The 141710-nt window shown below is 50.7% G+C and overlaps 2 protein-coding genes across 2 annotated transcripts; one reads left to right on the top strand and one right to left on the bottom strand.

Annotated features, from left to right (window-relative positions):
- Nucleotides 1–41840: 41840 nt before the first annotated feature.
- Nucleotides 41841–49087, bottom strand: DLL1 (delta like canonical Notch ligand 1). Its single transcript, XM_065889194.1, has 10 exons — nt 49034–49087; nt 48550–48846; nt 47759–47819; nt 47272–47529; nt 45411–45471; nt 44763–44893; nt 44472–44641; nt 44140–44356; nt 42217–43012; nt 41841–42027 (listed from the first exon to the last, which is right to left on the bottom strand). The coding sequence occupies exons 1-10, from the start codon at nt 49085–49087 to the stop codon at nt 41841–41843; spliced, it is 2232 nt and encodes a 743-aa protein (XP_065745266.1).
- Nucleotides 49088–71329: 22242 nt separating this feature from the next.
- On the top strand, nt 71330–124195 carry FAM120B (family with sequence similarity 120 member B). Its single transcript, XM_065889022.1, has 10 exons — nt 71330–71347; nt 73060–74493; nt 79515–79695; nt 91535–91636; nt 98467–98639; nt 102043–102135; nt 113927–114133; nt 115556–115664; nt 118335–118427; nt 124155–124195. Exons 2-10 carry the CDS (start codon nt 73081–73083, stop codon nt 124193–124195), a joined length of 2412 nt encoding a protein of 803 aa, XP_065745094.1. The 5' UTR covers nt 71330–71347; nt 73060–73080.
- The last annotated feature ends 17515 nt before the right edge of the window (nt 124196–141710 follow it).

Below are 141710 nucleotides of genomic sequence, written 5' to 3'. Positions count from 1 at the left end.
CCTGAGGACTCTGAGGACAGCTCAAGTGACTCTGTCTGCTTAGAATCACTTTCTTCTGGAGGCCTCGTAATTTCTAGACGCTGAAACACCCAGATGTGCGTGTAGGGTTGGGAAAGTGAGCGTGCGGACCGAGGAAACGCTGAGGCCCGATGAGCTCGGCAGTTTTGCCTGATACCCTGGATGGCAGCGTCCTTGCCTCTGGAGGGGAAGGCCGGCTGAACCTGTGGGGATGCTCAGATGCTGAGATCGCCCTGGGACTGAAGTCGGGCCATGGGGGCCCCACCTCAGCAGAAAGGCAGGTGGAGCCAGGGGCACACCCTGCCCCGCAAGGCCGTGTCAAGGCCAGAGTCCTTGCTGGAGCCAGCTGGTCAACCCCCCTGGTCTACCGGCCAAGAGTAAGCCCAGGCGTGACGGACTGGTTAGCTCATGGGAGAGGCGTTCTTTAGATCCTCATGTGAAGGAAGCACCGAAAGGTGTTATTAAGCCATGGTCACAAAAAAAAATGTCTGAGAAGAAAAATGCCAGGTCAGTTGCTGGCCCTTCAGCCCAAGGAGTCGCACCGCACCGAGGACTGGTCCCGGCTTCCGAGCTGTCGCCGGCGGCTGGAGGCCCCCATGGTCTGTGCTGTTGTCCCTAATACATAGGCATAGTCTCCATCCTACACAGTGATTGTGTCATCTAGCCAGCTGATTTACTACTCCTTTAGGGCTCTGACCCAAATGTACATATCTGACTCCCTAACGTATCAGTCAGCTCTTGTGTTCAGCCACCTTTCGGAGTCTCTTCAACCCAAATGTCCTGACTGTCTTCCCACCCAGGACTGTCAGCACCTTCGTGGGGCCTCCTTTGCGGGACCCTCTGGGCACCGTGAGGGGCAGCCACGCAGGAGATGGAGGTTTTAGGTGAACATGAAAACCCCTGGTTTCTTTCAAAACAGCATCTGTGAGTTTAGTGTTAGATCCCAGCCCCCAGATAACGGTATTTTGTGCAAGGGAGGCACCACGTTCAACAGTCAGACGTCTGGAGAGCGACAGGCCGGCTGGGGTGCTTGCTACTGCTTCCTCTCTGAGCCTCAGTTTCCCGACAGGAAAGGGGTCCATCTTCCGGGGCTGCACCAAGATGAACTTGGGGCCGTTTGCAGTGCAGTGCAGGAAGTTTCCCCAGGGGTCGTGTCAGGCTCCAGAAGCACTGCAAAGTTTATGAATGAAAGTCCTTTATTTCATCAGCCACTTGGGGTTTTCTGTGCATTTTCCTTTGTCACAAGGAGCAGCGTTTTCCCTCATCTGTACTGTGTCCTGCTGAAATAGCAGCTTTACGAAAACACTTGTGTCAACGGCAGCAGGCACTGTGGAAACAGAGCGAGAAAGACAGAGGCTCTTTGCAGACGAGTTTTCTCTTCATAGTAAGTGAGCTCCAAGGTGACTTAAAACTAGGCCCCTGGGCTTCCCTGGTGGCACAGTGGTTGAGAGTCCGCCTGCCGACGCAGGGGACGCGGGTTCGTGCCCCGGTCCGGGAAGATCCCACATGCCGCGGAGCGGCTGGGCCCGTGAGCCATGGCCGCTGAGCCTGCGCGTCCGGAGCCTGTGCTCCGCAACGGGAGGGGCCACAGCGGTGAGAGGCCCGCGTACACCGCAGGAAAAAAAAAAAAAAGGCCCCTTCCAACTAACAGCAAACGTATAATGTATTTACTTCAAACATAGGAAGCAATCTTATACAAGAGCCACTAGAATTGATCGAGTTTCCGAGTGCAGGAAGCCTATTGTTCATTAGATTATTCATAAATAAAGTTGGCTTTTTGGTTTAAAAAAAAAAAAGACCAAGTCATGAATGCAAAAAAATACCTGCATTTTAACCCCAGACTCGCTCTCCCCGAGCTCGAGCTCGGCACGCTCAGCTCCTGCCACGTCGCCCCCCAAGTCCATGCCGTCGTCTGCCGTGACAGTCACAGCCTTTTTCTCGGCTTCCACCTCTGTCTGCCGGATCATTCGTCTCCGTGTTGTTTTCCCTTCATTGTTCTGCTACTTCCAACTGGGATTTTAAAGATTACATGACTGGCTGCAAAGATCCTTAGCACCAAACATAAAAATTTCAGTGAAATTAGTTGAATTCTCCACGAAATTTTGTTCATCCAGACTAGATATTATTGTTATTAAACCTTTGTTTTCAATGTACTCTGATAGAAAATTTTAAAATCTGTAAAAGATGTCAGATGATGGTTTATTTGAAGAGATGGCGACTCCATTAAAATATTTAATCAACTAATAAAACATTCAAGAAAAAATTGTGGCCAAAGAAAAAGTATATTTTGAAGAAAACGTAAGATTCCACCAAAAGTAAAAGAAGCTTCAGAACCCACTAGATTTTTGTTGCTGTCTTTTCCTTACATATTTTCTTTCCTTTTCTTTTTAAACACTGCCAATTAGATGGATTTAAAATTCAAGCCAGGCATTTTTTTATTCAAAAGAGACCATTTCAGTTTGAAGAGGAGCGGATTTAAAGCCGAAATTCCTCCCTGCTGTGCCTGATCGACTATTGATTAGGGGAGGGCTGCTGACCTAGATCATCAATGCCGGATAATAGGCCTGCAGCCCGACAGACTGAACGGAGCACATCTGTTGTAGGAAAAGTAAAGCCGACCTTTTGTGGAGAACCAAAGGCTCTGGTCTCTCTCAAGGAAAAGAAATGTTAATTGAAAAATTCCTTAAATAGGTGAAGGCTCTGAAGCTGCTTTACAGAAAGGTGTGAAATCCCAATCAGAGGTCAGGAAAGAAAGGACCCAGCCGTTCAAGTGGGAGTTTGCTCTCTGATGCCGCTGATTAATTTCCCATTCACGGCGGCCTGGGCGGGTGGAAAGGACTCCTTTCAGCAATGGGGCTGATGACAGCTGGATCTGCGTGCTCGGGGGGTCTGGATTAATTGGCCCCTTGACGGGGAAAGTAAAACAAAGAAACTTCCTATTGGATGCTGAGAACTAAACCTGACGATTTACATAAATAATTAATGCATGGCCGTCTTCTCTTCTGTCAGTTAAGGGCCTTAGACAAACAATCACGTTGCCACCGTTAAAGGTTCTCAGGGACCCTTATGCGGGAAAGCGACTCCGAGGCCATCAGGGCATCTACACATAACCCACTGTACCCGACGAGAGGAGTATCGAGTGTAGTCAGGAAACGGAGCGCGACTGACAAGCCAGGAGACCTGGGGGCACAGGAGTGACCAGCGGACAGAGGCTCTTCCCCAGAGCCCGGATCCTTCTCTCCCGCCATCCACGCAGGCCGGGGCTCGGCGTTCCTCCTGCCCCTCTTGCCCTTCCTCTGACCCTCACACTGTTCACACCACGAGCCAGACTTGATGGAAAGAAAACACATCCATTCCTTCTGCCTCAGCCACAAAGCCACCCAACAAGGTGGCCGACGCGGCCCCAAGCTGGGCCTTGGCACTGGCGGTTGGGACCGTCCCGGCTCCCACGTTCACGGGGAGACACAGGCAGGCTCGGCAGGGCATCAGGACGCAGGAGCAGGTCGGGTTCCCTGAAGATGACAGGGTTCCAGGAGGGCAACGCGGGACCCGGGGCAGCAGGAGAAGCTGGGCAGCTCCCATTTACCGTCGAGAGCTGTGGACCCCCGCAAAGTGTGCCCATAACCACTTCCCGTTACTCAGCACCCTGCACGGAAACCAGCCTGACAGACCGAAGACGGAGCAAAGATTCAGGTTCTGGCTGTCAAATCCCAACGGCCAAAATCACCTACTGAGCAGCGCCAGCTATGCAGGCACATCCAGCCTCACCGCGGGCCCGAAATCTGCGCCCCCCACCCCCAGCTATGCAGGCGCATCCAGCCTCACCGCGGGCCCGAAATCTGCCCGTCCCCCCCTCCCCCCAGGCAAGCAGAGACGTCCTCTTAACATGGAGCATCTGTTCTGCTAAAATTAGATGAAGAGTACATTTGGGAGTTTAAATAATTCAGTTTAAATACTTCAATTAATTGATTAATTTGATTAAATAATTTAAATCTTTCACTTCTCGCTAACTAGGAAAGATGGTTAAACCAGCGTGTGTTCTGCCGCCTCCCCCGACCTCCAGACTTCAGTCAGTGACATGCAGGTCCCTGAACCCAGCTCGGCCCAATGAGACGCAGTGGGAGAAGGAAGCAATACTTGGGCTCAATCCGGTGTAGGAAAGGTGGCTGACAGCACAGCCCGTCTAGGGCGGAAAGGGCCACGGTGACCCCGTGGTGAGAAGGAGGCAATACTTGGGCTCAATCCCGTGTAGGAAAGGTGGCTGACAGCACAGCCCGTCTAGGGCGGAAAGGGCCACGGTGACCCCGTGGTGAGAAGGAGGCAATACTTGGGCTCAATCCCGTGTAGGAAAGGTGGCTGACAGCACAGCCCGTCTAGGGCGGAAAGGGCCACGGTAACCCCGTGGTGAGAAGGAAGCAATACTTGGGCTCAATCCCGTGTAGGAAAGGTGGCTGACAGCACAGCCCGTCTAGGGCGGAAAGGGCCACGGTGACCCCGTGGTGAGAAGGAAGCAATACTTGGGCTCAATCCCATGTAGGAAAGGTGGCTGACAGCACAGCCCGTCTAGGGCGGAAAGGGCCACGGTGACCCCGTGGTCCTTGCTGGAGGCGGGGTCTGCAGCCCTGTGTGCAGGTCCTCAGCAGTCGGGTGCTGGAGGACAGACAGGCCTGGCTTGTCTCTGAAAGAACCGCAGGAGAGGTCTCTTCCACTTCAAAGGGGCGGGAGAACACACAGGGGAGCTCATGTGGGTCCCGTTGCACATTCTCAAGCACGGGATGGCGCCCAGCGCAGCGGCTCAGCCTTGGGGCCTGGCCCAGGCGAGTTCATGCCACACCGTGTTTGCTGGGTCTTAGGTTCCATTCATCTGGGGAACGCGATCGTCTTACACACGGGACTGCTCAGACCCACCCCCGGGGACAGGCAGCCCCGGGCCTCCCTCCTAAGGGGCAGGCACTGCCAGGAACCGGCCTCCTGTCCTGCTGGAAACAGCTGGGGCGGGGGGGGGGGGGGGGGGGGGGTGGCCTCCGGCTGAAGACCGGGAATTCAGAGCTGCTCAAACAGCACACCTGGCCCTGGAGGGGAAATTGCCCGGAAGGCAGCTCTGGACTCTCCCCCTCAGGCCTGGGCCCAAGCATCATCCTCTCAGGGCCGTGCCCATGACCACCCCCCTCCTCAGACTAGGCTCACGGCCACTGCCTGGCCTGACCTGCTCTGGGAGGGAGGGCTGCGGCCCGGGACCAGCTCCGCGCTTGCCTCTTGCCTGGTGACAGTGAGAGTGCCGAGCCCCAGGTTGCGAGGGACTCAAAGCAGAGTTCCCGTTGCCCAGGCACTCTCACAGAAGCAGGGCCCACTGAGGGGACAGCACCGGGCAGGTCTGGGGGTCCTTCTGCTTTAACGTGTCTGCACTTCATTGGGATTTTTAAACAATCAAACAAGAGAACAGAGAAGAAAATTCTGCATAGACTCTACGGTGACGCACATCCCTCTGAAGAAGCCCCGGCACATCCCTCTGAAGAAGCCCCGGGACAGGGTCCTCCAGAAAGGAAATAGGGCAGCAGATGCTAAAGACGGGAGAGTCAGAACGGACTGAACTGGCTGGTTTTCTTCTGAGCTGAATGTGTTTCTAGGGAGCCCTGCGCGGGCCCATGGGGTTTCACCAGCCCCATTGCCTACAGCAGCCTTGGCCACCGCAGTGGCAGAGTGTGGAGGGTGGGGAGGCGTCCATGGGCCTCTGGGGGTAAAGACTGCTGTGCGACTGGTGTGCGACAGCAGAAGGAGCTCCCTAAGGAGAAAAGTTACAAAATTACAGGTATTAGAAAGAGAACTCAGTCATGACAAATGTACTTACAACACCAAAATAGACGTAGAACAGAAATGTCCAACAAAAGTGGATTGGATAAATAAATGTAGAACCTCCGAGTGACAGAAGACTCTGTTCCAAGGAAATTCCAAACCAGCATAAGCAGCCATCCAGCCTGGTGCTTGGCCCAGCCGAGGGCCTGGACCAGTTCTAAACTCTTGGACTAGTCACCCTTTTAGGCCAAAGAGCTTAATTTTTTGAGAGACATGATTGCTTTGACAAGCTGAGGAAAGAAACTAACTGACTGTCTCCCTAGAAAAACTTGCAAGCACCTGCTATTCTGCCCACAGTTTGAAGAGTTCCACGGCAGCAAGGAAGCCCGAGCCCAGGGTCCCCACAGCCTCTGGCTCCGCGGGGACATGCAGGTGTCAGCCAGAGATGTCCAGTCCGTTCAGACCCACATGCTTCCCCATCCCCTCGTCTGCTAATGTCAACACAAGAGGAGCCCCCAAATCCAGAACTCGAGTCCCTCCAGACCCTTAGGCTCAGGAGGAAGAACTGTCCATCCCATTGATTCTCTGGCCCCAGAACTAGGAAAGTCTTCCCTCCACAAGCATTTTCCACTGGACTCTCAAGTTCTTCCAATAAGTGAAGAGAAGAGGAACAGCCATCCAGCCACGGGGGAGTGAGTGGCGACACAGGGATTCCAGGCCCATGTCCACGGGACGAAGCCCCAGACACGGTTAGAAGAAGACAGTCCCACCTGAGACACAGCCAAGCAGAGCCTGCTCCCCAGGCCTGCACACCCATGTCGGAACACAACAGGCCACACTCTGGAGAGGCCACGGCATCACTAGGGATTAAGAGTCTTAAGTGAGTTCTAGAGCAGCCAGTTCACAAGTCGGAAATGTAAGTGAATAACAAACATATATTTTCCTAGTCCAACTTCATAAGTAATAAAAATATAAATTAATATGTATCAAATTTGCAAAAAAATGTAAAGTATCTGTATTTGTTGTTAGCAAGGATATAGGACATACACATTGTCAAATGCTGCTGGGACACCCGAGTTCAAAGTTTTGGAGGTCAGTGAAGCGATGTAATCAAGAACCTTGAAAAGGTTTCTGCTATTTTAACCACTAATTCTGCTTCCTGAAATTTCTCTTAAAGAAATAATAAGTTTACACAACAATTTTTATACCAGGACATTCTTTACAGTTTTATTTAGCAATAATAATAAATAGACATGACATTAATAACCAACAAAAGGGGATTAGCTAAATAAATTTTAGAACATCTATATAAAGAATACTCTATAGACATTATAAAGTCCTATTTTAGGAAACAGTTAATGACATAGGAAGTGCCTACAGTAACTTAAAAGGCTCATTGCATTGCAGTGTGTATGGTGACAATAGTGTACCATAACTTGGAAATTATTGGGAGGGTGAATTTTATGTTATGTGTTTGGGTTTTTTTGGCCACAATTTTTCAAAAGGTGGCCACAAAGGTGGACAACCCCAATTGTGATGAAAGCTTAACGAAACAGGAATGGGCCCTGCTTGCTTCTCACTTTCCTTTTTCCATTGATCTAAAGCCTCTCTTCTTTCCCGTGAACATGTGTTGCCTTTATGAACAGAAATAAAGGGAAACTAGTTTTTTCATGTTCCTACCTCTACCCCCATTTTTCTACTCCTGGAAAATTAGCCTAAGGAAATAAATTGAGCTCTAGAAAAGATTATTTTTAAAACAAGTTCATGCCACCATTACCTATAAGAGTAAAGAATTTTGCTACTTCAAACATTCAAATCAAGATTTTTTAAAAGAAAGTGTTTAAAAATCTATCAAGTCAATGGAATATTATATAGACAAGATAATGCTTGAAGGGCAGAGAAGTGCTTACATCGTAATATAAAGCAAAATATCAAGATATAAAATCATGGGCTTCCCTGGTGGCGCAGTGGTTGAGAGTCCGCCTGCTGATGCAGGGGACACGGGTTCGGGCCCCGGTCCGGGAAGATCCCACATGCCGCGGCACGGCTGGGCCCGTGAGCCATGGCCGCTGAGCCTGCACGTCCAGAGGCTGTGCTCTGCAACGGGAGAGGCCACAGCAATGAGAGGCCTGCATACTACAAAAAAAAAAAAAAAAAAAAAAAGATATAAAATCATAATCCTATAAATATCTAAAATTGATGCCTAATCTATAAGCAATAAATGTACATGGAAAAGAGGAGGGAAGAACATACGCCAAGCTGTGACTCGCACTGCCTGTGGATGGCGGAACACAACAATTTTATTTTCTACTTGTCTCTGTCTCTGAGGAGCAGCTATTGCTTTTGAATTGGAACAAATGATACGTTTTAGTTTTAAGTGTAAAAAGCATATCTAGATTTCCTTCCTCAAGGAGAGAAACATTTTCTTTATGAGCCAAGACGTCAGCCTCTGCCCACTCTCTCCAGCATCGAGGATGAAGGCCCAAGGACCGGCCTCCACCAGGGTACCCCGTGGCGAGAAAATGCTAGAACAAACCTCGCGAGAGAACCGCCGGCTGTGTGGACCTTGGATGTGAGGTCAACCTCAAAGGGTCTTTCGACTCACCTCTGAAAGCTTTTCAAACCTGGGTTTCATGTGGCGCATCGTGACGTGTCCACATGTCCTCACGCAAGGCAGGTACACGCACATGCAAGCAGCTCAGGCCGGCCCAGCCCCACACACACGCGGCCGGCACGCCAGCGGGGTCCCTCTGGGGTGACTGCGGTGTCCCTGCCGAGCCACATCCTCACGGGGTGAGAGCGGCCCCCTCAAGGAAGCCACCAAGGTGGGCGCCCACCCCAAGGGTCCTGAGAGCCACACCTTCCCTCCGCCTAGACCTTCTGCGAGGGGTCCAGGACTCACGAGACCCTCCTCCGGATCCCCGAGAGAAGGCAGGTGTGGGGGTGCAGAGCTGCAGGCCCTTCACAGTGGCCAGAGGACAAAGGGGCAAACATTTGTCTTATAATGAAAACAACCGGCTTCACACAATAGGGTGGTAGATAATGTATCAAACCAAACACATGCGGCTTTTAAATTTCCACGTTTGGAATTGGCTGACATTAATTATTTAAACACAAATTGAATTAACAAAATATTCAACATATGTTCTCTTTAAACTCTGCTAAATCTGATGGGACATCCAGAGCCGATCCGGGGTCAGCCTGCGGAAAGGGGGGAGGCAGGGGGAGGGGCCGAGTGAGTAAACGCAGCCCAAGGTGGCTTCACGCGGTGCTGGAGGCCTGAACTTCCCGCTCCCCAGAGGGGCGGGTGATTAATGCTGCCACCAAATGTATGCCCGTACCTGACCCCGATCTCATCAAATCCTGCTGCCACCATCTGCTGTTTTTAATTCCTCTGCAATATTTGTATTTGCTGCCTCTTCCGACAAAGGCGGGGGCGGGAGAGCCCGTCCCTGCTCGGGCGGTGCGAGCTGGCTGGCTGGCGGAGCCCCGGCCAGAAGGCATCTGCTGCTCATAGCCCTGCAGCATCTGCTACTATTTCTCACTTTCCCCGATCGCTGCGGGATACGGTTTCTCCCAAAGGTGGCCTTTCCGCGCTCACTGTCAATCCCACCTTTGTCCGCCTCGCGTTCCCACGGTGCCGGCCTCGTTACCATGCTGCCGGCCTTTGCTCGCTGGCTGTCTGTAATCCAAGATATTGTGTGATTGGGTTATGCCATTAACCCTTTTCGTACGCATCAGGACATTCAATTAAGCCCGGCAGGAGAAGCAGATTGAGGGGGAGGGCCGTCTGGTGGGAGGCACAGCCCATTTCTGGTGGGAGGGAAGCTAGAAAGTTTACAAGGATAATGATGACAGCAACCAGCGAGCACTGTCAAAATAGCACGTCCTTTCAGAGAACCAGAGGCGCTTTTTGACAGGCAGCTTTCTCCTCTCTCACTTTGTAAAATTTTAAATGCTGGGAAAGGATGCCTCCTTTTTCTCCCGATTCCTGATGCAGCTACTAAGCCCCGGAATAAAATGTGTGTGCGGGTGCTATTATTCAGGTGTCTGCTCTTTAAACACCTCCTGTTAACGGGGTGCAGCCTGATCTTGCAGCGTCCCAAGCTGTCATCCCTCGTGTCCTTCTGTCAAACCCGAGCACGTCAAGGGCTTCTATGGGGAACAGTCCTTCCTCCGGAAGCTATTTCTCCCTGGGGCACCAGGCAGAGGGGAAGGAGAGCAGGGCATCCACGGGCGTGGCCTCAGGCAGCCTCCATTCTGTGGCTCTCTGCTCTGCCCCTCATCCCCGGGATGGCGAGAGCTGGTCAAGCTGTGCGCTCAGTCCAGCACGAGGGCGCGGCCACCGCACAGGCCCTCTGGCTTCCGTCCGTGTGGGGCTTTCTTTCAGGCTGCAGGGCCCCAGATTTGGAAAAGAAGTACTGAGCCGGAAAAGATTTTCTTAAATTGAGGCCTTTTTAATGTTCCTAAATATTAACACTGCCACACTGAGTGTCGGCTCAGTGACTCTGGATATCCTAAATTTGTGAATAATTGGCAATTTGTAAAGAGAGGGGCACGTCTGAAGGCCGCCTACTGTGCAGGTGCTGGTGCTGAGCCCTAGGAGGTACCGTGGGTGTCCCCCTCCGCGGGTGAGAGATGTCTCCGGAGGAGCTGCGGGCATGCCCGGTGTGGGCACCTCCAGCTGGAGTGTGGTCCAGAACCACGTCCGGCCCAAGCGCACTCCTCAGTCTTGGTTATGGCAAACACGGATGAAAAAAATAAACCCACGAAATTCAGGGAAATCGCACTAGGTTAGGTCACACTCAGAGGTAATTAAGAATCTACCTCTGCTCTGACAAAGCAACTTGGATGTCCTCATGTGCTCTTAGAGACAGGCTAGACTGAAGAGGTGCCGTTCGAGGGTCTGGGAACCACAACTCGTAACACATCCCAGCCCTTCGCACGGCCTTTGCTGTGTCGCCCTGTGTGGTTCCATTTCCAGGAGTGGCTGCTGTCTGTGGGCCCAGCCCAGGCTCCATGGGAGCCCCGAGCCTGGCCCTGGGGTGCACAGAAGGCTGAAAGGAAACTGTTTGCGTGACGGGTGTGCCCTCCCCACATGAGAGCCTGGGAAGCCACCTTTTACAAGTTGGTCGCTTATCTCACAAACCCTCCGTTCTCGCTATTAATTACAAAGTGTCCAGTCCCAGTGAGCATTTCGTCACCACGTGAAAGGCACAGGAGCGCCCAGGATCTCTGCCCACGATGCCGATAATGGCTCTTCTCGCCCAGAGCATTTCATCTCTGGGAAGGAAGCTCCCCGCGGCCTGCGGGCACTCAGACCCTATGCTCCCTGTCAACCTCCTTCCAGTCTGGGATGACACCGTGTGTCTGCTGGACAGAAAAGAACAGGAAAGGCGGGGCCTTCCCGGCGGATCTGAGCCGGCAGAAAAGGCAGTGCTTGGGGCCACGCGGCCCGTCTCTCGTTGGCAGTGTGTGCGCCTGAGTCCTTGTCTCCTCACCGCCCAGAAGCAACAGGACACCCCCGACCCTGGACGGGAAGCTCGGGGCAGAAACGACGGCTCAGTCGCTCTCAGCGGCGCTGGGAGAGCCGTCGGCCAGCCTCCAGCTGCCCTGGGCACACAGCAGGCATCGGGGGGCCAGGCCGGCAGAATGTGGGAGCAGATGCCAGGGTGTGGCCCGCGGGCTTTGTCTGGGTGACCGACCAGGAGACGGTGCTGCGGCTGTCGCGGCTCTGCAGGGAAGCGCACAGCTGCTGGTCTGTCTGTAAGGCCACGCAACTGAAGGGGCCAGAAGTCCTCTCTCTGTGAGTACTGGCTGCACACGCAGGTGCACAGCAGCCCGGGAGAACAGGGAGCACAAGTTTCACCCCAAGTCAAGTCGAGATCCCCACGGCCAACACCAGGGGGATGGGGAGCTGGGAGGGGAGGGCTGTCTCCCTCCCCTCAGGGGTCAGACCCTACCCTGCCCCGCACTGAGGCCCTGCCTGCCGGTGGGGGTGGGGGGGTGGTCTCCCTGGAGCCCAGGGGCCTTAACCCTCTGAACAGATTTCTGCCAGATTTCTCAGCTCCCGACGCCCCCGACGCCCCCGACGCCCCCGACGCCCCGCCCCACGCACACGCAGGCGCACTCGCACGCACCCGTCCACCAGTGTCGGTGCTGAGCTGCAGGCAGTCCACCCGCCTCATTCCTGCTCGCGTCCAGTTGCACAGGTATCTCCCCCTTCTGCCCCTAGGAGGGAAAGGCTCGGGGCAGGGGATGAGACAGAGAGGGCGGGAGGTTCTACTACACGACCTGACCACTCTGGCCACCGGCATCCCCAAAGCCAGGCCGGCGCAGGTGACCCTGGCGCAGAGAGGGTCTCAGCTGTACAGCCCCTCAGGTGTCCCCACTCCCCTGCTGTCCATCCTAGAGGTGGGCACGTTGGCTGGGGTCACAGGCTGGGGACCCGGGCCGTCAGCCTCTACGCCGGGAGTGGAGGAGATGCTCAGAGCTGACACGGTAAAATCCTCTTGTCACAGTAATGGGGGACTAGGGGGACCCCTCCGCCCACCCAGAGGCCCTGGGTGCTTCTGCTCGTCTCCCACCTTCCACTGGCCATTCAACACCATCGGCTGGACCCAGGGTGGGAGGCCAACTGCCCCGACCCAGGATCCGGATGCCCTTTCACACTCGGGCCTAGGGAGTACAGACCAAACCCAGAACCCAGACCAAAATCTGGCCTCTGACTCAGGCTTTGTTTCTCACCTGAAAGACAGAATCCTCCCTTAGAGTTGGGAGTGATTTAGTCATGGGCGTTGCCTATGGGGGTGGCTCTTGAAGAGGCCACCAGGTGGGGATACTGAGGCAGGGGCCCCTCTTTACGGCCCCCAGTGGAGAACGCCGCTCGCAGATGTCCGCGCACACGGGGGCAGCCTGATGTGGACACCCTGCAATGACCTTGAGGTGCCTGTTTGTGGAGAGGACATGGCAGGCGCCCTGCTGCTCTCTGCTTTGGAATTGGTGCATTTCCCTCTGCTTTACTTTTCTACTTTGAGAGCTGCCCGTCCTGGGTTTTGTTAAGGCAGAGTCTGCTCGTCTTTGCTTTTCCAAGACTCCGTCTCGTGATGGAGAAGCAGCTTTGCCACAGTCATTCCCGAGCCACACAGAACCCACAGCCCGTGTCACCCCGTCCCCTGGGCAGGAGCATGCCTGCCCACCACAGGCAGAAAGGCCTGGACGTGGCTCCACAGAGGACCCTGAGAAACCATCCACCCCAAGACCTGGTCTGTGGACCACGGAGCTTTCCCACTTCCCTTAAGGGTTCTTAGAATTTATCTAAAGAAAAATAATTCTTGTTTACTTAACTTTTTAAATGTTCCTGTTGGGCACACTTTACTTTTAAGAAAAGGGTTCAGAATCTTAACTCCAAAGACGCAGAGACCAGTCCTAGGAATGCAGGGGCCGCATCAGGCAGTGGGCAGAAGGGGCAGGCCCACTGCACGCCCTGAACTGCGGAAGGTCCAGGACGCCGGGCAGGGCCAGGTGACCTCCCATGAGGGGTGCACAAATCAGCCTCCGACTCTTGACTAGACTTTGTACCGTGTGTGGAAATGACTTCATCCATCCCAGGGCCTTCCAAGGTGTGAAGGGGAATTATTTCATACGACCATTGTTGAGTGGGAGAAACTGAGGCACAGAGAATGGGTAAATCTCCCAAGACTGTGTTCAGAGCCACTTTCAGAAGAAAACCTTTGGTTTCCATGAGACCCTGGGGCTTTCCTTTCTATGTCCGATTTCTTTTTTTTTTTTTTTTTTTTGCAGTACACGGACCCTCTCACTGCCGTGGCCTCTCCCGTTGCGGAGCACAGGCTCCGGACGCGCAGGCCCAGCAGCCATGGCTCACAGGCCCAGCTGTTCCGCGGCATGTGGGATCCTCCCAGACCGGGGCACGAACCCGCATCCCCTGCATTGGCAGGCGGACTCTCAACCACTGCGCCACCAGGGAAGCCCCCAATTTCTTTTTTAATTAAAAGCCTCATAGCTTCTCCCATGACAGTGAGGCCCGTGCTCTGACACTCCTTCTAAGAGCTGTGCAGATGTTCAGGTTCAGACGTCCAAGGTAAAAGGGGAAAGAAAGGAAGCGGGTGGATACTGGTGCAGGCACGCCCTGTAGTAGCTCGGCCCCAGGGAAGGGACGGACGCAGAGGGAGGTTCTCAGACCGACAGTCGTGAACGATTGCTCTTTGTTTAGAATAAAATTAAGATGAAGCTGAAGCCAGCAGACCCTACCTGGATCGGGACCAGATAACAGCTTGTTCCTACAGTGGAGCCGGGGTCTGCAGGTCCAGACGCTGTTTCTGTATCTTTCCCTGGCTTCCTGCACCCGGGGCTGCATGGCTCCTGCCTTACCGTGGACGCCTCTCATCTGGAAAACAACATAATGGAACTAAGATATACAACTACTTGTCTGGGGTAGAGCGCGAGGAATATCACCCGTCTGATCCACAGCCCCCCGCAGGTCGATGTAACCGTGGCCCTTGTAAGATGAGTATCCAGCCGGAGAGCATCATTTCACGCGAGTCCCGGGCCCCACTGCCATCCACGCACGAGGGGACATGCTCCTTGCGCCCTCCACGGAACCCACAGGCTCTTCGTTTAGGCCACATCCGAGAGAGCCCAAGAGCTCCCGCGGCTCTGGCTCTGGTCCCAGCTGGGTGATCCTCCAGGCAAAGGGCGAGCGTGTGAGCCGCAGGGGACTCACGCATCGGCAGCCGGGTCAGCGGCGGGACGGCTGCAGCCCAAAGAACCAGGAGACGCCAGACTCCCGGCCACTCCCTTCCCCGGAGAGGCTCCCAGTGTCCTTGCTGCGCTACTTGGAACTCGCGGCCAGTCGTGCATCAAGCGCTCACGTCAGGGCGTCCATGTGGGGAAGCCCTCGGCAAGCACACAGCGCCACTTGCCACGCTTGAAGCCTCCTGGTGCTGTGGCGTGTCGGCCCCAAGCTCAGTGGCCTGGACAGCCCCGAGGAATGACATGTGTGTCTCCAGGGACAGGCCGGCCCACCATATGAGAAAGGCCCCAACCCAGGGCTAGATGCTCAGGAGACCTCGGAGAGGCTGGAGGCCAGCCCACAGCAGGCCGGGCCGTCCCCTCACCATGAGGCACCCCCCGGGCAGCCTCTGCACGTTGGGAGTCTGTCGCAGCCAACAGCCTTTCAGATCTGACCCTGGGGCCTCGGAGAGCAAAAGTCACCCCGAAGCTGGATCCCACTGGTGGGGCAGACGTTCGTTGTGGGGAAAGCCAGGAGCACCTGCCGCCACCCTCACGAGCACCCATCCTGTCCATTTATCCAAGGAGCCTCTCCATCCCCGTTCAGACCAGGGCTGCAGCCCAGCCCCCAGGTGATAACAGCAGTTGAACAAACACATTTTAAGATGGCCTTTCTCCAGCCTTCTCCCACTAGGGCAGCGCTGGCATCTCAATCATTCATCGGCTGCATTGATCAGTTCAGTGTGTGTACCAGAGTCTCTGTTAAAATGACCACTTGACCCTAAACCAGCTTCCTGGAAACCGGGATCTGCAGCCCCAGGTCCACCTGCTCGTCGAGGGGCACGTTCAAGCTTCAGCAAAAGAAGATTTGGATAAAGGAAAGAGGGAGGTCGGGTGGATTCACACTCAGCCTTGGATCAGACCCCAGAGGCTGAAACTCAGATGCACCCCTCCCCCAGGTTTAAGTGCTGAGTGAGACCTCACCTTGCACAGAGCACCCTCGGCCTGGCTCCCTGGAAATCAGATCCACAGGCCCCGACACAGGGACAGAAACAAATCAGCCCAACCCTAAGATCCATCAGGATATAAATCTGTCTCTACACCGACAGGACAATCCACGGAGATGGCATGATACCTTCCGACCTCCTGCTCTCACGGAGGGGACAAAGGCACTGAGGAAATGCAGAGGGGAAGCCTACGTGGCTAGTGGCCTTTGGATACAACAGGCACCAGGAGTTCAGGTTCTCTGTGTGACCCTAAGAAGTGTCACTCTGTCCTGTGTTGCCTAAACCCAAAGTGAAGATTTAAATTCTCTGCCCAGTATGTTCTTGTAAGACACTGCCAGATTCTTAGTTGAAATTTCCAAGAGAACCGAAGTGTAATCTCACCTGTTTGCTGCGTCCAAATCCTTATGCAGGAAACCACGTAGCTGTGCCAGCTTCCAACCTCCCCTACCCTGGGTCTCAGCCTGAGCTCCGGGACACAGAACTGTGACTGTGGTGGGGACGGCCTGGGACAGCCGCCATCTGTAGCGGAGGCAGATGCCCTGCCAGCCGGGTGCAGTAGAGAAGCCAGGATGTGCTTCTGGGAAAGAAGCATGGTGGACACAGCATGACCACACGGCCCCTCGCAGACCACAAGTTGAGCAAGCCTGGGACATGTCTTACAATGCCAGTTATTTTTTTTGCTGTGTGTGGCCGAGGTCATGAATCTTATAAATCTGATACAGAGGAAACCTGATACAAATACAAGTTCAGTACTTTTCACCTTCTAAACTTCTTGATCACATACAAATTCAATGAGTGCCTGATATGTGCCAGGAATGTGCTAGAAGCAGAGAAAAGAGATGAAAGACACGTCAACCCCAGAGAAGTTTGCAGACTGGAGAGGAGACTGACACCAGAAGAAGGAGTAACATCTTCCAGGAGGAGGTGCTGTGAGCCGGGCCCTGAAGGATGAATAGGAGTTTTCCATGAGGAGCGAGCTGCATTCAGTATCACTGCAGGTAGAGTGAGAGGAGGGGACAGACCAGGTGAACGTGATTTTATCCTGCAACCAATGAGATCACTGAAGCTTCTGATGGGAGATGACCCGCCCAGAGTGGCAGGTTGACCTTTACTTGGAGTTCCCCGAGGAAAAGCACAGCAGTAATGTAACCGTTCCAGGCAAATCAGCTGTGGAAGTACCAATGTGCCTCTAAGAGATACTCTAATTATCACCTACTGTTTCTTTTGAAACCACGTTAATTTTCCTAAAATTTTCTCTTCCTTCCTTCTACTATACTTAAAATAGTAAGCTGCATTTTTTTAAAATATATTTTATGTCAAAAGCTTTTTAGCTTTTCACTACTTTCCACAGCCTCCCCCCAACTGAACAGAAACACTGAGATTTGGCTAAATCTGCCCTTCGAAATGGGCCCACGTGGTGGATGTAGACCTGCAGGACCACCCTCCAGCCAGGGACCCAGACACCGGATGGGAGGGGAGCACGTGTGGCAGAGAAGTGGAGGTCCCCCGGCTGCTCACAAGAGGCCCAGGGACCACCTCCCTCCCAGAGCTGCTCTGGAAAAGCTGGGGAAGTCACTCCAGCCCTCTCGCTTCCTAAGGCTGCTGTCGGCTCAGAGGCTGGCTTTCGTCTGAGACCTGCCCATCCCTGGGCATTGGGAGGCACCTCTGGGAGGCTGGCCTCTTCCCGCAGAGGCAAGAACACCCTTGCAATTCCATCAGGAGAAATGATGTCTAGATATGCCATCATAGAGACAGCAGTTACACGTTTGCTCTATGTCTGTGTCCAGGAGGGGAAAGGGGGGAGGGATGAATTGGGAGATTGGTACCGACATACACACGCTACTATGTATAAAATAGAGAACGAATGAGAACCCGCTGTACAGCACAGGGAACTCAGTGCTCTCTAGTGACCTAAATGGGAAGGAAATCCAAAAAGGAGGGATGTATGTACATGTGTGGTTGATTCACTTTGCTGTACAGCAGAAACTAACGCAACATTGTAAAGCAACTGTATTCCAATAAAAAAAAAAAGAGAAACAGCAGTTACATTTTTAAATTACACATTTACGCAGCCTAGCAGGAGGGTGCCACCACTATGCTTTTCTCCATGGAGGGCAATCAGTCCATCAGCATTTATTAAGCACCTAATATGCCAGCAGTGCAGTGAACACTTGAGATTAAACGTAAAAATAAAATAAGCCCCCCACCAAGGAATCATCATCTCACAGGGCAACAACTCCAGGGCCGGGAGAACCTCGTCCTTCAAGACGAGGTGGGTGAACCACAGGGTGCCTAAGCGACTGTGGACCAGCCAGTCACTCAGGACAGACGGACCAAGAGTTCGTGGTGGTCTGAACCGGGCGGCTTCCTGGGGATTGAGCCTCAGAGGCCCTGGGGAGTGGGCTGTAAAGACAAGGCCAGGAAGGTCTGTGCCTGGGAAGCTTTGGGAAGTGAGCCCAGTGGCTCCAAGCTGAGGGCGACTGGAAGGGCCCCCAGACAGGGGCGCGAGGAGCCTGTGCGGGGAAGCAGCACAGAGGTGGGGGCTGCCTGGTCCCCAGGAAGCTCTTCATCTGCTCAGAGACTGGCCAGCAGGGCTCTCTGCAAGATGGTCCCTACAGCTGACTGGGGGCAGCCGGTGGGCTGCCCTGAGGCCCAGGATGTCTGAGGACGGAAGGCTGGGAGCCCCTGGTGTTCCGGGTGGCGCTCGGGCCCCAGTTCTTCAGTCTCTCTGTCTCTTATCATCTATCTGTCTCTGTGTCTCTGTCTCTCCTTGTCTTCCAGGACAGGAGAGACATCGCCAGACCCCAGACTGCAGGGCAGTTGTCATGGCTCAGACGTGCATCCTGGGCAGTCCTTGACCTGTATTTTCTGATCTGTGAAATCCTACCTTCCTCGTAAGTTTGCTTTGAGGATGAATACATCGGCATATTGAGATGCTTTGCCCAATAGATGTAGCTCTTGTGATCATCATCATTGTTCAGCGTCTCTCTTCTGAAGCTGCTCTTTATAGGACAGGGTCAGAATGGAAGTTTCCCAAAACTCAGCAGGGCTCTCCATCACCTCGAGAAGTGACAGCGCTCGGCCTTCTAATCCTGGAAGACTAATAAAAGGTGCTCTTCAGGTTAATAAAGCCGTGCCCTGGAGAGGCCGACCTTAAGCACGAATGTGATCAGGGCTGCCCAGCACAGCTGACGCCTCTCTTTCAATTATTTGCCAGAAATGAGTTCTGACCACCACTGGCCCTTGTGTCTGCCAAATGCCCCTTAAAAGCAACAGGCAGACTCACGGTGCAGGAAAGTCGCTCCCTAGAAATAGACCAGCTGCTTCAGAGAGAAACTTCTGAAGGCCAAGTTAAGCCCAGCCAGTAGCAGACGCCTAAAATATCTCACCTTGTGTCACTATAAATCAGTGCCTCAGCCCTGCTGGAGCTGCACCCGCCACTTCTGTCACCTGTCACCCCTCCCCGCGGCCCCAGGGGTCAGCTTTGTGCTCTGGGCCATTTTCTCCCGAAACGAAGCTTCAGAGAAGGTCCTCGGGATGATGGCCAGATTTAGCAAATAAAAATGCAGGACGTACAATTAAGTTTTGAGTTTAAGATAAACAGGGTTTTTTTTAGCTTAACTTTGTCCCATGCAATATTTGGGTCACACTTTATAGTAAAAAATTTCTAGTTCATCTGAAATTCGAGTTTAACTGAGCCTCCTATTTTTATCCGGCAGCCCTGCCCTGTGAGGCCTTTACAAACAGATTCTCATCGGTCTGGTGGGGTCCCACCTCCAGGTGAAGGTGAACATAAGATCTCACGAGGCCCCCGGATCCCTAAGACATTGCACTTCCTTTTCCTTCAGCAAACATTAACCTGCACGGCTTGTAGAGAACGGCACAGCTCAGGCCAGGAAGATCTGTTGTCTAAGTTGGCATGACACAGGCCGGGAAGTGAGGTCCCAGTGTGGGGTGGCCCATTGAACGAGTGACATCTGGCTGAGCAAAGACCACACACCCTGCACTTTGTTTCCGGACTGGAGGAGGCCAGTTCCAGGAGTGGAACCGAGACCGCAGAGCACTGAGGGCCCTGCCACCGAGACCCTTGGGGCTGGAGAGGGGCTCCCCACCTGGAGCCCTGTCCTCTGTGGGCCCAGCCTGCTGCCTGTCGGCTTCCCTCCCAGCACAGAGGAATGCCACAGGTTTGCAGGCTGAATCGTCCTGGGTCCCCAGGCCAGTGTGTGTGCCGCCCCATCCAGCGTCTGCCTGGGTCACGCTGTCGTGACGCGTGGACACCATTGCTGCCTGAAAAGACACTTGACTTGTTTACCAGACCCTGTCGGGCAGGGGGTGACTCGGCGTTCCTGTGCGGGGGGGGCTTCCCTGGAGTGACTATGAACCAGACACGGGCCAGGCCTTTGTCCCCAGGGTCCACAAGGACTGTCTGCTGGGCAGTGTCACCTCAGGAAGCCCCTCTGAGTGACTGTCCACCCTTTTCACTTTCACTATTCTATTCTAGGATGCCTGCTGTGGAATAATTAGAGGAAGAAGGTAATTTAAACAGAAAGAACATCGTTTCCTGAATCCTGCACTGATCAGCTGTGAACCCTCCCCCCACCACTTCCACACGGAGGACACGCCAAGCGTGGCAGGTTCTGGGGGCTTCCTCTCCTGCCTGCCCTGCGGTGGAGACGGCATTTCTGTCCCCGTCAAGGCATGGTTTGCTCATCTACGTCAGACACTCTCGCTGGCAACATGTCTGGTGTCAACGTGGGGCGGGGGACAGGTGGTCAAGGTTGTGAAGACCTGCTCCTCAGGAGATGGTAAGCTAAAGCCACCAGAGTGGACAACGCGACCTCAGATAAGATCCTTGCTCTGGCCCTGAATTTAATCCACCCACAGTCTACAAGCTGATAAGGTTCCCAGGCCTCCTGAGAGACAGGAAGCCCCGCTTCTAGCTTGTCAGGTAAGGACAGCTGCCCTGGCACCTGCCCTAACTCGGCAGGGAGAGTAGAGGGGGCTCCCGCCGACAGGAAGGTGCCAGAGCCTTGGGAGCTGCTGAGACCCGGATCCAGACTCCGTGGGAAGATCGGTCCCTGAAGAGTGTCCGCCTCTGACTCACACTCACCCCTCGCAAGGACGCTGAGAAGAAGAGTACCTATTTCCTGACTGTGTCTCCCGAACAGTAGGAAGGTTGATGGGGTGTAATCTTTTGCAGACTTTAGACATGTTGGAAGAAAGACAGAGGTAGGTTATGATTGGGAAATCTATTATATTCTAGAACTGCTAGCCCCACTCACTAAAATACTGGCCCTGAGGAGCCAGCAGCCCCGGGAACGTTGGTTTTGAAGAAAAGAAGACTAGAGGCAGGAGTCAGCACTCCTTTCTTAATTCCGGATCCCTCTTCCTCCTCCTTTTACTTCTTCCTTCTCCTCCATTTTTCTTCATGGAAAGATGTGCGCAAGGTGTCGACACACCCCGCCAGGCCCTCACTGCTGCCTCTGTCCTTTCCTTGTTGCCACTCTAAGGTCCAGTGGTGCTCGCTGCAAACAGTGGACGAGGGTGCGCGTGTTTGCGGTGACGTCATCCAACTGGAAACCAGGTCCGGGCTCCACGCGGTCAGCTGCTGCCGTCTGTCCCGGATCCTGGGCATGGCGGGGCTTCAGAGCCCCTGGCGAGCACAAAGCAGTGGTCTGGTTCACCACAGCGTGGCAAAAATAAAACCCCATGACAATAAGTGACCAAATCAAAATAGAATTTCTTTTTTTGGTTCATCGCTGCCACACCAAGACCTATGTTCAGAATCAGCTGACACAAGTGCTCGAACACCTGGTCCTGCCCTGTTCCCGCCCCCGAGAATTTAGGTGGGACAAGGGGCAGCATATGTGTCAGTCCACCTCCTGAAGCACCGGCACAGAGGACCAGCACCTGTGCCAAATGCCATGAAGCTCCCGGAACGGCTGACACTCAGTCGCTGCCCTGGAATTGCCGGCCAGGCACAGACGCAGACCTGCACATGGCAGCACGAGGCCGATGTAATTGCTGAAGGGTTTTAGGCAGAGAGGGTTTTTACCTGGGATGTCAGCAAGCTGTCCTGTAAGCTTTTTACCACTTGGGATTTGGTCTGAGCCTTGAGAAATACATAAAATTGGACCCAGTAGAGAGCTCTTTTTTCTGGATGGCAGAAATGAAAGTGATGAGAATTAATACTAAGCATGCTTCTACTGAGCATTTTTTTTTTTTTTTTTTTTTTTGCGGAACGCGGGCCTCTCACCGCTGTGGCCTCTCCCGCTGCGGAGCACAGGCTCTGGACACGCAGGCCCAGCCGCTCCACGGCACGTGGGATCTTCCCAGACCGGGGCACGAACCCGCGTCCCCTGCATCGGCAGGCGGACTCTCAACCACTGCGCCACCAGGGAAGCCCCTACTGAGCATTTTACATGTGTTTATCCATTTAACCTCACGGCAACTCTAGAGAGAGCTATCACCCCCTTCCTCAGGTGGGGAAACTGCGGTTAAACACCCCGGCCGAGGTGAGGCCATGCCCAGAGCAGGTCTGCCTGGTCCAGGGCCCCTGCTGCAGGCAGGCCGTCGGCACACGAGCCAGTCAGGCCTACCTGCTACCACTGTCATTAAATGCTGGTTCTTGTGGGTCTAGGCCCAAGACCTAAGGGAAATAAAACACTTCAGCTGCCAAGAGCCGGACCTCAGTGAATATCACAAACCAAAGAGCTTTCTTGCTCCCAGGCACCTCATGCCACGTGGAGAGCTGGCCGCCACCCACAGGAAGCCGTCCGTGATCCCACATCTCGTCATATGTTGGGGCAGAAGCATTAGTTGGGGAATTTCCGTGAGTTTCCCAAAGCTCTGAGTCCTAACGTGACTTTGTAAAAGTGGGTGAATTCTGGGCGCCTGAGGCTCCAGGGGGCAGGATGGACAGACAGACACCTCCTTTCCACGCCCCCCAACCCCCAGGAAGCTGACACACCAGCAGGAACTGAGCCCCCAATGAATCCAGGAAGAGGATGGCACAGGCTCCACCCACCCAAGTCGACCATCCGAGAGGTGAGAGTTGTCATGGGGACCCCAACCTACCACCCAGACTGCACAAATGTGCTAAAACAGCGTCTTTACTTTTGGTGGAATTCTATCAAATCGCGTTGGTACACAGGTCATCCAACACTCACCAGCTGCTCTCTTTGGCAATTAAATATGCCTTTGATCAACAAAATGGTAAAACACACAAACATAAAAATGAACATGGGCTCTATGGGGAAAACAATAAAAGGGGTGTTTGATGATGAAAAGATTGAGAATATCACCATCCTTGATAAGTTCTGATAACACGAGAGAGCCTGAGGAGTTAGAGCAACATTGAAAAAGGGGTCACTCATCACGGAACGAGGTCGACCAAACTGATCGGAAAACCATTACTGTTCTACTAGATGAAGGTGAAGGAAAATTATAACTCAGTGAGAGAACAGCCCAACTCGCTCATGATCAAATAGTGTAATTAAAATGATTGCTTACCCGTTATGGTATAAAATCTCCTTGATAAGTGTGTTGTGGTAAAGCAGGCGTCCCATACATCAGGGGCGCGGAAACTGGTCCCGTCTGGGGGGGGAAGACATTTGACATTTGGCGATGAGTGCCGGGAACAGAATCCGCTCAGGTCCTTTGACTCAGTAACCAGTGTGGCAGGTGGCAGGAGCTGTTGGCCAGTGTCATTACAGTAGCAAGAATTTTCTAAATAAACCCTTTATGGAGTATTAAGTAGCCTCTTAAAATGATGGCCTTGAAGACCACGTAGTAACACAGAAATTGCTGATAATACAATGCTGCTTAAAAATAGCAGGACAGGGCTGCCCTGGTAGCGCAGTGGTTGAGAGTCCGCCTGCCGATGCAGGGGCCACAGGTTCGTGCCCCGGTCCGGGAGGATCCCACATGCCGCGGAGCGGCTGGGCCCGTGAGCCGTGGCCGCTGAGCCTGCGCGTCCGGAGCCTGTGCTCCGCAATGGGAGAGGCCACAACAGTGAGAGGCCCGAGTACCCGCAAAAAAAAAAAAAAAAAAGACTGGGCAAGGCCTGGAGAAAAGCCAATTAAAGGACGACCAGAGATCAGTGTGGAAATATGCCATTCTTTGTTCCTTGGAAAACATCGGAAACTTGCCCCCAGGGGAAGGGAGGCGTGGCTGGCTCCCAGCTGGGAAGGGGCCTCATCTGTCTCTGGGCCCTCGAGATCTGGGCGAGGAAGGAAGAGGGGCTGGTGCGTGAGGATTCCCACCCAGGCCCAGGCGTGGCCGGGGGGCGGGTGAGAATTCCAAACTTGCAGTTTCCTTGCTAGCGTGTGAGTGGCCACAGCCTCTCTCGTGCGCAAGAGGTTTCGTGACCTTGAGGTGCCCAGTCTCCGGTCCAAGTCTTGGCGTCCAGCTGTGCAGCACTTGCAGTGAGGGCTGCGGGTCAGAAACTCCAGACCGAGCGTCGCTGCCTGTGAACCCTCAGAATGACACTTGAAGACTCCGACTCACGTCACACAGAGCTTCTCATGGACGAGGCCGTGGGCTGAGTCCAGAACCTTCTGTGTGCCGGGGTGGAGTCCCACCTGAGCATCTCCGTAAAAGGAAGAAAGTTCTCGGTCTACCGTGGAGGACTGCACCCTCTCCCTCATGTCCATCTGCCACACTGCAGTGCCAGCAACACGAAGTCACATCTTCAGAGAAGCTTTAAGTCAACGGCACGTCACAGCTGCGAGAGCTGCAGCAGTGGCAGCAGCAAACCTTCCCGACGTGCTGCAAACGAGGGCCCTCCTGGCACAGGCGGTCCCAACGCCCCTGTAGTGGAATCGCATCAACCCAGACTGGCGCTCTGGTCCACCCGTGCTCGATGGAGTGGGAGCTTTTATTCCAGCTTGTTTATCATCTGTATCATCCGTTCAAAACAAGGCAGACACTTACTGGGTAGACAGTTACAAACCTGAGTCTGAGCCACCACGGTGCCCACTGCCTCACGCCCTGAGCGGTCACCTCCCACCGGGCCCCTGCTCCCCCACGGGCGCCGAGGCCCCTCCGTCGACTCCGTTCTCTGGAGTAAATCCTGAGGAAGGGTTGGGCCTTTTTCGGTAACCTGAACCTCATCATGCAACATCCGTTCTCAGGATCTCCCATACAGAACACGCTTCACTTCTCTGAGCTCAGTTGGGGCATCTTGGGTGTCTGTGCAATTTCAAAAGGAGAAGACGATGCGCTCTCACCGGGGACAAAGCTGGCGGCCCGGTGACGGAGGAGGGGCGCATCAGCCGCAGCGGAACTGCCGGGACCACGGGGCCGTTGCCGCCTTCTGAGCGACCTCGTGTTAGCAGCCGCTCCACAGCCCGGCTGCCCCCAGGCGACAAAGGTAGAAGGTGTCAGGGGATTTATTAACTATTCCCTGGCCCCCGAAACCAGGACTCGCAAACTTGCTCTGTACAGAGATTCGTGTTTCTCTGAGCTCTGTTACTGAAGTAATTGCCAAGTTTTTCCTGTCCTGTGCTGACCCCAGAAAAGAGCTTTTTCCCCACACGTTGCCATTCCGAGGCTTCTATCACCTACCAAAACAGCCGTGTGCACTTCCGTGGAAAGACCCAGCTGGGAGGGGGCAGGAGCGCCCCCCTGACGCTGTGCCCCGGGGCTCACCCTGGAGGCTCTGGGGCTGCAGGACTGACAGAGGATCTCAGAGCGGCAGGAGTCGGCCTCGGTCTCCCCGTCTGTGAAATGAGAGGCTTGGGTGTGTGGTCCCCCGCAAGGGGACCCCCCAGTCCTCGTGCACCGGGGCGGTTCTCTGAACACACGCGGTGTGGGTCCAGCCCCTGCCCAGAGCTGCCCTCAAGCAGGTCACCAAGCTCACGCCCCGTACCCCCAGGGGCCCCTCAGAGGGACATCCCAGCAGCCCCAGCTCCTGGGGGAGGGGCTCACCAGTCTGGAAACAGCGCATCCTCCTCAGCTTCCCTTTCAAAACTGGCCTGTTTCCTTGGCGCTCTTGGGAAGACCAGGCAAAGAAGGCCTGACGATTCCACAGGAGGAAAATCAGTTTCATTAGTGCATTTACTGGACATTATTCACTTCAAAAAGTTAGTTTAAATCCCCCAGAACACAGTGGTTAGGAGGGCAGGGGAGGGGGAGTGGCCGAATGGAGTTGGGGGAAGCGCCAGCCCAGCAGGCGGACAGGGGGCTTTGCCGGCCGCTCCCGCCCCCCAGGGCAAGGCTGCGGCAAGACCTGGAAGCAAGTGCTGGGCCAGCTCCCGGCTGACCCCGTGTTGCCAGCTACGCGCCCAGGTTGGGCCCAGGGGCTTCCGTCAACATGATCACTTTCTTCTTTGTTTTTCAAAGAGGTCAAAGGTCAGGGGCTGAGGGCTGGAGAGACTAGGGCTTCTGAGATGTGGTTTCTTAGAAAACACCCCCCAGGAAAAAATACTTCTGTCATGAAATATCAATGCTGACCAGGTGTCACTGGTTTTTTTTTGCACGTGTCCCTTAGCAGCTGGCAAGAATATCAGCTCAAATTATTGGCCAGGAGCACACACTTTCTGTCTCCAGATAAAGGGATTTGAAATCCTATTTGTCAGTAAGGGATGGTGAAAACTGTGGAATGGATTTTTCTAGACCAAGAGAAAGGTGACTTTCTTCCCTGCTGCCTAGACATGGTCCCGAGGGACCAGAGGGCTGCTCAAGCCTCCCGCCTCATCCCCGGGATGAATCCCACATCCACCAGCAGGTCCTTCAGCAGAACCAGAAATGAGGGCCATTGTTACCGCCTGTTCTGTCTTGGGATCTTGTAGGCATAAGGCCAATCTCCTTACAATTTAGAAGCTCCCGGTCATTCCTGTGGTGTCTGTTGGTGTCCAGTCTAGAACATTCTATCATGCATCTACTCACATAGACTGTCTTGGGGTGTTTTCCTCGTTTCATGTACAGCTGCTACGTCTTGTCTTTTCTTGTGTTTTCTATTTCATTTCTACTCCCTGGGTGCTTTGAACAAGTAGGTCCTCAGAAAGTCCTCACTGAGGAAAATTTCAAGCAGACAACGCCCTTTTAGAAGCCATTTCACCAATTATAATGACTGTTCTATAGTAGGTTAAATGATATCCCTCCAAACCCAGCACCTCAGAGCGTGACCTTGTCTGCAAACGGGGTCTTTGCAGGTAATTCAGGATGGAGGCGAGCTCATACCGGAGTGGGGCGGCCCTAGGTCCAGTGACTAGTGTCCTTATAATAAGAGGCGGAGAGACGCACAGGGAAGGGCCTGAGAAGATGGACGCCGCCCAAGCCAAGAGCGCCAAGGTGCTCACCGCCCTCCGGAGCCTCCAGAGGGGACCTGCCCCACCGACATCAGATTCTGGCCGCAGAACTGTGGGAGTCCACATTGCTGTCGGTTAAGCCCACCCGGCTTGAGGTACCGTGTTATGGCAGCCCCAGGAACTAACCCAGTACCCAGGAAGCATAGCAAGTTACAGCTGGTTCTAAGGGAAGCCGCTGCCCGCAAGGGAAGAGCCTGCAAACCCACCAGTGATTCAGAGTCGCATCCAGAATGGCCCTCAGGTCACCCCCTGCCCCCCCGGGAACCGCTGCAGCCACAAGGACCCCCCAGGACGGCACACCCCTGGGGGGCTGCCCTGGGGGGTGAACTGGGCACCACGCCGAGCAGGCTCAGTGAGGGGGGAGGCCACGGGACTGCCCAGGACCCCAGAGGGACATGTCCTCAGTAGAAGCCTCGGAGTTTGTGGCTTGAGCTGATTGGCTAGTTTCCCATCTCATTTTGAGTTGGTAAACAGCAGAAAAAGGCGAAAGACTAGACTCTCACTCTCCCACACCAAAGGAGCCCAGAGATTTTAGCTCACAGTCAAGGATGTGGCGGCTTGCTATTACCCACACAACACAGCACAGAGCCCAAGTCCTGCCCTGAATGTGATGCCCGGGGGCACCTGGCACTTGAACTCTGACAAGGTGAGCACACTCCTGGCTCTCGGTCTCACACATCCAACCCCACGGCACTGAACAGGTTAGAACCCGTGGTAAACAGGCAGCCCTGCTATTGCAAACACTGGAGAGCAGCCCTAGAACTTGGCAGGAAGAGTGTTTGCGACCCTCACCCTGAACGCAGCCGGTGTCGGGGCCGAGGCGTCAGGAGGGGAGTTCGCAGTCATCAAACCAAAGAAATAGCTAAAGTGACTTAATCGCGTTTGCAGGAGGCACACAAAAAGCGAGTGAGAAAATCGCGCAGAAATTCTTGGCATTTGGTGTCTCAGAGTCTAAGAACACAGAACCCAGCTAATAACAGAGGCCCAGCTCAGCAAACACTGGGACCTGTTTTGTCTTTTGTGCACGGAACGCAGGACACTTCACAGCTGTCTCGTGGCCATAAACGCTCTGCCAGGAGCACCAGAATCCCGTCTGCTCTGCTCATCCGGGCCCAGCACAAAATGGTGCTGCCGGTGGTGAGGGAGAGGGTGCCGTCTGCGACCCACCCACCTTCAGGACAGACCCACCAGGAATGTGGGAGCTGGAGGGGGCAGCCCGGGGAGCAGACACACCACCCACGAGCCTCACCCAGCACGCCTGTGCGTGATGCCCGTACCGTGTACATAGCTCTGCGGGGCGGTTTCAGCCTAGGAGACAACAGTCATCTCAGAAAGATGCCATGAAGAACCAAATGCCGTCTCAAAGCAACTGCAGGGGCTGCAGTTTAGACTCTCCCCAACCTGTCACTCCTCCAGCTCTGCTGCAGGTCTCAGGAATCAGCTTATAAATACTAAAGCTGTTGCTGTAAAAGAAAAAGCAAGAAACATTCCTGGAATATTTCAGAGCAAAATGCTTCTGCAAGCCCTTGGGTCCCCCACAGAAAACAGATTTAAAGAAGAAGTGCCGGGAACCGTAGCAGCTGCCCCAGCACCTGTTATTTATTCCCATCATTACTGTTCTCATGGCATTTTGGAAAGAACTGAGCGTTTTCCCTGAAGAAATACCCTGGGTTCTGGAGCACAGTTGACTGCACCCAACTGCTGCGGGGACAGAGGGCCCATGAGGTTCACCGCCGGCAGAAGCAGCCTCCCCCAGGCCACACAAGGGGAGGCCGTGGGCCATCCCACCCCTCCTGGCCCCCTCCCCTGCTTCCCTGCCCGCCCTGGGCCCGTTTCTGCAAGGACTAAGGTGTCACCTATCTGTAGTTTTCGCTCTCATAGAATAAACATCTGGAGCGAGGGTCTTCAGGGCCCTGGAGATGCTCTAAGGATCCCTCAGACCCTGGCCGCTACTGGAGCCAGGTTCACTTCTCCCCGCGTCAGTCCGCAGGCCCCCTGAGGAGCTACATGCATACTCACTTCCTCTTGCTGCGGTAACAAATGGCCACAGACTTGGTGGCTCAAAACAGTACGAGTGTATCATCTTCCAGTTCTGAAGGGCAGAAGTCTGAGACAGGTCCCACTGGGCGAAGTACAAGTGTCAGCAGGGCTGACCCTTCTGGGGGCTCCAGGTAGAATTTGTTCCCTGCCTCGTCCAGCTCCTCGAGGACACCACATTGCTTGGCCCCTGGCCTCATCCTCCATCTTCCCATCTCTCTCGTCCTAACCTCTGCTTCCACCATCACCTCTCCTTCCTGCCTGACCCTCCTCCTGCCCCTTCCCTGTACGAGGACCCTTTGACTACGTCAGGCCACCCAGTAACCCAGCATAACCTCCCATCCCCGCGTCCTTAACTGATCAAAAAGGCAGGTCCTGTTGCCACAGGAAGCAACATATTCACTGGTTTGGGGGCCCAGGAGGTGGACAACTCTGAGCCTTCTTCTGTCCTCCACATCCTTGATCCATGTAATTTTTTAACGACCTCTTTGAATTGGATCGGTTTCTGTCACCCACGCCACTGACGCCCTTCACCCAGCCGTTCACTGGGTTCTGTTTCTAGGACGCTGGGATGTAGAAAGGACAGCTGAGGAGGGATTCTTCCACCTACATCTTCCTGCCAAGAATCTGTTCAACAGGTGTTGATGAGCACCTACCATGGAAGACGCCGGGCTCAGGGTGACCAGGGCCATGAGGAGACCACAGGCGGGCAGCACACAGTCCTGAGTGCTGTGTAGAGTCCAGCCGCAGGGACAGAGCTTCCCAGTGGTCACGTCCTTCCTCCAGAAGCAAGGCTGGATCAACAAAGTCTCCCTCGGGTTGTGCTTTCTTGCCAGTTTTGTGGGAAAATGCACAAACAACACAAATCCCGTTGATCTGAATGAGTGTCACATGCTAATTTGGAATTTTCAGTTCCTCAGTAGACCAGAGCAAGAAAGTGAAAGTGTAGCAAGAGGTCAAGACCTACTTGCTAGAACTTCCCAAATTTCTAGAGGTCGTTAGATTTCCTGCGGAGACGGCAGGCTGTCAGCGCTGAGTAGAGCCGGCGACCCAGGAAAACTGGGATCATCACAGTGTCTCAGCATCCGCGTCTGTTGTTCTGAGTCAGGCTTGGGCGGCCTGGGTCTCACGGCCACCTGACCCCTTGCGAGCTGTGGGACCTAGTGACTGAACATCTATTTGCCTTAATTTTTCCATCTCTAAAGCCTTTAACCCAGGACTGAGTGTCAGCGAGCTCTGGGTGAGGGCTGTTAATATCACAGGTAAATTCTGGTCATTTCCAAGAGGGTAATCCCAGGACCCGAGGGACTTTGATGCTGGAAGGAAGACCTTGCTGAGGAGATTAGTCTGTACGTGTTCGGAGCTGGTGGCCCTGAGCCCAGCACACCTAATGGGTGGTGGGCAGAGGACCCGCAGTGACTCCTCGCTACTGAGAAAGCCACACAGAGGCCCGGTGTCGCAAGGGGAGAAAAGAAGTTCCCCATCAGCCCCGTATCTCGGCCATGTTCCTCTCTTCCATGATTACTGGGACTCGGAGATGATGGGCACCAGAGATACAAAGCAACCAGAGCGTGCCTATCCACAGAGGCCAGGCCCAGGGAGGGGATGCCAGCTTTATGAGATGTAAAGGAACAGGCCTCCTGGGCCATGGTGCAGAGCGCGGCACCTCCCCCGCAGAAGGGGTGGGTCTGCAGATGAGTGGGGACATACGGGAACCCCGGGAGAGGCCCTGTGGACCGGAGACAGGCAGCCCCAGCCTCCGTTTCCCTGCTGATAGGATAGAAATTGTGTCTCTCACTTAGAATCCGAGAACTATGGCAGCATGTTAAAAATCCTTTTCAAAAGGTGTTTAAATGTTGCCACTGGCCACCGGGAAGCTGTGTGATAGGGGAAGCTCAGAAACCTCTGAGATTTGGTCTCTCTGTTGGTGCTGTGACCTTGGGCTTCGACCTCCACATCTGAAAATAAGGATTAAATGACGTGCACTTGGTGCAGAGCAGGGACCCCAGTTCTGGGTGGACGTTTGAGGAGCGGATTGGAGGCTTGACCCTAAAGGGCAGGAGGGAGGCCTGGCCTCTGGCCGGCATCTGTGCCCAGGCAGGGCCCCTCTGGTACCACCCTCTGCGCGGCCATCCAAGCAGCTGGCACGGCGGGCACGGAAGCCGCCTCTGCAGCACTGACGTCTGCCGTTTTCACTTCCGGTCCTGGCGAGACCACACGCCGGCAGTCACTGTCGTCCTGAAACTGTTTCCCTCTGGCCCCGGACACCAGTCAACTCACAACTAGAGTACCGTGCGATTTTCAGTGTCTGGCTCCTGAATCTCCTGTTTTTGCAGAGTAACGCTTTACTGACGCCAGACTCCTCAGCGCAGCGTCAGAAGGTGGTTCGTGATGACAGCCTAATTTAATCAGTGCGACCAGGTCACTTGAACCCTAACGTTGAGTGGAGAATTGCTCCAACGCCCTCTCGCTGTGTCAGATGCCAAGAGCCTGGGGGCAGGTGTTCAGCATACAGGAGCTCGAGCCGGCCTCCTGTGACAGTGACCTGCGTCCCCGCCTGCAGGGTGGCAACACAGAGATCCCACCTCGCTTGGAGCTGACGCCCGTGGCCGACGTGGGCCCGAGCTCCCGCCCGACCACTCCCCGGGCCCCTCGGGCTGTGGGCTCGGTGCCCGGCCCGTGCCCTGGCTGCAGGGACAGTGCCTCCCTTCCCCCCAGTGCGCGAGGGCTGCAGAAAGAGTAACCGGGTGGCCGGCGCCGCAGGGGCAGGACTTCTGGCCTCCAGCTTGTCTCCAGCTGCGACCAGAAGAAAAAACTGCCATCTGACTCTGCTGTCTGAGCTCAGGCAGGACGACAGGCCAGCAAACCCCACTTGTGTCTCTGTCCAGCGAGTGTTCCCAAGCTCTCCTGCAGCTGACCCTCCAGCAGAGAAGACCCAGCGCTGTGTCCCTGATGTCAGCTGACGAAGCTGCAGGCTGGGAGCTTTAACGAACGCCGCCACGGTGTCATGGGGCTTGTCCTCTGGGATTCCCACGGTGTCAGCAAACCCCAGAGGCAGCCACCTGGCTGACCTACGATGCTCACGGTGAGGTGTTCGGAGCTTCAGGCCCCAGAGGGCGGAGCAGTGGCGCCCAAGTGCTCCGATGTAAACTGAATTCAGGTGAAATGAACCAAGGCAGATCTCCTTGCTTTCACCAGGTGGTCTGTCTAAAAAGGTGTCTTTAGGTCTCAAGAACTTTTTAAGTTACGGCGGGTATGAGGGGCATGGAGCAAGGCCCAGAAGGGTGAGGCAGCAGTGTCGGGAGAGACACGATAGACGCGGTACCCAGAACTCCCGCTGGTTTGTGCTGCAGCGGGTGGCTTTACATTTTCTCTGCCAACAGCCGGGGGGCGGGGCGGGGTGGAAGCAGGTAAGGAGGGGCATGGCGGTCCTTTGTATCCCTGCTGCTGATTTGTAGAATTTCATTTATTCCAGTCAAACAAAGCTGCCCTCTGGGCCTCTCGCTGCCCCTGACCCCTCAGCCTGAGCCCCCATCCTGCCTCCCCACCTGGTCCCAACCAATCACCTCGTGACCCTGGTCTTGGTGGCGACTGATGAAAGTTTACGCAGACACCACGAGGAGCAGCCTGAGGAAGAGCAGGGACAACTGGGCTGCTTCCTAATCCCTCCGTGAAGCCGCTTGGGAGACGCCGCCTGCTCCGCCGCTCCCATCCTCTTCTCCCAGCCACACCGCAACTCCACGTCCACCAGAGGCCTGGCTCTCAACCGAGAGAGGGAGCAGTCTCCAGAAGCAGAAGGGGCGCAGTAGGCAAGGCACTGACGGCAGCCCCAGGGAGGCTCCAGGGGGTAGGCAGCCACGGGAAAAGGAAAGTTGAAAAAGGCCACCAGCATCTAGAGCAGGGATCAGCATCCATGCCGGGAATCAACATCCATGCCGGGGACCAGCATCCATGTCGGGGATCAGCTTCCATGCCGGGGATCAGCATCCATGTCGGGGCTCAGCATCCATGTCGGGGCTCAGCTTCCATGCCGGGGATCAGCTTCCATGCCGGGGATCAGCTTCCATGTCAGGGACCAGCATCCATTCCGGGGATCAGCTTCCATGTCAGGGATCAGCATCCATGTCGGGGATCAGCTTCCATGCCGGGGATCAGCATCCATTCCGGGGACCAGCTTCCATGCCGGGGACCAGCTTCCATGTCAGGGATCAGCATCCATGCCGGGGACCAGCTTCCATGTCGGGGATCAGCATCCATGTCGGGGACCAGCTTCCATGCCGGGTATCAGCTTCCATGTCGGGGATCAGCATCCATGTCGGGGATCAGCTTCCATGCTGGGGATCAGCATCCATGTCGGGGATCAGCTTCCATGTCGGGGATCAGCTTCCATGCTGGGGATCAGCTTCCATGTCAGGGATCAGCATCCATGTCGGGGATCAGCATCCATTCCGGGGACCAGCTTCCATGCCGGGGATCAGCATCCATTCCGGGGACCAGCTTCCATGCCGGGGATCAGCTTCCATGCCGGGTATCAGCCTCCATGTCAGGGATCAGCATCCATGTCTGGGATCAGCATCCATGTCTGGGATCAGCATCCATGCCGGGGATCAGCATCCATGCCGGGGATCAGCTTCCATGCCGGGGACCAACTTCCATGTCAGGGATCAGCATCCATGCCGGGGACCAGCATCCATTCCGGGGACCAGCTTCCATGCCGGGGACCAGCTTCCATGTCGGGGATCAGCATCCATGTCGGGGATCAGCTTCCATGCCGGGGACCAGCTTCCATGCCGGGGATCAGCATCCATTCTGGGGATCAGCATCCATGCTGGGGATCAGCTTCCGTGCCGGGGATCAGCTTCCATGCTGGGGGTGGGTTCTCTGAGCCAAGACTGAATCAGTGACGAGGTCAGCAGAGGACAGACTGTGCAGCGGCCAATTTCCCCATGGGCAGAGGTAAGGTGGGGGTCCCTTTACCTCCCTCAGGCAGGAGGCTTGGGTGGAACAGTTCTTACAAAATTCCGAAGCAATGAAAAGAGACATGTGATACATGTGAGCAGAGACAGGGCCAGCGGGGTGAGAAGGGTCCACGTGCGCGAGCTCCCAGCACCTCCATTACCGGAGTCATCTGACCCCTGGCAGGGATTGTGCACAGGGCTTTTGGAGCGATGGGGGTGGGAGTCCTCCATCCTGATTGTGGAGCTGATCTCATGAGGGTACATGTTTCTCAACATTCATCCAACTGTGGGTTTAATATATGTGCATCTTACGATGTGTGAATTATACTGCAAATATAGTTGTTTAGAAAAATTAACACAAAGAGTACTGGCTGCAAACACACTTGGGGGGGTCTGTGATGTTCTCCCAGGGATGCCAACCCTCACCAGTCAGAGGCTGGCCTGCTGGGCCCTTCACTGAACCTGTGACCTTTCTGTGCCACAGGAAAAGGAAATAATCATCTCCACCCAGGTGTGTTATGAACTTACCTTAAAAATGTCTATGAAATGCCCAGCACACAGTAGGTCCACACTGGTGGACAGCAGATGCCATGGGAAGAGTAAGGCCTCCAGGACTCAAGCCTCCACTAAACAGGTTAAAGTGGAATAATTCTGATCATTATTTTCACTAACCAAATTGGAAAATGAACTTCTTAATCATGATTCATTTTGTTGGTGAACAACGGGCAGGATTACAAATTGGTACAAATCTTCTAGTTGGAATTTAAGATCGTAAGCGCCTTTATAATGTTTATTCCCTTTGACAAACTAATTCCACTACTAGAAATTTATCATAATGAAAAAATGAGACATAATCACAATGATTTATGTACAAAGTTGTTCAATGAAACATTACTTAGACTGACAACCATCCAAACGTCTACAAACGGAGATCAAATATATTAGGGCGCAGCTGCAGGGTAGAGCATTCCTCCTCCAACTGAGAATTCTGCTGCCAGGCCAGGCTCACCCCACGCTGAGGACGGCGGGGGCCCTCGGAGCCCAGGAGGGTCCGGGCTGCCTCACAGCCGAAGGGGCACCTCCTGAGCTGTCAAAGCGATCCACCCGAAGATCACCCAAATAGCAGATAAATAAAAGTAGCATCCTTGGCTTTGGATGAGCTGCACTGCAGGAAGGCAGGAAGGGGAACTGCAAAGCGGTCACCCTCCAAGTTCTGCTTGGGCCAGTTTGTTAACATCAGTGTGTCTGCTGGGGGACACGCCAAATGCATCCAGGGGAACACCTGGCCACCAGGACGGCCTCACAAGGTAGTCCCCACCGCGAGCCGTGGGGGACCGAGGCCACCTCCCTTCCTCGGTGGCGTGGAAGAGTCCTACTTTCTGTAGGGCCCTCTTGGGAACGAGAGGCGAGTTTATGCCATTGGAATAGGGTGGGGTCAGCAGAGAGGCCTGAGAACGGGGACCAAGGGCAGTGCCTCCTCCTGGAAGGGGGCGCTGGCCAAGACGGACTCGCGCCTGCCTCTGGAGCCTCGGTGACCCTGCCCCTCTCCCTCGTGCGTGCTGGTCAGACCATCGCCAGCAGCCCAGCGCCCGCGGTCCTGCTGGGTCAGGACCACGCATGAGGGGCCTTTTGCTCTGCTGGCGGTCACCAGCCTCCTTCCCTCTCCTGGGTCAAAAGGAGCAGAAAGGGAGCGCGCCTGGCTCTTCCATCTTAAACTCCTCCTAAATTTAGGACGTTTTCCCGTTATGAACACGCCCTTTTTAATGCTGCATTTAACTTGACTTTTTATTCCCAAGTTGTTTCCAAGCTTCTCAGAAAGGGCTGAAATTCACAAAGTCCCGGGAAACCACTCTAACTCTAGTGGAGGTCGTGGGCGCCGTCCCTGCCTCCAGAGCAGCAGCGAGTGCAGCCCGAGGGCCCCATGGAAACATCACTGGTGCTACAGAAGCGCATCGCAGGTCACTCCCGTAAAAGCCCTGCGTGGCACCGCTGGGCCCCGAAAATGGCAGAAAGTCTCAGCTTCCAATTCCGTCTCCGAAGATGTGAGCTCACAAGCCACGAAGGTTCTGGTCAAGTGCCCAGGACTGACACTCTCCCTTCTGGTCCAGTCATTTTAAAGTTCAAGTTAACTTAAAGATTTATTAACTTTTTGTTAATATCGATTTGAGCACATGAGAGGTAGAAGCCAGTGCGTGTGTAGCACAGATGTAGACAGCAGAAATTGGTGGTGGAGAATTCGAACCTGAGCGGGCCCGCAGCTTTCTAGGTCTCCACGCTTGTTCCCGCTGCACGTTCACGTGGTCTTCAGAGGTCACATCACAAGGACATTCAGCCACCACGGCAGCCCACCACCAGCCCGGCCAGCCTTCCGAGGCTGCAGGCGGCGCCTTGGTCCCCGTGCATCCTGTCCCTGCTGTTTTGGACTCTCTGCTCTTACCCTGAAGCCGGTGCCCTTTAGGAGTGCCGCTCGTGGCATCATCGTGTTCATCCGTGAGCTTCAGAGAAGGAAGCGATCCCGAGGCTGCGTCGTACCTTTTAAAATGCTGCTTCATGCTGGCACCTTCAGGGACACCACCCCCATTTCTTTTAAGATTATAATCGCCATCATGCGGAGTCAACAAATGCCAGATGTGGAGCAGTGGATGTTTTCTTAAGAAACAAGAAAGGTGAGAAAGAGAGTGTGGTGGTTTTTCAAGTCTTGCCAGCGCAAAAAGGCAAGTACGACACCACCCCACCTCCCAGGGTGACGCAGGTGAGCTAGGTTTCTCCAAAATGGAAATATTGGTTTATTTGAGCAAATGAATGTAATTCAAGGTTGTTCTGGGGGGAAGTGCTGATATTCTGCATGGACACGCATCATCTTTAAAAAGTTTGTCTCCGAATTACTTCCAGATGACAGCTGCCTGGCACGGTCGAGCGTACCGTGGTGCGCACGCCTGTCGCGTGAGGCTTGACGTCCCACAGACGCACACCCACACGTTCGGGGCCTAGCTCAGCCCAAGTTCCAAGTCCCGCTCTTCTTTTCAGTGTTTCTACAGACATCCAGCAGCTGCCCTTTAGGAAAGTCGTTTAACTTCCCTACAGTTTTTCTACAAAATTCACGGCCTAAGAAATTACTCACTGCATATGGCTCCGTTGGCTGGATACCAAGCAAGCGTCCTCACATCACACTCTGTGTCTAGGTGACCTTTTACTTATTAGAATAGAAACAAAGTAATGTGGTCTCCCACTCAGATCATATCTATGTTTGGCTTCATGCTATGGTCCCAGAGTACCAGTCACATTGGGAGGAATAAAACTTCTGTCATGACCGAATCCTCACGCACTTGTACGCATTTCCCTCCTGTGCGGTGAGGGTGCACAGACGACAGCTCTCGCTCAAGCTCCAAGCTGGGCCTGGAGGTGGTGAGAGCCCTGCCCACCCCCGGGACACACAGGCCTTCCACAGTCGCTGGCCAGAGGTACCCCAGCTGGAGGCCCAGAGGGGTCTTCCCTGTCGGCAGGTGCTCGGGGAGGAGCCGCACAGCACAGCCCAGCAGGTGGGAGGTGACAGCCAAGTCTCGGAACCGGGGAGGGGTACAGAGCCGCATGCCGACGGCCAGTGTGGCTGGAGCTGAGCGCTGAAGGGACAGTGGGGAAAGTGACACAGACTGAGGCAGAAAGACGGTCAGGAGCTGGATTACACCAAGGCCTGACAGACCAAGGTGAGGATTTTGAACTTTATGCTAAAAGCAGATGTTAGCTGGTTTTAGCAGGAACGACACTCGCGGGTTTGTGCTCTGGGAGCCTCTGGAGTCACGTGGAGAACGGGGTCCTTGCAAAGCTGCTCAGGAAAGACCACCATGTTTCAGCAGAGTTGACAGTCACTGAGCCCGGCCAGGGGGGCAGGGCCAGGATCTGGCACCACAGCCCTGAGCAAACCCCGCTGCGTCTTGAGCCGTAGGATGGCCTTGGTTTGGTCTCACAAGACTCCTCATCTGAACGTGCAAAGACCGGGAACCTCCCTAAAACCCACTGTGCTCACACATCCACGAGACACAGCGTTACACGCGCACCAGTGACTGTGTCACCTGGGTGCGTGCACTCACTGTGTAAGTCATCTTAATGCCTTTAGTTATGGCAAGTTTCCAACACACACACAAGGGGCGAGAAGGGTGCAGCCAGCTCCACCCACAGCCAGCCCCGCGCCTGTCCGCTAGCAGCCCTCGTGTTTCACCTGCGCCCCGCCCGCTGCCAGCACCCCGTCTCGTTACCTTTAAGCAAATCCCAGCCATAATATTGTTTCATCCATAATATTTCAGAATTTTTCTCTGAAACTTAAGTACTCTTCTTGTGTTCGACTTAACAGTAATAACCTCTCACATCTAAAAAATTTACAAGTACCGCTTAACACCATTAAACATCCAGTCGGGCTTTACGTCTCTCCAGTCAGCTCATGAATTCTTAAACTGTTTTCTGACTAAGTCGCTTCTAATCTGCGGGTCCCCTCATCCCTCTCCTTCTGCCCTGGACTCGGCCAAGCAGATCCTACCGGTGTCCAGACCGTGTCCTCAGCGCCCGGGAGTCCTGTCAACGGGATCAAGGCGTCTGACCAGATTCAAGTTCAGTTTTCTTGGCAAAAATACTTCCTCCACTGTGTTGCTGGCCGTCTACTCAACGACGCAGAGCATGCACCCAAGTCACGCTCGCTCAAGGGCCTGTTTGGGGCTTGTACCCGGGTCACACAATTTACGTCTCGGTAACTGCCGGCTGCTGTCAGGCTCACAAAGGCACAAAATGAGAAACACGGTTGTCTCCCGTCTCCACTGATGGAAGCAGGGTTACTGAGAGGGGCCAGTTCCAGAGCTGGGCCAGGAGGGCTTGTGAGCCTGAAGGTAAGACACACCCGGGAGGGTGGGGACCGCCCCACCCTGGGGCAGCAGCAGACTGTGAGCCACTGAGTAACATCTACACTGCTGTGGACAAGAAAGGACCGCTCGTCCTGACTGCAGAGGGCCAACCAGTCAGGATGGAAGGAGGACGGACGTGACAGCCATCGTCATAACGAGAATTCTTTGCAGAATTTCTGGAAGTCCAAAATTACGTCCCTATGAAAAGTTAAAGAAAAAAGGCCTAAGGAAAAGTATGTGTGCCCCACCTTCCTTTCTGTCTCACCAAAGTCCCGGAAGGCGGTGCCTGGAGCGTGGGGCTGAGGCTGCAGGCCGGGCCCTCGGGCAGGCGTCACCCACGCTCCGTGCTCCTCAGAACTTGGGAGCACAGGTCCAGCGCCAGCTTCACCCCCGCTGAAGGGACCTGCCTTTTCACCTCCTTGTTCTTGTCATAGATGCTCCTTCTTGCCTGGTTCCGAGCAAGGCTAGTCATGCCGGGCGTGGCTTGGGCGGTGAATCGTGGACACTTGTCTGTAAATACCCATGTGTTCATGTGGATGTTTTGGTCAATGTACCTGAACTTCCCCCTGCGAATGACGTAAACCCTGAAAGCTGAGGGACCATCTGGTTCAATGTCCAATTAGAACGTCTCAGGAGGGACCCAGGGAACCACGTGCACCAATTTTCAACTGGCTGGCAATTCCAAAGCTGTACCTTTCGGTCTCAGTTTGCCGTGTTACTTGCTTACCTAGATGAAAGATGAATTTCTTCCCTGATTTTACTAGAAGGCTGGAAAAGATGAAAGTGACATTATCTTTAAGTGCATTGAGGTTCTTTCATAGAATGGGCTTTGCAAGAATCCCAGAATATTCCATATTCTTGAAAATAGATAAGCCATTTAATTTATTATCCGAGTCAGGCCACTGCTGAAAGTGAGAGGGAGCTAGGAAGGACTCCAGGTTAACAAGCGTAAACTGGATTGAGTTCACCCCACTCTTTCACCAGATCCTGTAGCCTCTTGAAAGAAACCTTGGTGACCCCCTCAGTTATTCTAGAATATGCTGCTAACCCTTAAAGTCAGCAGGGGACAGTTTGAGTGTGGAGGAGCTTCAGAAGCCTAAATCTCCCTCAGCCGCACTTGGCCCTGACGCTGACTTCTTTCCATGGATGCGATCTCTCCACTGGAGTTTCTGCCCGTGAGCAGTTATTCCAAAATAACAAGCCAGAGGGGTGGGGAATGGATGGGGTTGTGTTTCAGAGGCAGAAGCCCCAGCCGGGTGGCTCCTGGGTGCCGTCTGGCCCCAATGTTGTTATCTTGGTCTCCAGTCCCACTGCACGTGCTTCTCCATCCTTTACACACACGAGGATGGGCATCAGGACTGGTTAACACACAACATGCTTTGTGTTTCCTCCGCAGGAAGAGTCCACAACTTCTGACTGTACGATAACGACCGACGGAATAGATTCACCACAGTCACCGAGACAAAGGCAACCTCTTCCCTCTAATTAGCTAAGCCCTCTGCCTGTTCCCCTCTGACCCCAGGAGTAAACCACTTTTCCCCAACACTAACTTGTCCTTGAGAGCTGACCATCTGCACGGATCCTTTGGAACCACTGAATGGCACCAGTGATGCGGTCTGTTAAATCCCTGTCTTGTTCTCAATAAGAAGCTGAGTTTCTGACAGAAAGCGATCAAACCAGGGTCTGGAGTCAGACTGCCCAGATTTGAATGCTGACTTTGCCACTTACCAACCCCGAGCAAGTACCTTCACCCCCCCAAGCCTCAGTCTCCTCAGCTATAAAATGGGAGTAACGAAGCTACTATCTCGGAGGATTAATGAGATAATTCACAAGGAGGAGCGGCCTGGCTGGTACTAACCACCCAAGAAGAGTGTTTTTATCATTGCTGTCGTCTGTCCCATGGCAACTGTGGTTGAATTAGGAGGCAACTAACTCTTTTGAATTAGCTAGAGATAAACCCACAAACCAATGAATAAGTATTATTCGAGGACCGAAAGCCTTTGTCATGACGACATTAAAGTGCTCTGTGGGTATTTAATCCAAAATGAGGCTTTGTTCCAGTCCTGATAAAAATAAGGCTCCGACGGAAGGTGACCAGCTCCGAGGCTTCTCAGCACTGACCGGACGTGAAGTGCCCTCAGGTTTCCGTGCACTTCAGGGGATGCTCAGGGAATCAAGCGACCAGCAGCACTGCGCCCGCCCCTTCCTTTTCCTGACAGTGACCTTGGAGGGTTCTCTGAGGTGGGCAGAGGAGCGAGGAAAGTTGCTTTTCATCAATCCAATGAAACTATGCAAAGACCTGGGAAACAGAAAAGCAGAGGCCGTTTCTGTCCTCGCGGCCTCGGACGAGTGAAAGTCTGCTCTGACGCGGGGTGAGTAAGTACACCTCTGGATGTCGTTCATAATATTTATTTTGGAAAAATATTTTAAAAAGGAATTTCTTCATTAACAAAACAGTAAAAAAAAAAACCTCAAATAACATTTGCACAATATTCCATAAATACATTTATATACAAAAAAATATAATCACATAGACCCGAAGTGCCTTTGTACATATTTACCAAAAATTTAAATTATAAAAATGAACATCACAAAATACTCAAGCTTTACAGATATCATGAAAAATATTTTTACAAATCCAAAAAATAACGCACATTTTTTTCCACCTAGAAAAAACACATTTTAGTATCAAAAAGGACAATAAAGGCAGTGTTTGTGATTCTAATTCAAGAAAAGACTGGCTCATAAGAATCCAACATATACACTCCAAGCAGTGCGAGCTTCTCACGTAGTGATCAAGTCCATTCATTTAAATATATATTCTTTAAAAGCAACTGTCCATAGTGCAATGGAAACGTCCTAAAAGGCAGTGCGACAGGCGCCTGGAACGCCTGCCGGCCGCCCCCTCGGCAGGAAGAGGACCTGGCTTCCCAGCAGCAGTCACGAGCACCTCCGCTCCTCTCAGCAGCATCGTCGGGGCAGATATCCTTGGAAGTTCACTTATTCTAAGAGAAACGGGAATTCGCCACATCACCTCCACTTTACACCTAGGGGGGCCAAGAGACAGAGGGGAGGTTAGCGCAAGTCATAGGCCCGGTTCCGACCCGGCCGGGCCGAGGGTGGGTCGGGCAGCCGCGCGCTGACCTCAGTTGCGATGACGCACTCGTCCTTCTCCTCGGATATGACGTACACCGACTGGTACTTTGTGTCTTTCGAAGTGGAGTACACAGAGTCCGGCCTTTTTCTTTCAGCTGCTTCTCCACTAGAAGGGAAATGAAAGACATCCATAGTCAACACGTGAAAACATTTTTGAACAGTACAATGACCAGAGCTTGGAGGAACACAGCCAGCTGGTCCCCCTGCCCCGCCTGGCCCGAGGCACCCCGTGAGGGTCGGGCACCCTCCCCACTGCTGGCCTTCCCGCCTGCCCCCTCTGGCCCATAGCACGCACCCCCTGAGGGTCGGGGCACTCTTCTCCTCCCCCGCAGAGCCCTGGGGCTGGCTCTTGGCATCACGCTTGCTGTGGGGCTCCCCACTGGCAGCGGCACCCTTGAGGTCCTGCAGCAGGTTATAGCCCACGGCGGGGTCACAAGCCTTGAGGCTGTTCTTCTCGGTGCCGGGCTCTGTGTGCAGGTCCACCTTCTTGTTGGTGTTCTTGATCTGCGTGGCCCCAATGACGCTGACAGAGATGTCCTTCTCCCGCCGGCGGTTGGCCAGGTTATTCATGGTCTCCGCCTCCCCCGGGCAGGGGTCGGCGGGGGGCCGGCGCTTCTGCAGCCTCAGCCGAACGCAGACCACGGCGGCAGCGCAGCCCAGCAGCAGCGTGAGGACGAGGACCGCGCCCGCGCCGACGGCCACCCAGGGGAACGCGCCGGCTTGGCCCTCCACGTACTTCTCGGTGAGGTCCACCACCACGGGGCCCGGGGGCAGCTCGGGAAGCAGGAACTGGCAGTTGGGGCCCCCGTAGCCCCGGGCGCACTCGCACAGGTAGCGGAGGGCCCGCTCGTGGCAGGTGGCCCCGTTGTGGCAGGGTGCGTGCTCGCACCTGCTGACGGGGGCACTGCAGTTTGTGCCCGTGTACCCGGGGGGGCAGGTGCAGGAATACTCATTCACGCCGTCCCGGCACGTGCCGCCGTTGGCACACGGGGAAGAGGCACAGTCGTCCACGCTGTCATCACAGTGCCTCCCAGAGAAGCCGGCTTGGCAGCGGCACACGTAAGCATCACCAAGGTCTACGCACTGTGCACCTGGGACACGGACAAGGGCAGTGGCTTGTCACCCAGAAAATGCCCTGAAGCACGTGCTGCCCCGGCCGCTGCGTCACACACCAAAGCAGAGACACAGGGGCAGACCGGACAGAGGCCACCGCTTAAGACAACATACATCAAACACAGGCCCACGGCGAGGGCCGGGGTGGGGTTTCTGGTCAAGCTCCATAGATCACCTAAAAAATACAGGCTAATACCTCCTGACATGCACCGTGCAAAACGCTTTGCCTACCGTGCTGCATTCGCCTGTGCAGCAAGCCAACAAAGGACCCAGTTTACAGATGAGGAAACCAAGGCTTAAAGAGGATGACGTGCTTGCCCACAGTTACACAGTTAGTGGCAAGTAAGACTTGAAACAGAAAGAAAGAGAAACGAAGAAAGGAAGGGAGGGAGGAGGCTGGGGTTTGGTCTTTGTCTTTCCAGAGCCAAGCCTGCTAAACCTCCCTATTCTTCCTCTCTAGACATGAAGCATCCACTGCTCTATCAGTTCCGTGGCTGGAAACCAACAGGAGAGAGAGCTTGACCCCAGGACTGCCACACCTTCTGTGCAGAACATGGAGAGCAAAGCAAGCTGATTCCTCTCCACTGATTATCACACCCCACGCAGAAGCTCCAGAAGCTTCCAGAATGGTCCAGCCTGTCTGGGGCCCAGCTTCCCCCTCTGTGAGTTTGCTTAGGGCATCCCCCCCACTCGTGGAGACCATACATCCTCGCATCAGACAGCTCTGCTTGGTGACAGAGCAGAGCTGGGCTTCCCTCCAAAAGCGCAGTGGCTGGGCTGGCGCTGGGGCTGACCCGCTGATGTTCGGAGTCTCGGGCACCCGAGGCGCCGCAGGACGGCACGCAGGTCATTGCGTCTCCACCTGCGCCGGGCCCTGCGGACAAGGAACGCCCCTGCCTGCCTTCCTAGCTCCCTGGGTGCTTCCAGACTCGGGGATAAGATTTCTATGAACAGTTTCTCACTGTTCAGACGGAAGGGCTTCTGAAACGCAAGGCAACTCACAAAGTGATGAACTCAGCCTGAAACTAAACTCTGCGCTTCTGACGCGTTCTCACCAGTGTGGACCACTGGACAACGTCTCGGATGGGTCAGGCGGCCCCCTTACCATTGGAACAGGGTGAGGAACTGCAGGAATCCATTTTCTTCTCACAGTTAAAGCCAGAGAAGCCCCCAGGGCAGCGGCAGGTGTACCCTCCCTTGGGGTTGTCCGAGCACCGTCCCCCGTTGAAGCAGGGGCCGTCGGCACACACCATGGCACTCAGCTCGCAGATCCTGCCGTAGAAGCCAGGCGGGCAGGTGCAGGAGTAGCTGTTCTCGAGGTCCTGAGTAATGGAGAAGATGAAGAAAGCTTTCCTACGTCGTTCCAAGGGACCCACACGGTCTGTCTCAAACCAGGGTTCCCGGTTCGGCAGGAGAGCCCACGGTGGCCAGACTCACCGTGCAGCTCCCTCCATTCCTGCAGGGGCTGGCACTGCACTCGTCCACCTCCGTCTCGCAGTTGGCCCCCGTGTACCCAGGCCGGCAAGAGCAAGTGTAGCTTCCCTGGCCCGTGTTGGTGCAGGTGGCCCCGTTCTTGCAGGGCTTGTGGTGTGTGCAGTAGTTCAGGTCTGTGAGGGTAGAGACGGGAGGAGGAGGAGAAGGGAGGCCCAGGGTTAAATTCGGGAGACCGTACTTCCCTGAGACAGCGCCCGGGAAGCCAGGCTGCCTGGCGGGGGACAGGAGGCTTACCCTGGTTGCAGAAAAGCCCCCCCCAGCCTTCCTGGCAGTTGCATTGCCAGGGCTGCTGGCAGGTGCCGTGGAGACAGCCGGGGTACCGAATGCACTGGTCACAGTACCGGCCCTGCCAGCCCACTCTGCACCTTGGAGGAGAGGACAGAGTCAGTGGATGCTGACGCTACCGGCTTCCTAGCAACACCTTTCCCACTCACGAGAGACTGTCTTCCAACAGCATCAACACCGCTAGTTCTCAAATGAGGCAGGACACTGGACCGTCCTCAGGAGCTTTAAACCACGTGGATGCCTTCGTCCCACGTCAGAGGGTCTGACTCTGGGTCCAAGGGCCAACCGGGGCAGCATCTCTAGGTAATTCTAATGTGCTGCGAAGTTTGAGAACCAACTAAACTCTCTCTTCTTCTGTGCCGATTCTTTTTAAATCTCCATCTGTAAGTTCCACAACCACTGAGGAGCTTAGATGGATGACAGCCCTTGACCCTATGCCCGTCCATGTATTTATTTAGTAGAAACACAGAAAAACAGCCCCCTCCAACCAGCTAATCTTACCTGCGGTTTTCAAAAGGGCATCTAGAGATGCTTTACTAATACACTAGGTGTGAAAGGACAACAAGAAAAAGAAAACAGCAGCTCTTGCAAACTTACTTGCATTCCCCTGGCTTGTCGCAAAACCCATGCTGCTCGTCGCACCCCGGCAAGCAGATGGCTGCGAGAAGAAAAGGCGCAGCGTCAAGCCCACCAGTGGCCCCCGCACAACGGGCTACAGGCCGTGCCCAGCTCCGCCACAGAGCCTCGCCGAGCCCCGGGCACCGACCGTCCTGCCCGGTAACCACCGCGGACTGTACTCGGCCCAGGAGAGCATTCTTCTTAACACAGCGGCTCCAGGACAAAAGAGCGCGGAACCCCCCCCCCCACACCCGGCCCCTTTTCTTCTAAGAGAGGGTCAGAAGTCCTTCCCCCTCCTCCTCCCCCACTTCCCAATTCTATGCACAAAGCTCCACCTCTTAATACCCAGAAAGTGTGTGTGTAGATAAGGGTGGACAGCTGGTATGCAGAGTACCAGGGCAAGACAGCTGCTCTATTGTCTGTTCTCTCCCAGCAGCTGCCCCAGTGCAACAATACCGGCCTCCCCCTCGCCCCCCATGCCCCCACCCCTCACACACACCCCAGCGTGTACACCACACACACACACACACACACACACACACACACACACACGTGCACCCTTTCCACCAATGGGAACAGGCGTGCGTCCCAGCCGCCTATCCCCGGAGAGATCTAATCGATGGCACGCGCGAGCTGGGGGCGGGGACAGACTCCAGTGTTTGAATAAGAAGAAAAAAAAGTTTAAGTTTATGGCAACCCCACGGTGAGGGAGAGGGAGGGTAGCCAGGAGGGAGGCGGCAGGCCGGCCAGAGGTCCCGGAGGGGGTGGGGAGGCTGGAGGCTGAGGTTTCAGCTGGCTCCCTTCTCCTGGTTATGAAACTCATTAACAAGCCGCTCCACAAGTTTTTAAGACAACAGAGCCAGCTCAGGCCAAGGCGAGCTCAAAGGAGCTGTGGAAAGCTGTGCGGGCTGAGCGACAATGACGCTGCAGGTACGCGCAAATCCAAACTGAGAAGCTGCACCTCCCGGCGAGAGGTTCTGTCCTGCCAGAGAAGGTTCCCAGGCTCGGGGGCGGAAGCAAGGTTCCCTGGGGTTTCTGGGGAAGCTCTAGGACCCACCCCACCTGACACCTAGAGTGCGAGGTGGCAGTGAGGCAAGTGGGGTCCAGCTGAACCAGGCCCAGGAGTCAGCCGGTCCTCACAACCCTCTTATGCCCCCTGCACCTGTGCAGCTACCCTGCCTGCCTGGAGAATACAGAACTACGGGCAGGCAGGGCCTAAGTCACTTTTGTAAAGGTATGTCCCCCCTCCCAGGCAGGGTACTATGTGAGCTTCCCGCAAGCAGGACAAGCAGACCCCTCCCCAGGCAGGGCTGGCAGGCCCAGGCCTCAAAACACACCCACCCACGTCCATAGACCCTGCGAGTGAAGTGTCGTGAACAGTGGCATGTTTTTAAACAGGCCGAGCACACCAACTCCGGAGAGAAAATGAAGCACTTTTCAATGAGAAGCTGTCTGGGCAAAGAGAACTCCTTTGGTAAAAGCACGCCCTGCACACAGCCTCCTCTCTGTTCCTCCCTTCCTTCCTCCCTCCCTTCACTCAGGCTTACTTCCTGACCCCTGGCCCTGTGTCCAAAATCCTCCCTGATTAAGAAAGGCAGCTTCCCATAGCGGAAGTTAAAACGTCTAAGTTGACCCCAACCTGCCACTGGCTAACTGTGAGGTCTCAGCAAATCTCTCTGGCTCCCTGGCCCCGGTTTCCCCACCAGAACATCTCTCTGGGGCTAAAACCCCAAGATGCCAGCAGCTCAGAGAATATGTCCCCACTGCCGGGGGTGGGGGTGAGGGAGCAGGCCTGGGGAGGGGTAAACTGAGGGAGCGGCGGCCTCCCGCAGGGACTCACGCTCAGTGCAGTACTGGCCTTTCCAGCCAGGGTTGCAGACTTTTTCCCCTCGCTCCCCGCAGGTGAAGTGGCCGAAGGCGTCGTCGCGGGGGCGGCAGAAGACGGAGCAGCCTTCCCCATAGTAGTGCTCGTCACACACGAATCGGTACGAGTACTTGAGGTCTGTGCGACCGCTGCTGTGCAGGTCCTGGGACCACTCCTCGCCCACCGTCAGGTGCCTCTGCGTGGCCAGGCGGCTGATGAGCCTTTCCGGGTTCTCTGCAGGAAGAGGATGCTCTGTTGGTTCTGACTGGGAACCCAAAGGCTCGGGGAGTGAGGGAGGTGGAAAGGATGCTGGGCAAGGAGGCTGAAGGCTCTTCTCCTCAACCTTCCGGAGTAACTTGCAGAATGAAAGATGCAGACGTTTGCTTCTGGGGAGAGCTGAACTCAAATACATAATAACTGGAGACGCAGTCTGCACAGTCTGGGAGTTTTGGTTTGTTTTTACCTGTTGCGAGGTCATCAGGAGAATCAGAGTGGAGAGCTTCAATGATCAGAGAGAAGGTTCCCTGGAGGAAGGGGGAGGAGACAGAAGATAAACCAGAAATGTTTAAAAAGGAATCAAAGCTTTCGGGACGACCAAGTCGTCGCAGATCTGTGTGCAGTGTGTCGTGGGGGTGGGGGGGGTGCTCTGTACATCTCTTGTCTGATTTCATTTTCCTTAAGGAAATGGAAGAACTTTTTAACGAGTGGTTTCCTGACATGTTTTTTCAGCCTGTTAATACAGGATATCGCGGTAAAAAAAAAAAAAAAAAAAGAAGAAGAAAAAGAAGGAAAAACGATTGCGCGCAGCAGGCGGGGCTGGAGGGGTTTGTCTGCAGTCTTCTGGGGAAGGCGCCAAGCAGAGGGCCTGGGGGCTGTCAGGCTGCGAGGGCGACTGAACAACTAGCCAGTCCAAGAGCTGGGGAACTAGAACTTTCCCAAGTGAAGGGGCCCGTTCAACTTGGGGGCTAGGCGCAGAGACCGGATACGGAAATGTCCCGGGTCCTCAGCCTCTCTGCCTCACTCTATCCCGGCTGTCACCTCCCACACTCCTCCCCGCCGCCGCCGCCGCCGCCGCCGCCGCCTGCAGATCACCCGGGCGTGGAGTCAATGCCCCAGGCCCCCGCGGACCGCGGCGCCCACCTGCCCAGGCCCAGCCGCGCGCCCCCGCCGCGCCCCGGAGCAGGGCTGACGGCCGCCTCCCTGCCCACCTGCCGCCCGCCCCGCCCGCCCCGCGCCCGCAGGTGCGGCGCTCACCGGCCAGGTGAAGCCAAAGGGGAAGCGGATGGGGTTGCTGAAGGCGGTGTCCGCGCCCGCGCCGTCCGGGAGGCTGAAGGAGTCGACGCCCAGCACCGGCGTGACGGTGCTGCCGTAGGTGCAGGGAGGCTCGGGGGACACGCTGGCCTGGTAGTGCTTGAGGCACACGCGGAAGAAAGTCCTGCAGGCGCACGGCGGCGGCCCCGCGCCCCCGCGGCAGCAGTTGCGGTTCCCCAGCAGCCCCTTCTTGTTGACGAACTCCTGCAGCTTCAGCTCGAACACCCCGGAGCTCCAGACCTGCGGGCGAGGCTAGGGCGTGGGGCTCCAGGCGCGGGGAGCCCGCCCGGCCGCGTCCTGCCCCAGGCCCTGCCCCCCGAGCGGCCCGCGCCCCGGGTCCCCCCCACCTGACGCCACAGGGAGCCGGAGAGCCCCGCTGACAGCCTACCTGACGGCGCGGCCCTTAGGGCCCCGCCTGGCAACTTACCTGGCACAGCAGGGCCGAGAGCACGGCGAGGGCCAGGGCGCACCGCCGGCCCATGGTGCACCGCCGGCCGCGCTCGCTCTCCTCGCGTCCCCCTTCTCTTCTGAAATCGCCAGGGAATGCTCGGGGAGGAAGGTGTCTCCAGGAGCGCGGGCAGGAAAGCGCCGCCGCTTTGCCTCGGGCTGGGATTATCCGGACTTCTTTCCTCAAGGGTCCGTCTCCGGCTCTTTCGGAGGCCGAGTTTCCTTAGATCCTCCCTGCGGAGGCGACTGCGGCTCCGGGGATGCACGAGAGGAAAAAAAAAAAAAAAGGCTCCCCGGAGAGATTGCTTCTGGCGCGGCAACTTTCGGTTTTCCCCTCTTTCTTCCAACCCACGAGTAGGTAGGGGTCGTCTGTTTCCTGGTTTTGTCTCAAGATTCTTCGCAGGAAAAAAAAAAGGAAGAAAGAAAGAAAGAAAAAAAAGAGAGGAGAGAAAGCGTCCAGATATTCAGCCCAATTCCCGACGAGCTGCAGGGCTCCCCGCGAGTCCGATTAGCGAGCCGGGGTCTGGAAATCCCACGCGCGAGGCGGTAATCCGGCGCCGGCGGAGCGCCCGCGGGTGCGGCCCGGCCAGCTCACTCGGCGGCCGCGGTCCGGGGAGCGCCCTGGACCCGAGTTTTTCTCAGGGACCCAGCCAGTGCCATCCAGGTCAACACCCGGGGTCCCGGACCGGGTCCCGGCGGAGGCTGCGCGCCAGGCTGTGCGTCTGGTGCGGCGCCGGCCGGGGCTCCGCGGGCGCGCAAGGGCTCGGGCTCGCCCCGCGCCGCCGCCTTATATCCCGCCGGCCGCCCGCATGGCTAATGAGATGCAAATGAGCAGCCCCCCAATCTGGCGAGAGCTGTCACAAAGGAGCCACTTTTCCAAACCCTCCTCTCAATGGATCGCCAAATGGTCAGTGAGCTGTAAAATGTGCAACCCTCCTCCCCGCCCCCACCCTCCCCGCCCCCGGCCCTCCCCTGCCCCCGCCCCCAGCCCCCCACCGCACGAAACGCACTCATTTACATTCCTGTAAAACGTTCACCGCAAGAATCCCCTCTGCGCCCGAGGCTGGTGCCGCCGCCCGGGCTCCTCGGCGCTGCCCTCCCGGCCACAGGCTCGCAGAGGCCCCGGGACCCGCGGGGGTGGCGCTGCGCCCCTGCCCTGCCGTGAGCCACCCGGCGGGTGAGGCCGCGTCCGGCCTCGGGAACTCTCCGGTCGCCGCGGCGCCCGCCTTCGTCCCTGTTGCGCGCCGCGGCCGGGGTCTGGCGGCGGGGGCGAAGTCGGAGGCCCAGTTCCCGGTGGGCCGCCCCTTCTCCCGAGCAGCCTCTTCCTAAGGAGGAGTCTCCGGGGCGGGGGACCGGGCACGAGAGGGAGGGGGCAGGCTTGAGCGGCGGGCAGAGGGTGGCGAGAGGGCAGCGGCAGTTTCGGGAAGTTTGGGAAGGTCTGACACCCAGACGTCTCCGGGCAAGGACGGCGACTCTGCGTCTGGGAACACAGGGGCGAGCGCGGCGCCCCCGGGGACCCTGTTGCCGCGAGCTCGGGGTGTCCCCGCGCTGGTCGGCGGCCGCTGGGGGGCGGGGTCCGGCTAGCGCCCGGGATCCTGACGCCTTAAACCACCGCCCCCCCTCCGCCCCAAAAACACACACGCGCCCTTCCGGGCGCTATTCTTGGCCTCCGACACCTTTCCTGGGTCTGCGGCCCCTTTCTCCTGTGTCTTCCCCCCTCGGCCTCCCTCTGCTTGGTAAAAAGTGAGTTTGGTGTGTGTCGTTCGCGTGGCTGTCATTAAGGCAGTCTGTTATTGTGCGAGGCTGAATCAGTGGCTCTTTGTGCGCTCAGCTGTATGGTAATGCAGACCGCACCTGCTCCCCGCACAATGCGGAGAGAAAGAGCTCCCCTCCGCGCGCGCCGCGGCCTCTGCAACAATGTCCGGCACATGTTCTAAAGACCCTCTAGCCTGGCCGACTCAACCCGCAACCTTCGCACAACCATCACCTCTTTAGGGTTTACACGTCCATCAGACACTAGAACTTTTGTTTTCATTTTTTTTTTTAAGGGAAATGAGTTTATTGGGAGGGCCGAGAACACACGTTATCACACAATGAGCTATCTAAATTGCTCTCATGGTTGCGGGCGCAATGCAGAGTTAAGGTGGGGCATGGACTCCTACTCCGGCATCCAGCTTCTTGCTGGGCGCACTTCGAGGTCACTCTCCCACCCCCTTCTGCTCCTCCTTTATTCCCCCCTCCCCCCAACACCTAGGGCAGCTTCATCCAGGACGAGCAGTGTGAGCGTTGGAGTACATATCACTTTGATGGCGGCACAGCCCCAGGGCGCCTGGCCACAAGGGCCTTGCTCTAGGTGTGCTACGGCTGCCTTGTTAGTGGGAACGTGCACTGTCCTGGCAAAGTGTGACTTTCATTGAGGCAGATGTTGAGATCACAGTGTACCATATAATGCACGGGAAGAGGGAAAATTCTCAAATACCAAGTAATCAGTTGAAGTCATTCATGGCCATCCCTCCAGCTGTTAGGCAACAGGCTCCCAAATACCTTCAGGACAGATTTTAGGTTTTCCACTGATGCCAGAGAAGCAAAGAATTAATCGAAAGTAATGTGCATGTAATGTTTAAGGCTGAGGTGAGAAAGGCAGGCTTGGACCCCACCAGAACCCCCTACGGTTTGGTTCACAACAAATGGAGACTTCAAAACCTCCTGTGCCCCCAGGACGGTGGCAGTCCCAGCGTGGCCGCCCTCTGGGGACTTTTCGAGGACTTGCTGCATCACCACAGGGCTGGGCAGCGCGAATCCTAATTTAATCTTGCCACCTAGTGTCAGCAGCCTTTTTTCACTACATCCGTGTTTCCTCTGAAAGCTAATTTCTGAGAACTCTGCTCCCTACTGCATGGAAGCTGGGGTGTGTGTGTGTGTGTGTGTGTGTGTGTGTGTGTGTGAGAGAGAGAGAGAGAGAGAGAGAGAGAGAGAGAGAGAGAGAGAGACCGTGGTGGGGAGAGAGGTAAGAGGGTTCCAGGAGCAGGAGAGGGCAGAAGAAGAAAGGAATGTGAACTCTAAATCCTCTGTGCTTCCAGACTGAGAGTAGATTTCGGTAAGAAATGAAATATAGGGAACCTTTTAATTAGAAAATGGAAGTGGGAAACAGGCTCATCTGAATGCCTGTTTAGAAAACTGGAAATAAAAAGTTCCACGCCCAAGGGCTTAAACCTTGCGCGGGGGTGGGGTGGGGGAACGACTTGCCCCAAATCTTTAACAAACCCGCCTCAGTATCAAGTATTTGTTAAATTGACATGGCACAGATTTCTCGATTACAGCGGCAAAGCGGAACTGAAAGGCATCGTAAAATCCATCAGAATCCTGCCCAAAGCGTTCATTCTTTTCCAACTTAATTTATGCCACGCAATTCTGTATTGGGGAAATCAAGCAGAAAGCCCTTTTCTTGCCCTTCCTCCTCCTCCGGCTCTTCTTTCCTCTACTTTCTTCCTCCTCTTCTCTCTCCATCTTCTTCTCCTTCTCTCTCTCTCTCTTTCCCCCCACCCCACGTTGGGCCCTCTCCCCCTCTCCCTTTCAAAGCTGAGCTAACGGGAGACTGTTTAACTTCAGTGTTTCTATAGGAGTCTGTTGTAGTTTAACTCCTGCACACCAGTAGCTGAGATGAACAAAGGAGAGACTCGAGGTCCAACTATTCATCCTTTCTTTGCACTTTAATTTTCATTGATTGGGAAGACAAGGGGAGCCCTTAGGGATTCAGGCTGAAGGGGGATGACACGCCTTTAGACGCCATCAGCCCCCTAGCCAGCCATCTGCTCCAAACCAAATGGCGTTTTTTCACTCCCTAACTGCATGTCTGTATACTCCTGCGACTAATCGCTCTGAACCCCCTAAATGCAGGAGGGAGCTTAAGCTCGACTATGTTAAACAGAGTTGCCCCCGTGCTGGCTTTAGCAGCCAGATTCCCTCCTCCCACACACACCATAAATCCTCACCTTGCTCATTAGGAAAAAGCAGGAAACTTTCTTTTAAATACTTTTTGATGTCTCAGCAAATTTACTGTACAAAGTGAGGCTCATTAGGGCTTCGAAGGCACCCAATACATCAGACACAGGAGTGGGGAGAGGGATTTACCACCTGGTGTTGGTGTTTTATTTTTGCCAGGCATTCAGAGCTTATAGCCTGAATGACCCCCATGACCAGGGTAGGCTCAGCCGTATAATCAGAACCACAGCCACACCAACTACAGCTGAGTTCTCTGCTTGTTGGCGACCCTGATCATTTTACCCATCATTTTATTAGGCCACTTGGGAATAAAAGCTCATGACCATCATTTTATCAGATTAAATATGCCCATCCTCAGCAACGAGTGTGACTCATGCTGTGGTCAGCCCCATCCTGTTTCCATCCCCGTTTGCCCAAAGAAAGGTTCTATCCCTGAGGTATGTGTGTGGTGGGGGAGGAGGGCTTGGGCAGATTGCAGTAAACAATGCCCAGAACAGGATCCAGACTCCAAGCCAGCCCCAGGTTCAGTTTTCTGTATAAACAAGTCTGGAGACTTGAGTGGGGTTTGTGTTTTCTTAGACCAACTGAATACTGTATACCCAACAGAGAGGTTCTCTTATTCCTAAGAAGAATTAGGGTCCTTGTTCAGAACAAGAAAATGAAAAACTTCCAGGCAGCAAATCTGGTGTTGATCAAACATGCCAGCTTACTTGGAAAAGAAGAAGATGATGAAGGGAACCTAAAGCAAGTTTATTCGCTGGCATTAGCGTCACATCTCCCACCAGCACACCCTTCTGCCCATTCCCCATCAGTCACAGGTCTGGAATCCTTCAGCGGGTAAAAGAGCAGAGGAACTGGCCTGCTTGCTTCGCGCACAGGAAGCTCCACAGACATCTGTGGGTAAAACCTCACCCGCGCGGGGTGGCTGTGATGGATGGTCCCTTACTTCTTCTTAAGGACCGAACCCCAGAGACACGCGAACATTTACAAGACGCACTGACCCGAATGTATACACGGTGTGTTTGCACCTGATCGAGTTCCTTCCGGATCACTCTATTGAAGCTACATCCTAACCCAAGCCATCCGTTTGTCCACGGCGGGAAAGAGGGGCAGATCTAGCTTTTATATTCAGGCTCCGAGGCTTCCCTGTCGCTAAGGGTAAACGCTACGCGGCACACCAAGGAAGGCCCCACAGCTCGGCCTCCCCTGCCCTCCCTGGGACGTTTCCCTCGGGGGAGGGGCGGCCCGCAGACGCCCAGGACCACTCCTGGTGGGCGGCAGGTTGGCGCGGGGCGGAGAGCGCCGGTACCGGAGGACAGAGCCCAGGGAAAACCCAGTGGGCCTGAAGCCTCCCCTCCGCCCTCCCTTCCATCCGCCAAGCGCAGACACCCGCAGCTAGGGAGGAAGGACGGCCCGGCCACGTGGTCCGGAGCGGGGACCCCGCGCCCTGGGGCGCAGCGCGGGCCGGGGTTGCGGAGGCATGCGCTGGTTTGCATGAGAAAGGCGGTCGCGTGGCTCAGCTGGCGGCGCGGAGTCCGCTCCTCCGACCCCGGGATCATCTGCCCGGCGGTCCGCGCTCATCTCCATGACAAAGCGCTGTTTACCTGGCGCGGCTCCGGGCGCCTTTGTCCCGATCGGATGACCGCGCAGCTGCTCCGCTCGCCCGCCCGAGCGGCCCCCGACTGAACGCGCCGGGCCGGGCGCTCTGGAGGGCTGCCTGGAGGGGGTGCGGCGCCAGTGGGCGCTCCGGAGGGCTGCCTGGAGTGGGTGGCGGCGGCGGGCCGGGCACTCGCCGCAGGGGCATGAGCGCCGGGTTGGGAGGGCCAGGTCAGCGGGTCACCCCCGGCCGCCGGGCGTGCGGCGGGGGTGGGGGGGCACCCGGTCACCTGCACCGAGGCGCGGCCCCACCTGGGGGTCGCCGGCCCGTGACCGTGTCAGACAATGAGGATGGGAAAGAAAGGGCGGCGCGAGCGACCCGGGCCCTCCCGAGGCCTCGCTCCGGGACGCGCCCCATCCGGAGGTCGCGGGCACCTGTCGCCGGTCCCGGCGCCCGTCAATCACCCGGCCCGCGGGGCGGGGCGCGGGCCGGGCCGGAACCGCGAGGAGGCCGCCCCGCCCGCTTGTCCCAGCCGGACCCGAGCTGCCCTGCGCGACTGCGCCATCCTTCCCCGCCTCCCACCTCCTTTCTGCGAGCATCTGCCCGCAGAGGAACAGATGTGGGCACCTGCGGTGACAGGCCGCATATGTTCCATCCTATTCACAGGCATTCAGACGTGGCTACAATGAGCGGCCTTTGTGCGCACAGTCACTAAATATATTAATCTGCACTCCCCAGAGCACCGGGCTGTTTAATTTTTCACTAGCAATAACATCTGATCTAATCCTTAAATCGGCTCCCAAAAGCCTGCCCTCCCGCCCTCCTTTTTTTCCTCTTTCTCCCCACCCCCTCCCGAAAAACGTGTGAAGCTATTCAACCTTCCACCTGTTGCCTGCTGAACTGGGCGTGGGTTCCTGCAGCATCTGATGTCGGTCGGGGCAGGGGGTGGAGGTGGGATTGGGGGCGGGCGGGGGCGGCTGTGCGGGGGATGCTGCCCGGCCACACGGGCACCGCCAGGGCCTGTGTACCAGAAGGAAAATAAGCGCAACGTGCGAGGGTGGCTCCCGAATGCTGTGCAAACAAAGAACGATGATTATTAAACAGCTTCCAAAGCAGCCCAGCATACCCATCCTCTCCGTGGAAGCGCCTTGAAAATGTACAAGTTCCCATTTATCTTTTTGTTTATTAAACTCTGATGGTCATTATAAACACTGGTCAATAGGCCACACAGCCAAAAGGTAACATAAATCTCAGATGTACGACTTAGATTTTTTTTAAGCGACTTTGTTGCATGACTCTTTTATCTTAGCATCCCGTATTCTGTTTTGGTTTGTTTTCGGTCACAATGAGTCCCTTAGTGCCATTGTGGGTGTCACAATGCAGACGGACATCGGCCTGTGAATGAAGACAGAGGCAGTTTAAACAAACCAAGCTCTTTCTTTCCTTTCCGTCCATTGTACTATGAATGGGCCTTCTGCATTCGGCTGCTAGGAGACGGCTTTGCAAAGCCCTGCTCCAGTAAATGGGCTGGAGAGAAAGGGACCCCAATAAACAGCCTAAGTATTGGAGAAAAAAGGGGGACAAGTTTACGCAATTGTTTTTCCACCTTCGCATCAACACCTTTCCTAATCTCAAAACGTAAGACATACTTTCCAGCAGTTTCCCTCCTTCTTGTCACTGTAATTCTTACTCCCCCCGACCCCCCACACCTCCTAGGAGACGCAGAGTGGGGACAGCACTGGCTCACCATTGAGATGTTTCCAAATGCTGCTTTGTCTCCGGAAAGTAGAATGGGGCACGGGGCTGTTTATCAGTCATCATTGCTAATAACTAAGGATTGCAAACGGCTCTCAAAATGGATGCCTGGATGCGTTGCTAGGCAAGTAGGGGCAGGGTCGGTGGGTCTGGACATTTAAGGAACAATCATGAACTATGAATTGTTTTCGTGGTAGTTGGAACTGTTCTGATTAACATAGGTAGGTTAGCTGAAGCAAGACACATAGCTGTTTTCAGGTCAAGGGTCCAGCTTGAGTACATTAGGGAATGACCCACCACCACCACCTGCGTTTCTCAGGGGCTAGAACGAAGTCGCAGGCCACCACCGATCCAAACGCAGTCGAGGGAAATGGGAGAACCACGACTGGCTTATGTCAATCACAGTTCACAGCTGGGGCTACTGTCAGGCCCGAGCGCTTGGCAACGAGAGGCCAACTCATTTAGTCGTTTATTCATTCATTCAGTTACTGCTCAAGGGGCTGGAGGTCCACAGTGAAATCAGACCTGCTTCCTGCCACTAGATGAGTGGTAGGAGTAGAGAAGTGTCGCTTGGTCTTTTGTTTTGGGAAAGAGTTTCTGTAGGATTAATATGTCTTCCTTCAATGTTTGAATAGAACTCACCAGTGAGACCACCTGGGTCTGGAATTTTCCTTTTTGGAAGATTTTTACTTACAAATTCAACTGAATATAGGGTTTAAGAAATATAGGGTTACTCAGATTTTCTATTTTTTCTTTGGTCAGGTTTGGTAATTCATATGGTTCAAGGAATTTCTTCATCTCATCTAAAGATGTTCAAATAGTCTCCTTTTTACCCTTTGGTGTTAGTAAAATCTGTGATACCATCCTTCATCCTTATTACGGGTAATCTGTGCCTCCTATCCTTCTATCATGATCAATACAGCTATGGGTTTATCAGCTTAATTGATCTTATCAAAGAACAGTCTTCTTTCAGAATCTCCATCCTTCACTTCCTGTTGCCTAATGTCTAAAACTAGTAATTTCATAAATTTTATCTAGTTGTTTACAGTGGAAGGACAAGTTCTGTAGCAATTATTCCTTCATGGGCAGAAGCTGAAACAGTTACGATACTTCTGGGTGAAAATAGCAGAAAACCCTAATTTAATATTCTTAACTTTTATAGAATGAGGAGGTAGAGTGGTTTTAGTTAACTTCTGGCTCAACCATGTCGTCAAGGCACAATGTGCCCTCCATCTTTCTGCCCCACCTTTCCTGCCTTGCTGGCTTCCAACATGGGTTAGCTGTCTCCTGTGACTGCATGAAGCCTGCAGGGACCCAAGAAGTCACAAACAGACACAAGGACGGCCAGTAGAGGAAGAGGACAATTTCTTTCTGTATGACGCTCTTTGTTCAGTGACAAAACAATTCTGTAATATTTACTGTGGATCAGCCATGTAGAAGTCAGTATGTTTTAACAGTTGTAGCTTTTCTTCTTTCCCAGTTTTTGGGAAACATTTTACTGTCTCTTAATTCCCAACTTCTCCCTACTTTCAACCTACAGTTTTCTTTTTCTCTTCCTTTCTTTTTGTCCCTGTTTTTCTCTCTTATGTAAATCCTTCATCCCCTGTTTCTAGATTCTCCCACAAACTGATAAATCTGATGTGTACAGTAGAGCACAGGAAAGTGTCTATAGGTGGTATGAAGCAGAAGGTGGGGAAAAGGATGTGAAGAGTCTCATGTAAGTCTTTGTGCTCCTTTTACACTGATTTCTATGTACAACTTTCCTTTTAGATCCTAGGAAAGAGACCTGGGAGTAATCGCTGGCTCTTCCTTTCCTTCACTGTAGTGTATGTAGTCGTAAAAAATGTTAAGAAGCCATTAGAATTTAGAAAGATTCGAGTTTGAGTAATAATTGTGCCACTTACTACCATTGTACTAGTTGCTTAATCACTTCTTAAAACTTATAATAGTTTCCTTTTATCAAAGTAATAAACTTACAGATTTTAAAATTCAAATAGTACTTCTAGATTTACAAAAAAATAGCAATTTCCTACACCATGCATTCCCACTCCCAATTCTTTCCTTTCTAACTCGTAGCTACTTCTTTTGAAATTTACTCGTATTTTAAAAAAACTTTCTAATGCCATGTCTTTTTCAGTTGTGTACATTGTCTATGGACTTCCTAACTCTAGAAGATGAAGGTTTAACACTTCCACCTGATTTCCTAGACACACGCATATTTATGAACGCATAGAAGATCACCTCCCATTTTTTCAAAAATAATTATAGCATCCTTTTGATTAAATTACCATTCAGCATTTACCTCATTAAAATTATGGAATCATTATTCACAGCTGAGGCATATGCCACGATTACGTTTTCTTTTTTGTACAATTTTGTCTTTACTGGATTCAACAATTGCCAAATTTATTTGCTTATTGACTTTTCTATGTACCCATTACATACTGTCACCAAACTCTGAATATCTCCTTTTAAAACACTCAAGCAGGGCTTCCCTGGTGGCGCAGTGGTTAAGAATCCACCTGCCAATGCAGGAGACATGGGTTCGAGCCCTGGTCCGGGAAGATCCCACATGCCGTGGAGCAACTAAGCCCGTGCACCACAACTACTGAGCCTGCGCTCTAGAGCCCGCGAGCCACAACTACTGAAGCCCATGCGCCTAGAGCCCATGCTCCGCAACAAGAGAAGCCACCACAATGAGAAGCCCGCGCACCGCAAGGAAGAGTAGCCCCCGCTCGCCACAACTAGAGAAAGCCCGCACGCAGCAACGAAGACCCAACGCAGCCAAAAATAAATAAATAAATAAAATAAATTCAAACAAACAAACGAAATCACACTCAAACATCTCAGGCATTCCATGGACTGGCTTTTTCCTGGAGATGTGTCTCTAGCATTCTCCTGGGATTTCCCACCTCTCTCTTCACTTGGATTCCCTACTCTCTGGGTCCTAAATATTCCTTTTTCTTGGCCTCTTAGTTTTGGAGAATATCCTCCAACAGGTATCTGAGATAAGGTATTTGGTAGAAAATATTTTTCAGCTGCATATCTGAAAATATTCCACCCTCACAATTATAACTAATATTTTGATTTTGAGTAGAATTCCACGTTAGAGTTATTTTCTTCAGAATTTTGAAATTTAGCGCTCCACCGAATTTCAGTTTCCTGTAACTCTATTGAGACTTTCCATGCCATGCTAGCTTCCACTCCCTAAATGCGACCTTTCTGTTTTTCCTTATGGAAGATCTTTAAGGTCCTTCCGCTGCCCCTGGTGTCCTGACATTTTGTGATGATGTGCTTTCACGTGGGTCTTCATAGGCTTGTTGTGCTGGGCGTTTGGTGGGTCCTTTCCACAGGAGAGCATGTCTTTTAGATCCGGGAACTGTTCTTGAATAATTGCTTGAATAATGCTCTACTTCATTTTTCTGTCCTCTTTCATGTAACTCCTATTTTTCAGATGTCAAACTTCTTAATTTTCTTATGTCTTTCTCTTTCTCCATCTTTTTCTCTTTGTTCTGTTATCTGAGAGATATCAAATTTATCTTCTATCAGTTTTTAAGTTTAAATTACTGCTTCTTAAATTTTCAAGAGCACATTTTCTGAATGCTCTTTTATATACTTTTTTTCCTTTCCCTGGTATATGATCTTCAGAGACTGCAGACCATGAAGTTTTTTATAATATTTTCCCTCTTCCTAGTTTCTGTTTGTTCCCTTTTTTGCTGTCTTCCTCAAACGTCTGTTCGCCTTGGTCATCCGTGCATATTCAGGAGGGGCAGAGCCGAGTGCCGCTGAGTGGCAGGGCTCACACAGGGTGGTGAATGGGGCTGTGGTCGGCCTGCCTCCTCTGTCTCCACGGTCTGGCTCCGGGGGTCTGCACTGTCTGTCAGTGTGAGGCTCCTGCTCCTACAGTCTGGGATGCGTGGCTTCTCCCTCACACTGCCTGAATCCCTACCTCCATCGCTTTCCTCCGTTTGCCCCTTCTGCCTACAAGTCCTTCTTCTAATCCTGCCTCACACCCAACCCGCCCTTCCAGGCTCAGCTCGCACATTGTCTCCTTGCCGCCTTCTTCATCCATGTGTTCTAAGACTTTATGTATCACTTGTTCCCTGATACCTGAAGTGTGTGTTTGTCTCCCCAACCGCCCGTGCACTCAAGGCCTGAGACCACTTCACATACTGTTGGTGCGACCCTATGGCACCCAACAAGTATTAGGTGCTGAGCACTCTTTATTGATTTTAGAAAAAAATATCAACAGGAAATGAAAGCCTTGTAGGCCGAATGAAGAGATTGCTTCCCAAATTATTTAATACATACATATGGTGTCACTTCAATTTGGTAATGCTTTTTTTTTTTTTGGTGGGGGGCGGGTAGATTCTTAGTTCCCTGACCAGGGATCGAACCCATGCCCCCTGAAGTGGAAGGTGAGTCCTAACCACTGGACCACCAGGGAATTCCCATCAATTTGGTAATACTTTTTGAGTGCTTGATCTTCAAGAGACCCTGCAGGAACAATACTTGACCATCTTATTTCCCTGATGGAAGCCTCCAGCTCCCTGGGGCTTGCAGCAGCCCTCCTGAGATAGGTCATATGTAAAGATAGGTTTTGAGATGCATCTTAAATAACTTGATATTATTAATTGAAGTTTGTCAAGTATTTACTTAAAAAATAAGTTAGATTGGTTTCAAAGTTATTCTTCTGTCATAACACTTGGCTACCAAAATGTTCTCTTGGTTGTAGAGAAAAGGGTGGTGTTGTGACCAGAGAGGAATGGGAATTGTGTATAATCTGAAGCCTGCCTATCTCCCAGCCCAGGGGAGCATGTCCTTAATGGGAACCTTACTGGCCTTAAAGCAGCTGCAGAAACAAAGTCGAAGCGGTGGCTACCAGAGTCCAAACTCCTTAACGTGAGACGCAGACACCGCACGACCAGGCAAGCGCGTCCTCGCTTCCTCCCCTCCTCCGCTGCCGTGGCTGCCCGCCCCGGAGCTCTCATGCCCCGTTCCAGACCGCAAGCCTGCCCACTAAAACTGCGGGCTCCAGAATAGTTAGGGTGGCCGCCGCCGTCACAGCAATGCTAGCAAGGCTCCTCTCTACCTAGTGCTTGCTGTGCTCTGCTGTGTCCTTGGTCAGCCCAGGCTGGGAAGCGCCGCCCTCCTCCAGACAGGACAGACACCGAGGCCCAAGGTCGAGGTGGATAGCGCGCCAAGGTCCCTTGGCTGGAAAATCCACTCGCTCTGAACCCCCGGCCGCCTGCCTCCTGCGGGGCCCGGGCTCAGGGCCAGCCTGCCGTCTCCTAGCAGCCCACACCGCCCTCCCCGCGCTCTTCCGCCAAACTGCGGCGTCAGGGCCCGGGCTCGCGTGTCCGCACCACCAGTGGCCCATAGCGCCAGCGGGTGAGCCAGCGGGAGCCGAGCGAGGCGTGACCCCGACCTCCACGCACCGCGCCGTTTCCGAGGCAACGGGCGCTGCGCCGGCGCATCTCGCTTCCCGGCGCCTCTGGGGCCCGGCCGCGCAGACCCCGCCCACCGAGTGGGCGGGGCGGTTTCTCGAGCGGAAACGCCCGAGCGGAAGCGGAAGTGCGCGGCGGCTGCGGCGGGCCGACGGCTGCGCGGGCGCGTCTCCGGCTGAGCAGGCGCATCTCTAGGTAGGGCTGGGCCTGTGGGGCCAGCGCGTCTGGGCCGCTCTCGGTCGTCGCCTCGGCGCGGCGGCTGCGCTCGTGGTTCTGCGTCGTCGCGGTCCCTGGGCCGCGTCTCCCTCACCGCATGTCCCCACAGCCGTGCGCCCTGCGTGCTCCTCCCGGTGCCGCCTTGGCCCGACTCCTCCCCGGAAAGAGGTGTGCAGTTCCGGGTCGCCGTGTGGTCCCTGTCGGCCGTACCCCAGGGAGGTGTCCTCTGACCTTTGCACTTGGCGTCTCCGAACTTGGGCGCCTTCCGCATTGACCCGGCTGTCCTGAGCCGGAGCCCCAGCACCCAGCAAGCACCATGCCCTCTGGGGAATAAAGGCCGGCGGGATGACGCCTAGGTGGCTGAGAGCATGATTTGTCCATGTCGGCCAAGGAGGGGCCAGAAGTTTCTATACAGAAGGGGAGGATTCCAGCTGAGTTTCGAATAAGTGGGAGTTGGGAGGTGCCGAGGGGTAAGAGGCCATTCATTCCTTCAGAGGGAACAGAATATTCAAGACCTGCAGGTTTGAGACTGCCTGACATATTCTGGGAGAGACAGGGCGCTAGAGCTGGGGATGGCAGGAAACTCGGGGGAATTGGGAACAGGGAAGTGATGTGATCGGATCGGAGTGTTAAAAGAGTCATCTGGCAGGCGTAGGGATGGTGGTGCTGGGTGACTGCATGTGATAAGAGGGCTTTTGCAGCCGTTTAGGGAAGAAGTTTTAGGACTGAAAATCTGGAAATGATAGTGGGGAGAACTTGGAGGTGAGTTTGATGGGGAAAAAGTGAGGTCGTGATATTTCCAGTGACTTCCACATTTTTGGCTTGAGCGCTTGAGTAGGTAATACAGAGAATGAGAACCACAGAATGGGGACAGGTCTGCAGCATCAGGTTCCTCACCTGTCGCCTCCCAAATGTATTACGCTCTGGTTCCTCCATGTCTGGTGTCCTCCTCCTGTTTTGTCCTCCATCTCTGTCATTTCTGAATCGTGGCCTCCCATCTTCATGTACTCTTTGGCCTGCCCACGTTTGGACCTTTCTGTGAGGAGCTACCACTCCTGCACCACCACAGCCTTCACACATTCTCTGTGTGTCGATTTCCCCATCGCCCCATCTCTGCCATCTCTAAGCTCTGCCGTAGGGGTTTTCCCCCAACCTTGCCATTCCTCTGTCACAGGACTGCAGTGGTGCATTCCTTATAGGTTGTGTTCAAGGAAAGCAGTGAGAACACCTTGGCTGTGTCAGGTCACACACTGCTCATCTCCATGCATACCGTTTCCTGACCACCTTACCTCCCAGCTGTCTTTGTGTAATTTCGAACAGACATGTCTATTTTCCAGACATGGAAATCTCTAATCACTTCTGGCCCTCTGTTTTCTCGTCTGTGAACTGAGAAGACCGCAGTAGGTGTTGGTTGAGGTCACTTACAGTTTTTACTGTTCTGAGGTTCTCCCTACTCCCTGAGCCTGAATCAGTGTCATTTATGGGGCAGGTTTACTGTAAAGCTAATGAAGTTCAGGCTTCAGGGGCCTCGCCTTCACGGGCCCCTTTCAAGGCACTGGGAAGGACCTCAGTGGTCTTGTGTTTATAATTGTGTGTCTTTTATTTTTTAAAAATTATTTATTTTTGGCCGCGTTGGGTCTTCGTTGCTGCACGCGGGCTTTCTCTAGTTGCAGTGAGCAGGGGCTACTCTTCGTTGAGGTGCGCGGGCTTCTCACTGCAGTGGTTTCTCTCGTTGCAGAGCATGGGCTCTAGGCGCGCGGGCTTCGGTAGTTGTGGGTCGCGGGCTCTACAGAGCAGGCTCAATAGTTGTGGCTCATGGGCTTTGTTGCTCTGCAGCATGTGGGATCTTCCGGGACCAGGGATCAAACCCGTGTCCCCTGCATTGGCAGGCAAATTCTTAACCACTGCGCCACCGGGGAAGTCCCATAATAGTGTATTCTTTTTTAGAAGAGGGACTTCAAATTATATAAGTTTCAGGCCCTACAGTACTTGGATCCCTACTAAACTGGCCATTAGTCATATCCTGCTGTCTTGGTTTTTGTGTTCTTGTCCTTCAGACTTTCCCCTCCCCACCTCCTACTCCTCCTTGTGTGTGCCTCTTATTGAGGCTTAGAGAGAAAATATGAATGAATGGAGCTGGTCAAACTCCTGCTGTAACCTGGCTTTGGTTTGCTCTTGGGTCAGGAAGAGAGGAGTCAGAGATTGGCAGCTTAGCACAGTGGGCAGAATCATTACAGCAGTGCATGTATTTGATTTGCTTGTCTGCTGGGTTGCCATGTCCTTCAAGAAAAGGTTGAAAATAAGAAGGGAAGTTCACTTAATTGAGATCATAAAAGCAGCTCTTATCTCTATGGAAACTGGAATCATACACTGGAAATTCATTCAGAGGAAGGAATTGCATCCTTATTTTATTAGTTTGAAACTGAGGCAACCCTTATGCTATCAGTTACTTTTATAGAGCTTTATAATAAGTGTGAATAACTTTTACATTTTCATTTGCTTTTAGAAGGAAATTTCTGTTTCTTTATAAGGTGTTCTGTTGGAAAAGTCTTCAGAGTTAAAACATGTTATTTAAGGTTTAAATTATTTATATAAATATAATAAGATATTTCTAAAGGATTTTATAGTAGTAGCTTAAATCTGCCAAATTGAGAGGTAAATCATTATCTTATTTTTACAAATAAGGAAATCAGTGATGTACAAAGAGAGTCAGTGATTTGTCTTCAGTCAGCCAGTAAATCAGGGCCATTGCTAGCTAAAAAAGCCAGGTCCTAAGCACCCGTTTCCTTATAAACAAGTGTGGTTCAGAGAAGGAGGAGTCCATTTAGCTCAGCTCTTATTGTCGAGTGCCTACTATAGCATGCACCGAGTTTATACTTCCACATACCTGTCCAGCTGCACGCCCGTGTGCATGCTAGGCTGTAGAAAGTACACAGCAGAGATGGATGCTTTCCCCATAAGTCCTTGAGCCCGAAGAATTAACTCAGTACAGATTCGTGTAAGTTACTGTAAGTCATTTATAATAAAACGGTCTGCAACCAGGACAAGGGGACAGTAACACTTTGGACAGCAGAGTTTGCTGGATAGTAGAGTTTTGGATTTTTGCCCATTAGGCATCAAAATTTCACATTTAGGATGGAAATCTTTCTAAAATAGAGTATTTCCCTGCTTTCTTTTTTAATTTTTTTTTTTTAATTTTAAAAACTTTTTTTTTTTGCGGTACACAGGCCTCTCACTGTTGTGGCCTCTCCCATTGCGGAGCACAGGCCCCGGACGCGCAGGCTCAGCAGCCATGGCTCACGGGCCCAGCCGCTCCGCGGCATGTGGGATCCTCCCGGACTGGGGCACGAACCCATGTCCCCTGCATCGGCAGGCGGACTCTCAACCACTGCGCCAACAGGGAAGCCCTAAAAACATTTCTTTAATTTAAAAATAAAATTACTTTTAAATTAAAAAAAAAAAATTTTTTTTTATTTTTTGGCCACACCACAATAGCTTGTGGGATCTTACCCCAGGCCCCATGCAGTGGAAGCGCGGAGTCCTAACCACTGGAGCCATTCCCTACTTTCTTAATAGAGTGTGCTAAATGTGATATGAACTTTCCCTAATCCCTGTGATATGATCTCAAGTAAACATTTTAAACATAAAATTTGTGATGCAAACAGTGTTAGGGCTCGTTGAGGCACATACAACTGTTTTCCCTGTTATTTGTTTGGAGTTTTTATGTCTTTCGGCCTCTTTCAGTGTTTTTGTCCCTTTGCTTTCCCCAGGTCAGCTGTTAGAGGTTCTGACCCTTGTCAGTATGTGCGTGCCTGCCTCAAATGCTCTTTCCATACTTTCCTTCACTGTGGACTTAGGAGCTAATTGTTAGAACTCTGTAGAAGAAGAATTTATAGATGATAAATCAGAGCCTGAGAAGTTGTTTATGAATAAATTGTTTCAGTTTTACTTGTGAATTTTAAAATTTATGTTGGAGTCTTATCCTGATTTCTGGATACATGAGGCATAAGTTTTTGTAGGTGGCAGACATTTTCCTTTTCTATGTTCATTTACTTGAAGGGGTTTTGTAGCGCTGCAGTCGGGTGCGGAAAGACCCAGGGTCCAGCCTTCTGGGTTGCTCCTTCAGTCCAGCCTTTCTGTTGGGCCCCTGGGACTGGGAGGACCTTCAGGAAGGAGCGCTCTGGGCTAAGCGCGTGCCCCGCAGGCTGACTCTGCCACGCGAGTTGGTGTTCCGCGCGTGCCGGCAGCAAGTGCGGTGTTGGGGTGGGGGCTCCCCTAGTGAGAGGAACCGGTTTCGGAGGCAGGTGGATTCAAACCCCGGCTTTGCCGTTGCCGTCTGTGACCTCAGGCAGGTGACTGAGCAGCTCACACTTGCTGGCTGCCGCCCAGCAGCCGTTCGTTCCTGCCTTCGTCGCTGGCAGGCGTGCCCCACAGTGGAGTCCGAGCAAAACTTGATAGCGTGCCAGTGGGACGAGAGGGGTGTCTGCCGTGGGGCTCGTAGAATAAGCTGTACATATTTAAAGTGAACGGCTTGTGCGTTTTGACACGTGTTTGCGCGCCCGCAGGCTTTCTTCTTTCCTGACGGACCCTGAGCCTTTGCTCCTTCTTTGAAGGTGCATGTCTTAGGGACTTCGTCTTGCTGGTTGCTGTGCCTACAGCTGCTAGATCTCTGGTATATCGGGGAGGGTGGGGAAGCAGAAGAGCCTCTCTGTACCCTCCTTTGTCTTTTGCAGCAGGAAACAGGGCTCTGCCTCCCTGCAGTGTTGGGGTTCTTCCACATCGACATGAGGGAGGGTGCTGGGCTTTGCGGGGGGGGTAGCTGGTTTTCCCCAGTCGGGCCTGCCTCTCTCCCTCCTCCACAGCACAGGCAGGGCAGTGCTTCTAAAATGCGCTTGCTTAAGAGCCCTGAGCAGCATCTGCTTTCCCTTAGGATGAAGTGTGCACGTGTGTGCGGCTGTGCAAACTCTGGTCGCTGCGCCTTTTCGTCTCTCTAGACTCTTCTTCCCTTACGACAGAGGTTCTGGCCAGACTGAGGGGTTTTGTTTTTGTTTTTTTCCCCCGTTTTCCACGTTGAAGAACACATTTATAATACAGTAAATAAAGTGCAGGTTAAACTACCTAATAGAACAGATATTTTAAGCACCTTACAAACACTGATTTAATAATAAAAAAGACACCTTATGGTCTTAAAAAAGATTCATCCCTTATTCCTCTTGCTTACGCGCCCCCCCCCCCCCCATCCGCCTGCTCTCCCCTCTCCCTCTGGCTGCGCCTGCCGGCTCTTCTGCCTCATTGTCAGGGCCGCTTGGAATGCCCTTCCTCAGGATGGCCGTCATGGATCCCAGGTCTGGGTTGGGTCTTCCTGCTGAATATTCTGCACGCCCTCTGCTTTTCTCTGCCCTACAGTAATGCCCAAGTGATCATTGCTTGTTGGAGGCTTTCCTGCTGGAGCATAAGCTGCCAGAAGGCAGGGACCCTGTCATGGCTCCACGGCTGCTGTAGCGATGACACAGGTAGCTGCTGAATGAGTAAACCCGACTTACGTCTAAATAAAGTTACCTGGTGTCATTGAGGAGAAGTAAGTGTGAATGAGTTACAACTACAGTTAGGGAAAAATGACCAATATGTGCTTTTGCGTTGACTCAGCAGTTTCACACCTAAGATTAATCCCAAGGAAATGATCAGAGATGTGTATTCACGGATGTGACTGACATTCTTATTTATGGCATACGGCATTGGAAATGAATGTTCAGCAGTAGGGTTAGATAACTCCTATTATGTCTACATGGTGCATCCATTAAAAGTGACACTGCAGGAGGTTAACATTACGACTTGGGAATATATTCATAATAAACCAAGACACAGAAGTAGATTATAGAAAAGCATGATCCCAATTTTTAGTAACAATGAATAATTAAAAAAACTAGAAATATGTACTCAGATGTTTGTTGTAGTCACCCTTGGAAGGTGAGATTATGAGTAGTTTTTTTCTTTTTGTGCTGCCCTGAATTTTCTGCAAAGAACATGGCTACTTTTTTAATCAAAAAATTTTTTATAAATAAGTACGTTCCTGATATTAAAAAGTAATATAGCTTGTAAAAATCATAAATACAGTAAAGCCTGACTAAAATTTATATGGCTTTGTCTTAAATTTTGAGATAATTTAATAATTTTGACTTGTGCTGGGCTTATTTCACTGAACTTTAGCAACTAATGAAAAATCATGACCAAATTTATAATATAAATAAAATTGCATCACAATGATCGAGTCTTATAAACCTCATTTTGCATATAAGAAGAATGAAGTAACTTGCTCCAAGATTCACTGCCAGTAAGTGGCGGTTAGAATTTCAACTCAGCTCAGTTTTGTTGTAGAGCCTTCCCTTCTGTCAGCAGTGCTGTGCCGCCCAGCGTTCTGTCTTTTTCCCCAGGACGCAGCCAAGAGGGGTCGCGCTCCCAACTCGGTGCATCTGCCACGCACGGTTTTCTGAATGTTGGCGTCAGCGGTCACGGCCAGACTGTGGTCCGGAGGGTCCTCCGGGGAGGGCACCCTGGGTCTGGAGTCGCGACGGCTGTAGGCTTTCCATTTCCACTTTGAATAAACTTTATTGAGGTTGAAGTTAGTGGTAAAATATCCCTCTGACACTTGTTAAGACAGTGAGAAGGACTCTCTTCAAGACTTGAGTGGTGAGAGAGGTGGGCTCAAGTTCGAACACAGCACAGACACCGGGGGATTGAGAGCCTGCAGCAGAGGGAGGGTCGCTGGGACTGGAGGGCGGGGGAGCAGTTAGATCTTGAGGAGGGTCACATGTCAAGGGTGGGGTTACTCAAGCTGACTCAGCAGGAATCTGGCTAAACTTGGTAAGGATGAACTTGCAACTCAAGGTGGAGGCCTGTCGAGAAGAGGGCCCAGGAGCCTGAGTTTGGTCAGGGAGAGCGTGTCGGCCAGTAGTTCCGCGAGTCCCGTGTGGAGGCCTCTGACAGCAGGGAGAGCAGCCTGGTGCAGCCGCCCGGACCACCTGCGGTGAACCACAGCCCTGGCTGTGAATTCCAGTGAGCGCTGGGCAGTTGCCGTGTCTCGTGTGCTGGCCTGGGACACATGTTCATCCCTGAATTTTCAGTCCCTGTTCTTACCCTGCTGTGTTGAAAGGGTCCCTGTAAGTTCCTCTTTTTAGCTGAGGCTAATGGGGAGGAGGGGAGGAGAGGAGAGAGCAGACTTCAGATCCTCCACTTAAAGGTGTGAGGGGCCTCATGAGAGGGCCCAGGCCCCGGGCAGCAGGTTACCACTGGGAGAACAATGGTCCAAGAGTCAGACATGGAGCATGGAAAAAGAGGACTGTATGTTCTTCACTGAATCCGGGGACATTGTCCAAGAGATTCTTCCAATATTCAGTTTTTTAACAGAAGGTCCCTCTCTGTTTTACTTTGCTGTTTACTCTTCATGAGAGCTCAAACACTGATGTTACACGTTAACTTGTAGATTTTTGTCTTGTAGAGACATTATTTCTATCTGATAAAGATCTATCCAAAGGTTATGGTTCTATTTCTGTAGGACATTAACCCAATTCGTCTCCAACTTTAAAAAGCTCACTTTGGTCGGCCAGCTCTTCAGATGCGCTCGGAACTGGCTTCCTGTCTTACAGTTTCTTTCATTAATTTATATTTGCATGGGTTATGTCTTTTCACCTTTGAACATTATGCCTTGACACCTTTGGGATGCTGGATGTGGCTCAAGGTGGCCACAACTGCTGGTACTGGTTGCCTACAAACGCTGCTCCATGGGGGGCAGGGTGTGTGCCCTGGGCTGTCCATGGGTCCACTGTTGCTGTGTCCAGAGTGACTCTCCATGTGTAGCTTTTGACCCCGTTCTCTCAGTGGCAGATAGGGTGCATATGTGTTTTGCTGCCTCTCTCTTCATTTCTCCAAGTGTTTGTCAGTTGAAAGACTGTGAATAAAGGAGCTTCTGGGCTTCTCCTTCCTCTTCTCTCCAGGCCTCATTTACTGGTAACCCAGTACATTGGGATTGGTCTGGATGTAAGGAGAACAGAGCCATTGCTAGGAGCGAGGCCTCCTACCGTGTCACACACTCAAGCTGTACTTGTGCACCTGCTGCTCTTTCCTAAAATCTCCCGCACTGATGCTTTGTTTCCCAGACCAGTTTGTCAGCTACTCAAGGGCAGACTCTACTCTGTACTCTTTGCCCACAGTTGGAGTCTATAAACTTGTTGATTCCGGATTTCTCTTTATACACTTGCCCTTTGATGCCTTTATCTATTTATTCGTTCACAAGTGCTTGCCAGGCCCTCATGTGCCTGATACTGTGCTGGGTGTTAGGGATCTGACAGGGTGACATCTTCTGCCCTGAGGCCCACATTAATGCACGTGACTCCCAGACTGTATTTTGGGCAGTGGGACTCCTACCTAGTGAGACATAACTTTTGTTTTCCAGGCAACAGTTATCTAGATAATGACAATTTCCTGTATAATTTGCAGGTAGAATAAATGAAATTTTGTATATGTGTGTGTATATATACGTATAATTTTACAATATATATATTGTATAATCATACATGTATTTGCAGTCATCTTAAAAACTACCTTTAGAGTATATGTTGTTAGCAGTAAAAGGCTTAAGAAAACAGAAGAAAGTTGTTTAAAAAGGTAATATCCAGATTTCTCTTTTTAAGCATCTCCTTTCACACCACACTGACTGCATTGATGGCGGGCTAACACTGCATTAATGCTTTGAAGAGCCGAAGTGCCGGAAGGCATCCTCTAATGCCCAAGTCCCCAAACCTTTGCCTATCCAAAATTGTCTTTGTGAATGCCATAGAAGAGCACATTGTAACATAACATTCCTGAGGTAATTTGTGATTCAAACTGTGAGAAATTGGCAGTGTGAAAGACAGGAAAAACCAGTACATGTTTAAAAAATAGTGAGCTTTTCACTACTGGGGTAAGCAAGGAGGAAAAACATTTGAATAAAATCAAAGCAGAGGCTGAGCCCGACTTCTTGCAAAATAAAGAGGAGAGTGTTTCAAGAAACTCAGTGTTGTCACTTGCAGTTTTAGTAGAAAAATGCTTGAAACAAAAATGTCTTTTTATCGGTGAGGGAAGGCAGCCAACGCAAATGTGGCAGAGCTGCTACACAAACGGGCCCACGTCTGTGAGGGGTGGGAGTGAAAGCGGTGCCGATGCTTTGCCCTCCTGGCTCCATCTCCACGTGGGCTTGGTGGGAGGGTCCTCAGCACCCGCAGGAGCTCGGGGAAAGAAGCAGGTCTCCTCCCGCAGTATAGAAAGAGTCCGCCTCCCGCTGGGTAAGATCTACCTTGGATCCACTCGTCGTCCACAGACCTTGCCTTTTTTTTTTTAAATCCATTTTGGTGTTTTGTACAGCCTGACATTGTGTTCTGAAACATATCCCCTTTCCACACCAGGCCCGGAGGGCCCGACTGGAGAACTGCCTTATGGCTGAGATAATCATGTTATGAAGTCCATCTCCTGCTTCAGAAACACACCTTCCCCAGATGAACCCACTGTTAGTCATAGGTCTACAGTGGTTTGGGGTATATGGATCCATTATGTGTAACAACTTAATGAGCAAGGCCTCACCCAATTTCAACTTAAATGTGTGCTATTTGTGTCCACTCAGTTTTTAGATATTCTTTATTATTAATGGCTATTAAACAGATAACTCCAAATTCTCTTAGGGGCAAGGGTCCATTAACAGGCAGCAAATTCTTAAAAGATAATCCACGAGGGGGCCTTTTCCCAGCCTAGTAATTTATTTACTGAAATAGGGCTTACAGTTTTTTACCCGCCAGGGTTGTTTTGAAGAGTGGAGACGTGTGCTTTGAGTGCCCAGTGCTGTCTGGCAGGAAGTGGGCACAGACAGGAGCTGTTACTGCTGTGCGTGGGCAGCTTGGGGCTGCTGCCCTCAGTCCCCAGCCTGGGAGAGGCACCGTTTGCTCTTGTGCTGCTGTTTGCGTAGTAAGGATATTTTTGTTTTGTTCTATCAGAGGACCGGAAGCCCTGATGAAAAGAATAGGCCGTTAAGATAAAAGATGTCTGACCACTGATGGGTGTTACTGGCTATATTACATCTTTTGTTATGCGTAAGGACATCATACTTATTACATAAAGGACTCTGCTTAGATTTTTTCCAGATTGTGAATTCTGATCCTTTGAACTATTTTGTGTGTTTTTACATTATAGAATGGGCAGTTTTCCATCCCAAGTCAGTCAGTCACCACCTCAAATGTTGCTGCATTTGGCCTAGTGAATATCCATGTAGTTTCCTTTTTAACACCTTTATTGAGATGCACTTGATGCACAGGAAACTGCACATACGTACAGCGTATGATTCGAGAGGTTGAGCATGCGTTCACCCGTGACACCATCCCCACAGCCAAGGTGGTGAATGTGTCCATCACCCTGTCTCCGCTCTGTCAGTCCCTGTCTCCTCCTGCCCCACTGCAGACGACCACAGGGCTCTTGCCACTGCGGGCAGCTCAGCTCTCAGTGGGCTAGGCTTTTACATAAGTGGGATCGTGCAGTGTGCACTCCTTGGTCCAGCTTTCACTCAGCAAAATTATTTTGAGAAACATCAGTGTTGCACGTATCAATTTTACATTTTATGTTTTCAAAATTAACTTCTGTTTGAGCTCCTAGATGGGCAGTATTACTTCTTTGAAATTGTTAACCTGTTTTCGAACTTTGTTGAGAAATCTCTTGAGTAATAGTCTTAGTGACAATCTTAAAAGAGTGCTGCCCTGTGCTGTCCTGGTGGAAGTCCGACTCAGCACCTTACTCGCAGGCGCAGCCCCACGGGTGTGTCCGGGGAAGCCTCTTCAGGCTCCTGACCAGCGTGACGTGCTCTGTGTCGTGCTGGAGACAGAGAGTGAATGTTAAATATTGTCTGTGTTTGCTCTGAAAGGAGCCATATGTCTGGTGATAACGCCATAACTACTCATTTCTTTTCCTTTCCAGATCCTTTCCAGGAGGTCAGTTATGGGTGTGAGAGGCTTACAGGGATTTGTGAGAAGTAGCTGCCCACATATATGTGTGGTAGTAAATTTCAAAGAGCTGGCAGAGCACCACCGAAGCAGGCATCCTGGAGGGACTCCTACCATTGTGGTCGATGCCATGTGTTGCCTCAGATACTGGTACACGCCGGACTCTTGGATCTGTGGTGGCCAGTGGCGGGAATACTTTTCTTCTTTGCGAGAATTTGTGAAAACTTTTACAGCTGTTGGCATCAAGTTGGTATTCTTCTTTGATGGCATGGTGGAGCAGTCCAAGAGAGACGAGTGGGTGAAACGAAGACTCAAGAACAACAGGGAGATAGCCAAGATCTTCCATTATATCAAGTCCCACAGGGAGCAGCCTGGCAGAAACATGTTCTTCATCCCCTCAGGGCTGGCCATATTTACTCAGTTTGCCTTGAAGGCCCTGGGTCAGGAAACTCTGTGTTCGTTACAGGAGGCCGACTATGAGGTGGCTTCCTATGGCCTCCAGAACAACTGTCTTGGGATTCTTGGAGAAGACACTGACTATTTAATTTATGACACCTGTCCCTACTTTTCCATCAGTGAGCTCTCCCTGGACAGTCTGGACACCATCATGCTCTGCCGAGAGAAGCTCTGTCAGAGCCTGGGTCTCAGCCTGTCTGACCTTCCTCTTCTGGCCTGCCTGCTTGGCAACGACATCATCCCAGAAGGCATGTTCGAAAGCTTTCGTTACAAGTGCTTGTCTTCTTATACCTCTGTGAAAGAGAACTTTGACAAAAAAGGTAACATTATCTTAGCTGTAGCGGACCACATATCTAAAGTTCTTCGGTTGCATCAAGGTGAGAAGAAGCTGGAAGAGATGTTACCTTTGGGGCCAAACAAAGCTCTTTTTTATAAAGGAGTGGCATCATATCTTTTGCCAGAACAGAAGTCTCCATGGTTTTTCCAAAAACCTAAAGGTGTAGTAACTTTGGACAAGCAGGTACTATCCTTGAGTTCAGATCCTAAATCCAAGCAAGAAGTTCCCGTGTGTACAGACCCTGAATCCAAGCAAGAAGTCCTTTTGTATACACACCCTGAATCCAAACAAGAGGTTCCCGTGTACACAGACCCTGATTCCAAACAAGAAGTTCCCATGTGTACAGATCCTGAATCCAAGCAAGAAGTTCCCATGTACACAGACCCTGAACCCAAGCAAGAATTTCCCTTATGTACACACCCTGAATCCAGGCAAGAAGTTCTCTTATGCACACACCCTGAATCCAAGTGGAAATTACCTGTAGGTATGGACCCTGAATTTAACCTAGAAGCACCCCGGTGTACAAACCCTGAAATTAAACAAGAAGATCTTGTAAATATGGGGCCTGAAGTCAAGCAACAAATAACTATGGTTTCGGATCCTGAGATCTTGAAGGTATGTAGATGTGCCCACCCAGCTCTAACGTCATGATGGAAAGTGTACCCATTGATAGATTTGACAGTGAGTATTTATTGACTGCCTGCAGTGGTTAAGACACTGGGGTGGGGGGTGGGGGTGGCAGGCACAGGACAGAACCCTTGGAGTTTAGCTAGGAAGTAAGATACAATACATGTGAAAACCCACATTATAAACTCTGTCTCACGTTGTTACATCACTGTTACAGAGAGAGTGCTCGAAATTTGGAAGAGAGTAATCACTGTGGGTTAAGTACAGAGAGAAGCTCCCAGAGGAGGGATAACTGAAGCCAGGCCTTCATGGGGCTGAGATTTGTTGTGAACAGGTGAAGATGGGGTCTATGGCAGCGCCCGAGGGGTCGCCTGTAGAATCTCCCGTCAGGCACAGTTCTGGGACAGGTAGCAGAGGCATGGGGTTTGAAGGGCTAAGTAAGGAGAAAACAGTTGGAAAAGATAGACTGCGGCCAGATTGTGGATTTTGGTACATGCCATGCTAGGAATTTGGACGTAGTCCTGAAGGTAATATAGAGCCTTGATAGTTTTTGAAGGAGAGCCACTGTTTATTAACTGCTTGCTGCATGTAGGATCTGTCTGCGTGCAGTGCGTGTATTTTAGCTCATTGAATCCTCTCGTTCTCCTTGGGTCACAGAGAAGGTGCATGTCCACATGAATGCCCTGAGGCATCTCCGCAAGTGCAGAACCAAACATGACCACAACCTTTCATTGTTCTGGCATTGACTGTCACCATCTTGCACAAGTTAAAAACCTGGGAACCATCTCTCCCATTTTTCGTAACCAGTCTCTCCCAAGTCTTGGTACTTTGATCTATTCGGTGGATCTTACCACCCTAGGCCAAAATATCGCTTGTGTGAATGACTGCAGTCATCTCTGAGCGCTCTTCCGAAACAGACTTCTGCCCCTTCCAGTCCATTTGTCATGCTGCACACAGAAATAAAACCCTTATTTGCATTCCGTAGCTCTTAGGAGGGAAACAGTAACCGGAATGAGCCTGGCAGCCATCACCCAGCCACTAGCTGCAGCTCCACCTTTGTCTGCCCCTCGACTGCTTGCAGCCTCGCATGTGCTCTTCGCCCTCCTGGACGGCTCTCCTGCCCCCTTCTGCTAGTCGATGCCTGCTCGGCTTTTCCACCACACACGCAGAGAAGCCCCCTGGCTGCCCACCCTGTGTGTGTGTGCCTGACGTTTGCAGCGCATGCCCCTGGAATGTCGTATTTGGTTCCTGTCTTTCCTGCTAGATGGGGCGGTTCTGTGAGGGCAGGACCTTGTTTGTTCTTGTCATTGCCAAGCCCCTTGTCCTGTCCTGCTGTCTGTCTGGTAGGGGCTGCTAGTTCAGTCTCAGAGGGGATGTTCTCTGTCTCTTGTATCTTTAGGTTTTCTCTAGTGACTTCTTCCCTCCCTCCTGTACAACTGCAGGGGTTCTCCTGTCCAAAAGGTCTTTCCCCTCTTTCTCTGTTACATATATTGTAGCAGAGGAGCTAAGAGGTAGAAGGTGATACATGTTTTAAGAGAGTTGTAGGTGAAAAAGTATTAAGAAGTTAAATTTATTCTACTGGGAAGCATTCTTAACTGCTTTTTAGAGGAAAAAGAATGTGGGGTGGACGTTGGAGGAAGGTTAGAAGTGGACCTCCACGTGGAGGTGCTGCCAGGCAGTGGGACATGAGTAGAGCATGACAGCACGGGCACAGGTGGGCCTCAGCAGAGAATGAGGAGTCGTCTGATGAGGAAGAAGGAGAAGAGCATGGGGGAAGGACAGAGAACTAAACCTGGGCTCGACTTGCATGTGTTCAGTTTGGTCGTGCAGGTGGCTCTCCAATGACACATCTCTTTGTAGTTGTTCATGGTTCCCAGAAGGCGTTCCTCACTGAGTCTCCTTTGGTCATCGCACAGCTCTGTCGCTAGACGTGTGGGTGAGGACATAGGTGTGAAAGTGACATGGTCTGCAGTAGTCACACGACTAGCGCTTGGCAGACCCCAGCATTGAACCCAAGCCTTTGACGCTCTCCAAGATCACCACTGCCTTCCCTGCTGGTCTAGAAGTTCATTGGCGCTTAGAGAGGTGACACAGTCGTGGTCGGTAGTGTAGAAGCAGGAGAGTGGAGGAGTGTGTAAGGGAACCCCCCTGCTCTGAGTCTTCATTCGAGAGGCGGCGGTGTCTGCATCTCAGCCAGCCCAGGACTCTGACTGAGCGATCACCTGCCACATCCACAGCGCCATTCCAGGCCCTCTCTGCTCACTCTCCTTTGCTCTGGCCCCTGCCAGTCCCTGACTTCCGCTTCGGTCTCCCGTCTGTGTATACCTTGCACCTGTCCCGTCTGGGCTCCTCGTCACGCTCCCTGGCTCATGCGCCACACCCACCCCATACCCACCTGGGCTTCCGCTGTGCTCGTGGGCGTCCTGGCCGTCTCACCCAGTCTCCTGCAAGGGGAGTGCGGACAGGTTGGGTCTGACTGCCAAGGGTAGCACGTGTGAGCTGAAAGAGTTCAGGACTTAGTTCTTACTCTCCTTAAGGAGGCATTGGCTATCAAGCAGAGGTGTGGTGAGATCACATCTTTGTTTTTTGAAACATTGGGTACACGGCAGAGAATGGCTATTGGCACATAGGAGGGTTGGGTGGCCTCAGAGAGCTGTGGTCTCCCAGGGGCCTGGGGGAGTTCAAATTACAGGGATTTGGGGAGCAATTTGGAGGCAAAAAAGGCAGGAGCTGGGGATGGGGTTGCTCTTTCAGGAAGTTTAGCAGAAAGAGCCTGGGATGGGAAGAGGCCAGCAGAATCTGGTAGGCCTGTCTGCGGGTGGCGGGGGAGGGGGGAGGGTAAGGGCAGATAGTGTGCTGTTCCAGTGACACTCGCATTTACTGAGCTTAGTGATACCTTTGAAAACAATTTTGAAGTTTCTTAAGTTTCCCTTAATTTTTCCTTAAAAAATTTTTTGCAATGGAGTCTCCCAGCCCTGTCAATAGGTAACCAAAATTCAAATGTGTGCATTTTGACCACACATAGTCACCCTGGAAATCCTTAGGTGCAGAGTTGCTGAATGCAGCAATTACCTGAGTACATACCCACAACCACTGCTGTTTCCTCCAGAGTTACACACTGTTGGATAAACTGAATTCTTGCTTTAGAATATTCAGGTTAGGTGCATATGTTAAAGTTTTTCCAAGTGTGGAATGCTATATAATATTTACAGTTAAGGGCAGAGATAAAAAGATACTGAGGTGATGAGCTAATTAATGAATTAATATTATGCTTGTAGAGAACTTCTCTGAAAACCCTGTGTATACCCAGAAAAGAATGTTACATCTCAAATTCTGTAGAGTTGCCAAAATTGAAGATTTCTTAGTAGAGTGAATATAATTTATTATAGCTATATACATAAATTTGTCAAAATACTAACTCTTCTGAAATAAAAAAAGAGTAAGAAATGGAAGAGGGAATAGGAGAATAAATTAGAAGGTATTCTGCCTTAAAAGGATCATGAAATATCTAACCATATTGTTTCTGATAGATTCTGTATCAAAAGGGGTGTTATAGAGAAATAGGTTACTTCTTATGATCTTTGATTGGTTAGAGCATCAAGTAATAACTCTTTTGGAATTCTTGGTGACCTTAAAGTTGCTAGCTTGTCTGCCATCCTGATTTAAAGAAATTTTAGCCATGAGATAGACACTCGAGTATGTCCAGCCTGAGACCAGTACTTAGCACCTATTGGCCATGCACTATGTGCCAGCCTCGTACATTAACACATTTAATCCTCACGATAGTTCTGTGAGGTCAGCACCTTTGTTAAACCTGTTTTACATATGAAGGAAGTGAGGAGTTAAAGGGATTAGGACTCAAGTCTACAATAATGAATGGGCGTGACTGAGCTGCTTCATGTGTATGAATAACAACGGGACACTGACACACAGAGGTTTTGGTGTTCCAGGTTATTGGCAGCACATTTTAAGGGCCATTAATGGTAGGCTGGATTTAAATTCTGAAGAGTAATCTAGATGAATTTATTCCTGCAGTAATAAGAATGTTTTTGCAGGAACATGAAACCTGTATGGAGGATATTATAGGCCGTCTGATCTCAGCTACTCATTGAATGAGAAAGTGGTATCCATTTAAATCATCCATCTCGTCACCTACCATGTGCTGCCACTCTGCTGCATTCGAAGTAGAAAGAAATGAGTGCGCAGTGCATAGTTGCTGCTCAATAAAAAATCCCTGAACAGTTGAATGAACGTGATGCAGTTTCTAATCCCAGGGAATTTATGGTTTAATAGGAGAGGTAAGGCCAGGTAACCAGTGTAGGGTAAATGTGAGTTTGAGCCCATCAGGCCAGGGGTAGGTGAGTTCCTGCTCAAAGAGGATGACAGGGTTATGGAGAGATGACGCTTTAGGGGACCCTCAGAGGAGCAGAGACTGGGAAGTGGCTGGTTGGGAAGGGCTGAAAGAGGTCGGTTTTCCGGAGCACAGGGAGGATTCTTGCAGAACTGTGGAGGTTGGGCCCCAGAGAGTCCACGAAGGGCAATGGTGTACGTGGGAAAGGAGATGGAGGCCTCCGCGGGGCCTCCCTTGAGTCTCAGGCTGAAGAATCTGTGGTAGCCGGCCAGATGCTTTGAGGAGGCATTGACTGGGCCTCTGTTTCCAGGAAGGCAGAGTATCGCTGGGATGAAGGGTGGCTTGGAGAGAGGAGACACTGGTGGGGGCGGCTGGAGCCCTGGGTAGCATCTCTCCGTCAGGTGGACAGGATGATGAATGACGGCAGGAGGAAGTACGACAAGTCTGGTAGGTGATTGGAAATTGGAGGAGGAGCAAGAGGAGTAATAGAAAGCTTTGAGCCAGAAGCCCAAAGGAAAGGAGGCACAGAGGCCAGCTTGACATCATGAGTTTGAGTGACAGTTACTCTATTTCTGAGCCCTCAGAGGCGTTGGATTTCCTATTAAAGGTCACTGTTTTGTTTTCAGCGAGAAACCAGTTGCATTTAAATTTCCGGCAGGTCGCCAGAGCACATCACGTCCAGGCAGAGAGCTACCTGGTGTACAACGTCATGAGCAGCGGGGAGGTCGAATGCAGCAACAGTCTGGAGGATGCGATGGACCAAGCTCTGCCCAGCCAGGCCTTCGTCTACCGCCCAGTGCGGCAGCGGGTGTACTCCCTCTTGCTGGGGGATAGCGAAGGTGAGTCATGGTCTCGCAGTGACTGTGCTCGTGGACCTGAATTCTGAGAACTGACCAGACAAAGTAGAGTGCATTCTTTCAGGACTTGGGGTTTATTTCTCTGTGAAATCTGTAATGTAGAATGCCACTCGCATCTGTGCAGAATAAAGGGTAAATGCCTTGGGACGTCTATATCTAATTAGCAAGCATTTGACCAGTATTCATTAAAAGAGAAGTGCATTGTTTCTGTAAAATGTCGAGGTTTTTTTTTTTCCGCCGCACAGCATATGGGATCTTATTTCCCCAACCAGCGATCGAACCCACGCCCCCTGCATTGGAAGTACAGAGTCTTAGCCACTGGACCACCAGGGAAGTCCCTAAAATGTTGTATTTTTATGCCTTAAAAGGATCGTCCTTTTTAAAAAATGTGAAAACCCTTTCCTCCTGTAGGAGTGTAGGGTGTGTTTATTATTAGAAGACAGCGTCTAGTTACTCTCCCTCAAAATGTGAGTTTCGTAAAATGATTGTATATAATCATATATTTTAAAATATAAACAAAATTTTCCTTTGGAGTTTTTGTAATTAAGTTTATGTTTTTCCATCTGTATTTCAGTTTCACAGTAGGAACAAGAGGATAAGGAGAGGACTGTCCATGGCTAGGCCAGTAAAATTGAGAGGACCTTTAACACCAGGAATAAAATTAATCAGACCCTGTAACCCTCTGTTAGGAACAGTCTGGGGAAATTGGGAGTGTCGGAGAGCGCTCTGTAGCACAGACTAGTGATGCTTAATGCATGCAGTTACCTCCGTGCAAGGCCTTGCTGACCTGAGGCAGGCTGCTGGAACACCATGGTCTGATCGGATGGTGCTGGGATGAGAAACAGAGTCTGGCACACTACTATCAGGGCAAGGATTGAAGCAGAAAAGTCCTGGTGAAAGGATGTCTGTGGCCCATTTGCCTAAACTCCATTATCTCCAAACCTACCAACATTACTATTAATATTATTCCAGAAAGGAAACATTTACATAATCTAAAGGTGGTGATAGAATCATCAGATTGAAGTGTTGTGCTTAGTCTTTTTTGGGGCAGAAGGAGTGACAGGTTCTTTGTACCCAGATTTTATTAGATTCCCAGCACCACCCAGCATGTGCTGCCTTCTCCCATAGGTGCTGTGAGAGTTCAGACACTGATGTGGCCTAAGGAGGACATGAGAAAGATGTTTAAGCTGATTTGAAGACAGAAACAGAAGAACCTATGTAAACTTTGAAACCAAATATTATTGAAATAATTTTTCTATTTTTCTTATGTGGTTCTCTGCCCATATACTCTTTCTTAACATGAATGATGGCACATTGACTCCGATGATTAAAGAAAAGATATCTTCATCATGAAAAAATTTCATGTTATAGAATAATATTTGCCTAGAATTATTTTTAGAGTATTTTGTTAAATGAGGTTAAACTATATAAACTTCATAACTTAAATTTCCTACTTTGTTAATGCAATTTATTGACAGCCGTAGAGATCACTTTATTAGATAACCACAATAACAGGAAAATTACTCAGATTGAACTTATCTTCACAACTGACCTTCACTCTCCTTTTTTCTTTCTCAACTTTTTGGCTTTCTACATGAAGTCTACATTGTTAGGATGTAAACATAAAAAGCTGCTGTTGCAGGTTTATTTATAATGAATATAATAAAGCGTATTCTGTGCTGTTTGCTTGGCTTGGCTTACTATTGCACATGCACCTAAAAGAGATGTCTTTTCTACAGTTGAGCGTGGTGTTCTATAAAATGCCAGTATTGCGAAGAGGGCTATGAGAGTCTTCCACTGACTTTCTGTCAGCTTGTTCATAGGTTTTAAGAAAAGAGTGTTGAAATCTCCAGATACTGTTGTGGATGTTTTTATTTATTCCCTTCAGTTCTGTTAGTTTTTACTTCAGATGTTTTTGAGGTTCTGTTATTAGTGAATGGTATCAGACAAAGCTGGCTTTGTCTGATACTAGTATACACACCCCACTAGTATACACACCCCACTTTTCTTATGATTATGGTGTATCTTCTTTCTGTCCTTTTACTTTTAAGCTATTTCTTTATATTGAAAGTATGTCTCTTTTAAGCAGCATATACAGTCTTTCAATCTCTGTCTTTTAATTAGACTGTTTAGGCCATTTACACTTAATGTACTTATTGACAGTACATGTAATGTCTTCATGGGTTTAAGTCTTCATTTTGCTCTTTGCTCTGTTCTTTTTTCCCTTATTTTCTCCTTTTCTGACTTCTTTTGGATCAATTGAGTAATTTTTAGTATTTTGTTTTATATTGGCTTATTATTGGACTTGGATTATTAGATTTACCTGTTTTTGTTTGCTTGTTTTTTTTAGCAGTTTTTATAAGGTTTATAATATATGTCTTTAATGTGTCACAATTTGACTTCCGTATCATATCACGTAATGTGTATTGTAAAAACCTTACAACAGTGTACTTGCATTCTCCCTGCTATTCTGTATATTTTTAAAACTTTTAAAATGATTATATACTCAAGGGAGTTGCAAAAAATAGCTCATAGGGTTTCATGTACCCTTCACCCAGCTTCCCCAAAGATGACATCTTATATAATAAAGTACAATATCAAAGCCAGGAATTTGACATTGGTACAGTACTATTAACTAGATCATAGACATTATTCACTTTTCAGCATTTTGTCCACCCATTCGTTTGGTATGTGTATAGTTCTATGCAGTTTTATCCCATGTCAAGGTACAGGAATGGTCCATCACCACAGGGGAACTCTCTCATGCTGCCCCTTTGTACCCTGCCCTCTGTCCCTGTCCCCTGGTGACCACTAGTCTGTCCTCCAACTCAACATTTTGGTCATTTTGAGAATGTCACATAAGTGGAAACATAGTAGGTAACCTTTTGAGATTATGCATATGTTTTAAATCCCATAACGCACGATTCTTATTTTTATTTTAAACCATGGGCTGGCAAACTTTTTTGTGAAGGACCAGATGATAATAAATATTTTAGGCTTTGAGGGCCCCACAGTCTGTAACAACTGCTGAGCCCTGCTGAGCCAAGTGCCATGGACCTACATCCAGAAGGGTGTGGCTGTGCCAGTGAAGCTTTATCTAGTTTTCCCATGTCACAAAATTTGAATTTTATGTCATTGGTCTGTGTCACAGAAAATTCTTTTGATAATTTCCCAAGCATTTAAAACAATATGAAAAGCATTATTAGCTTTCAGACTATATAAAAGCAAGCAAGCCAGATTCGGCCTATGAGCCAAGTTTCCCAACCCTTCCTTTGAACAGTCAGTTGTCTTTTTTTTTTTTTTTTTTAAGAATAATTTATTTTTTTTTTCCTGCGTTCGTCTTTGTTGCTGCGTGCAGGCTTTCTGTAGTTGTGGCGAGCTGGGGCTACTCTTTGTTGCAGTGTGCGGGCTTCTTATTGCATCGCGGTGGCTTCTTTTGTTGTGGAGCACGGGCTCTAGGCCGTGCGGGCTTCAGCAGTTGTGGCACATGGGCTCAGTAGTTGTGGCTTACAAGCTCAGTAGTTGTGGCTCGCAGGCTCTAGAGCGCAGGCTCAGTAGTCGTGGCGCACGGGCTTAGTTGCTCCTCGGCATGTGGGATCTTCCCAGACCAGGGATTGAACCTGTGTCCCTTGCATTGGCAGGCAGATTCTTATCCGCTATGCCACCAGGGAAATCTCAGTCATTTGTCTTTTAAAGGAGTTAATAGGTGAGATGAGGTCTTCTGTGTGCACCATTTCTGCTGCTCTTTTTTTTTTTTTTTGGTACGCAGGCTTCTCACTGTTGTGGCCTCTCCCGTTGCGGAGCACAGGCTCCGGACGCGCAGGCTCAGCGGCCATGGCTCACGGGCCCAGCCGCTCTGCGCCATGTAGGATCCTCCCGGACCGGGGCACGAACCCGTGTCCCCTGCATCGGCAGGCGGACTCTCAACCACTGCACCACCAGGGAAGCCCTCTGCTGCTCTTTATTTCAGAAATATAATTCTGCTGGATGTAGAATTTTAGGTGTTTTTGTTGGGCACTTTCAGGGTGTCATTCTGTTGTCTCTGGCTTGTGTTTCTCATGAGTTGACGATGGTCCTTCTGACTCTTGTGTCCACAGGTTGTAAGTGTGTGTTTCTCTGGCTGTCCTTAGGGTTTCTTCTTGATTGCTGGTTTTCAGCCGCTGTTTAAGCTGAGCTTTGGAGTCGTTTCCTCTCTGTTTATTCTGCTTGCAACTCTTGAGCTCTTTGGGTCCATTTCTATTCCCTATTGACTTAGAAAACAACATTTCATGAAACGGTGCTCAGCTTTTTCTATCTCTCTCTCACCTATCACTCTGGGCCTTCAGTTACGTGCCTGGTTCACACCTCACAATGTCCCTCAGGCACCAAGGCTTGTTTTTATGCCTCTTCTCTCTGTGATTCAATTCGGGTCACTCTTGTTGTCATTTTCGCATTTCCAGTGTCTTTCCTCTGCAGTGTCTAATCTGCTGGTAACCCATCCGGTGAAATTGTCATTTCAGATATTGTGTTTTTCAGTTTTTTAAAACGATCTTCCATTTCTTTCTTCCCTGTCTTCATGTTTTCCTTTAAATCCTTAAACTTGTTCACAGTAGCTGTTTTCAAGTCCTTGTCTACTAATTCCGTCAGCCCTGTCATTGCTGGGCCTGTGTCTGTTTATTGACTTTTCCTCCTTATAATGGGTCCACGTATTTCTGCTTATTCTGATGTCCAGTATTTTTTATTGTATTCTAGAAGATTTTGGATCTGTGAAGGGTCTTGATTTCTGTCCTGTCGGGCAGTTCATTTACCTAATCCTTTCAGGGCTTGCCTTATAGGGAATTTCAGGAGGTAGAGTGGCCCTGCTCCTGAGGCTGGGCCTTCCTGGGCTGTCACCCTAGTGCCGGTGTTTGACAACGTCTCTGCACACTGGCCGCAGGGGCCCCTGGGTCGGTCAGCAGGGTTCCCCATGGTTGTCTTGTCTGGCCTCACTGAGCTTTGCCCTGGACCCACCAGGACCTCGAGCATGCTCCTTTGCAGACTTCTGGAGCCCTCTCTGCACGGCACCAGCTCCTGGTTCTGCCTGCAGCCCCTGCTGTCACGACAGCCTCGTCCTCTCAGAGAGTGGCTTGTTCTGCCAGGCTCTCCCGCCCTAGGTTGCTGTCTGCACGGTGCCTCAGGGTAAAAAGTGTCCACTCGAGAATGCGGTGGCTTCTAGAGTTGTTGGAGAGGGAAGAGTCGTCAGCACAACTGCCCTGTCTCAGCCAACCCCACCCTCCTCTAGTGTTCCGGGTGCTGACGGCGTTGAGTGCTAGTGTGGTTCTTGTTCCTTTTCTGTGACTGTTTTCTCCTTGGAGAGTTTTATCCCGCATGTTTATACATTTTTCTCCCATCCATATGTCCATTTTCCTTTATTGGAACTGCTAAGAGATGTTGCACTTCCTGGTCTGATGTTCTGTTTCTTCATCTTCTACTTCCTGGTTTGTTTTTGCTGCATTTGGGTAACATTTCACCACTCCAACCTCAGCTTTTTTGGAGAAGTGTCCCTCTCTCCTTCCTCTCTCCATCAGGGCCTTTCTCTTCGTCCTGAAGCTCCTCCTGGACCGTCAAATTCCTGCTGGAAGCTTCAGGCTGCTGGCCTGGCTCCTGTTCTCAGTGGCTCTGTTGGTGGGAGGCCATCAAAGCTGGGTTTGCCCCCTTTATCCACAGGTGATTTCATTCACTTGCATTGCTTTAAAAACCAAATCCATGTTGAAAAATACAAAATTAATTTTTCTGGCTCAGACCATCCTATTTTTTAAATTTTTATTGGAGTGTAATTGCTTTACAATGTTGTGTTGGTTTCTGCTGTACAACGAAGTGAATGAGCTATACATATACATATATCCCCTCCCTCTTGGACCTCCCTCCCACCCCCCATCCCACCCATCTAGGTCATCACAGAACACTGAGCTGAGCTCCCTGTGCTGTACAGCAGGTTCCCACTAGCTATCTCTTTTACACATGGTAGTGCATATATGTCAGTCCTAATCTCCCAATTCATCCCACCCTCCCCTTCCACCCCTGTGTGCACATGTCCATTCTCTATGTCTCCGTCTCTATTCCTGTCCTGGAAATAGGTTCATCTGTACCGTTTTTCTAGATTCCACATATATGCGTTAATCTATGATATTTTTCTCTTTCTGACTTACCTCACTCGGTATGACAGACTCTAGGTCCATCCACACGTTTACTGATGACCCATCCTTCTGACCAGTTCTTTGTCCCTCATGCCCTTGAAAACCAACTCCCCCAGATTCCTCCCTTACGCCATCATCAAAATTGATTTCCTCTGAAGAAGCTTTGTGCTTTTCATCCTTAAGCTTATTACAGTTCGTACTTGCGCCCTGTTCACATGCGTGTTGTCCGGTGGCCCTCCTCCCCACTAGGCTGAGAGAGCAGGGACTGTTCAGGGGGCATTTTGCCACACCTGGCAGATTTCTCAGGTGAGTTAGGTGACCGATATGATGTGTGTTGAGTGTGTGTTTCAAATGTTACCTTTGGGCTTCCCTGGTGGTGCAGTGGTTGAGAGTCCGCCTGCCGATGCAGGGGACGCGGGTTTGTGCCCCAGTCTGGGAGGATCCCACATGCCGTGGAGCGGCTGGGCCCGTGAGCTATGGCCGCTGAGCCTGCGCGTCCAGAGCCTGTGCTCCGCAGCGGGAGGGGCCACAGCAGTGAGAGGCCCGCGTACCGCAAAAAAAAAAAGTTACCTTTTCAGGAGTACTTGCATTTAGCAAGGCATTCCTTAGAAAAGGATTACCCTAATGGTTGAATTTCAGACATGGGAGGGAGAGCGATGGTCTCTCAAATCCCACTAGGTAAGCAGCTGTCTCTAAGCCCCGTCTGACTGGCAGGCAGGAGCCCACTCGTTTGGAGTGAGGTTTAGAATCAAAGTTGCCTTTAACTCCACGGTCATTGACTCTCAGCACTAGGGCTCCTGCAGGTGCACAGCTGTGGACGCTGGAGGTCTGAGCCAAAGCACAGCACCGAATTGATGGCTTCATACTTCAGAGTTCCTAATTATGGGCAAGATTTGGATAATGGATCTATTGGATACTCCAGTTCATCTGGAATGTTGGAGGATGCCTCTTTAGGGAGTGGTTGGTCGCTGTCACTCTTACATGTATTTTATATAGTTGAATATATGGTATTTAGACAGCTCAGTGGCATCATGGCCAAAAGTAGGGAGAAACCCTGAAATCAACTCAGACCTCAGCCCATCCTTGGCTTCATACCCATTCTTACCTCTGATTTTAACTCTGTCTCCGTTTTTTAGTCTCCCTAATGATAAGATTAGGTTAAATCACCATAAAACTTGATATATTTTAGGAAATAGAAGGAACTCAGAAAGATGCAAGAAGGCAGATTCTGTTCTGCTCTCCTCCTCTTGTCTCACTGGTTTGCAGCTCTGGAGAAGAGCCCACGCCTATGGCAGTCTTTAACAGTTAAGGCTAACTGTCCTTTTTCCTTGTCATTCTCTCCTCGTTTTCACTCAGCAGACATTCTGGGAATCTGTGGGAGTTGCAGGAGAATGATAGTCTTGTGATGGGCGGTTAGGAAGTCATGTCATCCGTGTGGCACCTTTACAAAGCGCCTACAGGCCATCAGCTCATCCAAGTCCTAGAGGTTGACCTAAATGGTGACTTTTTTTTCAAATGTATACAAAAAAGAATGGGGAGTTTTTCTATATTTTTAAGGACTAAAGCCGCACATAATTACATATTAAACCAGCAATATAAAAAATATTACAGGATCATAAGGACATATGTATACTTTTTAAAGCCTGGAGGATTGTTATCAAACTTGAAAGTACAGTACTTGAGCGGTTAAAGTTGATGTTGCTTCTGCTCGTTCTCTTTCCCCTCCCATTGCTCACAGACCCTCCAGTTTGTGTGAGAGGAGTGGGCACTGCTGGGAGTGTGTGTTGGCATAATCAAGAGTTTTTATGGGAGAGCGGTTGGGCATGTAGACAGTTCCACAGTTTTGCTCCCAGGGGAAAATGTCTTAGTTATACTAGAAGCTTTTATAAAGCAGTATAATGTGTCTGTCCTTTGGGAATAGCAGAAGAACAAGTTTGATTATGCTACTTTTCTGTTTTCCGTATAAAATGTTATAGCGTGAATAGAGAGTAAAACTAGCAAAGAAATTTTACTTGAGTTTTTACTTTGCTCTTTTGAACTCAGAGCCTAGCAAATTGAAAGTTCAAATGAGAAAGTCAACCTTTTCTTTTAGGAATTACCAAACTCAATTTCCTCTTCTCTTTTTCTTGATGTATCGGTATTTAAGAAGATTATTTTAATTCAGACAAACCAAATTATTGCAAACATTTCTGCTGTTGTTTCAAAGTGCATACCAGATTAAAATCTCTGAAATTACGTGGTACCCCAGAGAATGTGCTAAACTATAGGATTTTCAAGCAAAATGCATTTATTTTTATTTTAAGAAGATTTCAGGTAACACTTTGCATCCGGCTGTGGCTTTTAGAAGGAGTGGGGAGCTGTAACCGTGTCTGTGGTAGGCATAGTCTGAATTAACAGTGAAAATGCTTCCAAATGAATGTTTAGGTCTGGACAGAGACCTTATCCAGACTACAGATTTACTCTGCCATGTTGATAGCATTTTCTAGCTGCTCTGCACTGCCTTTTTACCCTCTTCTGGCAGAAGGAGGAAACGAAGGCGTATCGAGGGTCTCTGTCACCGGGCAGCTCACCAGGTGAGGGCAGGACGCAGAAGAACCTGTAGACACCTGCCCTCCACTTCGGAGAAGATGCTTGTTTTTATCCCTCTTTTCCTGTATCCTTCCCCACAATTTATAAAATGTTGTTTAGGGAATGAAACTTCAGATCAGCAGTTCTGATTGAACTTTTATCCTCTGGCTAGTTAATTTTATTTGAAAATTAAGAGTTTCCTATTCAAGGCTCTGTAAGTAGATAGCTGTAAGTACTGCATTTTAAGCAACATAGTTTGTTGTGCTGAGACCTAGTCAGTTAAACTCATCAGATGTCAGTTAACCATTTTATTGTAAAAGCAAAAGCTTCCCTTCTTTTGTTAATTAAGAAATACTTTGTAATTAATATTCACTTAACCCTCAATGGTCTAAATTATGGAGAAAAGAGGGAATTTGTTGTCAGTGCTGGTCTAAATAATGAGGAAAGAGGGGATTGGGCATCAGTGGTGGTCTAAATTTTGAGGGAAGAGAGATCTTGCTGTTGGTGCTGGCCTTGGGCCTGTTTCTCTGCCGGGCCTGACGCAGAGGTGAGCTCACAGCTCCTATTGGGCTCTCTCGATGGGCAGCTGTTTCCTCCTGGATTGCAGCTGAACGACTGATGCTGTGTGGCATTTCTCTTGGAATATTTGTCCAAAAGATGACTTCCCTGGGTCTTAACAAGAAAGGAAATAACAGAAGGTCTGTCAGGTGTTTTTATTTTATTTTATTTCTTTAATTTTTATTAATTTATTTTTTGACTGCGTTGGGCCTTCGTTGCTGCGCACGGGCTTTCTCTAGTTGCGGCCAGCGGGGGCCTGCTCTTTATTGCAGTGCGCAGGCTTCTCATTGTGGTGGCTTCTCTTGTTGCGGAGCACGGGCTCTAGGCGCGCGGGCTTCAGTAGTTGTGGCACGCGGGCTCAGTAGTTGTGGCACACGGGCTTAGTTGCTCCGCGACATGTGGGATCTTCCTGGACCAGGGCTCCAACCCGTGTCCCCTAGCATTGGCAGGCGGAGTCTTAACCACTGCACCACCAGGGAAGCCCCTATCAGGTGTTTTTAAATAAAGGATACCAGTGCCCAATGTGAACCTATCTTTACTTTCTTTGTGTGTTATTTAGAATTAAAACTTTGAGGTGTCAACTCTGAACCTCTGTGCTGTGAACAGTTTTAGATGAAAGATGGTCACTTGCATGCGGTGTGAAGTGTGGTTTTGTGAATGTTTCAGTGATTCCCCAGGAGTCAATTGGCAGGCTAGGTTCATCAGTGGCAGCCGTTGAGTGTGAGTTACTAAACCTCCTAAGGTTTGTCTCTTGGGATGAGTAGGACAGTATTCACTCAGTTGGCTGTTTTTTGGGGTTTTTTTGCGGTATGCGGGCCTCTCACTGCTGTGGCCTCTCCCGTTGCGGAGCACAGGCTCCGGACGTGCAGGCTCAGCGGCCATGGCTCACGGGCCCAGCTGCTCTGCGGCATGTGGGATCCTCCCAGACCGGGACACAAACCCGTGTCCCCTGCATCGGCAGGCGGACTCTCAACCACTGCGCCACCAGGGAAGCCCTGGCTGTTTTTTAATGTAATGGAAACCTAGGCCAAGAGGATTATATAGAAAGTGGATTGTTTTGTTTTTAACAACATCAAGAATACTTCTCATATTTTCTTTCTTTTAAAAAATTTTTTGGTATGTGTGAAATTTAGACTGAGATGAATTTGCTCATTAAACTTAACAGTTAATGAATATTTGCTCTGGGCCTTGTTTTATATGAAGAAGACACAGTTCTTGCTCTGGGGAACTCACAGTTAGGGGGGGCAGCCGCGGGAAATATGAAGGCATATGTGGGACTCTGGCCAGAGAACTAGGGGAGGGAGGCATGGGGTGCTGGGGGGTGCAGGGGGAGGCGCTGGCCCCACACTAGAGGGACTGATGCCTAACTGAGAGTGAGGGAAAGGGAAAGGGGGAGTTCACCAAGTGCCCGTCAAGGGAAGTGGGCCTCTGCGGGGGGTGGGGGGGCGGGCAGAGAAGAGAGTGCGGACCAAATGCAGAGGTAAGAAAAGACAAGGTGAGCCTGGGGATCTGGGGGGCTGCAGCTGAGTGGAGCACGGCACGTGAGCCAGAGCTGTGGTTCTCCAGGGTCCCCAGACCAGCAGCGTCAGCCGCCTGGGAACCGGTCACTACCCCCAGAGCAACTCAGGGGCCCTGGGCGATTGCTGGGCTCCGAGGTCCACACTTTCTTCTGGTCCCTGGGCAGCTATTGGGGGATCTTAATGAGGAAGAGTGACCGACCTGGTCAGATTTTCATTTTTAAAAAAGCAAAACCCCAAAAGCCCCATTGACATGGAGAATGGCTTGAAAGGGGATGAGACTGAAGAGGAGCCTGCTTTCACCAGGGCAGTGCCGGCGTGAAGGGGGAAGGCCAAGAGTTCCCCTTGTGGGCCCCAGGCCAGGGCTGGTGTGGTGAGGGCCCTGGTGGGGACAGGGTCTGGAGGCCACAGGGGAGCCAGACGCTGATGGCTTGGAGGGGCTGAGTAAGAGCGCTGAGTAGGACAGGCTTCCGCCACCTCCGCTTTGCTGAGGATGGTACAAGAATGGAAGCCAGCTGAACTTCTGTAGCAATTAATAATCCAGCAACAGACAGAAAGGCCTTTAATTCTAGATTATTTCTATCAGCTTTCTGAATGGTCTGACATAACAGTAGTCTTGATAGTTGCGTAAAGTAGTGAATTTAAGAACAGAAAGGACTGTCCTATTCCTCCAGTTCTCTGTAAATGTTTTCTGGAATGGTGGGAGGGTGGGAAGGAAGGAAGGCAGAATGCTGCAGGAGTCATCTCTGTGGCTGCCTCTCTGCCTGGTAATCACTTACCCAGGTGATCCTGCCATCCCCCCCACAAGGTTATTATTCTTGTTGGAATGAACGGATGGCCGTCAGATCAGAGGGTAGGGGGCCCACTGCTGGAAGCCCAAGGCCTCTCAGTGACCTTGGATGTAAGAACTCACTGTGCTCACCAGCGTGGACTTGGTCCTGGCCAGTGTGGGTCTGGTGCAGTGTTAGCCTGGTGATGAATTGGCACTCACGCATGTCCACTGATGCAGCTGTCTTTACTCAGGTGGTGCCAGCACCTGCCCCACTGTCAAGGAGTGGTTTGTGTACTCTGGGAACCCACTGAGGCAGCCGGACCTCGTCAGGCCTCTGCGGATGAGCGTTCCAGGTACAGACAGCCCTGATTGAAATAAATCATTGATTTGTTGATGTGATGCAAGTCCAGTACTGATCTCTGTGGAAACATACTTTTCCAGAACTGTACACGTACTAATTTTCATTTCTTCCGTGGGTCCCAGAGCAATGTATCTAATGAAGTTCTAAAACACCTGAGGAAAGGGCGTTATACCGATTTTCCGGGGGCCAGTCTGCCGAATCGTCCTGCCTCGTTCCCCTCCCACTGCTCAAGGTGCATGCAAGGCGGGGGGTGGGGGTGGGGAAGAAAGGTCGTCATGGGTCGGGCCCCAGGACCTGACGCCTGGCCGTCACTCAGTGAAACCCACCCAACTAACAAGGCTGGGTTCTTGCTACTCTGTTTGAGTCAGTTCTCGTCTTGCTCCCACCACTGAAAGTGGGCTTGAGGAATTGGGGAGGGGAGGCGAAGAAAAGTTATTTTAACTGGAAAAAAAGTTTTTTCAAGGGAGGTATCTTAAAACACATAATGGGAGGGGAGGAAAAAACAAAGTTCTCCTAAAAATTAGTTGAAGTAAATCCTTCCTTCCTGTGAGTTCTTAGTATCTGAAAAAGGTCAAGCATGTTTGTAGGAGATAGTGTTTTACATACAGACAGCTGAAGAAGAGGGGTTTAGGGTTTATTTTAGTGGCCCTCGTTAGTGTTTTGGAAAACAAATACTTTTCTAAAACTTTTATATTCCGTTTTTATATGTATTAAATTCTCTTAAGTCACTATTACTTTCTATCACTCAAGCCTATAATTTACCAAATAAGGCTTGAACACTGCAAAACATTTTTCTTATAAGTGGAATTGTATAGGGAGAGAAGTTGAAGGAGTATTTCCTTACTCTCTCAGTTGGTGAGTGATATACTCAGACCTAAAAAGGTGCTTATCACAAAAACAAATTAAGATGAATTGACATTTGGTTTTACAGCAAGAAGTATTTTTAAAGGATAGCCAAAACCGTCTCCCAGAAATGTTCTGCTATATATGTAATTTTCATCTCATAGGATCTTCCCAGAAATAATGTGGGAAGTGATTATGATAGCTCTCTTCCTCATTTGAATGATGGAGAATATTTGGTTATTCATTATTATGAGTTAATTTTAGAAACCACTCCATATAAGGTTTTAATAAGCTCTAGAAGTCATTCATTTATCAGAGAGACTGCTTCTGGGTCTTGTGAACCACAGGTTTGTGCGTGTGGCACACCCAGACTGCAGTTGGGACTCTGCTTCCAGAAGGAGCTGGGGACGGCACGTCTGCCATCACTAGGAAACTGGAAATGGGATCTTGAACTTTTGTTGCAGGTGGTTTAGATGAATTACTCTGTTCATGCTTATGTTAATAGTGATACAAGATGACAAGATTTTTATATAAATAGCTTTCTATATCCATGAGGAAAAATGCCAAGTGGTTTTAGACTAAATTGGAAAATGGACTAGCCAATTCCTGTCTCAGGTGTTTTTCATCCTCACCCTGACATGTGGGAGTAAAACCAGTGGACTCCTGCTGCTTGATCCTCACCTTGACAGGCCCCTTGTGCACGGGTGCAAGGTGTCCTTGCTGCCTGATTAAAGCCATCCTTTCCAGCCAGGCCAGTGGCGCTGCTAGAGCTGTTGCTTTAGGGGAGACCGTGTCTGATCCTTCTTGTTCTCCTGAGATGGTGCCATTAGGTTGGTATCATGGATGTTACATTTTCAGTGAGTCTCCCCATGTAGTGGCCAATGTAGAAAAAAAGACTTTTTCCTCTAACAGCACACATGATTTAACACTTGCTTTCTTAAATGGTGGAAATAAAAAATAAATCAGATGTTTTTTAACAAAGTGGAAAGGAGACAGAAGGGGAGCAGAAAAATTATAAAGATTACCTAAAAATTAGGTAAGAATTAAAAGGGGGAAAGAATTATAAATGACCAGCCAGGGAGCAGAAAAATTAATTTCATTACTGGTATATTTTATTCATGGAGCTCATTTACATGCATATATTCCATCCACATCCCCATCTTTATGTGTGTGTACATATACACACATCCAGATGTACTAGCTATATTATGTTTATAATTGTATAGGTATTACATTCCACTTATCTTACAATATGTCATGAAAGATGATGTTCCTGGTAACACAAGAAGGGTGTACTTTGAAATTTCGCTTCCTTTCCCCAGACGACCCTTACAGGATCCTTGCGTCCATGTGTGTTTGTCCATTCATCACACTTCACTTACGGATGTTCTGCATTTTGTGGTGTCTTGGACCACATAACAGGGAAGCATTTGAAATAGCTTTCTAGCTCTAGAACTGGAGATTCTTCTTTAGACAAAGTGTAGATGATTTCTTTTTTCTTCACAGAGCCATTTTTTAGTCATAATAAGCATATCCTTATTTTACAAACCTAGGAAAGCTGATTGCACGTATCTAATTGGTAATTTGTGTGTCTGTTGGGGTGGCCAAAAGTTCATTCTTTTATTCCTTAAGGTGGCTCTAGTAGCACTTAGTTATCTTTAACTTCATTCAAAACAGTTTTGTTAGATTGTATGTGACAGCTGTCATATCAGCATACGTTTAATAAAAGACTTACCAAAATTGGTGAATTTTTGTGTAGCCATTTTAACATTGAAGATGGAAGAAAAAAAGCAACATTTTTGGCTTATTTTGCTTTATTATTTCAAGATAGGTAAAAATGTAACCGAAATGCAAAAAAAGATTTGTGCGGTGTATGGAAAAGGTGCTGTGACTGATCGAATGTGTCAAAAGTGGTTTGCGAAGTTTCATGCTGGAGATTTCTCACTGGATGATGCGCCACGGTCGGGTAAACCAGTTGAAGTTGGTAGCGATAAAATCGAGACATTAACTGAGAACAGTCAACGTTATTCCATGCAGGAGACAGCCGACATGCTCAAAATATCCAAGTCAAGAGCTGAAAATGATTTGCACCAGCTGGTTATGTGGATGTTTGGGTTCCACATAAATTAAGCGAAAAAAACCTTCTTGACCGTATTTCCACATGTAATTCTCTACTGAAATGTAATGAAAACGTTCCGTTTTTAGAAGAGATTGTGACAGGTGATGAAAAGTGGTTACTGTACAATAATGTGGAATGGAAGAGATCGTGGGGCAAGCAAAATGAACCACCACCAACCATAGCAAATGCCAGTCTTCAACCAAAGAAGGTGATGTTGTGTATATGGTGGGATTGGAAGGAAGTCCTCTATTATGAGCTCCTTCCGGAAAACCAAACGATTAATTCCAACCAGTACTATTCCCAATTAAACCAACTGAAAGCAGCACTCGATGAAAAGCATCCAGAATTAGTCAACAGAAAATGCATAATCTTTCATCAGGATAACGCAAGGCTGCGTGTTTCTTTGATGACCAGGCAAAAACTGTTACAGCTTGGCTGGGAAGTTCTGATTCATCCTCTGTATTCACCAGACATTGCACCTTTGGATTTCCATTTATTTTGGTCTTTACAAAATTCTCTTAATGGAAAAAATTTCCATTCCCTGGAAGACTGTAAAAGGCACCTGGAACAGTTCTTTGCTCAAAAAGATAAAAAGTTTGGGGAAGATGGAATTATGAAGTTGCCCGAAAGATGGCAGAAGGTAGTGGAACAAAAGGGTGAATACATTGTTCAATAAAGTTCTTGGTGAAAATGAATAATGTGTCTTTCATTTTTTTTTTTTTTTTTTTTTTTTTTTTTTTTGCAGTACATGGGCCTCTCCCCTTGCGGAGCACAGGCTCCAGACGTGCAGGCTCAGTGGCCATGGTTCATGGGCCTAGCCGCTCTGCGGCATGTGGGATCTTCCCAGACCGGGGCACGAACCCGTGTCCCCTGCATCACCAGGCGGACTCTCAACCACTGCGCCACCAGGGAAGCCCGTGTCTTTCATTTTTACTTAAAAACTGAGGGCACTTTTTGGCCAACCCAATAGAATGATTTTTTTAAAGTGTTGTTCAAGAATCAGTGAGTAAACTTAGTATTTCTTGGCTATGTAAAGATGTTTGACTCACTAGAATCCTGCAGATCATCTTAGAAGACTATTTTATAAAATGAAATGAGGTGGAGTGGTATATTTTATGACAAGAAGGGGCTGTATTTGATTCCTTCCATCATTTGGTAAACAACTGTAGTGAAGTTTTCTTGTTTCAGCTCCTCTTAACATGTACTGTTGAAGGTTTCCATCTTGACACTTGTTAATACAGGTGAAAAAAGTGTTGTCACATCTTGGAGGTTTCTGTGGGTGGTAACTGGAGGTCACCAACCTGCTCTGTGGGTGAGAGCATGTGCTCCTCGTGAGGAGATGCTGTCAGGGCCCCAGCCTCTGAAGTCACCTCCCTGATGTTGTGGATTAGAATAAATGGATTTAAAGCCTCAGTCGTGTTTTTCTTCCATTTGTAAAGATAATTGGAAGCTTTGTCAACTAAATGTTACAAATACACATATGAGTCACAAGCCAGTGGTTGAATTTTGCACTGACTGCTTTTTATACCTAATTCACTATATTTTGAATGTATTAGGTAGAAGCAGTATAACACTGTCTTTTTGCAAGCATGAAATTAGCTCATCCATGGAAGTTTAGAGTTTAATATATTGAGATGTCAACTCATTCTAGTCTGTTTATAGCTGAATGAATTTTTTTACTTATTGTAAATAAGCTACTGAAGTTTATCCAACCAGAATAAAGATTCAGTTTGCATGTGAGTAGTCAGCGTTTTTTATTTTGTCTTTTTTTGGCCAGGGGTGCTCTTTCAAACAGAATGCTAAATAAATATTCATTTAAATCAGATTATGAATTAAAACCTTCATAAGTAAACTTGAGACACACAGTGTATGCAGGTTAATTTCTGGAAGTGTCACCTCTCTCGTTCTCAGAGTGCACACAAACCAGTTTTATGGTTTCTTACCCTAGAAATATGCAAGGAAAATAATCATAGGATAACTCTAAAACCCAACGATTACATTATTTCCGTATAGAAAGCACACAGAAATGCCATGGCTTAGAGTGTAGGAGTGTATTCATTCACTCGTGCATTTATAGCTGTAAAAGCACACTCCGGACCATTGCTTTGTTACTAGTGGGGCATCCAGCAGCCTCCACCCTGGGGTGGGTCCTCCCAGGCATCTCAGACAGTCTTCCAAGTTGTCATTCACAGAAATGACCACTTTCCTTGTCCATCTGCGTGCCCCTCCAGGGCTCGGTTGCTCCGAAAAGCCTTGAGACTTTCCCGGATTCAGGCAAAAACCTTTGCCAAGTGACAGAATTTGGTTTTTGAAGCTGATGTGTTTCAGAGGCAGTGTATTGTAGTTGGTGACCTACAGACCAGATCACCTGCTTAGATCTCTGGATTGTTCTTTGGAACATCTCAGCTGCCCATGGAACTCTGGGTAAAGTGTAAGGGCTACCCTTGATCTTTTCTGGCAGAGTTACACAATTTTCTCATATTGTGAAATATTTTTACTTTGCTATTTTCAACTATTTAAAAAATGTGAAAGTCATTAATAGTTTATGGGTTGTACAAAAACAGACAATGAGCTGGATTTTGCCCACAGGCTGCTATTTGCAGCCGGAAAAGCGTGTTTCTGAGAAGGAATAGCTGACCCTGTGATTCTCTTGGAATAATATTTCTATCTTAAAGACTAGTGCCGTTGTTTTTTTTTGTTTTTGCCAAAACAAAATTACCTTCATTTTCTTTCTTCCAAGGGAAAAGATGATTTAATAAATAATGAAAAAGTATTTTGAGGAGGAGAGAACACTTCAGCCATATCAGAAATGCAAGTGACTTTTGCTGGGCTGTTTCACTTCTGATGGTGGGAAATACACACCTGAGAATATTGAATGACATTGTGAGAAGCATAAACAGAAAAGGGGAAGAACTTCCTTTTTTGAGTCACTTAATTCTGATACCATTTGGTTAGTGAGTTTTGTTTTCTTAGTGAAGCTGTGGGATGGTTAGGTCCAGCTGTCCTTGCACTTGAGGATGCCTTACAGCCAGCCACAGGACCTACAGAAAGTCACAGCTGCTGCTCTTGGCAGGACCTGGCCTAGCCCAGGCCTGGCCCCTCTGGGCAGAAGGAGCAGGGCTGCTGTGTCTTCCTCCAGACTCATGCTGCCATTGATGGTGACTTGGGTAAATGAGTGAGAAGTTTTTCTTTTCTTTGATTTTAATAGTTTAAACATATATATGAAATGTAGGAATAAAACACAAATTTAGTAGAATTTTAATATTTTAGGAATTTCTGTTTAATAGTTCTAGGGATGTGCTTTCCAAAGCATGGGGCTCACAGGTGCCCTGCTTATCCTAGTCTCTAGTTTGTTCAGTGCAGACTCCCAGGTACTTTACCTAGCAAAGCAGAATTTCTGCATACAGACTCCAGGAAATGTATTTTTTACAATTTTGGCAGCTGGTTCTTTTGCACAATGAAGTTTGAAAACCACTAGTCTGGGGAAATAACAGCAAACTAACAGCAAATAGGTGGTGTTTCCACCAAGCACCCCATCGCAGCTGTGCTGTGTCTCACGCCCTAAGACAGTACAGCGAGCAACACGGGTAGGAAAAAACCCTCTTCCCCCACAATGTAGCCATTTAAAAAAAGAAGACTGGTTTCAGTGAAATACATATTTGCTGACCTTTTAGGGTTTCTGCTTGTTTAAACCAGGAAGTTCTGTGCATGTTTATTTCCAGTTGCTTTATACTTTAAAGCCCACGGGTATCGGGAAGGGAAGAAGTTAGTGCCCTTTATTCCTTTATTGTATTTCTGCAGACGCGTATTATAACCTGCTACTGCAAAGAATAACGGTAAATGGACTTTCCTCTAACTAGGGGGAACGCCTAGTTTGAAGCTACTGTGGCTGAGCCAAGAGGCAGGACTACAGGCCCAGCGCTTGGACACACTCCTGGCCTGTTTTGACCTTTCCTCCTCGCGAGAAGAGCTGCAGGTGGTCGAGAGCCCCTTTCAAGCGTTGTGCTGCCTCCTGATCTACCTCTTTGTGCAGGTAACCTCCTTTCCTGTCGAAGCTGCTGCTGTCACCCCTCACTCCTGGCCCTCGCCTTTCGTGGGGTGTGGTGCTCTGGGATGTAGCCGTGGGTTGGTTCCCTGCACCATCTCTGCCCAGTGTCTGTTCCATAAACTCCAGTCCTTCGAAATGCTCGGACTCAAGTGAGGGCGTACATTTGAGAAGCCCCGTCTGCTGCCGGACTAGAGGTGGGCTGCACCTGAGTGTGATGGAGACTTGAGGCGTCTGACCCGTGCAGGAGCCCTGTTGCACTTTGCTCACGCTTGCTGAGCTTTTTGGGCTCTGGACTGTTCCTGTGTCCCTATGTGGGTGGTGGTTCCTGTTGGTGGGGTTTCACGTAATGGTGAGAAGGTCCAGCGCTGCAGTCCGGCTGACCTGGCTAGAGTCACAGCTCTTCCCAGAAGCACAGAGCTACCAAGGGAGACTACTTGAACTTTCCTAAGTCATCTAACAAACGTTCGCTTTTCAACCTGCGAACGGGATCACACCTTCTTCGTGAGGCTACTGGCCAGGCATTCTGTAGAAGGCGAGAAGTGTCCTGCACAGGTGCCCAGAGGAAAGCCCACCAGGGTGGTTGTCGCTGTCAGCCACCCCCACCCGCGGAGCTGGGCCACGCACGGGGTGGAGAAGGCCACAGCCACGCGTGGGGAGGCGCCGCCAGCTCCTCGTTCGTGCGGTTTGTTAGTTTATGCAGGGAGCTTACAAGGGCCACTGAAAACATTCGCCTTTTATTAGTTTCCACGTGCATGATAACGTTGGGAGGCCTCAACAAAAGAAGGGCTTAAATACCTTCCATCTCCTGCTTCCCTTCCCCAGCTGAACTGTTTGTACAAGTCCTTTGCCATCAAGTGTCTGTTTCTTTAGCCATGTAGACCTTCTCACCAGCTTTCCTGATCCCCAGCAGCTGTCCCCTCCTCTGGTCTCTGTAGGTGATAGGTCTGCGTCTGCTTTGCCGTAACTATCAAGTTTTCATTTGTCTGGAATAGAAAATTATGTTTCTATTTTTCAAACCTGAATTCATTGTCTTTAAGAAACTTATGGTAGAATTACATTTCAGGGGACTCATATACTGCTTTTTCCTTTCTAAAAGTCCTCTGTCATTTTATAGCTAGTCCTGTATTTTGCATTTTGTACAAACGTGGTATATATAGTTAAATCACCCTTAGAGATTTTATTGCTTCTTTATTGGTTTCACATGCACCAGTATCAACTTTAGTTTTGAGTAGAATTTTCCTTTATTTGCACCAGACTCAGCAAAGTGTAAATCAATAAATGATGGCAGGGTTATTTAGTATTTAAATATAAAAATATATTTCTTTCTATATTTTTACTAAATGTACATGCATGTATTGTCAGTTAATATTTTCTGTCCATTGTTTATGAATCTACAGGTGGCTGAGGTGGACCCGTAGAGGGAATTGGGAAGTGGTAGATGACCAATAGCTGAGTTTTCTCCTTCAGAAAGATCAGTGGTTTTCTTCTCAGTACTCCTTGTGAACATACGGATAGTGATGCCATGTGTTAGCGCTCCTAGGACTACGTTTTGCATTATTTTTTTCCAGCAGTAGAGATAGGTCCTTGAACCCATTCACAGTCACGCAATACAGCTCTGCTTTCTTGTCAGCTGTGCAAGTGATCGTTAGTTATGAAAATCCACTTCCAACAGGAAAAAAATTCCAAATCACAGAACAGTCACTTTACATCTCACATTTATATAACCCTGAAGCAAGACAAGCATCAGGAAAACTTCTACTTTTACCTTCTTTACACTAGTAACTGCCCTTTCAGTGAACATCTCTTTAGTGTAAGTAAGTCAGCATGAGGTAGACTCAGTGTTGGTTTGACTTGCAAGGACACATTCAAATTGGAACTTTTTAAAACTAGAAAACAAATTGACACATCAGTGTTGTCCCTCAGATCAAAAGGTACTGTACTGTGTTATTATTCACGGGGATAACTTCTCTCAGGATTAATAAGACTAAAAAGGTAATTTTTTAAAAATACTGTACTTTTATATAGTTAAGCTTATATTAGATGTTTTGATGTGCCATACGGGTTAACTACATCCTGTTCAGTGTACAGAACCTGTAGAGAAACAAAACCCTCTCTTTTGTTCACTTGGATTCGTACCTACAAGTGAGCAGCATTTTTTATCAGAGGCTTTTCTGAGAAGCTTTCCTGGGAGTGTAAGTTTGCATCATAGAAACTTTACATGTTTTTTATAATCTATACTGGAGCAAATACTTTATAATAATAATATCCATTATGCAAAATTCTAAAAAATAGGTATTACTAAGACTTGCCTCCTCTAATATGTTATAGATTTGTTAATTACAAAGGTGGTGGCAGAGTATGAAATAGGTTAACTGAAAAAAATAGGACATGAAAGAGTTATTCCTTTCTCATAGGTAGTGTCTTAAAGTCAGCCTTCTGCAAAAGTTGCTAATGGCAAGAAGTAGAACTAACTGTATGCCAACAAACCTGTCTAAGCAGAGAGAGGTGAGGGTTTATGGGTTTAAAAAAAATACTTTCTGCTTGGTCTTGCTTCTGTGGATTGGGATCTTTTTTCTTGGTCACGAGTGCTGCACATTTGTAGATTTCTTGGTTTTTCCCTGAAATAATTACAGCTGTCATTTATACAAAGGCAACAACTATTTTGGAGTAAACATGGAAATGGATAGTGATGGGACCAGTGTGGCATTTGGTGACTGAGCCTTGTGACCCTGTGAGGAGGGTGCAGAGGTGTTGCCAATGGCCGGGCCTGGTGCCGTCTTTGATCTCCATCCCCTCCTCCTTTCCAGGGTCCGTCTCTTTCTCCATATCTCTGTCTCTCCTTGCTTCTCACTCACACTTTGGTTAGACTCTTTGATTCCACAAAGGATGGGAGGGGACTCATATCTGGGGAATCCTGGTTTCCTTTAAACTGGGATCTGAGGACACAGTTGATGTCTGGGGCTGGCAAGGGTGGGTGTTTATCCCAGCTCTGATCACTCTGGCTCAGGCCAGCTGTGGGTGCTGTCCGTCTGCAAACCCCTGAATTGTCAGTTCTGGAAATATGTGTCAAAACTTGATGACCTGTGTTGCTCCAAGACTTAGACTTGGTCATAGCTCAAGCTTTCCGCAGGCGCTCTGGAGCGTTCTGCCTTGCTAGTGAGTAACAGGCTCCCAGTCCAGCTTGGTCCTAGGTGTCGTGGAGATTTTCACACCAGGGACTGTGGGTGGTGGGAGAAAAGACCCTGCTCACCTCCACTGGCGTCTCTTCTGCTGCTCTGTGTGTGTGTGTATGAGTGTATGTGTGTATGTGCACATGCATGTGTCCCATGCCTATATTTGGTCCGAGCTGGTTTTCCTGGGGCTGACGCTGGCTCTCTCTCCCACGCAGGTGGACACCCTCTGTCTGGAGGATCTACATGCCTTCATTGCACAGGCCCTGTGCCTCGAAGGAAAGACCACCATGGAGCTTGCAGACTTGCAGGTACTGACTGTCACACCTCTAAGGATGGCCCGCCTGACCACACTTGCCAGCCTTCTTTACATTTGGTTGTTTTACAGGAACGTTCCCCATGACTTATTTATTTTGTAACTGGAAATTTTTACCTTCTGAACACCTTGACCCATTTGGCCCACCTCCTACCCCACCTCTGGCAACCACCAATCTGTTCTCTGTGTCTATCAGTTTGTTATTGTTTTTGTTTTGTTTTGTTTTAAGATTCCACATAGAAGTGAAATCCTATGTCATTTGTCTTCCTCTGATTTATTTCACTTAGCGTCATGCCCTCAATCCATGTTGTCACAAATGACGAGATTTCATTCTTTTTTTTACGGCTGAATAATATTCCATTGTGTGTGTGTATGTATGTGTGTGTGTGTAACAGTTTATCCATTGCACTCATTGGTGGACACTTACACTTAGGTTGTTTGCGTGTCTTGGCTGTTGTAAATAGTGCTGCCGTGAACATAGGGGTGCAGATCTCCTCGAGATAGTATTTTTATTTTTTTCTGATAAATACCCAGAAGTGGAATTACTGGATCATATAGTAGTTCTATTTTTAACTTTTAAGAGCCTCCATGCTGTTTTTCAGAGTGGCTGCACCAATTTACGTTCCCACCAATGGTGCATAAAGGTTCCCTTTTCTCCACACCCTCTCCAACATTTGTTATTTCTTGCTTTTTGATGATGGCCATTCTAACAGTTATGAGGTGATATCTCATTGTGCTTTTGATTTGCATTTCCCTGATGATTAGTGATGTTGAGCACCTTTTCATGTCCCTGTTGGCCATCTGTGTGTGTTCTTTGGAAAAATGTCTATTCAGATCTTCTGCCCATTTTTTAATCAGATTGTTTTGTGTTTTTGCTATTGAGTTGTATGAGTTATTTATATATTTTGAATATTAACCCCTTGTCAGATACATGATTTGCAAATGATTTCTCCCATTCAGTAGGTTCCCTTTTCATTTTGTTGATGGTTTCCTTTGCCGTGCAGAAGCTTTTTTTCCTTTTTTTTCGGTATAGTTGATGTACAATAGTATATGTTACAGGTATACAGCACAATGATTCACAGTTTTAAAGGTTATATTCCATTTATAGTTTTTATAGTTATTATAAAATATTGGCTTTATTCCCTGTGTTGTACAATATATCTGTGTAGCTTATTTTTTTATACATAGTAGTTTATATCTTTTAATCTGCAGAAGCATTTTAGTTTGCTGTATTCTCACTTGTTTATTTTTGCCTTTGCTGCCCGTGCTTTGGGTGTCAAATCCAAAAAAGTGATTGCCAAGACTGATGTCAAGGAGCTTACTGCCTGTGTTTTTTTCTAGTCGTTTTATTTTTTCTGCTCTTATGTTCAAGTCTTTAATCCATTTTGAGTTGATTTTTGTGTATGGTGTAGATACAGTTTCATTGTTTTGTATATGACTGTTCAGTTTTCCCAATATCACTTGTAGAGACTGTCCTTTCCCCATGGTATATCCTTGGCTCCTTTGTTGACCACTTATGCATGGATTATTTTCTGGGCTCTCTATTCTGTTCTGTTGATCTTTGTGTCTGTTTTTGTGACAGTACTGTTTTGTTTACTGTAGCTTTGAGATACAGTCGGAAGTCAGGGAGTGTTATGCCTCCAGCTTTGTTCTTTTTTCTCAAGATGGCTTTGGCTATTTGGGGTCTTTTGTTCCATACAAATTTTAGGAGTGTCCTATTTCTGTGAAAAATGCCATTGGTATTTTGATTGGATTGCATGGAATCTGTAGATTGCCTTGGGTAGTATGGTCATTTTAACAATATTCATTCTTCCAATCCATGAGCATGGTATATCTTTCCGTTTGTGGAAAGGTCCTTTTAAATGATATGTGTATTTACACGTTTATTAAAAATCCAGGTGATGGGGCTTCCCTGGTGGCGCAGTGGTTGAGAGTCCGCCTGCCGATGCAGGGGACCACGGGTTCGTGCCCCGGTCGGGGAAGATCCCACATACCACGGAGCGGCTGGGCCCGTGAGCCATGGCCGCTGAGCCTGCATGTCCGGAGCCTGTGCTCCGCAACGGGAGAGGCCGCAACAGTGAGAGGCCCGCGTACCACACACACACAAAAAAATCCAGGTGATTAGATTATATTTGTAAAGATTATATCACATTTTATATATATATATATATATATATATATATATATATATATATATATATATACTGTACACACATTCATTTACAGACGTAGAAGTCTGCTATATATGAAATCAAAGAATACAGGAACCCTTAATCTGCAGGAATATAAAAAAAGAAAGAAGAAAAACAGTATTACTTGGCACTAAAAAAAAAAAAGACAGGCTTTTTTATAAAGCAGGGAAGGCAGTGACCAAGGACACTGGTCTCCTGGGTGCTGAGAGCATGGTGGGGCCAGGCTGTCCATCTGTCAGTCAGTCTCCAGTCGCTACTCTGTCCTCTCTGAATGCTGGGTATGTACTTGCTAGTTTTCCTGTCAGCGTCATAACTGTCCATGTGTGCATTCAGCCTACAGCTCTAGAGGACAGAGTCTGCTCATGTGGTCCTTTCATACTTGGTTTGTACAGCCCATATGAACACACGTGTGTGCGTATAGATAGAGATGCAGGTGCATGGCTAGCAGGGAAAGTCAGTTAAGTAATATTCTGAATTGTATAGCAAATAAGTCCCCCGTCTTAAGCGACTTGAAAGGGGGAGGGTGGATTCTTAGATTCTTCTATCTGTATCATTTAAGACAGGGATGCCTCAGCCAGAGAAAAATCATGGGTAAGGTATCACATGTCATGATGTGTGAGTTCCTGTGGTCACTTGCCCCCGTCCTTTCCTGGTTCCTGCCCATGGGGCAGTGGTGGGAGGAGCCCTGGGCCTCAGGAACCCTGGCTCCTGCTGTGTCCTGTGAGCAGTACCTCTAACTTGGGCGCCCTGTGTGCCTGTCCAGGAATGTAAAAGGGGTGCACGTAGCTGCCTTGCTCACCCCCAGGGTTTCGTCAGACTTGGGCACGTGCCCAGAGTGTTGTGTAAAGTCCTCTATGAAGCTTACTGTCACTGAGCCTAGCAGAGCCCAGGCCTGGCGTCCCAGCCAGACTGCGTGCTCTCAGAGCCTCTTTGCTCCGCCCCAGGGTGCTCCGTGGTTTAAATTTGCTTCACTCTTTTCTTTTGGAATGAGCCAAAGAGACACTGGGGCTTTGTTTGCCTGTCAGTTCCTCTCTGCTGCATTGGGTCCCTGAAACCAACAAAACGATAAACCATCTCCTTTCAGGGGGAGGCCCCCAACTGCTGGAACATTCCAGGCTCACCTCTCCCACCCCCGGCGCTCGGGGAGACCTATCTGAGCCACCCTGAAGCCTAGCTTACAGGAGGTGGCTGGCATCTTTCCTGGCACTACCAGGGCTCCTTGGAAAGTTCTTGGTCTTTTTTTTTTTTTCCCTTGCGGTACGCGGGCCTCTCACTGTTGTGGCCTCTTCCGTTGTGGAGCACAGGCTCCGGACGCGCAGGCCCAGCAACCACGGCTCACGGGCCCAGCCGCCCCGCGGCACATGGGATCCTCCCGGACCGGGGCACGAACCCGCATCCCCTGCATCGGCAGGCGGACTCCCAACCACTGCGCCACCAGGGAAGCCCTCTTGGTCATTTTTGATTGGGAAATTAAAAGGAAAAGAAATAGGAGTTAATGGAAAGGAAAATTCTGTTCTGAAATTCGAGCTGTACCACATTAGCAAGGGGTCTGCTGTGAGCATAGCATCTCATCGCCCCGGTGAGGATGTTTCAAGATTTACTGGACACGTGACGACTGGGGCTGCTCCACGGCTGGACCCACTCTGCCTCCTATTGGGTACTGGTCGAAGGCCCAGTGCTCAGCACGGTTCGTATTGAAGGCAGTGCTGTGCCTTGGCGCTGAGTGCACGGGACCACAGGCAGTGCAGTCGGAGCCCTGCGTCTTGGGCTTAGACTCCAGAGTGTGTTGGAGCCACATTAAGAGGCCACAGCTCCTTTTCCACATGGGTTCCCCAGCGTCGTGTCATCCCCCCAGCAGCCATGCACCTCTCAGGTGGGGAGCAAACGCAGCGTGTGTGAAAAGCAGGTGTAGACGTCTTCATCGAGAGATCTCTACATAATATTGCCTTGGCTGGTAAATCCTCACTTTCTAAATCACTCTAAGTCCCATAGGCAAAAACCAAAATGCTTTGAGGACGTATTGAGATCACATTCTTAGAGGACATTAAAATAGTATGCTTTGCTGATTAACTCACTGGAACAGCCACAGAAGCACAGGATGGTGTAAAGTACACTCAGATTTGGAAAAACGCTTTCATTATTAGGCAGCTCAAAATTGGATGACTGAGTGAATAGTAGAAATAGAATCTATTGAAAGTTTTAGTAGACTTCTTAAAGTTGTTTTGTAAACATAGGAGATGAGTGCTCCAGACAGATTAAATTAGATGAATGGGTAGGAAACCTGGTTTCCATATTTTCCTTATTTTTATTCTCTCTGGTATGCTTACGACTTTCAAATGCTTATCCCAGGCAGGATATCGTTGAGTGACTTTGGGAGGGAAGAGAGGTAGTGAGAGGGCTCAGGGTGCCTGGAGCCCAGAGTTCAGAAGGCCTGGTGCCCAGCGGTGGCTGCAGTCCCAGTTTCGCGTGGTTTGTATCACAGTACAGGTCCTGGTACTCGGTCCAGAAGATGCGGTCTCTCCGGGTGAGCACGAGCGTTGTGAAGAGACCGTAAGGTGCACAGTGGGGAACACGGCTGACGAGCCCTTGAGGGAACTGGCCGTGAGGGCTGGTCATGCCTCCTCCCTGAGTCCATCTGCAGTGCTCAGACAGGTTCTCCGGGCGAGAGGAGCCCAGGGAGGATGGCTGTGCCCCTGGGAGGGGGCTGGGGGCCCTTGTTGAGTGAAGGCGTGTGGGTGTGAGGGCAGCGACGGAGCCGGCGGGACGCCTCCTTGAGAGTTGGGAGAGATCTCGGCCCGCCCTCCCGGGCCCGTAACAGTTCAGAAGGGTCGATCTCTCCCCCACCAGACACCTGGGGTGTGCGCTCTGGCAGGAGAGAGCGAGGGGGGGCCAAACCCAGCCCGCGCCCGCCCCCGCCCCCGACACAGCCAGGCTCAGTCGCTCACACATTGTCTGTGGACGCGTTCACATCACAGCTGCAAAACCGGGTGGTTGCGATAGATGCTCTCTGCCCTTCCCAGACAGCTGGCCAGCAGCCCTGGGCGTGAACCTGAGAGCTGGTTGGTGGGCACGGACGCTCAGGGTCAGAGGAGGGGTCCATGTGTACATTCCTGGCATAGTTCACAGCTGCCCAACTTTAGAATCTGAGCTATTCACATTTGGGTTTTCGTCCCTCTCCTGTTTTTGTCTTGAATCATAAGCAGATGTTACAACTTCTTACTGCTTCTTACTACAAACATTCAGGTATCAAGACTTCAGCACTCTGGCTTTGAAACTGTCTTCTAGCCTCTGTTCTCCCCTTTCCAGGCCGCTCATACCCCAGGGTAGATTAAAGATTTTGACGCTCAGAATCTGCACTTTTCCAAGTAGGCTGGCCTTCCAGGCCCTCTGATTCTGTCTGCCCTGGTACCTGTCTTGCAGTCCAGCCCCCGTGAAGCAGGCTCTCCACAGACCCCAGCTTTCCATGCCCACCAAGACCCAGCGCTCACCACCAAGGTGACTTCTTTCCTTCTGCAAATACCTGTAGTTACTCCTGGTTACCTGTACTTGCTGGTAACACATAAATACCTGTAGTTACTCCTGGTTACCTGTTTTTGGCAATTACACAGGTGCTGTGTGATCCCTCTTCCAGTGTTGCAGGATCTGCTTCAGAACCGTGTTCTTCCTTTTCTCAGCGTGGGTCTCTTACTGTAACGCTGCTCTTGGATACGTGTCCCCTTTTCTCATGTTGTTCAGACTGTTCTTAAACTCCTTGGCTTGTGGCTTCTTCAAGAGTGGGGACCCCGCTTTATTCATCTTTGTGTATTCTCTGGTACCTATGCTTCTGAGTAACTTAGCAGGTACTCAGCTAGTATTTGTTCAAATGAATTGAGATACATCCTTCCTGGGGCAGAGTAGGGAGCGGGCCGAGTGTTTATAACTTCCATGGAGCCCCTTGGTGTGTCGTATGTACTCAAATAATTGTCAGTTTGCTTAATGTTTGTATAAACCTCTGTGATGTTGGTAGATGTCCTTTTTATCTTCACGAATAAGAGCCTTTCACATAAAATGAAACGGACCTCAGACATAATTTCAGTTTCACCTTTCTTTTTCTACAGCAATGTGCTTTCTTTTACAAACCCCATCCCGTTGGTTGCGGTATATATCCCGGGGTTGAGCGGGTGGGCACCCCGCGAGACACTGTGCCAACTCGCTCTGCCAGTGGGGGCCGGGCTCCCCCGCCCCACTGCCCCCGTGCCTGCTCACCTCCCACATCAGCCGGGCAGCAAAGCTCTGACGCCTTGCACAGAGTTGCTTCCCCAGACCCCACCTGCCAGAGGCGGAGCTCGCTGGCTGCCTGGCAGTCGCCCTGTGGGCTCTGAGCTCCACTCGCCCGAGGCCCCTCCCCTTCCTGCCCCACGCCTGCCCCTTCCTCTTGCTCACTCTTCACACGTGGGGCACATCGGAGGTCTTTCAGGTTCTCCGGGGGTGAGGCTTTTGAAAGTCAGAGGTCGGAACTTGGCAGTTTTACCCTTTCCTGTCCCCATGTATTGATGGCACAAAGTCTTAGGTCACTGAAGGCCTTAAGGAAGAATGGGAAGAAGGGTGGAATTATGGTTAGAATTACCTTACTACATTTTTTTGTAAAGATTAGCCTTTTACCATTCTTTCAGTCCTGGGCCCTTTCTGCAGTTTTGTACTTGTAAACATAATGGCAGACCTCATGGTGGTCGTGGACCCTGGAGCCACCTTCCTTCTGACTGGATCACTCGAGGCTGCAAGAGCTGCCTGAGATGAGGTGACGGGGCGGGGGAGATGAGTGCAGCTTCGAAGCCATAGGACGTCTGCATGTGTTCAGGTGACTCTGAGTCTGGAGAGGGGTCAGGACCAAGGAGGCGGTCTGGAGTGGACATTGCGGGTGGTAACACTGTGGGAATAGCAGGCTTCATCCTGCCAGCCGTACGTGGGCTGTGCTGCTCCCATAGGTATTTCCTCTGTCACATAGTTTTTCGTGAAGGAAAACTTGACTTCAGACCAAGCTGCACGTTCTCTTCTTTCCTCTGTTCTTGGGTCCTTTCTGTGAGCCACAAAGCACTCTAGTAGGAATTGTTTTTCCTGTTTGTTATCTGTGGTCATCCATTCTGAACCTTAGGTGTAGGTCAGGATGGAGTTGGAAGTTAGGTGTGTGTTCAGAGGCTGTCTCCTCATGCCCTGCACCTGCGGGGGCTGCAGATCAGAAGGTTATGGTTGGCAGGCCTATCAGTCCTGCCGGACCCAGCACGCCCGAGAAAGCCACTGACTTTGGCCGGGTGGAGATTTTGTGGTGAGTTCAGAAAACCTGCGGTTGTTCCACAGGGTATTGTGGGTATTTTAGTGATGTTACAGGGTGCTGCAGCTGGCCCAATCCTATGACAGGCGGCCCTTGCCAGTTTCTCACTTATTTCATTTTACTCTCTTCCGCTTTTGTTCCTTGCAAGTGTCCATTTAAATTCTAGGAGTGCATCTCAACACAGTTTACTTTTGCCTGGATTAAAGATGTGGCGTAAAAACGACATTGGATAAGAACGTGTACAGGAGAAATGGAATTTTCATCTCACTTGCTGAGGGCAGGAGCCATGTAACGACTGCCCACGCAGACCTCAATGTTACCCTCGGGGCAGCACCTGTCGTCTCTCGTGGTGACCCTGTGTTCGCGAGAAAGAAGAGCTTTCTGGGTGCACTGCTGCTGGTGCCTTGTTAAACGGTGCCCTGCCTCTGATTTCTTTTTCCCTCTAAGGTAGGATCAGAAGGTGGTAGGCTTCCCCACACAGCCTTCACATGTCACTTATTTACATGTAAATCCAGCAGCTGTTTTTAAAGTACCCACTGTGTGGACAGCCCTCCTGCAGTGACCCACCTGACACGCTTACCCCTGCTGTGTTCTCACAGGCTTATCTGTGTGTCAGACAGATGCACTCGTGCTATCCTCTACTTAAAGCTGAGTGGCTCTCCAGGGCCTACCAGGTGTGTCCGCATCTTCCGTACAGACGCAGAGCCCTGCTCCTGTGGTTCCCGTCTTCTCCCCCGACACACTCATCACGAGTCACGTGCTTGACTCCCTGTCTCCTGCCTATTGGCTCGCGTCTCTCCCCGTCCTGGGGGTTGGAGCTGACTCTGGTACCTGGCCCGTGGTTGTGTGGGTGATGTGTAGGTGCCAGCCACTGGCCCCGCTGCCTCAGGCGGCCTCCTGCCCCTGAGCAGCATCAGGTCTTGTTTCACGGCAGGAGGGAGTGCTGGACAGAGATGGCAGGGTTGGAAGGTAAAGTTGGGAAGCTGCTAGGCTCCGGGAGACTGTTAGTATTGGATTCGAGCCCTGTGCCACCCCTGTCGGACACGGAGAGTCTGGGGGTCACAGGTAAGTTGCTCAGTGCAACATGAGAAGCCTCCGGGGAGGATCTCAGCAGACGACCCCATTTTCGGTGGTCTCTGCCCTCAGGAGCCATCTTTAACAAGCTCTGCTGGAAGCCGCGGGACCCCTGTGTGACTCAGGAGGGCTGAGGAGCAGCCGGCTGTTAGGAAAAGCCGGACCAGCCCCTCGTGTGCCTGCCCCGCAAGGTTCAGGCGGCCTCCTTGGGCTTGTGTTGTACAGTTGTGCCTGCCTGTAGCCACGGAGAACTTAGGTGCAGAACCTCCTGAGTGCAACCGGCCTTTCAGACCAGAGGAGCTCAGAGTTTGCCTTTGCTTTGTTTTCTGGTGAGTGGTAACGAGTCTGCAGTGCTCTCCTTGCCGTGTCTGGATTTCCACCTGGTTTTAGGACAGTCGCTCTGGTGAAGCAATGCCTGAAACGGAGCATCGGCTGACTAGGGGGTTTTGGCCTCCATGTGTACATAACTGCTAATACCTTAGCGTATAAACACCACACAGTTGAGCTGTTTACTGTTAAAATATTGACTGTGAGGCTTTGCAGCGTTAGAACTGGTCTTTCTGGTTTCTGTGTCCGCATTAGATGCTCCATCACCTCAGCAGGAAGTGCTCAGGGCTCGGCTCCTCCTTGTCTTCATTCCAAAGCACCTTGAATCCTGTTTCCAAAATACAGCCGCTTTTATTTATGACTTTTATTGGTAAGGCCATACCTTAGCCACATGGAATTAGTCCGTGCTCACCAGCGACTCCGAGTCCGGATTCAGGGTCAGCCTTCTGCCACACTGACTTGTTCCCTAAACTGCAGTTCTTTGGGGAAGAAGAAGAGTTGCTATGTGACTTTCTCTGTTGGTGGAAGATACCCTCAGATTTTGATTCTGCAGCCTGTGAAAATCTTCTGCTCTTTCAACACAACCAACTGTTTATTTTTGGAATACAGACTTGGTTTAACATTTGAAAACCAGTGTGATTCACTTCGTTAGTACCACGCATGATGCAGAGAAAGTATTCGGTTGAATTCAGTGCCTGTTTGTCGTAAAAAGTCTCAGCAGACCAGGACTGGAAGGGAATTTCCTTAATCCAACAAAGAGTATCTACAACAGAAATCAGACCTAATGGTAAAACAGTGGAAGTTTTTCCACTCTGGTGGGAGTGAGTCAGGGGTGCCTTCTTTCACCACTTCCCTTACACTGGAAGAAAAGAATAAAACTGTCATTATTGACAGGTGGCGTGATTGTGTATATGGAAAATCCAGATCCACAGGGCAACCATTAGAATTACTAAGCAAATTTAACAGGGGCTGGTGCAGAGTCAACATACACAATCCAGGTATATTCTACAGAAACAATAACAAGTAAAAATAGCCCCCGCATTTTTTGTGTTTACACTAACATCAAAGAAAAAATATGAAATACTTAGGAAAAATCAACAGCTGGGCCAAGTCTCCACACTGGCAACCATAAAGCATTGCTGACAGGATGCGCTCCTGGGCTGGAAACAGGCTCACTGTTTAAAGATGCCCGTTGTCCGCAGCGTGGTTCATAGGCTCAGCATCCCCAGTCAGCCCCACATGCAGTGGCGTGTGACAGCCCGGAGGGGTGAATGCCCTGGGGAGACCCCAGCAGCGTCAGCCCGGGGAAGCCGGAGCCTGTGTGTGCACTTCACTTCCGGAGCCGGTTCTGTCAGCTCACTGGCGAGCAAGCCCGTTCCTGCTTTGAGGAGTCGGTTAGCGCTACCTCTGGGGACAGTGGGTGTGACAGGGAGGGGCAGCGGGGCTTCTGTGGTCCTGGTGACATTTGCTTTGTGGCCCAGGTGTTGGTTGCCTGGTTTGTTTGAGAATTCAAGTGGCGCACATTCAAGTGGCGGAGTGGTATACTTCATTTAAACTTTACTTTAAAACAGACAGGTGTCGAAGAGATGAACAGAAACTGACTCCATTACTGGAAAATGTGCTTCATGAGAGAACTGCCCCCAATACTCAGAAAATACGCAGCCACTGCGTCAGTTCACCTGACCTTGAGCAGCCATGGTGGGTGCCCTGACCTGGGGTTGAGACCTGCCCCGACCCGTGCGGCCTGCAGTGCAGCCTCGGGGCCGGGCGCTTTGCAAAGAGGGGAATGCAGGAGGTAGAGAAGGTCCAGCGGTGGGCGGGAGGTAGAGAAAGTCCAGCGGTGGGCGGGTGGGAAGGTGCCAACTGACACTGCCACTCAGGCCCCCGAGTGGGGTGGTGCATCTGAGAAATGGAGCATTTGATCTTACTGCACTTAAATTCAAACCTCACCCAGGGCCCCAGCTGCTGGTGTGGACAGTGCGGCTCTAGACAGACAGTACCCCGTGTGCGTGGGTGCACAGGGTGAGGGCTCGACGACTGAAATCAGGGAGACGGTGGAAGGTGCTGACGACAGCGAGGGGCAGATAACCTGGTGAGGGCGCGGGCAGAGAGACCTGAGGGTCACGACCACGCTTTTCTCAATAGGGGAGGTGAGACCTGACTTAAAAAGGGCATGAACATCTGTCCCTTTTCCTGGTTTACTTCAATTTTGTAAACTATGTGAGATACATAATGACATTTAAAATCGCTGCTGTTTACTTTGAGCAACACAGATCCACCCGATGCCGACAGACTGAGTTGAACTTGCCTTGTTAACAAAACCCCGTGGACAGTTGCTGCCTGTCAGTTCACTGTGTGTGGTCAGCACAGGCCACAAATTCCAGAAACACGAGCGATTGAAGGCGAAGGGCGTCTCTGCAGGTTCTCACCAAACGGAGCCCCCTGCTGTGTCCAAGAACAGGAAGGAGGTTTGACAGCAGAATAAATATTTTGTGTGGGTGTGACCTTAATTTGTAAGAAGTAACAGACCATCAACCCTATGTAGTAATAAGCCATTTTATTCTTAAATGGTAGACATTCGTGTAAAACATACCTAATAATGTTCACAGAACTCAGTGTGATTTTTTAAAATGCGGTGACTCATCTGTGTCTAAAATGCCCCCGTCTTGGCTTCTCTTGCTTTGCCTTTGCTTTTAAAGAAAGTTTCCCAGTAGGCCCGAGGCTGCAATCCTGTCCCCTTCCTGGCAGGTCAGAGCTTTGGCCTTTGCAGCTCCAAGGGTGTCTCTGTGTGCGGAGCAGGTCACACCCCGAGGGCGCAGCGCCTCTGGTTCTCTGCCCGAGTGGCGGCTGCCTCCTCACCTTCTCTGTGCGTCTTGTCTCCACAGCTCGACCACGTCGACCCCAGGGCCGTGCAGCTGGGTACCCTCCTGGTCCGCGGCCTCACCACCCTGGTGCTGGTCAACAGTGCCTGCGGCTTCCCCTGGAAAACGTTGGACTTCATGCCCTGGAATTTGTTCGACGGGAAGCTGTTTCATCAGAAGTACCTGCAGTCTGAGAAAGGGTACACAGCAGAGGCGCTTGTGGAACAACACGTGAGTTCACAGTTTTCTTTACGCTTAGAAAAAGTAGGTTTGAAATCAGTTGCTCAAATGCATCACGAAAACTCAGAGTCCTCGGCTGGAGGTCAAAAGGGTCCGCAGCACTTTCTGTCCTCACGGTCATTTTACTTTAGGAACAGACCCCAGAAGTCCGCTCTGAGGAGCCGCAGATCCCAGGCTTTGAAATTGACCCAGAAGTCCGTGAGGCTGCTGGTGCCGGTGGCCTCCTCCGCTGTGGTTGTGCCTCAGGCCTCAGGGTCAGCGTTGCTGAAGCTTCTGCCAGAACCTGTGAGGAGGTGGGCGAGCAGCGTCCTGCCCAGTCTCACACATTTTAAATTTTCGAGTGCTTTCGCTGCTTTTCCCCTTTTTGAGTTAAGAATGCACGTTCCCTGCAGAGCTGCCTCTGCAGACATCAGACTAATTCGATAGGAGCGGTGATGATTTGTTACTTGAAAATATTCCCTGAAGGCTGACAGTTTAGTTGGGGTCATTGGCTGCTGTTCTGGCTTTGTAAGTACAACTGCTACACGGTTCCTGGAAGGTTTCCAAGTCGGGCCCCGGCCAAGCTCATTTGGAACGTGTGTTAATACCCACAGGACCCTGTGATCAGCGAGAGCTGACTGTCTGTGACGGGTCAGCGCTCCACGCCTTCGCATCAGATGGAAATCATTACTGACTGATGTGCCAGTAGTGCTGCTTCGCACACAGACACAGTCCAGGAATGTAAGTGTTCAGAGTTTAGAAGCAGCCACAGTTATGTAGTCAACAAAAGCAGAGTACTGACAAAAATGTCCTGTAAGTGTGGCCTTAGTACCGAATCAGTGAAAGGTAACAGTAGGCCGGGCTCACGGCCTGCACATCACCCATCAACGGACCCCTCCCTCCTTTCCTTCCTAATGTCTTGACCAAGTACAAAATGATTACAGGTTCACACTCACTGCTTTAAAACAAGTTAGGGCAGATAGGATCGAATATTCAATAGTACAGATGAGGCTGGAAGGGAAGGTCGCATGTTAATTCGTTGTCTGTGGCCTTGCTCTTTCCACTTACTGTCTTACAACCAAGAGGAACTGAGGTGATAACACATTACCGGCATGGATGTTTTAGGTATGATTGTGTGTTAGGGCCATAGATGTCACAGTAGAACTTGAAGGCCCTTTTGGAAATGCTTGTATAACCTACCGGGGACGGAGAAGGTGTAGCTGCCACTGTCGCCATTCCAGGGCATGCAGGAGAAGATCAGTTTCTAAGAACATCTTGCTGAGTTGCAGTGTGGAAGGGAAACTGCAACCATGCTCGCCCACAGCGCTGCAGTGTCCTTGGGCACAGTATACTGTGTAGTTTCACTCACGTAGTTGCGTCTCCCGAGTGCCTGCCTGTGTCTGACACTGCTCCGCCCATCTGGTCTGTTTGCAGAGGTCCTGGCTCACCAGATTCCATGCCCTGAAGTCAGTCGTGTGCAAGGCCTGCATGAAGGAGAACAGACCCATCGTCAGCAGGCGGCACTGGCGTTCGCACCACTCAGGTGGGTCCCAGCCTCTCGGTCCCGGGAGGGGCCCCACTGCCACGTGCAGCTGCAAGGAGAGGCTGATAAAATTGGAAGAAGAAACAAAATTAAGATGATTGATAGTGTGCTGCTGAGTGGTTTAAGTTCTGGCCCCCTTAGGAGGGGGTTTTCAAAGGGTTCCTGTGCTGAGAGTTAAGGACCCTCCTCTGGGGCTCAGCCTCCTTTCCAGGAGGCCCTGAAGTACACACGCCGCTGGGCTGGTGGGCCTTTATTTGACAGAGGTTTGGACTTATTTTTTCTCATGATAAAAGTACATGAGAAAACACTTAGAATATAAAGAAAATAATTAAAAGTGAAACCCAAATAACCTTTAATTCTGTCTCCTGAAGGTAACAGATGATGACAGATGTTTTCCTGTGTTTTCGTCTCATTATGATTATACTCTGCATGCTTGTGTGCCCTGTTCTCCTTGGCACTTGACTTCCAGCGTGATCGTGGTCACGGTGGTCAGGTTCCCCTTAAACAGAATCCCCACCACCACACGCACTGCCTTTGCGTCATAGCCCCCCCCCCCCCCCGCCTCAAGCTTCCGTTTTTTCTCGTTATACTTGATGCTTTTCTGTGTGTTGTTTCCTTAGGATAGAGTTCCGTGGTTCACAGAATTATAGATCCAAACATAATTGGATTTTAGATAAATGTTGCCAACTTGTTTTCTAAAAACACACGGTCACTTCACACCTTCACCAGAGGGATTAAGAGTTCCTGTTTCATGCATTCTTGACACCACTTAAAAGTTTGTTTTTCTGACTAATTTGATAGATGAAAAAGCCTGTCTCCTTGATTGGGTGCTTCTTTGTTTATCAGTGAAGTCGGACATCCTGTTCAGTAGCTCATTGTGTTGAGGTCATTTTAATCACGTTCTCATGTCCTCGTTTGGGTAGGATCTATACCTGTAACTGTAGCAGCCCCATTTTTTCTTGATGGAATAGAGAATTACCCCAAATTCCTACTCCCCCAGACCATCTTGACTTCTGCTCACACCAGCCCTGCACGTTTCGCTCCGAGAGACTCTGTGCCATGAGGTCGGTGAGGCCTCGGGTCGCGTCCAGCTGCTGCCGGTCAGTGCTGTGTAAAGGGGCTTCCGGCCCCTCCCCACTCCTAATGGTGACAGAGTCCCTCCTGGCCTCGCCCCGTCTCCATCCTTTACCTTTCTCCAGCTGCCTGGAGATAGGCGGCGTTTGAGACCCCAGAGCAAAAGTTTATTCCTTGCAGAAGAAAGAGGCAGCTTCTCTCTGTGTCCCCCGTTGCCCATGTCTGTTGGCAGCACGTCACTCAGGCCGTCTGCCCTGTGAGCACCGCACCAGGATTCCCGCCACTAGTGAGGTTGTTAGCAGAGCAGTGACAGGCTGGCTGCAGACATGCAGATGGCAGGATGCAGGCTTTGTCAGCTACAGTAGTCACTGGGATTTGGATGCCTGAACCTCTTTCTGCATTTCAGAGTCTGACACTCAGGCTTAAGAGGACTGTACATGTGACAGGTTTTCTTGAAAGCCCTAAGACAGCGTGTGGTTTCACAGAGTTTACTGCTGCAGTACGGTCACTCCTAATACAGACAGGAAACTCTGTGATCTCTTTCTGGTGAAGTGTCCGTAAGATGGCAGACCTGGGTGATCCTGCTGAGTTACTCCAGATTATGGAAGAAACGGTCCAACATGATCATGAGTCAGTTTACGTGATGTGGAAGCTGCTCCTTTTTTCTGTCCTCGATGTCATCATTTTCTTCACAAATGCAGCCTGATACTCTGTGGTTCACTCCCCTGGGCCCCGGTGGCTCGCCAACACCGCACAGGTTCTCAGTGGCAGACCCCAGCCCCTTGGCCCCAGCCCAGCGTCCTTCGGTCACCTGCACGCAGCCGCTGTCTCCTCCTCCTGGGACGAGCTGGTGCCGTTGACACTTGCCGGTGCCTTTCAGGCCGCTCCCCGCCCTCAGCTGGCAACGGTGTGCGTGGAGGGCAGGGGCCCGGGGCTGAGCCAGTGCGGAGCCGCCTGCGCATGTCCGCAGAGCGCTGGTTCACCCCTGTGGCTGGTGCTGGGCAGGCTTGGCCTCCTTTCTTTATGGAATAGTGTGAGGTACCAAGGTAGTGTTTAGAATCACATTTAAATGTGTACTTAGACTTGCTAGTACTGAATTCTAGTAGAGACAAACAGAAGAAGGCGTCAGGGTGTAGGGATTTAGAAGAAGAATTTAGAGTGAGCCGATTGTGTGCCGATGAAGTTTGCGGGGATTTGGGAGGAGAGGGTGGCCTGGTCAGGCCCACCATGTCTCAGAGCCCCGCGTGCTGGTGGCCAGCAGTGTGGGCCTGGGCCTGTGGCTGCTGCCCAGGGCAGCTGCCCGAGGAGGCAGAAGGGAGAACTTACTGCCCTGCTTTGAGGGACCTGACAAGATAGCCTGCTCGTCCCCCCCACAGACTCTCCTGGGAACAGGTTTAAGTGCAGCCCTGACCCAACCCAGCCGCGGTGCCGTGGCCCCAGCATCTGCATTTTTCAGGGGCTTTCCCTGTGATGGTAAGGACGCCAGAAGTTTGGGAGCTTCCAGCCCAGGGTCACCTTGCTCTACTCTTAAACACGACTGCCATTTGGAGTTCAGCGTCTGGTAGCTGCTGACGTGCTGATCACGTGTCCCCACAGGGCGGAGGGGCCGACAGGGATCCAGCGACCACAGGATGAGCTCTGGGTACAGCCGGTCTGGCCAAGGACAGCACTGGAGGGACCAGGGGCCAGGTAAGAGGCAGGCGGGGTGGCGGCAGTGTTCCGGAGACTGCCTCGCAGCTGTTTTGGAAATAGGTTGTATGTTTACAAGTAAATAAACAGATAAATGTACTGATAGATCTGATTGCTTTGCCTAGTGAAGTGGAGACGTAATTGCCATGCTCGGTGCTAGCCTGCCTCTGCTCACCGCTTTATTCATTTTCTGTCAATTTATTCATCTGTTCAAGACCCAGATTTTTGTAATTTACTCAAAGGAAGGCTCTTGTAAAGGCTACATATACATACATCCTTCTAATAAGAACACAAACAGTAGCATTCTACCAGTAGAAGCATTTTCTTATGTTCTGTGACTTGTTTTTTTTTTTTTTTTTTTGTGGTACACGGGCCTCTCACTCTTGTGGCCTCTCCCGTTGCGGAGCACAGGCTCCGGACGCACAGGCTCAGCGGCCATGGCTCACGGGCCCAGCCGCTCCGCGGCATGTGGTATCTTCCCGGACTGGGGCACGAACCCGTGTCCCCTGCATCGGCAGGCGGACCCAACCACTGGGCCACCAGGGAGGCCCTATGACTTGGTTTTATACGTAAGAGCCTTAACAGTGTGATCTGGGAAGTAAGGTGAATCCTTTGCTTCTTATGTGTGTAATACAGATACCTGGTTTGAAGGCATAAAGGTGAATTTAGTACGTTGTGGCCACGTGGACTCCGAGCCAGGCTGTGTGTGGACTGCTCATCCCGCGGTGGCCTGTGGGGGGCTGAGTTCTTCCCACTGGTTCTTGGTAGAATCTGCACTTACCTAATGTTAGGAGTCTGTTGTATGGTTCCGTGAGGCCAGAGTTTATGATGACTCTTTCGGAAATGCCCATCCCTGCGGGGAGAGGAAAGCTTCCCAGAGTTAGACTCGCAGGTGCTGCAGCTGTTCCTTTGAGCTTACTTCACCTGCAGTCTCTGCCCTCCCAAATGACGCCACCCACTGTCACTTGAAGCTTCCAGGTGGGCTGGTTGAACAAAGTGAGTAAAGTTCCATCTTCTTAGAATCCCTGGTCCATTGTTGGGACGGGGTTACTTCCGCCCAGTGCCACCTAAGTCATCTGAACGATCATGGAGTGCCGTGTCACTGAGCAGGGAAAATACCTCCTTTTCATGACTTCACAGCGAGAAGGTGCTGAGGTTGACTCAGTTGCAGACAGGGCACCCGGAAAACCATAGGCAGGTCTGTGTACGCTCTGGAATCAGAAGGTGATAGCAGTGCTGTGGACTCATGGCCGAGGGCGCGGCTCCTCAGACACTGGGCTGGGGGGCTGTCCATCCGTCACACCTGCGTCGTGCACAGGGACATGCTGCCGATGGCACTCATCCGTCAGCCCCATCCCCCTCTAGCTGGGCAGTGGGACTGCTTGAAAACAGGCAGAATTTCAGCTTCTGACTCTTGAGAACGATGGGCCTTCCTCAGGGGAACCAGGGGGAAGGTGTTTCTGAGAGAAGGAGGACCCTGGACAGATATGCGGAGGCCTGGAGGGAAAAAGGCGGGGCTCCCTTCCCCCCGCCCCCGCTGGGTTACACGAGGGGTCCGAGGAGAGGGGCAAAGCCGTGCACAGGGGGGCAAAGCCGTGCACAGGGGGCCACAGCCGCGGAGGAGCAGGGGCGGCCCTTACCTGGCCTTGCTGTCCCCTCACGAGGGCCACACAAGACGCCCTTGGTGTCCTGAGCAGGGCGATGCCAGGAGGGGCGGCCATCAGGCAGCAGACTGTCACCCACATGCCCAGAGCCCGCGGCCTTCAGTGCGGAGCCGGGAGGAAACGTCCTGCGGTTCTGACTGGGTTTGGGTCTCGGTGCTGGCCCTGGGGCCTCGAGGCCTTGTGTGGTGGGCTTGGAGCCGGGTGCGGCCCGGATCCCCCACTCCAGATACGAGTGCGATGCTGGTCCCCCTGGAGTCAGGCCCCCAGCAGAGCGCGGAGGGTGGGGGAGCTGGGGGCCATCTTTAGCTGCCTGGCCCGGCGTGGCCAGGGTCAGCCCTCCCTCCAAAGTCCGCTCCCAAAGCCAGGAGACAGGCCCCTGCCAGTGTCTCTCTAGCCGTCTCCCTTCCCCCCACCACCCTGCGCTCCCCATCGGGGCCTGGTGTTCTGTGAATGGCCACCTTCCCTCGCCCCTTTGGCTCAGGCCTGTGCCCTCTCCCTCCTGCCGGGCCTCGGGTCAGGAGAGCCAGGGTGGGAGGCTGCAGGTTGAGACGGGCACCGGGTGGGAGAGGCTGTGACCTTGGGCGCCTGCGGGGGAGCACTTGGCCAGCACCAGGCCGTCCTCTAGAGGGCGTGTCACCTCGAACAGCTCCTGCACCACCCCTGGGCCTCATCATTGGGTGTCCGGCCCAGGTACCCCTAGTGTCCTTCTGGCTCTGAGCCCCGAGGTCCTTTGCTGCTGCTTTTTCACGCTGGGACAGTGGCCCTGCAGAGTGCGTAAGAGGCAGACCTGTGTCCTTGGGACGCACCATCGGGTGCAGGCCTCGTGTTGCCCCACGCCGGGTGGCGTTGGGCCTGGTGCGCCCTTGAATTTGAAGCCTGTAGAATAGTACACGCTACAGACTTTCTTTTCTTACTTCACTTGGGTCCAGACAGGCAGAAGCTGTCTCGAAACCTGGGTCTACCACCTGCCAGAGGCCTGGCCTGAGCAAATCACAGATCCCCTGGGGCTGTTCCCTGACGTCTGACCTGGGGCCGGGCTCTTCCTGCAGGCTGTGCTGAGGGCTGGAGGGAAGGCACCTGTGGACCTGGCCTCTGGTGGCCCCTACGCTGTCCTTTCTGAGACCTTGTTCCTCTCTTGCTGTTAGCTCTAGTGTTTCCCTTAATATTTTCACATTGACCTGTTTTATTAGAGTTATTAGTTTATTAGAGTTGTTTTTCTATTAAAAAGCAAACAAAGTCAACTATACCTCAGTTAAAGCTGTTTTTTAAAAATAAAATGAAGGAAACAAAGCAAAGCTTGACTGTGCAGGCTTGGCCTGTATGAGTTCAGCCATCACTTGACCACAGGACCAGAAGCCATTGCTTAAACACCAGATCCTCTCCAGGACATTGCCCTCAACCTGGTCAGAGTTTCCTCTGGTTGCCGGCCAAGGAGAAAAGGTCGTGAATGTTGGCTTCGTCCTTACTTCCTTGTGATGGCAAAAATTTCAGGAGCATGTTAACATTGAAGAAGGAGAAACAGTTATCCTTGGATCTACAGTAAACGAAGAAGTTTCTTCAGATTCTGTTGGCAGACAGGAGTAGTGTCTGGCAGTTTCTCCTCGTGCAAATTAGAAAAACAGTGACTTTCCTTAGGGCGGAAGCGTAGACACTCACCATCAGCCCTGGTTCCCTGCTGGGGAGGAATCTTCCTCTTGAGACCCCACGTGACTTGACAGCTGGCCCCCTGGGGAGTGGCAGGAGCCCTGCTGGTCGTGCGGAGGCCCAGGTGCTGCCCACGTTCACGTATCCTACATGTGTGGACTCGGCCCTGTGGAGGTTGAGGTCAGGCTGAGTGGTGTTGGTGAAGAGAGCAGTGTACGGACGCAAGCCTGAGAGTAAGCAGGTCAGTGCAGAAGGATGGGGACACCCGGACGCTGAGGGCCTCTGGGAGGCTGGGGGCGGCAGTGTCCCAGTGGGATTGGACCAGAGTGCTGGCAGGCAGCTGGTGACTGGAGAACGAGGGGCTCCTCGTTGGTCTGGCGGGTTTTAAGGTGCTGGGAGGAATGATTCAAGGAAGTGGTTGGGTCTGGGGGAGGGAGGGTGAAAGGTTGTCACCTGCAGGAGCACAAGGCCAGGTGTTGCCACCACCTTGGGCTGATGAGAGGGGTCGAGGACGCATGCCAGCAAGGCCTGTGCATGTCTGCTGAGTCTTCCCACCTGGTCTCGGGCTTTGGGCACGTTGGCAGAGCAGAGGCCCCTGGGGAAATGTGCTGTCTCTTCCCTTCTTCCTCCTCTGCCAGAGACCTGAGCTCTGGGCCCCACAGGTCTCACTACCAAACCTCAAGTGCAGGTCACAGGACCCAGGTCGATAACGTGGACTTAAGGAACCATCGACTCAGGGAATGAGGCCAGAGGTGCAGCTGCGACTCCTCTTTCAGGTGTCGGTGGTTCCCGAGCTGGTGCCGGTGCCTCCGGGATGTTTTCCCTGTACACCCAGCACATACGTCTGCTAAGGGGTCTTTGAAGGAAACCCCTGCTCTGTCGGGGCCACAGTAGCCACACCAAAGTCAAGGGGTGCTAGTGCCAGAGGGCTGGGGCTGTAAAACTTCCTCTGGGAGGCCACAGATCAGAGGCAGATTGAGGTGGTGAGCACTGAGTTGGTGTCAGACTTCGGAATTGAGGAGTCGGGTGGTGGAAGTTCCGACGGGACACACATAAACAGCCGGAGTGTGTGCACTTGCATGTTGCCTGACGTGGAGAGTGCTCAGGAGATGTTACTGCAGCGCACGAATGCTTCCTAGTTGCAGATGTTGTCATATAGTATGTGTTTCGTACACACACACACACACACACACACACACACACACACATATCTGACGTGGAGAGTGCTCAGGAGATGTTACTGCAGCGCACGAATGCTTCCTAGTTGCAGATGTTGTCATATAGTATGTGTTTCGTACACACACACACACACACACACACACATCTGACGTGGAGAGTGCTCAGGAGATGTTACTGCAGCGCACGAATGCTTCCTAGTTGCAGATGTTGTCATATAGTATGTGTTTCGTACACACACACACACACACACACACACACATCTGTATACAGAAAGTCTTTTATTGGGACAGGAATATGTTTTTTCAGGTTAAGTAATCCACTTTTTCAGTTTTATGCTATGATTGAATTATGTCATCTTCACTTGGCCAGCACATTTTTTGCTGGGTATTGTCTACTTTTGAACTCCTGTTTTAGTATTTTTTGGAGATACTGAGGTAGTCCAAGCAGAAGGTTGTCACTATTTCCAGGGCAGAGTTAACAGGCAAAATTCTTCCTATTGGTGAAAAACCAAGAATGCCTCAAAATGAGAGTATTCAGTTACTGCCCAGAAGTTGGGAGATTTCCCACGGCCGCCCCCTGGCCTGATGAGAGGCGAGCCGTTCCATTTGGGCCTGGCCGGCCGAGAGAGGTGAGAATCACAAGCCTGTGAGACCTTTCTGGGCTGAGATCCAGTGAACTAGGGGTGGGGACCCTGGACCAGCAGAGGTGTGAACCTCCCCTCACTAAGGGGGTGAACATCAAAGCTTTCGGAACTTTTAAAATGCTAGCCGGCAGCTAAAGCGAGAATGGTTTAACCTCTTCCATGCTGTTGGTGAGAAATGATGTGTTAAATTCCACAGTCAGTAGCCACAAATTTGCCTGTGATTTCTTCAGATTTTCACTTCTCTGTGGTAATTCTGTAGGAGGCCTGGGCTGTTGTAAAGCTGCCTCCGATCATCTGTGATAACAAGGGTGGGGCCTGGGAACCTCATTCTGGCCACTGCTGTGACCTCCTGCTACCCTCCTGGGGGTGTGGGTGACAAGACTGCCCATCATCCGTGAGCACGGGCGGAAGGTGGGCAGCAGCCCCATGGGCAGGGGCAAGGAAGCCCTGGGCTCTGCTGCGGAGGTGGCCAAAACTGAAAAGAGAATAAAGTTCTGGCCCCAAATATAACTCATACTTAGAAATGTGCCATTTTTTCTGTTTGAATTTTAGAGAAATTTGATTCTGAATTTTTGTTTTCATATTTATTTGGTGCAGGAAGTAGACAGTATGACCCTGACCAATGGAGAAGATACTAATCGTCTTCTAGGTAAGTCCACCACTTATATCTTCAGAACAAATCAGTTTTATCAAAGGTTGAAATACTGTATCTGTCTTTATAACATACATCTTTCATGTCAAGTGCCAAACTTTAAAAGAATTCAGATGTTAAAACCTCCCAGCAAGGAGCTAAGTTAACTTGGTTTCAAGATGAGTTTGCTTCCTTCAGAAAAAGTGTGCACAGAAAAAGATGCAGAGTCTGGCCGTGAAACCCAGCACCCTCCTTCAGAGTGAAGTAATCAGACAGTGCCTGTCTTCTCTGAGGAGGGGCTGACCTGTGGCTTCTAGACCCAGCATCACGTAAAGAGGACAAACATCCTTGTCAGTCTTCTCCCTCGTATCATATAAGAAACGCCTTTGTTGGCTTATTTTTAGACATTGTACCTGATTCCATGGCCCCAAACGGTCATTGTTAACATCTTCATTCCAGTGTCTTCATCTGTGATGTGGGTATGGTTGGTTTCTTTTAATGAGTGGGAATCTCATTATATCCCACTTTTTCTAACTTTAACACTAGATAGTGAGGATGTTTCCCAAATGATCTTGTCTTTGAAGACATGATGTCTACTAGCTATGTCATTTTCCAGGAATTGTTTTCTAATTATAAATTCTAACCAAAAGTAAAGTTTCCAACCATATCTTCTGTTGGTCCTCAGAAGTGTTTGTATAGCGAAAGAGGTACCAGCTTCCTTCTCACCTTCCTGGTGGGAGAGGTAACTGCGTAGTCTTGACACAGCATGAGACTCGTGGGTCTGCTTCTGTTGTGCCATCCTTTTCATTTTGCACTTGTTAGGCTCAAGCCCAGAGCCTGTGCATGTGAAGACACACCCGGGTTCTCAGCAGACATCAGGCATCAGGCAGGAAGCCTAATTTATGATGCCACTAATGAGTGGTACATTTGTTGCTCTTTGTCTGTGAGCCCTGCAGGGCTCTTGTTGTTAAAAAATATCTTAAATGAATCCAAGTTCAGAGAAATTCTTTTCATGGAGGAATTTTCAGATAATCCAAAAATTGAAATAGTAAGCCCCAGATTGTTCTGAACTCAACCCCTGAGATTTTGATAATAGAAGAAAATCTAGATTAGGGGTTAGAAGACAGGCCCTTCATTAGCAGCTGTCTCCCTTTGGCCTGGAGCTGCTGTGACTACCAAGTCCCCTTCTGGGCCACAACCACGACTTGGGAGAACCCCAGCACTCTCAGACATGCTCACCAGCGCTCATAAGACGTGTCCTTCAGTTGACGTCATTAAAAACAAAATAAACCCTAAACGAATCACAGTTCAGTTTGTAACTTTGCACTTGATGCTTCACCCTGACCGACAGCTCTGTGTGCATAGCTCCTGACTTTGTCTTGTGTTTGAATCCCATCCGGTATTTACCAAAAAGGGATATAGTCTCCCGCTATTTTAATACATGTATATCTCTTACGTTTGAAATATCCTCACCCCTTCCTGCTGGTCCTTCTTAAGGACATCTGCATGTCTAGTCACTTTTCATTCAGTCTTGTAGGACCTACAACCTTATTTCCCAGCTTTGGAAATAGATCTTTTTTTTCATGTTTCCTGATGGGAGGGACTGGTCGTGGGTAGAGCTTGGTGTTGCTCTGGTGGGCAGAGCTCAGTAAAACTTTAATCCGCTTGTCTGCTGATGTGTGGGGCTGGGTTCCCTCCCTGTTGGTTGTTTGGCCTGAACTGACCCAACACTGGAGCCTACCTGGCTCTTTGGTGGGGTTAATGGCAACTCTGGGAGGGCTCACGCCAAGGAGTACTTCCCAGAATTTCTGCTGCCAGTGTCCTTGTTCCCATGGTGAGCCACAGCCACCCCCCGCCTCTGCAGGAGACCCTCCAACACCAGCAGGTAGGTCTGGTTCAGTCTCCTATAGGATCACTGCTCCTTCCCCTGGGTCCCGATGCGCACACTGCTTTGTGTGTGCCCTCCACGAGTGGGGTCTCTGTTTCCCCATTCCTGTCGAAGTCCTGCAATCAAATCCCACTAGGCTTCAAAGTCTGATTCTCTGGGAATTCCTCCTCCCATTGCCGGACCCCCAGGTTGGGGAGCCTGACGTGGGGCTCAGAACCTTCACTCCAGTGGGTGGACTCCTGTGGTATAATTGTTCTCCAGTGTCTGTCACCCACCCAGCAGTTATGGGATTCGATTTTATTGTGATTGCGCCCCTCCTACCGTCTCATTGCGGCTTCTCCTTTGTCTTTGGATGTGGGGTATCTTTTCTGGTGAGTTCCAGTGTCTTCCTGTCGATGACTGTTTAGCAGTTAGTTGTGATTCGGTGCTCTCGCAAGAGGGAGTGAGCGCACGTCCTTCTATTCCGCCATCTTGAACCAGTCTCCCCAATTTATCTGGACTCTCTGGGGAGGCAGACAGGCACAAGAGGCCTCTGGTGGTACAAAGTTCCAGTGCCTCGTAGAGTTCAAGGGAAGGAGAGAAGTCTGCTCTGGGTCCCCTCTGTGGTCACTAAAAAAATAACTTCAGTTTTAAACACCTACTGTCCAGCCACACAGCTTCCTGCCTCTAGATCTGGGTGATCCTTTGGTCAGATCAGGACCCCAGTCCACTTGTCCAGCCCCCTTCATTGGTCCTCACATTCCTTCTCTGCTGTATCCCCTTCCTGTTTACCTTCCATGATCAGTAATGAAAGTGACTTTCTTGTATCTATTCTTGACTGCTTTGCCTCTCTCATTTTACTATGTTTTGTGGTAAAACTGCAAACTTCGGTTAAATCCAATCCTTTGCATTTGTATTGTGGCTAGAGAAAAACCCACAGTCACCCTTACCAGCCCCACCTTAACACTCACGCTCGCCGACCTCAGGGAAGTCAGCCTCCACTCTGTCCCACTGTCCACACGTTTCACCTCTCCTCCCTGCTTAGTTTTCCAGCACTCTCCCCAACCTCAGTCACAGCTGACAACGCTGCTTCCTGTACATTCCTACAGCCACATTTGCCCTCTTTCACGCATCAACGCATTATCAAATCTAAATTGTATAAGCAAATGCCAGGAGAAATAGACAAATCCAGAATAACAGAGGGAATATCTACTTTTTCGTCTCCTCCTGTGGATGAACTACCCATGAGTCTCTTCAGCTGTGCTCTCAAGTCCCCATCACCTGGTCAGTGGCATTGCTCCACCACAGCCTCCCCCCACCGCCTGGCTCCTGAAGCATCAGCTATATCCCCTGGTTATTCCTCCCATTTTGCAAAAACCCTTTGTAATCTGCTTTCTCTCCAACAATCACATCATTTCTTTGCTTTCCTTTGGAGAAAAATAATTTTGAGCCCAGACTCCTATGGTCAGCCAAATTAGCATTGTAACATCAGAGCAAAACATTAATACACTTTTAGGAATTGTAAAATTTTGATGAACAGATCTTTTCCAAAAGAAAGTGAGTATGCTCTAGCAAAATGAGCACTTCAGCTAACAGGAATGCATGGAATATAGGAAAGTGTTGAACAAAGAAATCAGTAAAATGTATAGTTATTGCTATATAATTATTAACTGTAAAAAATGAATAAGCAAAAACAATTGGAGACTAAAATATCAGAGTATTATAAGGAAAGTTATGAGTGTTTCTGGGACATAAGATGAAAAGCAGTGACTTCCCTGGTGGTGCAGTGGTTAAGAATCAGCCTACCAACGCAGGGGACATGGGTTCGAGCCCTGGTCTGGGAAGATTCCCACATGCCGCGGAACAGCTGAACCCGTGCGCCACAACTACTGAGCCTGCATTCTAGAGCCTGGGAGCCACAACTACTGAGCCTGTGTGCCACAACTACTGAAGCCCACGCACCTAGAGCCCGTGCTCCGCAACAAGAGAAGCCACTGCAATGAGAAGCCCACGCACCGCAACAAAGAGTAGCCCCCGCTCCACAATGAAGAGTAGCCTCTGCTCGCCACAGCTAGAGAAAGCCCACGCCCAGCAATGAAGACCCAACACAGCCAAAAATAAACAAATAAACAAGTAAATAAATAAATTTATTTATTTTTTTTAAAAAAGGTGAAAAGTAAAGGCAGACTAAATTTTTTATCTTGCTTACAGAATAGGTTTTGAATAAATCTAGCAGTTTTTAGAAAAATGTAAGTTTACGTATGTTTGTAAAATGTAGGGGTACACTCTAGAGGAAAGAAAGAGGGGGGAAGAAAGATGATAGAGGACAATCTGTCATACCCTTTATGCACCTGACATAAATCAAAATTATAAGCAACATACAAGGAGAAACAGACCCAATAAGAGTATATTTAATACATCTCTCTCAGAGATACAGATCAGGTAGACAAAAGTATGATATACATTTGAATAACTTCATTGAGAAGTTTACTGTAATAGAAATATACAGAACAATATATGCTCTTTATTTATATTATTTTCAAAAATAAATGGACAGTTAAAAAGTCTAACTGGGTATTACAGGTTCCAAAGTGAATCTCAACCAATTTAGTGAAAAGCAGAAATCACATAAGACATATTTTCTGTCCACAAGAAAATAACTTAAGAAATCAACAACAGAAGGATAAAAAGCAGAAATCTTCCCACTTGGAAATTAATCTACCATTCTGAATTTTTACTGAGGAAATCAAAATCAAAATTACTTTTAGAAATAATAATAAAAATACTACATTCAAAAATTCATGGCAGGAGAGTGATGTCAGGGACGATGCTGCAGTAGGAGGCTCCAGGACCCATCTGCCTGGACAGCAGTTGTACTGGCAGAAACTGTGTGAAGGAGCTGTTGTGGAACTCTGGAGTCTGAAGGCTTGCAGCTTCCAGGGGAAGGCGTGGCTGGTTGTGATTCATTTCCATCCATCCCTTTTGGCTGCCCATCCTCCAGCCCTCGGCAGACAGCCGTGTCCTCGTTCCTAGTGCAGCTTGCTGGAGCCAGGATGGGCAGTGAGGTCCTGGGCCACACATCAGGCTTCTTGATTGCTGAGGGACAGGCGCTGGCCGCCACTGTCTCAACCCCACAGTATTTAAAGGAGCAACCCCTGTGGAGCTTTTGTTTCCTCTTTTTTCCCTTTGTGCTCTTCTGGAAGCCAGACATTAAAGGGTTAGGACATTCAAAAGCAAGCATATATACAGGGGGATTTAGAAAGCCACCACACATGGCCAGGGAAGGATGCAGGCTCAGAAAAGACGTGAGCAGGCCTCACATGTCCCCCTCAGGCTGGTCCCCAGCACAGAGGCGGCAGCAACAAACAGCAAACGCCAGGAGACGAGGAGGATCAGATCTCCCGGATTACCACAGTATACGCTTTAAATGTCCAGTTTTCAGCAGAAAATCACAAGGTATACAAAGAAATAGGGAGACATGTCTGGCAGCTAAAACTGGCCTCAGCAGACAGCAGTGTGATGGCATCAGTTCATCTCTGACCTTTAGCTTTGTTGTGGAGGCCGCTGTCAAGCTTCTAAAGTACCACTCACGCGTCGCTGAGGTTTTGTTTCCATCTCCGAGGTTTGCAGAGGAAGGAAGCTGGGTCTGAAGGCGTTTGCCTCCTTCGTGAGTGACTCGGTTGTGTCCTCCTCCTTTCCCTCCGTGGCCCGCAGCCTGCGCTCACCTCTGCACATCCCTCTTTTAATCCACCTTTATGCTCTGATTAGCACGTGCCGTTCTTTCCATTGTTCTGCAGTAAATGGAAGCTTCAGCTTCAGAATGGATGTTCCAGATTCTTCATTATCAAGATTTTGCCGCATTTGCTTCAACTTTCCATGTCTTTTCTTTGCTAACTTAACTCTCTTTCACTTTGTTAAAAGACAAACTAAAGCATATTAAATTTTTAAGAGTTTATTTGAGGAAAAAAATCAATTCAAATTGGGCCGCACCAAAGCAGAATCTGTTTGGAGGCGTCACCAGTAAGAGCCGAGGGGAGCCTTGTCCCGGGAGGAGGCGAAGCAAGGCCAGGAGGCTGCTGGCTGGCTGAAGCTCATAGCCTCTCTGGCTGCTTGTGATGGGTTGTCCTTAGGTTTTGGTTCCTTGATTTCAAGGCATTTGAGGGTTTGCTTACTTAGGCTGCTAAGGCCTTGGAGCCAAGTCAGTCTGATGGCCTCTTTGTTTAATTAACAACCTCTACACACTGGGTCTGTCTCTGGCCTGTGGTGAGGAAGGTGTGTCCTTCACTCTCTAAGGAGGTCAGTGTGGGTGAGCTTCTAAGGAAAGGCCTTAGGCCTGGCCATCCTGATGGGCCCCAAGTCAGGGAGGTCCAGCACCCAGCCCAGCTTCTTGGCACACACCTGACCACCAGCAAGAGCTTCCAAGGAGCCCCTGCTCAGAGCGGTGGGGGAAGCCAGTCCATCTCCAGCGCGACCCACCTGCCGAATGGACGGTGACATGAAGCCAATTCACATCTTTCAGGTCCGGAAACTTTTCTCAAGTGATTCTGTGATGATTTCCTCCTTTCATTTTCTCTGCTCTCAATTATTTGTCTCAGAGGTTAGACACTGTATTCTGAGTCCTATAATTATCTTACATTTTCCTCCTAATATCTTTTTGTCTTTTTACTCTACTTTGTGGGAAATTTCCTAAACTTTATTTTCCATCCTTTCTGTTAATTTTTTAATTGTGCTGTTTTTAAATTCTGAGAGCTCAACATACTTAGTTTTTATCACATTTTCTTCTTTGTGTCAAGACTGCACGTTTTCTCTCACATCTGAGATTAATTACAACTGTAAGTTAGTTTTATTTTGTTTCTCTTCCTTCATAGACTGTCCTTCCAAGTTTCTTTTTCTGTATGTTTGTTTTGGTCTCTGTTTTTACTTTAGTTTTTTTTTCCTCAGATGCCAGGTGATTCTTGAGTGTCCCCTCTTGTTGAAGAGTCAGGCATTAAAAAGGGGATTGGAGGGCTTCCCTGGTGGCGCAGTGGTTGAGAGTCCGCCTGCCAATGCAGGGGACACGGGTTCGTGCCCCGGTCTGGGAGGATCCCACATGCCGCGGAGCGGCTGGGCCCATGAGCCATGGCCGCTGGGCCTGCACGTCCGGAGCCTGTGCTCCGCAACGGGAGAGGCCACAACAGTGAGAGGCCCGTGTACCGAAAAAAAAAAAAAAGGGGGGGGGGATGGGAAGTCTGTGCCTGGTGGGGCTTCTACCCGCCATCTTCTCAGTCATGGGACCCTTGTGGAAGCCCTGGCACTGGAATCCTTCGCTCTGTTACCTCGGGTTGGTCAGTTTCCTTAGAGCAGAGACCTCTAGTTTCTTCTGGAGGCACAGAAGGGATGATGTAGTTGAGAAAATCTGAAGCTCTGCGTGACCTTTGGAAACAGGGTGAGGGGCCTTGGAATAACCCCCAGGTTTCTGACTTGTGTTGGGTTAAGATCTCAGTAGCGTTGACTTGGAAGCATGGGGAGAACAGCAGTAACCTGTGGGTGTGTTGCCCTTGAGACGCCGATGCCGCACACGCACACGGATGCAGGCGCACACGGCGAGCACATTTGTAGAGAACTAGGAATAGCCCCTGGGGCACCAGCACCCACAGACCATGGAGAAAGGGGAGGTTGAGGGAGAGCTGCCGGAGGGTGCAGGAGGAGTTGGGTGCAGGTGCCCTGGGTCGCGGGGAGGAGCGTCTCAGAGGAGAGGGGCTGGCACCTTCCAGCATCTCCGAGGCAGGGGCGACCCACAAAGAAAGGATGATGTTGAGCCCTGAGGACAGCAGGGGTCACATGGAAGAAGCACATGGTTGGTGGCGTCAGATCAGGAGACCCGTCGTGGGCCTCCAAGGCCACACTCAGTGAGGGGGCACCGCAGGGGCAGGGGGTCCCTCAGCTTCTCCTAGACCCTCCTCCACATCCAGGCAGCACAGCACCCATGCAGACACACACGGCCTCAGGTGTGATGCTCCCTGTGGACGGAACTGCAGCTGACACATCCCTCCTTTCCTGCTCACCCCCCCGCACACCCAGGCCCTCCAGCTTAGGAAGCTGTCCTGTCCTGGCAGGAAGAGTGGGCTGGCTCAGAAGATGCAGTTGCCACGGAGACTCACGCAGCCACTTGTGTTCCAGGCAGTCCAGCCAACGCCTGCCTGCTGGGTGGGACAGAACCCTGTCACCATTGGAGAGAGAATTGTTTTAAAACTTGGACATTGAACATAGTGCCTCTGGCTTATCTACAGTCAAGACACATCATAAAATACACTGTGTTTCACACGTTACTGGCACCCAGTCCAAGACGTACGTGGAACGTGGTGTGTGTTTTAAACTCCGTTCCCCTTGTGCATTTCACAGGCAGCGGGTAGAGAAGGGAGCCAGGAAGACAAGGCAGAACTGAAGACACTCACGGAAAACCACCTGCGACACGTCGCCCAGAAGCATCACTGCAGCTTCACCCCGAATACAAGTATCATCCTAACAGTGAATGTAAATGCAGAGACGCTCGTGGGAGAGAATAGGGAGTGGAGAACTCAGCCACACTGCAGGAGTCCTCTGGTCGGCCACACAGCAGAGGCCTCGCTGTCTGTCCAGAGCGCGTGGTTACAGCTCCTGCTTCATTTTCACACAGCCCAGTGCCCACTCGTGTCTTCATACAGCTGTCCTTGAGTTAAAAACGATTTCACAGAAAGTTACTTTCTCACAGTGGTGGGCCCAGGCCTCTGACATACAAGGATCCTTGTAAAATGCATTGATGTGTTCATGGTACAGCTTTTAGGTTTTGATTCCCTGTTTAAATTTGTCAGAAAGACCATTTTGTCAGGAGTTAGAGTTTTCTACTGGTGAGTGGAAATGACTGGTTTGTGGTGAGCATTTTGCTCCTAGGAATTAGCCAGACCTCATCATTAAAGGAGACACATGCAAGAACCAGGGAAAAGCTGTGACCCATCCAGGAGCGGGGCACCAGGGCCGCATTCCATGTGCTCTGTTCCTCGGCACTCTCCACAAAGTCCACAGGGAAACCTGCAGCTGTACAGATGGTCTGGTTGGGTTTGCCATCTCTCTTCGTGTCATAACGGTGATCTGTGATACAAGTTTGTGGTTTATGCCAAATATAAATGATTAGTCTGTTACTAATGAGAAAACATGACTGACTTCTTTGCTTCTGATTTTCCTTTGGACCTGTAGTTAAAGTTCTAGAGCTGGAAAGGCCTTGGGGCTCTAACCCAGGCCTCTTAGGTAGCAGACGACTCCCACGAGGTTACCGTGGCGACAGCAGGGTCTGGTCCTGACTCTGCCTGGCCTCCTCCTACTTTGTGGCCCCGGTGTCCTCATCTTCTAATGCAAGTCACACGTACTCCCTAAAAGGAAAAAAGTGATTTCTGTGCTGATGTGTTGTTCTTCTAATGTTATTTAAATTCGTGCAGACACACCTTAGATCCCTTATGCTCACAGCTCTTCCTTAATACAGCTTTCAATCTAAGACATTATGTAGATGAAGCTAAATTATGAAGCAAATAGTGTCAGCATCACAACCGCAGTAGCTCTCCGTGGGCTGCCGTAGCCTGTGCTGGAGGAGGGCTGTGCCAGGACAGAGGCGGCTGAGCCTCTTGCAGGGCCTGCGGTGGCGGCACAAGGGGGAGCAGAGCCTTGGGGGGAACGAGGCTTGGGGCACCCTGCCCCGGGCGCCCACCCACCCCTGCAGCTGTGGTGTGGTGGGTCCTTCTTGTGCCTCGTGCCCCTTGGTACCAGGCCGGGAGTCCCCCACTTCGCTGCTCCCTTGAACTGGTAGAGCTTCTGGGGGACTGGGTTTCAGGAAGGCTCCTGCCTGAACTGTGCTGTGGGAATTTCTGCAGCAGCAATGTGTGTGTGATCCCGTGGAGGAACACAGCACGGCAGGGACGCTGTTTTCATCTGAGATAAAGTGTCCTTTTTTAAAGTACTAATTAGTTGGATTTTATAAATCTGATTTTTTTTTCAGGTTTCAACACCCAGAATTTGGTTATGTTGATTTTTTTCCCATCCTTTGAACTTCTTGTTTAAAATTTCAAGCTCTTTCAGGCACCTGCCACAATTTAGGAAGAAAAATAAATAAGCAGGCGCCACTATCTCCTGACGCACAAAAGAGAAAAATAAAGTTTGCAAAAGGGAAACGGAGCACATGTGTGAGGCGGGTCTGTGTTTTGTACGTGGTGTTGAAGCTTCGGCTGGTGACACACAGGTGACTGGACATCTTCACCGGTCTTCAGCGTCAGCCTGGCTTAGTGCCCAGTGAATTCCTCACCCCACTGTCCTGCCGGCTTGGGGAAGAGCAGGCTTGCGGACCATGATGTTGTCAGACCATGAACTGCGTCCCTTGGTGGAAAGAGGGACGCTGAACGCCATGCTCTGGGGAAGCCGCAGTTCCGTGTGGGGAGAGGGGACCCGGGCTGCTTGCAGGTGCTGCGTTCGGGGGGCCCCGCAGGGCCTGACGCCCATAACTTCCTCCTGTTTGATGCCAACGTGACCCACGGCCGAGCCGGCTGCCTCCCTGTTAGTGTAGCAGAAGCTGACTCGTGGCTTCTTCTGTGGCTCCCGTCTCCCAGATGTTCTGGGAGCTCCTTGTGAAGCGTTAAGAAGGGCTGGAGCTGGCTCTGCCGACTGACCGTGAGACCCCATCCACGGAGGTGAGCCAACCAACAGTTGGCAAACACCCCCTCACGTCGAGGTCCTGTGTGGTTAGAAAAGCTACTCCCTCACGGTCTCAGGTGGCACCCAAGGCCATGGCTCGTGCCTCCCCCACTGTTCCCGGCCCAACCGAGCCCGCCTTCTGTGGAAGCAGCGCGGGTCTGTGGGGTGGTTATAGTTCTGAATGAGGAGGTGGATGGCGAAAGCCGGCTTTATTAGAGGTTGGGTAAAAACTGAAGTTGACTTCAACCTTCTCTTTTCGGCAAGTTGTCTGAACTAAAAAGGAGAAGCAGCAGCCTCTCCAAACCAGACTGGTCTTCGCGTCTCTGTGGTTTTCCCGGAAAGCCTCTCTCCTGGGGAGCCAGGTCAGCGCCCACAGGACACGCAGGGAGTTGCGGGGGAGACGTGTGCTGGTGCCGACGACTAGGCCCCCGCGGGCACCCAGGTCAGCGCCCACCTCTGCCCGGAGGTCAGAGCTGGAGGGCAGGGGGTCCGGCAGGCAGTGACTTGAGGGCAGGAGGGAGAGAGGCCTATTGGTCACGGCTTCGCACCTGGACACTTGTCTGCACTAGAGCCACTGAATGTTAGTAAAGCTGAGCATCCGGGGGAAACCTCTTCCGGGAAGGTTCCACAGGCTGTAGGTTTTCTCGCTGGCTGTTTTACAGTTTCGTCGTGTCCTAAACCCATTTTCTTTGAGGCGAATCTGGCACCAAGAGTAAAACACTGTCCAAGATCTGTTTTGTGGTTTGATTCAGCCTCTCCAGCCTGTCAGTCCTTTGCGTTAGCAGCTAACTCATAAGTTTGTGTAAAATGGCGTGAGATATACTCTCCCTTTTCTTGATCCATGTAGCTGTTAAAATTCAGGAAAAGCAGATAATTCGATTAAATTAAGCCACCAGCCTGTCTATTGAATCAAATGTTCAAGCCACAGCCCTTAACTTCGGATCCAGACCAAGATAAAAGCCTGTCACGTGTGAAGAGATATTGAAATAGTCTGAGCCACTGATACACATCTGGTGTCACCCCAGCCTTCCTGTCCCAGGCAGCGGGGCAGTGACAGGTCACCATGTGCCCGGGCGAGGGGGATGCAGTCAGCTCGAAAGGAGGAAATTGTCTAATACCTTTGGCGTTGGTCTCCGAGCAATGCACTTCTGAGAAGACAGTACCGCAGTGGCTGAAGGGATCATATGACTCACGTGAGTCGCCAATTTAAGGCTACAGAACTTTCTTTCTTTCTGAAAAGGTTTTCACAAAGAGTCATGCTCTTCCCCCCCCCCCCCTTAGAAATCCTCCTCTTCCTTTGCTCTTTTCTGATATTCTGGGTTTCAGCATATTTCCTTCTAACAGTTGGACCTTTCCAAGTCTTAAAGCTGGATTAAATTCGTTTTAATCCCGGATGGTATGTAGCGAGGTTCAGTCCCTGGCCCTCATAGAAACGTTCACAGCACATTATAATGAGCTGATTGTCAAACTGAATGTTTCTGAGCTTGTGTGGACAGACGTCAGGAAAATCACCCTGTTATGTTGGATATGAAGGATTTCTCTTTCACGGAGGAGCAGCAGATCACTACAGGAGACTCCCAGGCTTCGGTGGCCCCTAGCAAGTACACAGAGTCGTAGAAAGTGTGCTTTTCATCCTCTTAGGAACAGTTCTCGTTCTTACTGGTCTTAGACCCCTTTTATACCTAGAAACTATTGAGGACTCTAGGTTACTGCATTGAAAATTAAAAATGGTAAAAAACCTTAAATGTGTATTTATTAATTCATTTAAAAATAACATATTTCCCCCAAAAAAATTAGTGAGAAGAGCAGCATTCTTTTGCACTTCAGCAGACCGTCTGCAGCAGTGCGCCATTCGTCTGAGAGAAAAGGAGGACCGGCCCCAGGCCTATGGCTCGAGAGCAGGAGGCCTCTGGTGCCTTTTCAGAGATGGACAGGCTTCCTGGAAACCATCCCACACTCCACAGGCAGGAGTTCTCTGAAGGCAACTGCAGTGGAATCTGAAACCGCTTCAGTAACTCCGGCCCAGCGTGTGTGACAGGCATTGGTCTGCCCTGCACTCTGGGCGCACAGTTGTGTACCCTGCTTGGTCATGTGGAAAATACTGGCTCTCTGAGTTCTGCAGTCTTCCAAACGCTGGCATGTTTCCTTATACGAGAGTCACAGTCGCTGCTGTCGCCCGCAGCTCCGTCTGAGAGCTCTTCCCTGAGGACACCCTCCAGCAGCTGTGGCTCACACAAGGGCTCCCAACTCTAATTTTTGCTTGAAATTTCAGATTTCATCATTGGCAACAAAACTGTTTTTGTGTTGTTTTCCCTGAAATGACTTCAGCACCTCTGGAAAGGGAAAGTGGGAAGAGATATGGGTTAGAATTTAATGCATTAAAAAAAAGCATCAGAAACAAAATGGCCAAAAGCTAACGCAGGACAGCCTGGAGGAGGCGTGGATGGAGGTGTGGGAGCCTGGGGACAGCGGAGAAGCCACGTAGGTTGACGCAGCGTTCTGTGGGCAGACGTACTGACGTGACATTTGTGTGGGAGACTCTGTCCCCAGGGTCCAGATAGGAATTTACTCTCGTCCTGTCCATACAAGGCTCATTCTGAGTCAGGCAGCCGAGGAAGAGAGAGTGTCTGACCTAACGGGCCACGGGACACGTTCAGATGCAACTGGGACAGAGGAAGGTGTGGCGTGTGCAGGGGTCTTCTCCCGTCGGCCGGGCTGGAGGCTGATACTTAAACCTCCACGAAGGGGGTCAGACCAGATGCGGTGAATATTTACAAACAGCGCAAGACGCAGAATCGCAGGGTCACACGCTGGCTGGTGGCCAGGCAGCGTGACCACGTGCTTCCCGCCCTTGAGTCCCCAAAGTCCCCACGAAGACCTGTCTCTGCCCCACCCTGTCCCTGAAGACGCTGAAGGAGACATTTAATTCTCCTCCTTCCCACAGGGAAGTGTGCTGCTTCTGTAAAAGCCGCAGGCACAGCCCAGGGCTGGCAGGGCTGCTCACTGGGCTCTGGGCCCCTGGTCGTCAGCGTCCCACTCAGCTAACTGAAGCCCAGCTGCACACACAGGCGCTAATGTCCGTGACGCAGCACCAAGGGGAGGGCAGGGAAGGAAATGTCAGGGTACCAGGGCGAGCGCCCTGCCCACCCTCCATCTGTGCCCACGGCAGGGCTTACGGGAGCATATGCTGCCTGTTGCTCACTGACCATCTGCTCCGAGTTGCTGAAGTGTCCCCGTTACCGTGGCAACACAAACACTCCCTGGTCAGGTTTCACTTTTATCTGTGCTCTGGAATGGGGCTGGGGAGGGGTCGGGTCTTCCTCCCGGCCCTGCTGCCCCTCCTTCAGCGCTCCCTCCGCCTCTGGCCTGGCCCTCTCCCCCCAGTTCGGAGCACGTACGGTTGGAAGGAGAGCTGGCCAGTCTGAGAGCTGGGTGGTCATGTATTTCTGTTCGCCTGGCGCCTGACTCCGGAATGGACCCTTCCCCAAATTTCAGGCTGGTGTCTGCGGGCTGAGTCTCTGCCCGCACGGGAGAGCTCCAACTGGCTGGGACACGGCTGCTCGGCCAGGGAACATCTGTCCACCCACGCAGTTTGGGGAGCTGGTTTAATGGGATAAATGGGTGGGCTTTCATCAGCTGTTAGCAGGACCGTTTAGTGGGCCCTGTTGTGGGATCCACGTCCCTCCCGGCAGCACCAGGGGGCTCCTTGCAGGGGGCGCAGCTGCAGAGCCTCCTAGAGAGTCCGTGTTTTCAACTGGTGTTGAGAGCTGCTGAAGGGAGCGGGCCGGTTGCAGCCTCCTCTCCACCGAGGTGTCAGGTGGTGAGACTGGAGCCCCCCAGCGGGAGGCTAGGAGGGGTCTAGGGCAAAGCCAGACCTTTGCTACGTTACCCCAAAACTGAGTTCCCGTCTTGGGAACTCTTGGTGAGCGTCGAGCCAGAAGACACAACCAAGCCCAGTGCGGGAGAAGGAAGGATTGATTACTTGCAGCAAGTAAGGAGAGCACCGGGGATATTTCCCAGAGCAGCAAAATCGGGGATGTTTTAAGCTAAGGGTACCTGCATCTTCATGAGGGGGCTTGAGCAGAAGAGAATTCAACATAGAATTGGGCAGAGGTGGACACAGCCCAGGCTTTAGCTGACTGAAGTTGGGACGGTCAACGTCACTCTTCGCCTCCTGGGGGGGGGACTTAGTTCCTGCAGAGTAACTCAGACTGTAGTGTGCGCCCCTTGGGGAGGAGCTGGGAGTCTGTTGCATCGCTGTTCCGTTGCTTCTTGACTGCTCTTCCTTTGTTCCTGCGTTCCCCGCCTCCATTAAGATCATTAACTGCTGAGACCTGTTCAAGGGCAAGCGCTGTGTCCACGTTCAGATCACAAAAGGCTTAGGCCCCAAATGGCTTCTTATGTCAGGAAGGCCATGCCTGGTTCTTTCTCCAGGGACCCCCTACCCTGTTTGCTTACAGTTACTTTCTTTTTTGAGAACCGAGGGATACAGAGATTCTGTTTCTCCTGCTGGTTCTTGTCGGGGAGACCAGCTCCCAGGTCTGGCTGTGACCTTGGGCTGCTTCTGTCCATCAGGACGGCGTGTGTGTCCGGGGCGCTTCCACCGGGCACCACACCAGACCTGCACGAGGAGGCCTCACAGGCTGCTGAGCTGCAGGGCCCACGCCCAGGTTTATCAGGAGAGGGCAGAGCACGGCAGTTCCTCCCAGAAACAAGGGCGCCAGGCCGCCCTCCGTATTCTCCAAGTTGATGGGACCACCCAGAGCTGGGACCAGGCAGGAGGGCAGCACGGGACCTACTCCAGGGTTTCTGGGGCCCCATCGGCGCTTTTTCAGCCAGACCCTGGGCGTGGGCAGGAGCGGATGCCCAGGCAAGACCTGAAGCATCTTATGGTCTCCAGGGAGTCAGTGGGAAGCCAAGGACCCAGGCGACTCCGTGTGGTATAGGAAGCCACCTCTGGGGAGGAGTCAGCCTCTTGTGGCCAGACTCACCCACCCAAAGCCCTCCTGAGATGCTCCCGGCTGCCGTGGTGGCAGCGCCCCCAGAATTTCACAAAATCTGCTGTAAAGGTTCATTTGTGGCTCTAGGACGCGACTTCCCTCAGACCCAGGGGCTGGGTGTCACCACGAGGGTCTTGGTGCCCCGCGGTCACTTCATGAGCACGGCCCCCCAAGCTCGGCAGTGGCCCTCAGCCTTCCGCACCGCACTGCCCGCTGGAGTTAGTTAAGCGTCCGCACCCTAGCCGGGCCCCTGGCCACCTCCTGCCAGGCTCCCTTCAATCTCCAGTCACCCGCCCGGTGCTCGACCGCAGGCAGGTCCTCACTTCCTGGAAACGAGAAAGCAGGTGCTTGGCTGCTTATTAAGTTACACTTTCCTGGCCTTTCACCATTGCACTTGTGAGCATAAAATAGTGTTATTTCAATAAAATTAAAATCTGGCCTTCAGCTTCCAAATTAACAAACATTGCTGGGCACCAAATGGCCTTAAGAGCAAGTCAAACTTGGAATTTGACCGAAAGCAAAACTCCTGTTAGACTTATTAAATTCTCGATGGCTTTTTAAAATAGGAATTTCTTCATAATATCTCAAGTATCTTTTAATTTCCAACAGATGCACATAAAAGACCCATTTCCAGGTTACTTGGGTAAAGGGTGGCAAGTGCTGATTTCCCTCTGTGCCATTTACCCTGTCTGTTCCAACATTATTTAAGCCATCGCAAATGTAGAAAGAAAGCGAACATAACATTGACACCAAAGAGATCAGCAAAAACGAAAGCTATCAACTAATCTAATGTATAAGCAAGTGTGAAAATCCTAAGTAAGTAATTAGCAAACAGAATCCAGCAGTGTGTTAAAAAGATTATACACTAATAAGGGGCTAAGTAGTTTTTTCCAGTGAAGTAAGAATGGGTCAATACTAGGTCTTTTGATATAAACCACCATCTAGTAGAGCAAAAGATTAAAATGTCTCTATAGATGCCGACAAACATTGGATGAAATTCAACATCCACTCTCAGCTTTTAAAATGCTCCTAATAAAACAGCAGTTGATGAATACGTCTTTAATATTATCAGTGCTGTCTCAGCCTGAAAGCTCACATCCTGGGGAACCCTGGAGACACTGGGAAGAAGACAGACCCTCACAATCCCACAGCCCCTTCACACAGCTTTGGTGGTTCTGGCCCATGCAGTTGAGTCAGGAGAAAGAAACAAAGTACAAAAATGGGAAAGGATGAGATAAAGTGATGATTACTTACAGGTTATTTCATTGTATATCTGGAAAACCCTAGAGAAGCAGCTGAAAAATATGTACAAAAATATAAGAGAATTTGGCAAAGTAATCAGCAGGCTTCCTGTCTGGAAACAAGAACCAGTAGGAGATATGACAGAAGAAAAGGCTTCATTTATCACAGCATCCAAAAAAAGATAAGCTGTATAACAATGTGGTTAGGAAGAAATGTGAAAGTCCTACAGCAAGAAAACTGTACAGCACCTCTGGGGGATGCGCACACCGGACAGGGACCAGCACGCGTGCGCTTGGCTTGAAGATGCCGGTTTCCGCACAGTTAATCTGCGTACAGTGCAACCCCAACTAAAACGTTAACGCTTTTCAACTAGACAGGTTAAATCTACGTTTGTGTGAAAAAATAAAAATAGGGCAAATCTAAGAGAAAAATAATAGAGGAATTCGCTCTATCAGATATTAAAACACATTTTGAAGTTATATTTTAAACTCTCTGTTACTGGCAAATGGATAATTAGGAAGTCCAGAAACAGACCCAAAATACATGTCATTTATGATAAAAGTGTTTAAATCGTTGGGGGAATGTAGTGGTGCTACATGGACAAACATCTTGGAAAACTATAAAGCTGGCCCTATGCTTGATCAAAGTTAATTCCAGACAGATCAATGATCTGAATGCTACAGAAGAGAAGCAGACGTGTACTGACTGCAAGGAACCAC

This window comes from Phocoena phocoena, chromosome 12, assembly GCF_963924675.1.
Source record: "Phocoena phocoena chromosome 12, mPhoPho1.1, whole genome shotgun sequence".
NCBI classification, from domain to species: domain Eukaryota; kingdom Metazoa; phylum Chordata; class Mammalia; order Artiodactyla; family Phocoenidae; genus Phocoena; species Phocoena phocoena.
Note: the sequence above shows the minus strand (reverse complement) of the source record. Positions and strands in the feature narration are given on the sequence as shown.

What these genes read in the sequence shown, in the direction of transcription:
- DLL1 (XM_065889194.1), bottom strand. Translation starts at nt 49,087, where the DNA reads ATGGGCCGGCGGTGCGCCCTGGCCCTCGCCGTGCTCTCGGCCCTGCTG. An exon ending in TTCCTCACCCTGTTCCAATG is followed by an intron (nt 43,013 to 44,139) that starts GTAAGGGGGCCG and finishes TCCGTGTCCCAG; the next exon opens with GTGCACAGTGCGTAGACCTT. An exon ending in AGTGCCCCGACCCTCAGGGG is followed by an intron (nt 42,028 to 42,216) that starts GTGCGTGCTATG and finishes TTTCCCTTCTAG; the next exon opens with TGGAGAAGCAGCTGAAAGAA.
- FAM120B (XM_065889022.1), top strand. Translation starts at nt 73,081, where the DNA reads ATGGGTGTGAGAGGCTTACAGGGATTTGTGAGAAGTAGCTGCCCACAT. An exon ending in CTGGCGTTCGCACCACTCAG is followed by an intron (nt 115,665 to 118,334) that starts GTGGGTCCCAGC and finishes GTGTCCCCACAG; the next exon opens with GGCGGAGGGGCCGACAGGGA. An exon ending in CTGGAGGGACCAGGGGCCAG is followed by an intron (nt 118,428 to 124,154) that starts GTAAGAGGCAGG and finishes TATTTGGTGCAG; the next exon opens with GAAGTAGACAGTATGACCCT.